The 144179-nt window shown below is 34.1% G+C and overlaps 1 pseudogene; it reads left to right on the forward strand.

Moving 5' to 3' along the window:
• Positions 1-3384: 3384 nt before the first annotated feature.
• On the forward strand, positions 3385-4436 carry LOC113618480 (aminoacyl tRNA synthase complex-interacting multifunctional protein 1 pseudogene; annotated as a pseudogene).
• The last annotated feature ends 139743 nt before the right edge of the window (positions 4437-144179 follow it).

The following is a 144179-nucleotide window of genomic DNA, read 5'->3' on the forward strand; positions in this document are numbered from 1 at the left end:
TATAACCTGAGAAAACATAATTCAAAAAGAGGCATGTACCACAATGTTCATTGCAGAACTATTTACAATAGCCAGGACATAGAAGCAACCTAAGTGTCCATCAACAGATGAATGGATAAAGAAGATATGGCACATGTATACAATGGATTATTACTCAGCCATAAAAAGGAATGAAACTGAGTTATTTGGAATGAGGTGGATGGACCTAGAGCATTTCATACAGAGTAAAGTAAGTCAGAAAAAGAAAAAACAAATACCGTATGCTAACACATATATATGGAATCTAAGAAAAGCAGTACTAATGAACCTGGTGGCAGGGCAGGAATAAAGCCACAGACACAGAGAACAGACTTGAGGACATGCCCAGAAGGGGAAGGGGAAGCTGAGATGAAGTGAGAGAGTAGCATTGACATGTATACACTGCCAAATGTAAAATGGATGTCTAGCAGAAGCTGCTCCAAAGCACAGGAAGATCAGCTCAATGCTTTGTGATGACCTAGAGGGGTGGGATAGGAAGAGTGGGAGGGAGGCTCAAGAGGGAGGAGATATTGGAATATATGTATACATATAGCTGATTCACTTTGTTGTACAGCAGAAACAACACAACATTGTAAAACAATTTTACTCCAATAAAGATGAAAAAAATTAAGGTACAATGTTTTTTCAGTAAGAGTTACTATTTATTTTGCAGTGGAATCAAGCTTAGAGTGCTAACTTCTATAAACCTTAAAAAATTGCTATTTTCCACAATAGAATAAATAATATAAGGATAAATATTAAATTGCATAGATTCCACATTTCATACTGGAAATGTTATACAAAGTAAAACATAACCTTGATACATGATTCTAATTATAAACAGTTTGAACACCCTTTAGATTTGAAAAAGGGAAAAATTATAGACATTTATTTACATTATATAAGGGATGAATAGCAGAATTAACTCACTGAGGTACAACTAAGTTGTCTTCAGAGAAAACGGCAATAAGAATTATAAATTGGCCTATGGATTTCACTCCACATGAATAGTTAGCTATGAGGTGTCATGAAGATGCCAAAAATTCTCAAAATATAATTCATTTTCATTGAAATAAATAATTCATTATGATGTATTGCTTTAGAAGGAAGCAGGACAGTGTATCTAAACAGAGAAAGGGTATTACAGTGCCGGATATTTAAAAAAATCAACAAATGATATTTAATTGAATTTGCACTTATTGTTTTATTTTGTTAAACAGGATCATAGGAGTCTACAGCTATTATATATACTTGGTGGATACATTTTTTTTTTTAAGTTGAAACACATGCTGAGTAGCTGAAGAGCAAAAATAGGTATAAAGAAAGGGTTTATTCTTGAACCTTGTATATTTTCTTGAACCATATCATCACAATTCTTACAAAGAGTGATTTTTAATACAGCAAAGTAATACACACTCCTTTTGTTGTTGTTCATTAAATAATTTTCAGGTTTCGCTTTTTAAGGACTAATTTATTTTACATAATTCTCTTGCCAATAACTTAATGATAACCAAGGCATAATTTCCTGCCAGATTTAATATTTAGCTGAACAAAATGACCATATAAATTATATGTTGCTTAAATCATTTTACTTAAGGAATTTGTGTGTGTGTGTGTGTGTGTGGTACACGGACCTCTCACTGTTGTGGCCTCTCCCGTTGTGGAGCACAGGCTCTGGACGCTCAGGCTCAGCGGCCATGGCTCACGGGCCCAGCCACTCCGCGGCATGTGGGATCTTCCCGGACCGGGGCACGAACCCGTGTTCCCTGCATCGGCAGGCGGACTCTCAACCACTGTGCCACCAGGGAAGCCCTTTAAGGAATTCTTGATTGAATTTTGTTATTCCAAGATAATATAATACATATAATAAACCAAATATAGAAGTGACTAATGATAATTCAGGTACATTTTTACATAGCAATGAAGTTAGATTACCTCCTTTAATGATTCCAGAGAATCCTCTCAGAGCACACAACAGCTATGTTATTATTAAATTAATTGCCTAGCTCTAACTGGTTTTGAATATATTTTAATAAGTAATATTTTGCCACTATTCCCCATCATTCAATTAACAATATCACATATATATATTTTTTTTAATTTCTGTGTTAAATAGCTACTCATCTGTGCATTTTTTCAACTTCAATAAAGATCATTCTATTTGCCTATCAAATATATTTACACATAAATACTTGACTATTCATAAAGCAGCTACAATCATTTAACCTAGATAATAATGCAAGAACAATTTTACTAGAGATCTAAGTTTTTGCAGTTTCCCCTTTGGGATTACATTTGTAGAAATACTGGAAAGGAAAAAAGGGGTTGAAGGGAATTAACTCACAGTAAAATAGGAAAATATCTGGTGATGACTAGTAGGTTTATGAGACAGTGTTTGTGCAATTGCATTCAAATAGTGCACATGCTCTTTTCTCTCCTCCCGTCCTTTCCTCTTCCTCCCTCTCCCCTCCTTTTCCCTTCTCTCCTTTCCCCTGCCCTCCTTTCCTCCACCTCATCTGTCACACTCTCTCTCCTTCCAATCCATCCATCCATCTGCATATAATGTATGTATATATATATATACACATACACACATATGTGTATATATATATATCATCTATCCATCTAATCTATCTATATATATATGGAAATTATTATTTCAGTACAACATAATCAAAAACCTTGGTTAATAAATCAAAACTGATTTCCAGTTTACGTTGGAAATTTGCTTAAATATGGGACTTGACTGGAAGCTGACAAAATTATGCATCAGTGTTTATCATCAGTTACTACTTTATTTCTAAGACAGAAGTTCTTTAATTAAAATATGCACATACCCCAAACCACTGTAACACCTAAAAATTAATAATTCTAATATTAAATAGCCTGTCAGTGTTTGCATTTCCTCAGATTTCTTATGCCTTATAATTGCTTTTACAATTTGTTTCAATCAGGAAGCACAAGAAAGCCAGTAACTTGTCATTTATATTTCTCTTGAAAGTCCCTTAATTTATAATTGTCTCTGCCTCTACATTGATGACTTAACTTTTTTTTTTCTTTTTTTAAGAAACGGGGCCGGAACTCTAAAGAAAGACCCCGACGTCCGGCGTCTTGCCTCTCTGCCCAACCTGGCGACAAAATACAGAGACCGAGGAAGAGGTGCGGAATGGTTGGCGTTATTGGCTGAAGGAATGGACCACGGGGAGTGTAGTGTGGCAGCGCACGGGAAGGGGGCCACTGAATTTGAAGAAGAACCTGTGGACCGCTCAGGCGTTTAGCGAGGACACCTCATTGGGTCCTTTCTTGCTGCCTTCGTGAGCGGGAGGCTGTCCTTACCGGCTCCGGGCCGAGACGGCCGAGGTTCTGCCTGTTCACCGATACATGACTTTCTGCCGTTTCTTGGCAAAAATGGCAACCAGTGATGCCGTTCTCAAGAGACTGGAACAGAAGGGTGCCGAGGCAGATCAAATTATTGAATATCTTAAGCAGCAAGTTGCTCTTCTTAAGGAGAAAGCAATTTTGCAGGCAACTTTGAGAGAAGAGAAGAAACTTCGAGTTGAAAATGCTAAATTGAAGAAAGAAATTGAAGAATTGAAACAAGAGCTAATTAAGGCAGAAATTCAAAATGGAGTATAACAGATACCATTCCCATCTGGTATTCCACTGCAAGCTGATTCTGCGGTTTCTGAAAATGTGATACAGTCTATACCAATAACAGCCATATCTTCTGGTGCCAAAGAGCAGATAAAAGGAGGAGGAGGAGAAGAAAAAAAGATGAAAGAGAAAATTGAAAAGAAAGGAGAGAAAAAGGAGAAAAAACAACAACTAGCAGGAGGAAGTGCTGACTCTAAGCCTATTGATGTATCCCGTCTGGATCTTCGAATTGGTTGTATCATCACTGCCAGAAAACACCCTGATGCAGATTCTTTGTATGTAGAAGAGGTAGATGTTGGAGAAACAGCCTTAAGAACAGTTGTCAGTGGCCTGGTGAATCATGTTCCTCTTGAACAGATGCAAAATCGGATGGTGATTTTACTTTGTAACCTGAAACCTGCAAAGATGAGGGGAGTAGTATCTCAGGCAATGGTGATGTGTGCTAGTTCACCAGACAAAGTTGAAATCTTGGCACCTCCTAATGGGTCTGTTCCTGGAGACAGAATTACCTTTGATGCTTTCCCTGGAGAGCCTGACAAGGAGCTGAATCCAAAGAAGAAGATTTGGGAGCAGATCCAGCCTGATCTTTACACTAATGATGAGTGTGTGGCTACATACAAAGGAGCTCGCTTTGAGGTGAAGGAAGGGAGTCTGTAGGGCTCAAACTATGGCCAACAGTGGAATAAAATAAAATAAAACACTTCAGTTACTGAAATACATTAGAGAAAACTTAACAATAAAAAGAAATATATTTGTCACTTGTACCTAAAATAAAAAAAAGAAAAAAAAAAAAAAGAAAAGAAAAGAAACGCCATTCATCTTGTTTTATGATTTTGCTGAATATCTCCATGCAGTGTCTTTGAACGTATTTCTGTGTCACCTGTATTTTCCTTCAACTGAATGTTAATTCTAGAATCGTGGTCTGATTCTGTTTTGTTTGCTTGTTTACTTTGCTTTTTCCAAGAATACTTCATAGGTGGTATACTCTTCCAGCAGGAAACATATAAATGATAATCACTATTTTTCCTATTCCATAATGAACGATAAATCTATCTACCCAGTTCCATTTTTTTTTTTTTTTTTTTTTTTGCGGTACGTGGGCCTCTCACTGTTGCGGCCTCTCCCGTTGCGGAGCACAGGCTCTGGACACGCAGGCTCAGTGGCCATGGCTCACGGGCCCAGCCGCTCCGCGGCATGTGGGATCTTCCCGGACCGGGGCACGAATCCATGTCCCCTGCATCGGCAGGCGGACTCTCAAGCACTGCGCCACCAGGGAAGCCCCCAGTTCCATTTTTGACATGGATTGCTAAATGTTCAGATTCTATCAGCCCTTCTTCTTGTTTAGCTGTAATACTACACAAAACAACTTTCCCTTAAAGTTTGTTTGCTACTCTGAGGCAGAGCTTGTCCCTGGTAGAGAGATTAAAAATTTATTTATCTTCATTTGCCAATATTCAGAATATGGAGTTGCTTTCCAGAATTTTTCAAAGGTGACCTATGTGTTATTAATATACATTTCTGAGTAACATATTCTGGATTCAAATTATTGGATATGATTCAATATTTCACAATTATCATGCTTATTGATGCTCAAAATTGTCATATCTTTGGCCAGTAGGAGCAAATTCAAGACAACTTCTACACCTTCTTGACATGACCTCTATCTTTATCAGTTTCCTTCTTTCCTGACAAAGTATTTGCATATTTCTTGTCATAGAACTGGAATCAGTTATTTCTCCTCATTCATATTAGTGAGAATGATATTGAGACAATAATCTGTCAATAGTGATATTCATTGGTCTTATCTTTTCCTTTTCAAGGGATAAAGCCAGAAAGTACATATATATATATATATATATATATATATATATATATAAAGAAAATAAATCATAAGTTCATTCTGATATTTCCAGATCATATGTAGGATTCTGGATATTTACTTCTTTGATTTTATACTGATGTGTTTATCTGAAAAACTTGATTCATAATTATATTGTCATAATTAATAATTTTCTTTATCCTGTAGGCCATTTTCTGAATAAAAATACCAATATTACTATCAACAATTGAATAGTGAAAAGTTCATTTTTTTTCTTTGCAGTTTTTTCTCTTTAAGACATATCCCATCAGTCATATTACTACATTTTAAAATCAATGAAGATATTTGCTCTATATGAGCTATGCAAACAGCTTAATATAATTATATTCGTTTGTTTTATCTTACTTTCATTTTTTCGGATTTGCTCCTGTAATATAACTTTGTTTTATAATTACAAAAAAATACATCCAAAGCTAATTGTACAAAACAGAGAACTGTGACTTTTCTTCATGTGCTCTACTCACAGTATCATCCAACCTATTTTTTTACTTAAGAATATATCCAAGAAAGCTATTAATATCAGTGTATATAGCATGTCTTCATTACTAATCCCTTGATTAATTGAAGGATAACTGGATTAAAAACAGTCTTTGACTATTGGTTTAAATTGTTGCTTTTTCTAGGATTATTCATTATGTATTTAATTTCTTTTCATTTTTTGTTATTTATATATTTAATATGACTAAAACATGCAAGATAAAAATGTATAAATAATATTTTGTGTTTTTGTTGATCTCTTTAATATAAATTTATTTACTATAAATCTTTCTCATAACTGCTATTCCATAATTCCAGTTGCTTTGTTTTCATTATCATTTCCAAGATGTTCTGAAATTTCAGACTGTAATTTCCCTTAGACCCAATAGTTGATTAATAAAATTTTGAAATTTCCAAGAAGAATGTGTTTTTAATTATTGATTTTGTCATGGAGTTCTAATTTTATTGTACTTTGGTCAGAGAATACTCTTTCTAATATATATATATATATATATATATATATATATATATATATATATTTTTTTTTTTTTTTTTTTTTTTTTTTAGTGTGTGGGCCTCTCACTGTTGTGGCCTCTCCCGTTGAGGAGCACAGGCTCCGGACATGCAGGCTCAGTGGCCATGGCTCACGGGCCCAGCAGCTCCGTGGCATGTGGGATCTTCCCAGACCGGGGCACGAACCCGTGTCCCCTGCATCGGCAGGCGGACTCTCAACCACTGCGCCACCAGGGAAGTCCTCTAATATTTTTAACTTATTACTGTGAATCATTTTTGGTTACCCTAGTGGTAGTCAAGCTTCATGCATATGCCATTTGTAATCAAATTCCCAAACAAGAGAGAACATCATCCTTACAGAAATTTCCTTCATGGCTTCTTTCTCTTTCAATTATTTTACTCATTTACCTATAGAAAACAATAATTCTGATTATTTTCTAGCACATGTTAATCAGGCTTCTTCTAGAAATTCACCTAAATGAATCGGACAGGAAGAGTCTTTTGTGTAAGGATACAATTACCTTCAATTTTTTTCTAATATAAAATTTAAGACTAAATTTATCCCCCAGCTATTTTTATAGCTGTATCATTGTTTGATATGTTATTCTCTCTAGTTCAAAATATTTTCATGTTGTACATGTGTGTGCCTATGGTGTGTATGTATGTGTATGAGAAAGAGATTCTTCCTTGATCTCTGAATTATTTATGTGTATTGTTAATCTTCATAGAATTTATGGTTCCAGAGATATATAATTTATTACCATAATTGTATTTTATTCAGAAATTTAACTCTGTATAATACTGAGTCTTTTAATTATGCATTTATGTATCTATTTACATATAGTTTATTTACAATATTATATCAGTTTCAGGTGTACAGCATGGTGATTCAGTAATTTTACAGACTACATTCCAAGTTATAGTAAAATAACCACCATAATTCCCTGTGCTGTGCAACATATTTTTTTGCTTATCTATTTTATACATAGTAGTTTATATCTCTTAATCCCATATACCTATCTTTCCCATCCTCCCTTCCCTCTCCCTACTGGTAATCAATAGTATGTTTTCTGCATCCCTGAGTCTGTTTCTGTTTTGCTATATACATTAATTTGTTTTAGTTTTTAAATTCCACATGTAAATGAAATCATGCAGTATTTGTCTTTCTCTGTCTGACTTATTTCACTAAGCCTAATATTCTCTAGGTCAATCCACTTCATTGCAAATAGCAAAATTTCATTATTTTTATGGCTGAGTAATATTCCAGTGTGTGTGTGTGTGTATATATATATAAAATATCACACCTTCTTTATCCATTCATCTGTTGATGGACACTTGGGTTGCTTCTGTATCTTGGATATTGTAAATCATGTTACTATGAACATTGTGATGCATGTTACCTTTTCAAATTATTGTTTCTGCTTTTTCTGGATATATACCCAGGAGTGGACTTGCTAGATCATATGGTAGTTTTATTTTCAGTTTTTTGAGGAAACTCCATACTGTTTTCCACAGTGGCTGCAACAATTTACCTTCCCACCGACAATGTACAAGTGTCCCCTTTTCTCCACATCCTCATCAATATTTATATGTAGACTTTTTGATGAAAGCCGTTTTGACAGTTGTGAGATATCTCTTGCTTTGATTTGCATTTCTCTAATATTTAGTGATGTTGAGCATCTTTTCATGTGCCTGTTAGCCATCAGTATGTCTTCTTTGCCAAAATGTCTATTCAGGTCTTCTGCCCATGTTTTGATCTGGTTGTTTGCTTTTTTTGATATTGAGTTGTATTAGCTGTTTATATTTTTTTGGATATTAACCCCTTGTTGGTCATATCTTTTGCAGATATTTTCTCCCACTCAGTAGGTTGTCTTTTCATTTTGTCAATGGTTTCCTTTGCTATGCAAAAGTTTTTTTTAAGTTTAATTAGGTCCCATTTGTTTATTTTTTATTTATTTATTTTGCCTTAGGAGACAGATCCAAAAAAAAAAAAAATACTGCTGCAATTTATGTGAAAGAGTGTTCTGCCTATGTTCTTTTCTAGGGGTTTTATGGTTTCAGGTCTTACATTTAGGTCTTTAATCCATTTTGAGTTTATTTTTTGTATATGGTGTGAGGAAATGTTCTAATCTCATTCTTTAACATGTAGCTGTCCAGTTTTCTCAGCACCACTTATTGAAGAAACTGTCTTTTCTCCATTCTTTCCTCCTTTGTCATAGATTAATTGACCATAGTTGTGTGGGTTTTTTTTTCTCTATTCTGTTCCATTGATCTGTGTCTGTTTTTGTGCCAGTACCATGATGTTTTGATTACTGTAGCTTTGTAGCATAGTTTGAAATTTGGGAAGGTGACACCTCCAGCTTTGTTGATTTCTCTCAAGATTGTTTTGGAAATTAGGGGCTTTTGTGGTTCCATATAAATTTTAGAATTATTTGTTCTAGTTCTGTGAAAAATGTCATGGGTATTTTGATAGAGATTGACTTAAATCTGTAGATTGTTTTGGATATTATGGCCATTTAACAATATTAATTCTTCCAACCCAATAGCATGAGATATCTTTCATTTCTTTGTATCATCTTAAATTTTCTTCATCGGTGTTTTATATCTTTCAGAATATAGGTATTTCACCTCCTTGGTTATGGTTTTTCCTAGGTATTTCACTATTTTTGATATGACCTTAAACATGTTTTTAACTTTCTTTTTCTGATAGTTTATTATTAGTGTATAGAAAAGCAACAAATTTCTATATATTAATCTACTATCCTGCAATTTTACTGAATTCACTTATTAGTTCGAATAGTTTTTTAGTGGAGACTTCAATGCTTTCTACATCAAGTTTTATGTCATCTGCAAATAGTGGCAGTTTTACTTCTTCCTTCAAATTTGGATTCTTTCTATTCCCTTTCCTTGTCTGATTGTTGTGACTAGGACTTCCAATACTATGTTAAATAGAAGTGGTGAGAATGGGTATCCTTGTCTTCTTCTTGAATTTAGAATTCCTGAGTATGATGCTAGCTGTGGGTTTGTTTGAGCCTTTTAAATTATTTGACATTTGTTTAAATTTCATCAAATGCTGTATCTTGCTGAATGTCCCATGTACAATTGAAAAGAATGCATATTGTGAAGGTTTTAGGTTCAGTGTTCTATACATCACAACCAATTCCAGGTGATTGAGAGTGTTTTTTAAAACATCTATATCTTTATTAACATTTTTCCTAGTTGTTTTTATAAATTTCTGAAAGACAAGTTTAATGTTACACATTCAGCTTATCATGTAGTCTATTTCTTTATGTCTATCAATTCTTGTTTCATAAATTTAGAAGCTGTTATTTGATCATATATAAATTTTACATATGTTTTTAATATATGTCCAAAAGTGAACATATATTTTTTAACACATATATTTTTGATTGTTTGATTTTTCTGAATAATTCATCTTTCATAATTATGAAATACTACCCTTCATCTCTTGCATTTATATTTGTCTTAAAATTTACTTTTTTCCCATATAAATTTAGCACACACAGTCCACTTATTCTTCTTATGCTTTGAGTTGGTATTTTTCTGTTCAATTACTTTCAACATAACTATAACAGTTTATATAAAAATATCATTTTTAGAATTAGTTTTCTCCATTCTGTCAATATCTTTCATTTAATTGGCATATTTAGTGCAATAATTAACATCTAGTGCAATTATTTTTAAAATTGAATTCTAGAATTTTATTTTAATTTATTGTTTATCTTCCTCTTTTTTATTTCTGTCTCTCTTTTCTTTTTTTTTTTTTGCAGTATGCAGACCTCTCACTGTTGTGGCCTCTCCCATTGCAGAACACAGGCTCTGGATGCACAGGCTCAGCGGCCATGGCTCACAGGACCAGTTGCTCCACAACATGTGGGATCTTCCCAGATCAGGGCACGAGCCCGTATGCCCTGCATCAGCAGGCGCACTCTCAACCACTGCGCCACCAGGGAAGCCCTGTCTCTCTTTTCTTGTTTCTTTTGGATTACTGGAATATTTCTAGACTTTTAGTTTATTTAATGACATTTTCAATAAGACTATTTGCACACATTCTCATTGCTTGCTCTAGCGATTAAAATACACCTCCATAAGTTTTCATAGTCTTCTAAAAATAATATATTTACACCTGACATAAAACATAGAAAACTTGTGACTGCATATAAAAATTTGTTCACTGCAAGTCCTTCATACTGTAGTTGTCATAGATACTACATTATGACTACATATGTTTTAAAACCCCAAAGACAATGATATATTATAATTTTCTTTTAAAATACTTATACATTGTTAAGAATATTAAAAAGGAAAATATCCTTTGATTCATCATTTTTTTCTTTTCTTTGATTCCTCTTCCAGATTTAATATCTTCTAATACCATTTCATAACATTATCCTTCATTTCAAAGAAATTCTTTCCACATTTCTTGAAGTTCAGGTTTTCTGTTCTGGCAAAAGATTCTCTTTGTTTCTTTTTTCTGAAAACATCTTTATATCAATTTCATTTTTAAAATATATTCTTAGTGGATGTAGAAATTAATTTTGGTGACACTTTAAAAATACTGTGTTCCATTGTCTTCAGACCTCCATTGTTTCTGAAAAGAAGTCCATGATCATTTAAATCATTATTCCTCTGTGCTTAGCATGCTTCTTTCTCCTGGTGGTTCTTATAAGATTAATGTAGATTTTCTCTTTATTTTTTGTTCTCAGTGGCTTGATGAGAAGTCTTGGTAATTTTCTTTGTTCTTATCCTATGTGGGTTTTGCTGGGCTTCTTGAATCTGTAAACTTGTATCTACCACTATGTTTGCAAAAATTTCAGCCATTATTTCTTTAAATAATGTGTCTCTTTTTAAGACTCCAATTGCAAATATCTTAGAGTTTTTGATATTTTTCCACATGACCCTAAAGGTCTGTTCCTTTATTTTTCAATCTTTTATCTATTCTTGAATTTCCACAGAAAAATACTCTATTAGTCTAGGTTTATGTAAGTAAATATTAAAGAATCAAATGTCATTTTTGATAGGATAGTATTATGTTTTAAACATTAAGATTTAGCAATAAAAATGGTGAAGTTTATTATAGTGTGTTAGTATATTCAGATAGCTTCATCCTGTCTACTGATTTATCTATTTACATGTCAATAATCTACAACAGAGGTTGATAAACTGTGGCCCATGCTCTGGCCGTCTGTTTTTCTAAATAAATGTTTACTGGCTTACAGATACTTCCTTTTCTTTACATATTTTCTAAGACTTCTTTTGTACTACAATGCCAGAATTAAGTAATTGCAACAGAGATCATAAGAACCAGATGTCTAAAATATTACTATCTTGACTTTTAAAGAATAAGTTTGAGAACTCCTGATATTGAATATAGATAATTTAAAAATACAGCAAAATATCTCTATATTAATGAGTTTAAGAGATTAGGTGTTATAATTAGCAGCAAGTTATAAACCATTTTTGTGAGAATAATTTGTGTATAATTCATTAATAACATATCTAATGAATACATATGTCCCCACTGAGAAGCAAAGAATGATTTATTCATTATCTGGTTTTGAATACAAAACATATTAGCAACAGTTTTTTCATATATGAAAAGAAAATCATCACTGATACTAATGACATAGTAATTAATTGAAAATCAATCTAGTGAAATCTGTATGTTCTAATTGTTGCTTAGAGAAGAAAAAATATATTTTATAATAACTTGACAAGAAGTCAGGTAATATACTAATACTTGTCACTAGTCTATTATCTGGACTAGTGCACAATAAAAGTTAAATTTTGGTTATATAGTAAATATATATAAAAGATTTATAAAAATACTTCTCCTAAATCAAAAGCTAATGGACATTAATGATGCTATCACTAAAAAAATTATACAAGGAATTGTTTCAAAATAAATCAAAGTGAAAATACATAAGGTATTCTTATAAATAAGAATTCAGGATGCATCACTAGATTTCTAGGTACTGAATTTAATCATCACATAAAGATTATCAAGTATTTTAAAGGTATTAAGAGAGAGAGCCCAAGGCACATGTTATATGCAAATCAATTACAAATTAAATCAATGTATCATTTTATATTGAGCAAAGGATAAAAAGTTCCTGAGACTCTCCTAAACTAGGACAGAAATGGACTTTCCTGGTGGCGCAGTGGTTGAGAGTCCGCCTGCCGGTTCAGGGGACACGGGTTCGTGCCCCAGTCCGGGAAGATCCCACATGCCGCGGAGCGGCTGGGCCCATGAGCCATGGCCGCTGAGCCTGTGCGTCCGGAGCCTGTGCTCCACCATGGGAGAGGCCACAGCAGTGAGAGGCCCGCGTACCGCAAAAAAAAAAAAAAAAAAAAGTAGGACAGAAATAACTATTGAAGAAACAAATGTTTGGCTAATTATCTTAGGAAAAGATCTGGGAAAATAGATGAATTCAGATCTGTGCCTGACAGGTACAAGGGCAGAAACTTTATCACATCAACAGGAAGGGAAATCCTAAAACAAAGAATCCTGGACTGAAAACTCAGTCCCTTCGTTAAGAGAGTGAATGAAAACTGGTGAATGGAAACTATGGAAATTGGCCACAAGTCAACCAAAAATCACTTAAGATCATAGCAATGACTGACTGTACGTACATTTCTTTAACTAGTACTTGCTATATTAAAGTCATTCTTAAAGGATCTTACCTGTATATCAAATAAAGAAGACAATAAGAACTAATGTTTATGTAGTGCTCAATCTGCTTCAGGCACTATTTTAAGTGCTTTAAAACATTAATTTATGTACTCTTCAAAAGACAGTTTCTCTATATCCACAAACTCACGTTAACTGTCCTAGAAACCTGTTCTTAACTCCTGTTCTACCACAAAACCAAATTTTAAAGAGAAAATATTGAGTTCTGCAAAGTTTGGAGGTCCCTAAGACCATTCCCACTTCTCACACAAACTACAAGTCCAGGGGTCCCTAGGACCACCTTTCAGTTCAATAATTCACTCAAGACTCACAGAACTCATTGAAAGCTGTAATATCACAGTCACTATTTAATAGAGTAAAAAGATACAGATTAAAATCATCCACAGGAACAGAGGCATGGGATAGAGTCTAGAAGACTTCCAAATTTGAAGATTCCAGTGGAACTGTGAACAACACTGATAGTTCTCAGCAATAATGTATAGCAATATACATAGAGTATGGGTAACCAGGGAAGTCACCAAAGACCTGGTATCCAGAATTTTAGTGGGGTTTGGTCATGTGGATATGGCTGACTGCCCATGTGGCTAACCTCAGCCTCTAGCCTATGCAGAGATCTAGCTGATACCTTCTGGTTCAAAGCTCCCATGATAAAGTATTGTCAGTATAGACTATCAGGCATGTCCCAAGGCCCCCTGGAAAACAAAGTCATTTTTTCAGGTAGGATATTCCAAGGGATTAGAGATTAGCTCCCAGAAAATGAGGGCAAAGACCAGAACTCTTTTTGAGTAAGGTTAATTCTTTAAGTACACTAGTCTGTAGCTGTACTTTACCTTGATTGAGCTCTTTATGTTCATATAAATATGGAAGGTACAGAGAAAATACCTTTTTCAATTTATTAAAGGAAATTGTACTGTAACTAAGTGATAAACACAAAAATATATCTAGTTGTACAGTCCATCTTATCCAAATATGCTACTTATCTAAATGGCACACTAAAATCCCTTTCAAATTATTGTTATATGGCCTCAAAAGTATCCTGCATATTTTCCTTCACCTGACAAATAGAAAATATCTTTGGTAAGGAAATACATACTGAAAATGATTATTATAATTTGTTCCCCTCTTGTCATGGATGCAAGAAATTTCTAAGAGAGATATAACCTAAAATACAGTAACAACTAAGTATGCTGCAATTTCATGTCTTGGGAAATTATCCTTTTCCCTAATTATGAATCAAACTCTCATTACCAAGACATTCAGAAAAGTTGTAAAGGACAAGTATAAACCCTTACTTTGTAGTCAACACAAGGTACAAGAATGACAAAGTAGGGAACTTACAGTGCGGTGTAGCTAAACTGTTTGGCACAATTTGAAATAGTTTACATAAATATTTGTTCCCTGGCTTTATAAGTTGAAATTAAAAAGTAAATATACCTTTAAATAAGCTTACTACACTGAACTAAACATGGTAAACTCCATGTATCAGTAAAGAAATATGCCTATTTGTGTTATAGTATGAACATGCGTAAATCAGATACTTTGTTTTGAACACTATTCAGAATGTGGTAATGTGGAATTACCTTTCAAAATTTTCAGTACAGCTATTAGAATATAGTAGCTGCTGGCATTCTGACTTCTAGCTATAATGACTACTTGCACTGAAAATAAAATGCATCATTTTTGGACATTCATTTTCAATATCATCTTCCAAGTAGAATGTTATCATGTACAAGATCAATAGAGTGATCTGACCAAACACACAAATCAGATTACACTCTCCCTCTTCCACCATTAAAATTTAAACCTATAATAGAACATAATACATCATTCAAAGGTTTCCAAATTTTTGCAACATTTTCTATAGCACACAAGAGAATTTCTTTTGGCAAGCTAATGAAATCCAACTAATTGGATATTTTATTTAATACAAGTTTCATTGAGGTCATATTTATAATGTCATTAATCAACTTTCCCTTTTTTTATTAACTGATTCATGGCAAATAATGCACACTTTATTTTATATTTTCTATTTTGCACATTGAACATCCATTTAAAATACATTTATTTTTCAGAGGTGTCTCATAACATGTCTCCCAGCAGCGAATATTACCCAGAGGTCATTGTGTACCCAAATCCTTTGGCTAAACTCATAAACTATAATTTCTGTAAATTGTAATTTACAGAATTTATAATTTATTTTTTATAAATCATAATTTATATAATTTTATAAATTATATAATTTATAATTTCATAAAGTATAATTTATTAAGCCAAAATCTATTTTTAAAAGAGTATTGTGTTGAAGATTTATCTCGAAGGGAGGGAAACACTCTTTTTCAAGGATATTTTTAGCTCCTGATGAAAACTGGTCATAAAAAAGGTGTTGAATAAAATTAATTTAGATATATGTTACAGGACTTCACTAAAGAGATATCTATGAGCTGCCTCAGGCTACTGGAAAGTGTTAAACATTTCTCATAACTAATCTAATAACCACCCAATAATAGAATGAAATATTTCATCATAACCTATTAGTTCCCCTTCCTTTACCACAATTCATTCTACTCACAGTTATCAAGGGACAACTATCAGATATGTGTAAGTCTCAATCCTTTCTTAAGCTAACAGTAAATACAAAATACAGGCCAAAGTAAAATGCAGACCACAGTTGATATTTCTACATGTGTTGCACGCATATCAGAAAAGTACATAATTTTAAAACTATGAGAAGAAATTTGATTTAAGTAGCAATAGGATAATCGTCATCTCAGAGATTTTTACTCTTATTTTTTAAGGGGGAAAGGGCACAGATGTATTTGTTTGTATAATCTGTACAGGCACAATCAGGCTGATTCAATAGCAGGGAAAATTCTTATTAGCAGCAAGTAATCAGTGAATAACGCAGCAGGAGAAAATGCTTTATTTTCTAATTTCTAACTCTAATCTCTATTTTCTAATATATTAATTTATTTGCATGACTGTTTTCCGCAAATATGACTGCTTAATACAGTTAAATAGGTGGAGGTATTTTTGTTTTTAAAAATGCCATACACTACACATTCATTTTTAAAAATATTTAAAAATAGACTTATCTTTGAACTTCATAACCAATAAACCATCATTTTGTTATTTAAATCATGTGAGATTTCATAAAATTACATATACCTATAATACTTTGATCTAAATTCAGGTTTTTTTTTAATTCTGATTTAATTAAACAATGAATTATAGTATAGTATTCATAGTGTAACCCAACTGATCTCCATGCCTTCACATATGCAAAATCCCCTACATTATAGATCAAAACAGTGTGCCTTTATCTGAAGTCAACCCAAAATTGCTAGTGCTCATGTTTTTCCCATCAGTTTATCTAAATGAGTGATTACAAACAGCAACTAGCCTACTGCCCACTCCAGATTCTGTGTCATTATTCACTGGCCCATTCCTTCCCTCACTCCCAGAAACCACATATGGATTCTATTTTCTAAATGCCTCCTAATTTTTCTCCTACCAATTGCCACTAATTTGGTCATGCTATCATTAATTCTTCCCTGAATTTCTGCGAGTTATCATTGTTGCCTGATAAGCCACTGTTCTCTACCTTTTAGTCAAAGTATGTCATACCCCTCCTTGAAAATATTCAACAATATCATTCTTACCAAATTACCACATTTCTCTTATTTGCTCCACTGACATCTTACTTAATTCACCATGTAACTTATGAAAAACATTGTCTTTGCATATTTACTTTCTCTGTGTTTGTTTAGGTATTTAAGAACATCATCCCTTAAGATAGACTAGCTTCTTAAGGTAGATGACTTCAAAAGTATCCTGACTATTTTCCTACACTGAAAATTGAAAAATATATTTCGTAATGAAAATATATTACATACTCCTGTGTATACATTTACTAGCTGTGTAATCTTGGTCAAGTTATTTAACCACTCTGTAGCTCAGTTTTCTCATCTGTTAGATGCAGATAACAATAGAATTTATCACACAGAATTGATGTAAACATTGCATACAATAATATGTCAAAGCACACAGAATAGTGCCAGAAGCACATTAAGCACTATATCAATATTAGCTATTATTTCTTAAGTAGTATATGAAAACAAAAAAGTTTTCTACTCATCATTACCTAAGACAGTATTTCTTAGAGTTTATGCTAAATTGTTATATGTTAAAGAATATATCTACCATTAATAAGTTAATTAATTCATGAATAAACTCAAAATGATTGTTAAATGAAGCAATAGATATTACTTTCCACCCAAAAGCTGGAGGATATGATGGAATTCTATATGCATAATTGTTATCAAAAAAAGTTAAGCACAATGTCAGTAATGATTACATGCTATAAATACACTATAATAAAGCTTTTAATTTTCATCAATTCCATCACCTTGTTTAGAAAATAAACATAAGCAATTTATTTCTATCATTTTTATAATTGGTTGCATTCTTATTCAAGATAAGCAAACTACAATGGTATCCTATAACTAAAGGATACAAAGATTTCTATCAATTTCCATTAAAATAATAATTAGTGTTGAATTCTTTCTCATTCTTTATTTTATAAGAAATAACCCAATATTACTTTGGGATCAGAAGGCACCCTGTACATAACTAAGCTACATATATTAATGATACAATTATAGTGGTTTTTATAAAAGTCCTTCTACAAGTAAGAACTCCACTATGAAAAAATTATGATGCAGATAGAGCCTAAAGTGTATTATACCTAGAGACCTTCAAATATTTTTGTGAGTTTATTTTACCAATCTCTTCTCAAAACATTATCTTAAAGCATCTTCTCTAAGAGAATGGCAGCATTTATTATAATAAGGTGGGTAAGGAATAAATATTTTGAGTGTGAGGCATTTTCTAGCATAGGCTGAGTCCCATTAGTGTGGTTCCAGGTAGTCAGAGAGCAGCAGGAGATATCAATACATATTAACATTTAAGAATTTCTCATTTAGACATTTATTTTCCTTTTTAAAAGTGTAATTAATGAATAAGCTATATCAGTTTCTTGCAGCCCCAATACTATGCTGGCCAATCTTTGTTTACCTAAAGGTGTCACCTTGGGGAAGCTCATTTTGGAATCCCTTTCCTACTGCCCAAGCAACCCATGGGGTTCCCATTCCCACTACTTCACTGGGGAAAATAGACTTACATTCTCTGTTAGGATTCATAATATACTTTCCATAGAAAACAGTTTTATAAGCCGTGGTTAATAATAATGAAAATGTTGCAATCAATAACATTCTTTTTAACATGATGGTAAATAGTACTTGTGAACTAACCTCGAGAACAAATCACCTTTTATGGTATGATTTCTAAGAGGAATGAAAAAGAAAATCTGCATTTAAAAGCATTAAACTTCTTAGGCTGCAGCTTTCGGAATATAGCAAAAATGTAAGTCAGGGAATATTTCTAAATTTACATTCAATAATTAGAAGTTTTTACCACAGTATAATATTGACCACAATGCAGTAAACTATTTTTTAGTTTTAACTGCACTGAATTCAGTAACTGAGAAAATTATTGAGCCTGAGTATTTACAACAGCTTTTAATTTCTGATTAGTCCCTCTCCAAAGAAGATATACAGATTGCCAACAAACACATGAAAGAATGTTCAACATCACTAATTATTAGAGAAATGCAAACCAAAACTACAATGAGGTATCACCTCACACCAGTCAGAATGGCCATCATCAAAAAATCTACAAAGAATAAAGGCTGGAGAGGGTGTGGAGAAAAGGGAACCCTCTTGCAGTGTTGGTAGGAATGTAAATTGATAGAGCCACTATGGAGAACAGTATGGAGTTTCCTTAGAAAACTAAAAATAGAAATACCATATGACTCAGCAATCCCACTACTGGGCATATACCCTAAGAAAACCATAATTCAAAAAGAGTCATGTACCACAATGTTCATTGCAGAACTATTTACAATAGCCAGGACATGGAAGCAACCTAAGTGTCCATCAACAGATGAATGGATAAAGAAGATGTGGCACATATATACAGTCAAATATTACTCAGCCATAAAAAGAAACAAAATTGAGTTATTTGTATTGAGGTGGATGGACATAGAGTCTGTCATATCGAGTGAAGTAAGTTAGAAAGAGAAAAACAAATACTGTATGCTAACACATATATATGGAATCTAAAAAAAAAAAAAAAGGTTCTGAAGAACCTAGGGGCAGGACAGGAATAAAGACAGAGCCGTAGAGAATGGACTTGAGGACATGGGGAGGGGGAAGTGTAAGCTGAGACGAAGTGAGACAGTGGCATGGACTTATATACACTACCAAATGTAAAACCGATAGCTAGTGGGAAGCAGCCGCATAGCACAGCGAGATCAGCTCAGTGCTTTGTGACCACCTAGAGGGGTGGGATAGGGAGGGTGAGAGGGAGACGCAAGAGGGAGGAGATATAGGGATATATGTATAGCTGATTCACTTTGTTATAAAGCAGAAACTAACACACCATTGTAAAGCAATTATACTCCAATAAAGATGTTAACTTGTTTTTTAATAAAAAAAATAAAGACACAGGAAGAATGAAATATATCAAATAATATTGTATGGGTATCGGCTAAAATATTAAAGGGGAAAATCTGAAACACCAAAACGATTTAACCAGATTTTCTATGATGTCTAGATTTAATTTACTGAAAATAACACAACAAATAACATAAATCATTAAAATACAACTAGTGAGGAGGATGAGTCAATCCATAAACCATTAAAGAATGAAGGGATATTGCATTTTACTTATCAGCAAATATCTATAAATTAAAAGACAAAGAAATTTGGCAAAAAAAATGCACATATTAAAAGATATTCACTAAAGTTCTTCCCATCACCCAAGAAGCATGCTACAACTGCTTTACTATGACATCTCAAATATTGAAGTTTTATTAACTGTGAAATAAATACATTGGTATTATTAGCCAGAGATTGCCAATAATAGCAATATATTTGGTTATTGGTATTATTATACCAATATTATAATCCACATCACCATATTTCTCATCAATCAAGAAATTGTCGGGCTTCCCTGGTGGCGCAGTGGTTGGGAGTCTGCCTGCCGATGCAGGGGACACGGGTTCATGCCCCGGTCTGGGAAGATCCCACATGCCGCGGAGCGGCTGGGCCCGTGAGCCATGGCCGCTGAGTCTGTGCGTCCGGAGCCTGTGCTCCGCAGCGGGAAAGGCCACAACAGTGAGAAGCCCGCGTACCGCAAAAAAAAAAAAGAAAAGAAATTGTCATTTTTTTTTCCACAGAGTATCTTGAAGTTCATATTGACTAAATGTCAGTGAGGAAGAGATTGAACTCTTTGGGATAGTGATCATGCACTTTCATTCTTGTCTCCATCACTTTCAGCCATTTGAACAGATTTTGGCACTTTTCTTCTGGAAATGTGTGCACACATGTACTAGTAATAGAGGATTAAAGTGCTAGAGGCTTCTTTACATTCCAGAGATATGAAATCCTCAATGTGTTTCAAGCAGTGTCTTAAACAAAGTAAACTCTTAAACAAAATAAACAAAATTAATTCATAGGAATAATTTAAAGAGTTTTCTTGGATCATTCTGATAGTTTTTATGTGGATAATTCAACCTTACATATTAAGAACATTAGTTAACGTCTCTGTAGACAAAAGATGACTGCTTGTATTATGTGTAGTACACTTTTTTCATTCCAAGATTTCCCAAATAAGCCAAAGAGTTTCCTTACCACTTAACCAATAAGATATATCTCTCAAACTTTTGTCCTAATTCAAGAATAGTGAAAAATATTTTTATATTTTATCATTAAGTTTCCTTGAATTCATTGATTTTTTTGAGTAAAATGCTAGCATTTTTGTGTATTGTATATACTACATCAATTCTTTGAAAATTCAAGTGTTCATTGATATATCTTCTTTCACTTTTTTATTTCACAGGAAACTTTATAGTATACAATAACTTTGAAGGTTTGTCTAACTGCCTAACTACTATAAAACCTACTATAAAATCTCCTACAAGCCTGTGAAGTCCACGCTATTTTATTAAAAATATAAATCTATACATGTATGTAGATATGTATGTATACTTATACTTGTAAATGAAGACTTAATTTATTATATTGTTTAAGGAGGTAATCTATAATTTAATACATTTGTATGAATATGGAAAGTAGGAGAAGGTGTTTTTTTCATGATATTTAGTGCAAGAGTACAATGTGTTGTGTTACTTTACCACCTGCTGTGCTGCCACATGTCAATCCATGCTCTCCTCATCACCCTTCACTTGCACAAACATCAAACAGAAGGGACATTGAGTAGGATGATTTCATTTGGAATAATTTCCTTATGAATTAACAGCATTGTAAGTCATGTATGAAACCTACTCAGATTTCTAGCTTTAGCTCATCTCCCATTTTCTGATGGAACATTCCCAGATATTGATAATCCCTATTCAGGTTTCATTTCTCAGAAATACAATGTTTTCAAGAATCAGTAAGCCCTCCAAATGTGTCAATCCTTAATTGTCCTTCAGTGTCTTTTTTGATTGTTTAATTCTAAAATGTTGACTCTGGTCATATCTGTTCTTTTTATCTGGTATTTTGAAGAACTTATCTGAAGTATTTCTCGACTACTTCACATACACTTTTTTCCAGTTATATTGAGATATAATTGACATATATTTTGTAAGTTTAGGGTGTACGATGTGTTGATTTGATACACATGTATATGGCAAAATGATTACCGCCTTAGGTTTAGCTAACACCTTCATTCATCACAAAATTACCATTTCTTTTTTTGTGTTGAGAATATTTAAAATCTACTCTCTCAGTAGCTTTCAAGTATATAGACAATATTGTTAATTATAGTCACCATACTGTGCATTAATTAGATTCCCAGAATTTATTGGTCTTCTAATTGGCAGTTTGTAACTTTTGACTAATATCTGTTCATTTCCTTCACCCCACAGCCCCTGGTAACCATCATTCTACTCTCTGCTTCTACAAATTCAGCTGTTTAAAGATGCTGCACATAAATGATATCAGAGTGTTTTTCTTTCCCTAACTTATTTTGTTTAACACAATGCCCTCAAATTTCATCCATGTTCTTTTAAATGTCAGGATTTCCTTTTTTTGTGGCTGAATAATATTCTATTTTATATAAATCTATGTAAATATAAAGTTATCTATATTTCACATCTTCATTATCCACTCACCTGTTGATAGTCACTAAGGTTATTCCATACCTTGGCTAAGTGAATAATGGAGCAATAAACATGGAAATGCAGATATCTCTTTGAGATCCTGTTTTCATTTCCTTTGGATATATACCCAAAAGTGGAATTACTGAATCATATGGTAGTTCTATTTTTAATGTTTTGAGAAACCTCCATACTGTTTTCCATAGTGGCTATACCAATTTACATTCCCACCAACATGCACTAAAATTTGTATGGAACCACCTGAGAAAAAAGAATATAGCTGGAAGTATCACACTTACTGATTTCTAACTATACTACAAATTTATAGTAATTCAAAAGAGTACAAGACTGGCATACAAATAGACACATTGATCAATGGAACAGAATAGAAAGCACTGAAATAACCCACCCCCCATATACAGTTAACTTATATTTGACAGGAGCCCAAAATACTCAATGGGGAAAGGATAGTCTTATCAACATATGGTATTAGGAAAACTGGAACACAACATGCAGAAAAATGATATTGGACCCCTATCTTACACCAGTCACAAAAATTAACTTAAAGTAGATTAAAGACTTAAAAATAAAATTAGAAACTGTAAAACTCCTGAAAAAAACATAGGGAAAAATCTTCACGTTGGTCTTGGCAACAATTTTTTTGAATATGACACCAAAATCACAAGCAACAGAAGCAAAACTCACTAGGTGGTACACATCAAATTCAAATACTTCTACTGAGCAAAAGAAACAATCAACAAAATGAAAACAAGGACTCCCCTGGTGGCGCAGTGGTTAAGAATCCGCCTGCCAATTCAGGGGACACAGTTTCGATCCCTGGTCTGGGAAGATCCCACATGCCATGGAGCAACTAAGACCGTGTGCCACAGCTACTGAGCCTGTGCTCTAGAGACCATGAGCTACAACTACAGAGCCCACGTGCCACAGCTACTGAAACCCACACGCCTAGAGACCCTGCTCCACAACAAGAGAAGCCACCGCAATGAGACGCCCACGCACCGCAACAAAGAATAGCCCCCACTCACCACAACTAGAAAAAGCCTGAGCGCAGCAGCAAACACCCAACACAGTCAAAAAATAAAAAAATAAGTTTAAAAAAATGTAAACAATAGAATAGTAGAAATATTTGCAAAGTGTATAGTTTGATAAGGGGCTAATATTCAAAATATATAAAGAACTCATACAAATCAATAAAAGAACCCAAACAATCTGATAAGTAAAAAATAAGCAGAGGAACTGAATAAACATTTTTCCAAAGAAGGCACACAAATGGCTAAGAAGCACATGAAAACATGCTCAACATCACTAATCATTGGGGAAATGCAAATCAAAACCACAGTGAGATACTATCTCACGCCTGTTAAAATGGCTGTCATCAAAAAAACAAGAGATAACAAGTGTTGGCAAAAATGTGGTGAAAAGAGACCTTTCAAATATACTTTGAGACAATGTCCAAGTGACATACTCCCAGTTAAGGTAACCCTGATTGTAGGAAATCATGTCCAGGTAAGCAGATTTGAAGGAACTGGTCATACTTAGTTTGAAAAGAAGACCTAGAGGGCAATTTGATCATTACATGGTGTTCAACATGAATAAGAGACTAGATTTATTTTCTGTTGCTTTAGAGGGTAATAGATGAGACATTAATATCAACATACAATTACATTTTAGAGGAAGGAGAGGATAGCCTATTATCTAAGATCTAATTAGATCTATGGATAGCCTAGGAACTGAGCAGAGAGTGAACCAAATGAGAAAATGTATCAGGAAGGTATAAGGTCTAAAGACATAAGAAAATATATTTATTAGTCAATTAATTTGAGTCAATTCATCAATATTTCAGGAAATAAGTATGAAAAATGCAAGAATACATGAGTTTTCTCTTTTGCTCTTTATCACTGTTACTCTCAGCCATGCTTAATCACTTCTCCTCATTCTTTCAGAATGAGATTTAAGAGCTCAGTGGAGAACAACAGAAGACCAAGTGAGTCCTACTAGCAACAAGGCACATGGCCAATCAGTGGCTCATCTTCCTCATCTTGGCTCAGAAGCACAGTTGAGAGATGAAGCCATATTTTCTGGATTCAGAGACTTACCTCTCACCTCCACAGGGAATGCAGTTGTCAGTGGTCTTGAAAATGTCTATTCTAAGGTAAAACTCTAAAAGTAGTTGGCTGAACAATCAATCCTGGCCGAAGAGGAAAAAAAAATGCTTTAATTAACTTTATCTTTCACAAACACACAAACACTAGTGTTTTTAAGTTACAAGCATCTGAAATTCACTTCAGTTGTAAAAAGTGTGATATTTTATAAATAAATGAATTAAGAGTTTTAGGGAAGTAAGTTATAAAGAAACAGAAATGCACAAGAAACAATTTGGAAGGGGGGAGAAAAAAATTAACAAGATCAGTGTAGGCTCATTATAGTCAAGATTTCACAGGTGAAATATTCTGAAAAGTAGAAAAATAGTAAATTATTCATGGAAATGTATAAAAACATTAATAAAATGTATCTTAGTATATAAATATACAAATAAAACATATCAAGGTAATTTAGGCAGCCTCTCTTTAGCATTGAACAAAGCAACAAATCTATTACATATCTAACCTTTCTCTTTCTTCCTCTCTCTCTCTCCCTCTCTCAAATAATGCAATTCATTGCTTTAACTGTTTATAATATATTTTTTTTTTTTGGCGGTAGGCGGGCCTTTCACTGTTGTGGCCTCCCCGGTTGCGGAGCACAGGCTCCGGACGCACAGGATCAGCGGCCATGGCTCACGGGCCAGGCTGCTCTGCGGCATGTGGGATCCTCCCGGATCGGGGCACGAACCTGTGTCCCCTGCATCGGCAGGCAGACTCTCAACCACTGTGCCACCAGGGAAGCCCCTGTTTATAATTTTAAAAAATAATACTTCTGTATTAAATATTTGTCCTTCCCCTTTTTAAAATAAATAATTTCTTGTGTTTAAATAAATCAGCATGCTTGTGTACTCCTGTTATATTCTAACTGAACATTACTTGTTGTTAATAAGACGTACAGATTGCAAACAAACATATAAAAATTGTTCAGTGCAATTAGTTATTGTTACTCACTAGTATGGCTAAAATTTTCTAAAACCTATGATACCAACTGTTGAAGAGAATGTGTAAGAACAAAAATTGTAGTAATCTGAAAGTTTAACAAAAATAAACAACTTGTTAAAGAGACTTAGGAAAAAAGAAAAAGAGAAAATAGAAAATGTATGAGGGGTTAGATATTACTTTAGACCCTACAGACATTAAAAAGATACAGTGAGAAATATTATGAACACCTTTTTGCAAATAAACTCAATAATTTGAATAAAACAGACAATTCCTACAAAACATAGTTTACTAAAATTTAAGAAATGGAAAATCTATATAGCTATATACATTAAAAAACGAATTCATAACCAAAATTTTCCCATAAAGAAAAAAACTGATCCAGATGGTTATAAACTATATCAAATTTTTAAGGGAGAAATATTTCAAATTTTATAAAAGCTCTTTCAGGATATAGAAGGGGAAAGATCAGAAGTTTATTACAAATACAATTGTGTCCTTTTCATCCACAAAGAATAAGAATAAGCATGTGAGATGATAACATCATGTTTCTGCTTAAAGGAAATGTCTTATCATAGCTTTAGAAGCAGGTAATTTTCTGATATTTGTTGTAATAAGACACATTTAGAAGTATGAACTGTAGTCTGCATTATACATTGTCCTATATTTTGTATTTACTGTTATTTTTGAGAGATATACCTATCTGATAGCTACCTTTTATAACTTTGAGCAGAATAAATGTGTGAAAGGAAGGGGAACTAATAGGTTGTGAAGAAATTTTTCATTCTATTGTTGGTGGTTATTAGATTAGTTATCATGAGAAATGTTCAACACTTTCCAGAAACCTGAGGCAGCCCACAGATATCTCTTTACCGAAGTCCTATGGCAGACAACTAAATTAATTTCATTCAAAATATATTCATTTGATAACTTTTGTATGAAGTTATCAAACTTACTGAGAACCAAAGATATCAATGAAAAATAATGATTCCTTCTCTCTGCCCCCAGTATCACAGATACTATTTAAGAGAAGCTTGTGAAATGAATTTTTAAAAAATACAATATATTTCTATAAATACTACAGCATCCACAAGGAAAAGGTAAATCACCTCATTCAGAGAGCATCAAGTCAAGATTCAGGTCAAGAGCTAGGATCCCGAAGAAAACACAATTTATTGTGAGTTTGGCTTTAATAGTTGTTGCATAAACATTTTTGAACAGTGGAAAAAATTTGAGTATGTCATGTTTTTGCATAATTTCATTTAGAAAGTACAGTTAATTTCTGCATAATATTAATGACCCTTTGCTAGCAATGTTTTTAATGGCAGAATATTAACAAGAATGAGGAGTACCTCAGTTATTTGTTTTCAGCTCAATATTCTGATTGTTTTCAATTTTCCACTAAGAAATAATACTATAATTTATATGTCTATCCATAAACTCTTCCGAATTTCCCACTTCTTTGTGTTAATGTTCCAGAATAGGATTAAGAACGTTGCCAAGATTTAAAATTAACAAGATAAAGGGCATAACACATGGGGGGAGGCAATGCATATTGCTAAAATACTTTCTTAGTAACTGTTACCAGTTTATAGTCTCTTCATCAAATTAATTGCATTCCTACCGACATTAAAAAATTTTATTAAGAAATAATATTTTATAGTTTATATAATATGGAAAATATATATATAATATTAAAAATAGGGACAACATTTTATCACAATAATGTGCTAACCCAACAATAAGATAAAAAAGGTAGATTTAGGATAGGGATGGAGAATTAGTAACTGCTAGTTGTGTAGGGCTAAGAAAATTAATACACACAACATATCAACTTTTAAATAGATTACAGTTTATTGAATATATATTTATAAATCACTAAAATACAAGCTAGAAAGCAATATTTCTCATATGGTAAAAGATACATGATCAGTGGCAAGGAGAGACTACTTCAAACTTGGACCATGAAAAGTTTTGTGGAAAAGATGAAATTTAACAAGACTTTGAAAACTTCATACGACTTTTCACTTTAAAACATTAAAGACTGAGAATCCATGATAAAAACATAGTAAATTTAAAAATAGTAATAGGATGCAGCAAATGTTTAGAGAGACATTGAATGTAGAAGTTAATAGCACAGATTCTGAAGAGACACTCTCTTCAAACCCAACTCAATTAACTTCTATCTCTGTGACTTTGAGCAAGTTACTTAACTAATCTTTGCCTCAGTTTCCTCTTGCATGAAATGGAGGGTATAAATAGTATCTGCCTACGTGTATTTGAATAAGGATTAAATTAAATGAGGATTAAATTGTTTGAATGAGGATTAAATTTAAATAAGGATTAAAATTTAAATATGTGTAAGGAGCTCACAATAATGCCTGACAAATGTTATCTGTTATACATGGTTGGACATTATTATTACTAACATCATCATCATCATCATCACAATTATTACAAATAGATAATTTGTGAAAGGAAAATCAGGAGATATATTTTAACTTAATAGAGGGACTGAAATAACAAATTAATTAATTTAAATTATCTTTTAGAGGTAATTGGGTAGGCATTAAAATGTTTTCAACAGAAATGTGACAACAAAAATTGGGTTTTTACAAGATGAATTTGGCAACAGTAAACAAAATAATTTAACAATAAATCAGAGTTAATTAGGGAAAAGATAAGGGTAGAAGTAATGGGATAAAATGATGAATAAAAGAATGACATGTTGTTCTCATTCATATTTTTCCTAGCATATGCTTTGAGTACAAACTACACAGCAGATATGGGGCACGCAAAGGAGATAACCATCTCAGACTCAGTTCTTTTAGAAATAATAGGCATCTAAAAGTCCATAGAGACTTCAGGTCATAGAAGAAAAAGACGGAACCAACATACCTGCTGTTTAAAATGTCAAAGCTCAAACACTAACACTTTATCAACACTGTTGTTTCCAAGATGTAATACCTGGAAACTTCCTTCTCCAATTCTATGCCTATCTGTACAGCAGCACTTAACAATCACTTTGATGCTCTTGAGACATCCTCCCTTTTTTATCCCTTTTAACAGATTTTTTTTCATGGCATTTATACCCTTTTTTTGTTATAGAATGTCTTTTAAAAATCCTGCAACCTTCCTGAGATGTGGGCACTGGAAGTAAAAGTCTTAACTATTTTCCAAGAAAATTTTAAAAACCTTAGATTTTTATGACAAAGTTGAGCATACCAAGACCATAATCAAATATGAATTTTTCTTATGTTAGTTTTTGGATCTGGAAAATAAGTATAAATTGGCAATATTCATATAGTCACCAATATCCATTAAAAAGTGAGTAGGCTTTGGTCTGTTTTTGTGGCCCTTGTCTTTATTATTTCACAACAAACATGCAGCATATACCAGCTAAAAGTTCTCTTATAAAAAAGAAAACTAGGACATATAACTTTTTTTTCTGGTAGACTGTAAAATTTTAAAAATCAAAAGAGCCTGTAAATTAAGTCAAATATAAAATTAATCTAACTAAAAAAATGTTTAGTTGGTCAAATTATAGCCAATAAACAAAACAAGCAGATGACTTATATTTAAATTTTAATTACTCCAACTGTTAAGTTGGCTATCTTGATATAAATAAAAATTCATTGATGTGATTTTATTAGAATCTCCTTGTGAAAATGTAGTAAATTTAACCATATATATCATCATGATTTTATAATAATATATAATATTAATATTTGCAAAGATTATAACTTATTAAAGAAAAATGGTATTATTATTTACATAACAAGCTATTACAAGAAAAACAAAGAAATTACAAAGAAATATTTGTAATATAACTTGAGGATACCATTAAATGTAAAAGCTTAAATCAGTTGGAGGACTTTTGCTTCTAAAAAGATGGCATAGACACACTTCCCTCTATTTTTTACACCAAGTACCACTAAAAATCCTTAATATTACCTACAAAACAAACAGAAGAAGATTCTGAAAGTGGAGAAAAGCAGCCAGATCAACTAAGGATTCTGAGACCAGAAAAACAACACAATAAGGAGTTCCTTGGATGTTACTTTTGCCTCATATACCCCAGACATGGAGCTAAAGAAACCAGCAATTTAGAAATACTAATGGACCTAGAAAAAAGTTCCCAATGAAAGTCTGTTCTCTATAACCAAAGGATGAAGAAAAGGGCATGTTAGCAAGAAAGAAAACTTTTAGGCAATAAACAATATACACTTGCTGAACACCATAAAACCAGATACCCATACCACCCATTCCAGCAAAGGTCAAATGGGGAGCTTAGATTTCTACCCTTACAGGGATATAATGAGGGACCTGAACACCCCCACCAGGATGGTGTCAGAGAAGGCTCAGTGAGAGTCTGGTCTTTCATCATTACCCAGAGGTAACAATGACAACCCCTATATGGTATCAGTGGAGAATACATGAGAAGACGGAAATTCCATTCCTGACAAGCAACAATGAGGAGATCTACTATTTGGGGTATTAGCAGAGGCCAAGAAGTGAACCTGGACTTCTATGTCCACCTGAAAATATCAAGGTGGTGTTACCCTCCCTCGTGCTGAATTAGTGTCAAATAGCTAACTAAAACAAAACAGAAAAAAATTAGATAAGGTACAGTCTTATAATATCCAAAATGGCCTGATTTCAATAAAAAATAATGTGTTATATGAAGAAACAGGAAGATTTCAAACTGAATGCAAAAAAACAATCAATAGATGCCAACATTGTAGTGACTGAAATGCTAGAATTACTTGGCCTCTATTTTAAAGCAACCATGATTAAAAATGCTTCAGTGAATCGTTATGAACATGTTTGAAACAAATGTAAAAATAGAAAGCTTCATTAGAAAAAAGAAGATATAAAGGAGAACCAAATGCATATTTTAGAACTGGAAAATATAACAACAAAGATAAAAGCTCAATGATGGCCTTAACAAGAGAAGGAAGAAGGAAAGAGGAGAGAATCGATAAACTGAAAGATAGAGAAATAGCAATTAACCAATGTAAACAACAGAGAGAAAATTAAAATTTAAATAATGAACAGACTCAGAAACATGTGGGGTTATAACAACAACAACAAAATAAAAATAAAAACAGAACATGTAGAAAGTTAGAGTTCCAGAAAGTGAAAAAGATGGTGGGTTCAAAAGTATTTGAAGAAAAAGTAAATGAGAACTGAGAATTTCCTATTTTGACAAGAGTCATAAAGCTACAGATTCAAGAACCTAAGGAGGTTGACTACATTGGGCTACTTCCATTATGGAAGGGGCAGAACTTTGTTTTTAATGGAATAAACACTTAATCTGAATAGAGATTTGCATTTCCTGCAAGCAATATTTCTGCAAAAGCTACCATCTGTGTACTTACAGAATGCCTTATCACTGTCATGATGTTCCACTCAGCATTGCTTCTGATCAAGGAATTCTGTTCATATACAGACTACTATATTTTAAAAAGATAACCAAGAAGGACCTACTATATAGCACAGGGAACTCTGCTCAATATTCTGTAATAACCTAAAAAGGAAAAGAATTTGAAAAAGAATAGATATATGTATATGTATAATTGAAACACTTTGCTGTACACCTGAAACTAACACAGCACTGTTAAACAACTATACTCTGATATAAAATAAAAATTGTAGAAAAAAAAGAAGAAATTCTGTTCGTAACAAACGAAGTGCATTAATGGGACCATGTTCATGGAATTAACTGGCTTTACCATGTTCCACAGTATCCTGAAGCAGCTGGCTTGACAGAACTATGGAATGGCCTTTTGAAGATGCAATTACAGTGCCAGTTAAGTGGCAAACCTTGTAAGTCTGGGGCAAGGTTCTCCAGGAGATGGTAAATGCGTTGAATAAGCTTCCAATACATGGTACTGTTTCTGTAATATCTAGGATTCATGGGTCCAGGAATTAAGGGGTAGAATGGGAATAGCACCACTCCTATTCCCCTAACCCCCTAGAAAATATTTAGCCTCCTGTTTTCATGACTTTATGATCTACTGGTCTAGAGGTCTTAGTTCCAAAGGGAGGGACACTTCCAGTTGGAAACACAAGAATTCCATTGAACTGTATGTTAAGAATCCTACCTGATCACTTTAGGCTCCTCATAACTGAAACAACAGGCAAAGATATGAGTTACTATGCTGGCTGGGCTACTTGATCCTGATTACCACTGGAAAATAGACTGCTACTCTGCAATGAAGGTAAGAAAAAGTATCCATGGATACAGGAGATACCTTGTGCTGTCTCTTAGTATCACTAAGCCCTGTCAATAAAGGCAATGGATAAATAAAACAAACCAATACAGGCAGAATTACTAACGGCCCAGACCCTTCAGGAATGAAGGTTTGTGTCATATTACACTAATTTGCATCATAGTTAAATATTGTTAATTTTATTTAAATATTGTTAAATATTTTTAATTTTATTTCATTGAATTTAAGTTACCAGACATCAGGATAAAGAGTGAAAAAACTAACTCGTTGCATTTTCTTCTGGGGAAAGTCTTAATGTGCTTTAGTTATATGTGGGATAGTTGTATCATCTTAGGTGGAAGCATGACCTTATTGTCTTTATTTGGAGACTATTACAAGGAGCTGTATATGGATGTCAAATTGACAAGTGATAAATTTGTTATGGTTAATTTTATGTGTCAATGTGGCTAAGGCACAGTATCCAGATCAAATAATAGTCTAAATACCTCTCTGAAGGTATTTTTTAGGTGAGATTAACATTTAAATCATTAGACTTTGATTAAAGCTGATTACTCTTCATAATGTGGATGGGACTAATCCAATCAGTCGAAGGCCATAAGAGAAAAAAGACTGAGTACCCCCAGGGAGAGGGGATTCTGCCTTCCAGACTGCCTTTTGATTTGAGCTGCAATATCAGCTCTTCCCTGAGTCTTCAGGCTACTGGACATTCTATTGTTCTGTGTTTCTGGAAAACCCTGAATAATACAGCATATAAATAGAATCATATGAAATTTGTCTTTTTGTAACTGTTTAATTCTCTTAGCATAATCTCTTCAAGGTTCATCCATGTTGTAGCCTGTGTCAGAATTTCCTTTCATTTTAAGACTGAGTGATATTCCATTGCATGTATGCAATACCTTTTATCTAGTCAACTTTCAATGAATGGAAGTGATTTGAGTTGCCTCCCCTTTTTTGGCTAATGTAAATAATGCTGCTATAGTGATGGGTGTACACATCTGCTTGAGTCTCTGATTTCAGTTCTCTTGGATATACACCCAGGTATGGAACTGCTGGGTCATTGGTAACTTTCATTTTAACTGTTTGAGGAACTACCATATTGTTTTCCGTAGGAGCTGTACCATTTTATCTTTCTATCAACAATACATGAGAGTTCCAATTTCTCCACATCCTTGTTAACATGTTATTTTTCTTTCTTTCCTTTTCTTTTTTATTTTAATATTAACCATCCTAATGGATGTTAAGTGGTATCTCCTTGTGGTTTTGATTTGCATTCTCCTAATGATCAGTGATGTTGAGCATTGTTTCATGTCATTATTGGTCATTTATATATCTTATTTGTAGAAATGTCTATTCAAATTCTTTGCCTAAATTTTTACTGGGATTTTTTTTTTTTTTTTAGTAATAGGAGTTCTTAATATTTTCTGGATTTCAATCCTTATCAAATAAGTTATTTACAAATATTTTTCCCCTTCTATGGGGAAAATACAGTTTGTGTTTTGATAACCTGACAGAGTGTCAGGGAATTTTACTGAATGAAAAAAGACAATCCTTAAAGGTTTCATTGTGTATAATTCTATTTATATAATATTGTTGACTTGAAAAATTATAGAAATGGAAAACTTCTTAGTGGTTACAGTGTTTAGAGTGGGTAGGGATAGGTGAGAAGTGAGTGTGGTTATAAAGGGGAACATGAAAGATCCTTTTGGTGATAGAAATATTTTGTATCTTGATTTATCACAATATCATTATCCTGGTTGTGATATTGCACTATAGTTTTGCAAGATAATACCATTGGAGGGAACTAGGTAAAAAGTGCAAGGGATCTCTCTGTATTATTTCTTGAAACTCCATGATGATCTATTATCTCAAAAAAAAACCAGTTTAATTTAAAGAACAACTGCATGTTTGAAGTAGAGAGTAAGATGTCACCTATTGAAAACTGTAAAAATAGAAATATTTTTCAACATGAAAATGAGGTCAGTTGAGCATTCTTAACTTACTTGTTTTATATAAGAAGATAAAAAATAGAATGCCATATGGTTAAAGAAAGTAAATATCTTTGTTGTGGAAATGACCTATAAGGGAGAATAAAATATCAGAATTTCAAATTACTTACAAATGTCATTCCTTCATTTGATGACTAAATCATAAATATGATACAAAAAAATCTTGAAAACTGGAAACTTTAAAAACCAGAATAGAAGCAAACTGAACAAATTTGAAGTCCAATCTGTTTTCTTTCCTAGATTTTAACAGTATAAACATAAAATTATATTTATGGCCATAAAATAATCTGGCATTTAATTTAAAATTTATAGTTACACTCAGAAATCAACAAAATAATAAGTTTGAGACCACTACTTTAAAATTTATATATACTTCATGAAATGATACCAAATATCATATAATGGAGACAGTAGTTGTGTTTAAGTGATAGAAATGCAGATGGTACTATTTTAATTCTCTATTGTGGAAATTTTCTCTACTACCATCAAGTTAATATAATTTTTAAAAAATTCTAGGTGTTTTCCAATCTAATATTTTATGAAGTTAACATTAAAAGAAATAGTTTATTTCTGAAAATTGAAAAAAATCCAATTTTACTCAGAGAATACACTTATAACATGTAGTACATATTCATAAACAGTGTATTAATTAACTCATTAATTTTTGTTATTTAAAATGTATTTTCTGAAATCTAAGTATGATCTTGGTGATACTCAAGGTCCTGAGGAATTGAGCAGTGAAAACTCAAGTTCCTGTTCTCTAAAAGAGCACCATCAGGATAGGAATTTACAACCTCCTTTTTCTGAATCTGTAATATACCCTAACTGCTTAAAAAGACTTCACCTACTCCAAAACATCAAACAAAACCAATTCAAGCTAAAAACTATTCCCAACAATTGAAACTATAAGGCTATTACATTTTCGTCTTTCGTCTACAGTTTTCTTCTGCAGTAATTTTTCCCTCCCTTCCCTTCCTTCCTTTCTTTCTTATCATTCCTTGTTGAATTGTGTCCCCAAAAAGCATATGTTAAATCCCAACCCCTCTACCTGTTAATGTGACCTTATTTGGGCATAAAGTCTTCACAGATGGATTTAGTTAAGATGAGATCATACTGGGTTAGGGTAGTCCTTATGTCTAATATGACTATGTCCTCATAAAAATAGGCAAAGAGACACACTGGGAGAAACATCATGTGACAAGGAAGGCAGAGACTGAAGTGTTGTGTCTATAAACTAAGGAATGCCAGATTGTTGGCGATTACCAGAACCTGAGAAGAGACAAGGCAAAAGCCTCCCTTAAAGCCTTTAGAGAGAACATGGCCCCACCAAAACCTTAATTTCAGCTTTATAGTCTCCTGAACTGTAAGAAAACAAACTTATGTTGTTTTAAAGCCAGCCAGTATATGGTAATTTGTTACAGAAGCCTAGGAAAGCAATACACATATTTTTTGCATCTTTGGAGTTATTTATTATCTAAAGTCCACCACAGCATTGTCAGGTCCTTGCCACTTGCACATACATACACATTTTTAATATTATTATCTACAATAAAAATTCAGAGCCTAACCAGAGAAAGTTAAGTTCTGTTCAGGAGTGCAAAAAGGTAGGAAGTGAAAAATAGGGACCTTAATTTTCAGTCTGCTTCTTATTATGTTGTGGAAAACCAACTTGATATTGTCAAGGTAAATTGGAAAGTATGCAGTAATACACTGTGAAACAAACTTTCAGAAATCACTGTCAATACATATTATCTTTGAACTAGCCTACAAATATTTCGGCTTCTAATGTGGAAAAGATACTGTGCTAAATTTTCCTGGTCTAGAAATGGCCTCAGGCAAGGCTGAAACTTGGGCCTACTGAAGTCTGGAAAACCAGTGAAATTACCTTTGATTCACTCAGTTTTTAAGTAATTAATCAGGACTGAACAGGACCTGTGATCTGTTACTTAAACTTAGAAATGTGCAAGTATGTTGTCAGTATTCAAAACAGCAAGAAGAGGCAGAGAACTGTATAAAAATCCCTGGGAGGAGAATAAAAGCAAACTTCTTAATGGACATAACAAGATTCTCTTTCTGCTCAGGTATTACTAGAAGCACTGGGTAAATCTGTGGAGACTTGAAGGTCAGAGAAAATGGGTCTTGTGAATGATGTGTCCTGCTTTATATAACAACATCACCCAATATATTTCATATTTTTCACCTAGCCTTATTGTTTTTCTAGGTCTGTAGGCATGTTTCCAACAGTCATGTTAAATTTTTGAAAAAAAAATGCAATGGAAACCAAAAAATATTAGGCATAATGTCTCCTTCAACTGAGCTTGTATTCTATCTGGTGACTCAGAAACACCAGGCTTGCAAATTGACATTCAAAATTAAAAGTTCTGACTGTGCTCACTTCTAACTGTCAAATAAATTCTACAGGAGAAGATAAGAATTCATCTGCTCCTAGCTGGTTTTAAGAGGAATTGTAGAGACAGGAGTGATAAAAATTTGCATGAAGAAATTCATAGGGTGAAAAATATAAGTTATGTCAGAGAAAAGAATTAGATCACTATGTATGGAATGAAAGGCCCATACTTTCTCTATCTCATCATTGATATGCAGTCTTTTAGTTGACTAACAACTGATGGTTCCTATACACTTCACTAAGTATAAATATAAACAAAATACATGCAAATATTTAACTAGAAATATATATTTTATTAGTTTAGGATCAAGGTTTGTTTCTTTAAATTTTTGAAATATCTATTTAAGTAGATGTTTAGCTTAAATGCCTATTCAACAGTTTTTTTTTTTTATATATACAATTAACATATATCTTTTTAGAACTACAGAATTCTGTATTGGTAAAAATATACTAGGAGCCATTAATTAACCTATTTTGCCAATATACTGCAATACTGAAATTGGTATTTTTCCTCAGAAACATTGAAAACTATCCCCTGTGTAAATACAATATGTAATATTTTTATATATCAATATAAATGTTAATATAACATTTAATATTATATATAAATATATTTAGGCTCTTTATGAATGTAAACCAGTATATCATAGAAAGTGACTTGTTATCTTAAGCAACAGGACATTTATTGTTAGGATATTGGAGAATCACAATACTGCAAAATCAATGCTACAGGAAAGACAGGTAGCACTCCTAGGAGTGACTGAATGTAAGCCAAAATGAAGGGCGGAAATGGCCAGCATGCCAAAGCTGTTGGTGTTATGAATTTGAGCCCTACTTTCCCTATTCACTGTTTCATATGCTAGAGCCCTTAAAGATTTTGAAGAGAGCATCCAATTGGCTGAACCCAAATCACATGACTATTAGCTGGTTCTACCTACGTAGGTGGGAAAAGGCAGCATAAAATGTTTTCCAAGAGTATACCAACAAGGAATTTCCTACAAAATACATCTTTAGTTAATTGGAAGAAGATTTAAATGCCTGACAGTCAAAAATATTTTTTTTAAATAAAGATGCTTATAAAACTGGCAAAAATGTATACAATTTAGTCAATTGGTAAATCATATTAAGCACCAATTAGATATTCAGCACTGTGCTAGTACTCTAGGGACCATACCAGCAATATAAAATTTTGGCTCTTCCCTAAGTAATCCTACTATCTTGTTGACTATAAAAGGGTGACATTAGTTCCCTATCTATCTATCTAAATATCTATAATCTATCATCATAATCTCTATCCATTATCTACATAAAGGAAACAATGGGGATGCTCCAGCCTGACATATACACAATAGATCTAGATGTACTTGTGAGACTTGTTTTAAAAAATGCTTATTTTCTTAAATTATCAAGATACATAGAGAATGAAATATAAATATATCCTCATAGAATATAATCCCTGATATGGCTGAAATTCTTTGTACTTCAGCTTTCAAAACACTCTCCCCTTTTTACACTAAACTATACCCATACTATCCACAATTTCAGTGCTCAGATAGGTAAAGCTTGTTTTTGTTCTGACTAAAATGCACTTCCTCTTACCCCTTATATGTTTGCCTCCTTCTCAACATTTAGGATTCTCTGCTCACCCCTTTATCATTGCATTGCTATATGTAAAACTCCTTGTTTATTTTCTGATTAGCTCTTTTCACAACATAAAATTATTTTGTTTATTTCTGTGTTTACTTGTTTATTGCTTGACATGATAATGGCATGAGTGTTGTAGCTTTTTTTGGTCCTGATGAAGATGGTACATGGTATATAATACATGCTTATAAATTATTTGTGATTAGATGAATGCATGATGCTTCACCTTTTAGAAATCATGAGACTAGATCACTTGCCTGAAACTTAAAAAGTTTAAAACTTTTCTTCCATTCCAGAAATAAAGGAGAATTATGGTAGATTTTCTAGAGCTTTATAGAGGATGAAGGTGCTTCTCATTTCTTAAAGAGTATGATATCCGCCGGTATGCAAATTCATGTTTTGCACAAGTTTGAAGAGTATAAAATGCTAATACTGAAAATAAATTTGTGTATGGTTATTTTCCCCAAATCATTGAAGAAACATTTAAAAACTGGCTGAATTAATCCTCTGAAATATTACAGCTATAACAGTGTCAATAAAGAATGACATAGACAGCTGCTGGATGATTTCAAGGGCCAAGCATTTGATGTGCTTTGTGGTTCAAGATGTGATAATTCTTTGGTCACAGTACATGACAGCTTGAGGTTTTCATTTTCTGTGCAGGGAAAGTGGAGAGCATGGATGATCTCTACATCAAATTCTTAACTACTAATCCAAATGAAGGTGAAAAGTTCTCCAGTAATGTTCACAGCTTGGGGGAGAAAAATGGAACGATGAAAACAATGACTAAGGGATAAATGCTTTTGGACCATGTGGACTGTGGTTTAGAAGAAGACTTTTACAAGGTGAGCAAATATAGTGAAACTTTAGAGGTAATGAAAAAGGTCTTATTTTCAATTATTCAATGTTGAAAAAAATAATCTATGAACACTAGTTACAGAGAAGCAAAGACAATCTGGTAAATATTCTTTGTTTAGGTTGGATATTCAAAATGAGAATGTGGAAGAATTTGATGAGCAATCATACAATTTAATGGTGAAATCCAAGGTGTTGCCTATTTTTCTTTTTTCTTTTCTTTTTTTTTTTTTACTTCATTTAACCTTGGGAAATTAGAGCCATAGCACTAAAGAATATGAGAAAAGATCAACTGCCTTTTGTTATTCTGAGGAATTAAATGTGCAATAACAAATTTCTCATATTTGAAAAATTGCTGCTGGGTATAAATACTGCCCCAGAGGGACTTCCCTGGTTGTCCAGTGGTTAAGACTCCGTGCTTCCACTTGAGGGGAACTAAGTCCTCTGGTTGGGGAACTAATATCCTGCATGCTTCGCAGTGTAGCCAATAAAAAAACAAAACAAAACAAAGCAAAACAAAAAACAACTGGCCCAGAACCTTAGAAAAGTGAAACTAAAAAGCACCAGAAAAGAAGAAAACTCTCCTGTCTCTTGCTTTATTGTGACAATTTAATACTTTCACCAACACAGTAGAGATTTTTACTGGAAAGATTTTAAAATATGAAGGGATCAGCTTTTGTTATCTTGTTCTGCAAAGAAATCACACTAAATAGAGTGGCTTAAAACAATAATTTGTTATCTTTCATCCTTCTGTGGGTTAACTGAACTCAACTATATGGTTCTCCCTTGGGTTATGTCAAGTGGTTGTGGCCAGAGACAGTAGTCATCTGATGGGTTCTCAGGAGTAGACACTAAAGAGAACTTACTAATTACTATAGTGGCAGTTGATGCTTATTATTGTCTGGAAACATTTGTGGTGCTGTCTACCAGAGCACTTATATGACCTCTCCATGGGATTTTGTCTATTGACAATATGGCAGCTGTTCTAAAAGGGATTGTCACAAAGTAAGTATTCTAAGGGACACTGCCACTCTCTTAAGAACTTGGAACAGATACATGCAGATGGTTACCTCCATATTCTGTTGCACTGAGCAAGCACTAAATTTGCTTGATTTCAAAGTGAAGTGGCAAAAAATCTCTCTCAATGGCAGAAATGTCAAAGAATTTGTGGTCATTTTCCATAATAATTAACATTGTGTAGTGACTTTTAGGAACAATCACATTTTAATAAGCAATTAGAAGCAAAAATCTTGCTGACTTGGGAGGATTTAGTTCTCTTTAGTCACAGAAACATAACATTGGTGTCAGTGACATGTCACATATCCATTTTCAAATCTTCCTCTGTGATAGAATAAATCAGCTACACTGATGTGTCCAACTCATTGCACCATTGCTGAAATTTCTTCTCATGTATAACAAAGCAAAATCTATTTATATTGATTGCAAAATATTGTAAAAAGTAATGCCCAAAGCATCCTGACTTGACTTTCTAAAATTGGATTTTCCAGAATCAGCCATATGTTTTTTCCCTCTATGTATAACAAATAACTTCAGTGTGAGAAAACATCATTTTCTGTATATCCTAAGACATTTGACTTCAGTGACTACACAGGACTTGTAAAATGAAAACCATGTCTGAGGACTAAACTTACTGTTATGTCTTCTTTGTCTTTGACTCAAGAAGGGGACTTAGAATGTACCCAGGGACAAGAGTTCATTATTCAGTTACATTCTTGTGTTGTCTGAGAGAGATCTTCATGAGGGCTTTCAAATAATACATATTAATATATACGCAGGACAAGGAAGATGCTTTTTTTGTCTAGAAAATTCTACCAAAGATACACTACATGGCATTTTTAGAGTCAACTTATAAAACTTCCATTGATCTACATGAATGATATCTGTGAATTTGGGAAACCTGGAAGAACATGAGTTAGAAAAACACTTAGAGTATTGGATCAGGTGAAAATATTGTGTTAAAACATGCATTTTGAGGAACATTTATTGTTGTTTGTTTCATTTGGATAGTTTTTAGAGACCTATTTTGAATTTCAAAACGAGTCCAGTTATTTTCAGAACGTGGAGAGCATGGGACAAAAAAAGAAATAACTCAAGGATAAAGTCTTAAGTACAAATTAATTCAAGGAAGATATTAAAAGATGACCAGTTATTATAATAATTTTGGAGATTATGAAAGTGAAATCATATTCTAAATTACACTAAGGTGATAAAAAAAACTTGTGGGAGTGAATGTAGCAGATTTAAAAAAGGAAAAGAAAAAGCAGAATCTATATTAATTTAGTGGCTTTGTTCAGAATCTGTGAAAACCTATATAGTCTTTGAAAAACAAACACAAACAAATATGTCATCTCTCACCTGAATGTAAACTTCATGATGGCAAAATATTTTCTTCTGTTGTTCATTCCTCAATATTTAATTCTTAGGACAGTGTCTGGAATGTAGTAGGTTCTCAAAAAATACCTGTTGGAAAAATTTTGAATGAACCTATGAATATGAATCAAAAAATCTATGGCAAACCACACTCCTGAAAACAACCCATTTAACCTACTATGATGAATGCAGTAGTATTAATGTTACTCTTTTCATTATTATTTGTAAACTACTGGAAAGGACTTTTAAAAGGAATAAAATATCCAGCTATTCATCAGAGATAGTCTTTGCTAATCTAAAATCAATCTACCTACCTATCAATCTTTCATCACTCTATCTATAAACATAAAGGCTGATTTAATGAGGAAGAAATTCTTATACAATAAAATTTTATTTGTTAAAAACTGGATGCCTAGCCTCAAAATCATAGAGAATATTAGATGAGGACTGTATAGATTAAAGGCATTTGCATCAAATATATTCTCATTGTGTCTGCTTCAAGATTGCTAAATATCATGCATGATCTCCTTCTTTCAAGTCAAGCTTGGCCTGGGAGGTCTGGCTCTCAATATGGGCCAGAGAACCCTTCTGAGGTCTTAACAAATCATAAGTCCTGTGAAGAAATCATTACTCTTGAAACCCAAAGACATTTGTGCATATTTTTTGTCTTTTCATCTCTCTCTGTCTCTCATAATCTTTCTCTCCAATGTTATTATATATTCTGTGTGTGTGTGTCTCTTTTTCTTTATATTTTCCTGGATAACGACAGAATCTCCCCTGTGAAGAGGTCTTTCAGGAGTACCAAAATCAAAGCTCTCTGGGGAGAGAAAACATTATTTTCTGGCTAACAGATTAGAAGAACCAGCCATAAGTATCCTATCATATTAAGCTAAGTAAAATTAAATATAAATCAAACATAAGTCAAAGACTTAGATTTAAAAATAAGATATTTAGTGGAATATTAGTTCACTAAATTCATTCCATGGACTTCTACACAGATGCTATGCAGGGACCACAAATTTGTCTCTATGAATTCTACCACATAATACATATAAGTACATTACTTTTTGTAATACTGATTATTTATACTCTTCAAAAATAAATTTTAAAAATATATACAAAGGATAAATGGATTTTTGTGTTTGAGGAAGAAATAATTATCCATGGTATGTTAACTATTCCTAAAATAATGTTAAATATTTGAATTTCATAATGAAGCCTGTGTATGTCCATGCCCTCAGTGAAGAGGAAGGAGTTGAGCCTGCTTGATAATTGAGGCAAAACAGGTGAGATGGAAACAGCCTAATGACAAGCACTATTCCTGGCCTTGGTGCCAGGTACCATACTCTCCAATCATTATGGTTGGTCTTTCTATAGTCTCAAGTGCTGTCTTAGAAGCTTCTCGAGGTAGTAAGATGGGGCACTAGTGGTTCACTTATGTTGTTTCCTATATTCGTGGCTTATTCTCCTTCACTGCCTGATACTTACTGTCTTAAAAAACATTGTTTCACATATTTTGTCTCATTTTTTGTTTTGTATTTTTCTGTTTTTGTCTTTGCTTTGTTTTGTTTTGAGCAGGATAGTAACTTTGATCCTGTTGCTCCATGTTGGCTGAAAGCAGAAGTTTCTTTTATCTAAACTCTGTATACCTCAAGATAAAATAAGTGTACTTTTACTCTCTACCTCCTAGAAATGTTAAAATCTTAAATTATATAATTATAATTTATTATTTTTATAATTTACTTTTAATTTGTTATTAATTATAATTAATAACTAACATACTTTTAATAGTATCTGAAACAGATTAAATATTCAATAAGTATTATCTATCATTATGTTACTGATTCTAGGCCTTACTCTCAAGTACCCTACCCACTGACAAAGACTTACTCCTTGACCAAACTTTGGTTAGGTTCCTCTGAGCCTTTTTCTCAAGTAGGCCTTGACATTTTGTTTCTGTGTCCATCCTGGCCAGGTCCAGCTTTAGCAAGAGTCTTGCTAAGTTATTGTAGTGAGAATCCCCCGCTCGTTGATATGTCATTACCCTCAATATCTGATAAATTCTCATCCCCACCCTTGATATCTGGTCACCTTGGCCCACCTTCATCAAGAATCCTGCTAAGTTGGCTTGGCAAGAATCCCCCCCACTCTTGATGTCTCCATTATGTAATTATACACCCACTGACCTCCTCACTCTGCTTTTGGCTATAAATCTCCAGCTATCTTTACTATATTCAGAGTTGACTCTGGTCTCTCTCTCCTATTATCATAATCTTATTGCAATAATATGGAACAAAGTCTTCCTTACTGTTTTAACAAGTGTCAGAATAGTTGTTTTTTTTTTTTTCTTAACATCACCATTATTTGTTCTTTTTCCTTCAATCCAGTAATCCAGTTCTCACTTGATGGTGCAGGCTATTTGCAGTATACTTTGGTTCCTATTCTTGCCTCTATTGAAAACATTTCTATCTAATCCTTTAGTAGATCTAGGGGTTGCTTTGTCCTTCTCAGTCTCCCATGCCTAACAGGCAACCTCTTATCTGTATATGATAGACTGGATGTTTTGTCCAATGGTGGGATGTTTTTTCTCCCATGTTCATTTAACTTTAACTTCACTGAAAATCTGACCCCACTACCATGATGCACATGTATAATCCAAATATAACATTTTGTCACTGAAGTGACAAATATGTATTCAAGGCCTTTTAGTTCTGAGAATATCTATAAAAGTCAAGAAAAATTACCAAAATTAAACTTGTCATACGTTTAATTTTCAATTTTACCACTCCTTGAAGCACATATCTTTGACTCCCTAGATTTTTAAAAAATCATATGTGTAATCATAAAAAAACTATACACAGCCTATAGACTTATTCCTATGATTAGAATCAAATTATAGGACTGGAGTCAAGTTACAAAACAGCTTTATTTTATGACAATGACTTGGTTCCTTTATTTCTTGGCATATATTAGTAACTTGGGTCTTTTTTATTTATTAGACTATATAATACTTCAAAGTATAGCAAGATGATACTTAAGGTTTGAAATAATACCTTGGACTTAAGAAAGAGAAAAATACACCAATTATTTATAGGTCAAGGTTGTATTAGCAAATTCTGATATTAAATATATTGCATTCTTATTAGGAAAACTATTACAAGCCTGTTGGAGACTTCTTTTCTCCATGGAGTATTCTCCTTTTGTCCTTTAAATAGTGCTATAACTTATACAAGCATCATTTGGATCCTGCCTTATAATCATTGTATACTCAATATAAACATTTGCTTTGTGGTGTGTCAATGTGACTTTTATTGGTCCCTGGAGGAAGAAATAAAATACTCTTATTTTTCAGTGCAGATAACCACACTCCAATTGAACGTTCCACATTTGTAGGCCATATTCATACCATATAATTATTGAATGATAGTTTTGTGTGTTTGATTTTCTTTTGTTTTTTAAGTTAACATTATTGTATAAAACAAATAAAATAGACTTTCATTGACCTTGCATTGACTTATAATTTATGTGCATTTGTGTATTGAATTAAGACTGCCTTAATTAACATGCTCTTTTGTACTGAGCAATTCCAAGATCCACAGGAAGCCACTTTTGTACAACATTCAGTGGCACATACATTTATAGGATATGTTCTAAGGGTACATTCTACTTTGTAATAATCAGCCATTCATCATAACCCAAGAATAGATTTTTTTCCTCAGAAAAGTTTACCAGATATTGAATTTTAGAAATGAAATCAAATCATACCTTATCTCTGAGAAGACCAGAGTATTGTTTTAGACAACAGGACCACAATTTTCAAGTCTCTCTGATAAACCATCATATCAATCAAATTTAATCAAGTTAAAATATCAATGGTCTGATTTAGAATGTGGTGATTATAAATTGTTATGGCCAATATCTTCTCCATTCACCCCCTAGCTGCCCAAAGAAAGAAAATAAAATATCTACAAAGTGGAAGCTGCTTTACAGGTAAGAAAACCCAATATTAGTTTCTTTTTTCCATTTGTATCACTCATACAATATCAATTTGCAGATTATTCTTTGTACTGCATACTTTCAAGGCAGAAGATGGATGAGAATCCAGGTGTCATTCTGTAAAAAGAAGAAAACTACAGATGGTGTCTTAGTTTCTGGGGCTGCCTTAACACAGTATCACAAACTAGGTGGTTTAGAACAACAAAAATTTATTTCTCACAGGTCTGGAGTCTAGAAGACTGAAACCAAGATACTGACAGGGTTGGTTCCTTCTGAGGTCTGTGAGGAAAAATCTGTTGCATGCCTCTCTCCTAGCTTCAGGTCACCTCAGTCATTTCCTGTCTTGTAGATGGCATTCTCCCTGTGTCTTCTCATCATATTCCCTCAATGTACTTCTCTGTATTTAAACTTACCCCTTTTATAAGGACATGATGATATTATATCAAAGTTCTTTAATGAGCTCATTTTAACTTAATTACCTGTATAAGGCCACTATTTCTAAGTAAGGTCACATTAGTAATAGGTATTGGGAGTTAAGGCTTCAACAACTTTTTGTTTGACACAATTCAAACCATAATAGATGGTAAAAGAGAGAAGACGAACCTTCTCAGAAATCCACTCTGTGGTTGTAGTTTTTAACATCTTCTGGGAAACATCTACTGACTTCATGAATTACAGAACAATATTTAGCAAATTTATGTGTACTACATTACTAAGTAATGAGGAATTTTTCTAGACATCTGTGAAAATTAACTTATCCTTTGGCTTAAAATATATATTAAAAAAAGTCAAATTTGTCAAAAAACAAAAAAGATTATCAAACAAATTTCTCCTCATCTCTGATCTGAAAGAAAATAAGTTCCCACCATTCACCCAAAAGGGATAACTGAATGGTCACCAGAGGAAGAAAGGAACAAAATATCTACAAAACAACTAGAAGACAATTAACAAACATAGCAATAGCAAACACTTACCTATCAATACTTTAAATATAAATGGACTAAATTCTCCAGTCAAAAGACATAGAATGGCTAAATGAATAGAAAAACATGACTGAACTGTATGCTGCCTACAAGAAACTTGCTTAAGTTTAAGGACAGATAGACTAAAAATGAAAAGAAGGAAAAAGGTATCCCATGCATACGGAACCAAAAGAGAGCAAAGGTAGCTATTCTTATATTAGACAAAGTAGGCTTTAAGTCAAAAACTGTAACAAGAAACAAAGAAGGTCATTATATAATGACACATGGATTGACTCATCAAGAGGATATAACAATTACAAATATTTAAGCACCAAAAATTGGAGCTGAAACCACAAAACTCCTAGAAGAAAATATAAGGAAAAACCTCCTTGATACTCGTCTTGGCAATGACTTTTTGGATTTGACACCAAAAGCAAAGGCAACAAAAGTAAGAATCAGTAAGCATGAGGTGATAACTCATTGTGGTTCTGATTTGCATTTTCTGGTTGATTAGTGATGTTGAGTATTTTCTCACATACTTGTTGCCCATTTGTATGTTTTCTTTGGATAAATGCTTATTCAGGTCTTTTGCCTATTTTACAATTATCTGTTTGAGCTTTTTTGCTATTGAGATGAATGCATGCCTTATTCATTTTTATATTTACCACTTGTAGGATACATGGTTGCAAATAATTTCTCCCATTTTGTCCGCTGCCTTTTCATTTTGTTGATTATTTCCTTTGCTGTGCAGAAGCTTTTTAGTTTGATGTAGTCCCACGTGATGCTTTTTTTAAAAAAATGCATTTATTTATTTACTTTTGGCTGTACTGGGTCTTTTTTGCTGGGCACAGGCTTTCTCTAGTTGCGGTGAGCTGGGGATACTCTTTGTTGTGGTGCAGGGGCTTATCATTTTGTTGGCTTCTCTTGTTGTGGAGCATGGGCTCTAGGTGTCAGGCTTCAGTAGTTGTGGCATGCAGGCTCAGTAGTTGTGGCTTGTGGGCTCCAGAGCACAGGCTCAGTAGTTGTGGCTCACGGGTTTAGTTGCTATGCGGCATGTGGGATCTTCCCAGACCAGGGATCAAACCTATGTCCCCTGCATTGGCAGGTGGATTCTTAACCACTGCACCATCAGGGAAGCCTCCACATTATAATTTCTGTGTTTGTTGCCTTTGCTTTTGGTGTTAAATCCAAACATTCATTGCCAAGGCTAATGTCAAACAGCTGTCTCCCTCTACTTTCTATGTTTAAATAGATAGCCAGTGGTTGATTCTCAGACATCCACAAGCATTTTGTAAACAGGTGAGAGGTTTATATTGACTGTTTAAAAAATTAACCAAAATTATACATGTAATGATATATAATAGTTAATATTTAATAATATATTCAAATATGGATACTATAATCTATATATGAATAGATAAAGAAGAACTTGTAGGAAACATATTAAAACTTAAAATATATTAAAACCTAAGTATATCTGGTAATAGAAAAATCTCTCAGTTCACCTCTTCCATATACATGTGACTCAAACAATAAAGAAGATAAAATGGCAATGCAATTTCATCAGTTTCAAAGAATTTAGGTGGTAGGATATTAATCAAATTATATATATTACATGTTGTGGCAAACTCTCATGTGCGTTCTTTTGTTGCACAGACTCACAATTTTTTGTCTTCTACCAAGAACTTCAGTTGGTTTACAGAAATGGTGATACAATGATTTTAATCTCCATCCTAAGATACAGACCATTGTTTTATCACGTGATTGGTATGAGTTGCTCTGCAACTTTAGTACAAATCAAAATTATCTATATGTTTTTATTTATACTATGATAAATTTTAGCATATAGAAGAAAAAATGTAGACTAGCGAAGTTGAAAGTTGTGTACAATGAGAATCTGTTATTCTATTCTCACATATAGTACTCATATTCTTAGCCAAAATTTGATGATTAAACTTTCTGCTAATTCCATCCAAAAACAAAAGAATACACTTTCTTCTCAAGTGCTCATTGAACATTCTCCAGGATAGATCATATCCTGGGTCACAAATCAATAAAGCATTAGTAAATTTAAGAAAATTGAAATCATATCAAGTATCTTTTCCAACCACAAAACTATGGGACTAGATATCAATTACGGGAAAAAAAATCTGTAAAAAATACAAACACATGGAGGCTAACAATACACTACTAATAACCAAGAGATCACTGAAGAAATCAAAGAGGAAATCAAAAAATACCTAGAAACAAATGACAAGGAAGATACGACAACCCAAAACCTATGGGATGCAGCAAAAACAGTTCTAAGAGGGAAGCTTATAGCAATAAAATCCTACCTTAAGAAACAAGCAACATCTCAAATAAACAACATAACTTACACCTAAAGCAATCAGAGAAAGAAGAACAACAAAAAAAAACCCTCAAAGTTAGCAGAAGGAAACAAATCATAAAGATCAGATCAGAATTAAATGAAAAAGAAATGAAGGAAACGATAGTAAAGATCAGTAAAACTAAAAGCTGGTTCTTTGAGAAGATAAACAAAATTGATAAACCATTAGCCAGACTCATTAAGAAAAAAAGGGAGAAGACTCAAATCAATGGAATTAGAAATGAAAAGGGGGAAGTAACAACTGATACTGCAGAAATACAAAGGATCAGGAGACATGACCACAAGCAACTCTATGCCAATAAAATGGACAACCTGGAAGAAATGGACAAATTATTAGAAAAGTACAACCTTCTGAGATTGAACCAGGAAGAAATAGAAAATATAATCAGACCAATCACAAGCACTGAAATGGAAACTGTGATTTAAAATCTTCCAAAAAACAAAAGCCAAAACCAGATGGCTTCACAGGCAAATTCTTTCAAACATTTAGGGAAGAGCTAAAATCTATCCTTCTCAAACTCTTCCAAAATATAGCAGAGGGAGGAACACTCCCAAACTCATTCTACGAGGCCACCATCACCCTGATAGCAAAACCAGACAAAGATGTAACAAAGAAAGAAAACTACAGGCCAATATCACTGATGAACATAGATGCAAATATCCTCAACAAAATACTAGCAAACAGAATCCAACAGCACATTAAAAGGATCATACACCATAATCAAGTGCGTTTTATCCCAGGAATGCAAGGATTCTTCAATATACGCAAATCAATCAATGTGATACACCATATTAACAAACTGAAAGATAAAAAACATATGATAATGTCAATAGTTGCAGTAAAAGCTCTCAACAAAATTCGACACCAATTTATGATAAAACCCCTCCAGAAACCAGGCATAGAGGGAACTTACCTCAACATAATAAAGACCATATATAACAAACCCACAGCCAATGTCACCTTCAATGGTGAAAAATTGAATCCATTTCCAATAAGATCAGGAGCAAGACAAGGTTGCCCTCTCTCACCACTATTATTCAACATTGTTTTGGAAGTTTTAGCCACAGCCATCAGAGAAGAAAAAGAAATAAAAGGAATCCAAATCACAACAGAGAAGTAAAACTGTCACTGTTTGCAGATGACATGATACTATACATACAGAATCCTAAAGATGCTATCAGAAATCTACTAGAGCTAATCAATGAACTTGGTAAAGTAACAGTATACAGAATTAATACACAAAAATCTCTTGAATTCCTAAACACTAATGATGAAAAATCTGAAAGAGAAATTAAGGAAACAATTCCACTTACAACTGCAACAAAAAGAGTAAAATATTTAGGAATAAACCTACCTAAGGAGACAAAAGACCTGTATGCAGAAAACTATGAGACACTGATGAAAAAAATTAAAGATGATACAAACAGATGGAGAGATATACCATGTTCTTGGATTGGAAGAATCAGCATTGTGAAAATGACTATACTACTCAAAGGAATCTACAGATTCAACGCAATCCTTATCAAACTACCATTGACATTTTTTACCGAAATAGAACAAAAAATTTCACAATTTGTATGGAACCACAAAGACCCCAAATAGCTAAAGCAATCTTGAGAAAGAGAAATGGAGCTGGAGGAATCAGGCTCCCTGACTTCAGAATATACTACAAAGTTACAGTAATCAAGACAGTATGGTACTGGCACAAAACAGAAATATAGATCAATGGAACAGGATAGAAAGCCCAGAGATAAACCCACAGACATATGGTTACCTTATCTTTAATTAAGGAGGCAAGAATATACAATGGAGAAAAGACAGCCCCTTCAATAAGTAGTTCTGGGAAAACTGGACAGCTACATGTAAAAGAATGAAATTAGAGCACTCCTTAACACCATACACAAAAATAAACTCAAAATGGATTAAAGACCTAAGTATAAGGCCAGACACTATCAAACTCTTAGAGGAAACCATAGGCAAATCACTCTATGACATAAATCACAGAAAGATCCTTTTTGACCCACCTCATAGAGAAATGGAAATAAAAACAAGAATAAACAAAAGGGACCTAATGAAACTTCAAAGCTTTTCCACAGCAAAGGAAACCATAAACAAGAGGAAAAGAGAGCACTCAGAATGGGAGAAAATATTTGCAAATGAAGCAACTGACAAAGGATTAATCTTCAAAATTTACAAGCAGCTCATGCAGCTCAATATCAAAAAAACAAATAACCCAATCCAAATATGGGCAGAAGACCTAAATATACATTTCTCCAAAGAAGATATACAGATTGCCAACAATCAAATGAAAGAATGCTCAACATCATTAATCGTTAGAGAAATGAAAATCAAAACTACAATGAGATATCACCTCACACCTGTCAGAATGGCTGTCATAAAAAAATCTACAAACAATAAATGCTGGAGAGGGTGTGGAGAAGAGGGAACACTCTTGCACTGTTCGTGGGAATGTAAATTGATATAGTAACTATTGAGAACAGTATGGAGGTTCCTTAAACAACTAAAAATCGATCTACCATACAACCCAGCAATCCTACTTCTGGGCATATGCCCGGAGATTATCATAATTCATAAAGAGTCATGTACCACAATGTTCATTACAGCTCTATTTACAATAGCCAGGACAAGGAAGCAACCTAAATGTCCATCTACAGATGAAAGGATAAAGAAGATGTGGCACATGTATACAGTGGAATATTAGCCATAAAAAGAAATGAAATTGAGTTATTTGTAGTGAGGTGGATGGACCTAGAGTCTGTCATACAGAGTGAAGAAAGTCAGAAAGAGAAAAACAAATACCGTATAGTAACACATATATATGGAATGTAAAAAAAAAAAAAAAAAAAAAAAAGGTCATGAAGAAACTAGGGGCAGGACAGAAATAAAGACACAGATCTACTAGAGAATGGAGTTGAGGACATGGGGAGGGGGAACAGTAAGCTGGGACAAAGTGAGAGAGTAGCATGTGCATATATAAACTACCAAATATAAAACAGATTGCTAGTGGGAAGCAGCCACATCACATAGGGAGATCAGCTTGGTGCTTTGTGACCACCTAGAAGGGGCGGTTAGGGATGGTGGGAGGGAGGGAGATGCAAGAGGGAAGAGATATGGGGATATATGTATATGTATATCTGATACACTTTGTGATAAAGGAGAAACTAAAACACCATTGTAAAGCAACTATACTCCAATAAAGATGTTAAAAAAAAACACAACTTTCTGCTAGATGGTATACCTCAAATTAAATTCTGCATAAGAATCAATTTATATACCTTCTGTAACTATTACAAAGAGCAATTCCAATGATCCATAACATATAAACTAAATCAGTACGTATGAGGTTGGATACTGATTCTGTTTACTAAGTAAACTATCAAAAATTGTCAGAAAATCACAGAGCTGGAAGAATAACTGAAATATCTCTTACTAAAATGTTTTAAATGACTGTTCACTGACTGCTTCTTAATTTCCTTCTTAAAATTAAAAAAATGGATCTAGATATAAATCAGAGGCACAGGCTATATGCTCAGAGATTCATATAGCAAGTCTGTGGTCTAACCACAGGCTGTATTATTTTAAAAGTCCTGTAGTGACTATTTTGTAGAAGCAGGATTAAGAATTATTATTTTTATTTTTTTGTGGAATCTAAAATATGATACAAATAAACCTATGTGCAAAACAGAAACAGACTCACACACATAGAGAACAGATTTGTGGTTGCCACTGGGGAAGTGGGATGTGGGAGGGATGGATTGAAAGTTTGGGGTTAGCAGATGCAAACTATTATATATAGAATGGACAAACAACAAGATGCTACTGTATAGCACAGGGAAATATATTCAATATCCTGTGATAAACCATAATGAAAAATAATATAATAAAAAATATATATTTATATATATGTACAACTGAATCACTTTGTTGTACAACAGAAATTAACACAACACTGTAAATCAGCTATACTTCAATAAAAAATAATATTTATTATTTTTTTAAATGGAAATGTTGGGAACCATATAAAATTGATAATTTCTTCCAACATACAAAATTTAAAATAAAAATAAATGTATTTATATATTTGTTCTCTATGTCTGTGTCTCTATTTCTGCTTTGTAAATAAGATTTTTTATACCAAATTTTTCAGATTCCACATATATGTGTTGATAACTGCTGATAACTGATAACTGTTTTTCTCTTTCTGACTTAACTTCACTCTGTATGTCAGTCTCTAGGTCCATCCATGTCTCTACAAATGACCCAATTTCCCTCCTTTATGTACGGACACCAAGGGGGAAAGGGGGGAGGTGTGATAAATTGGGAGATTGGGATTGACATATATATACTATTGATACTATGTATAAAATAGATAACTAATAAGAACCTACTCTATAGCTCAGGGAACTCTATTCAATGCTCTGTGGTGACCTAAATGGGAAGGAAATCCAAAAATAGGGGATATATGTATAAATATAGCTGATTCACTTGGCTGTACAGTAGAAACTAACACAATATTGTAAAGCAGCTATACTCCAATAAAAAATTTTTTAAATGTATTTATCAATTTGACTGACTAGGGCCATCTTTGATGTATTTCAGATTTAGGAATAATTAAAGGTATTCTTTAAATTACTTTAAATGTAGTAATTGTTCACTGTAAAATTATCCTCAGAAGAGTATACCAAATGTTATAATATGAAAAGTTAAATTCCTTGAAATCCCCATTTTTCAATTATACGTATCAAAGATGAGTTAGTTTTCAAATATTTTTTCTCAATGTTATGTAGTTATATATACATATGTAAAACAAAGAACAATAACAACAAAAACAACAACAAATATATATATTAAAATGTCAGTTTTCATTATCAGATACCTGAATCCCTCACCAGAAACATTCAGACTATCTGCACATGTAACTTTTTTTCTTTCTCATAGAAAAAGATAATAATATTCCCAGTGCTCTGTATTTTATTGAATTTTCCACATATGTTGGCAATCTTCCCATACTAGAACTTGTGCATCTAATTGTTTTAATGGCCACTTACTAATACACTTTACAGTTATAAAATAATGTATTTAACCATCCCTTCATTTGTAAATATTACATTGTTCCACTTTTGATCTAAACATTTTAAGAGTGTAAAAATAAACATGTTTACTTCAATTTCTACCACTGATAAAAAACAAAGGTTTTTGCATTTGAACAGTTGCAAGTTAGTGACAAACCATTCTCCAAAAATATTCCATAGATTTTAACCCCTTCCCAATAAAGCATGAATGTTCATTTCCCATGTATTCTCACCAATAGTGATGATTATAAAAATAATTTAATTTTTGGTATTCTAATCTAAAATGTGCCTTGTAGTTTCAATTTTCTTTGCTATAATTACAAGCAAAATTAAACCTTTCTGCCTATTTATTGATGGTGTGATTATTTTTCTGTGAATTGCCTGTTTGTATTATTTTGTAATATATAAGTGTTCCTATTCTGTGTATATATACACATAGTAGAAAAAAACAAACAAAAAACAAACAAACAAAAATCCCACTAGTCACTGCTCTATTACCTGTACTTACTGAGCACCTCTTAAATTACATGTTTCATATATTGGAAAAATAAGTATTTTGTAATTTTATTATTTTTTGTCAAAATTCTTCCTCCTTCATATGCCTACATCACATTTCCACCTCCAGGAGCATGCCTTATTTTTAATAAAATCTAGACTTGGAGAAGTTTGACTTTGCTCTTATAGCCATTTGTGCTGATTAAGTGAAGTGTACTCAATATGCTTAGATAAAATGTTTTCTGACAGAAAAAATAATATTGTTCCCACCTAAAATGCTTTGTCTCAAGGTAAAAATAGCCAATTTCAGTCTTTCTTTAGAAAAAAATCATAGCATTCATACAATAACAATGTGAGAGTCAGAGGGGTGGCTAACCAGGCTGTATTTCTGGAAGACTTCTTAAGCCAGATTTTCCAATCACATAGGGCCAGTTAGGCCCTTCATCTTCTCTAGGTAGATAAATTGAGTGCCACACACTTTGCTGTGCAGGGAACTTCTGAATGAAATCTTTTAAAACAAAGATCTTGTTTGCTGTGAGTGAAAATCAAGTGAGAGCCTTGCAATTTTTATTAATAAAAGAGATTTACATGGTAGCTGATCTTGTCTTAGAAAATGCTTGATATTATTGAATATTTACATAATTTTGTTATTTGATAAATATTTACATAGTAGCCCCTAATCAATTGTCCTCTGGATAGAGTCTGATGTTTACCTGTATTTTATCCAAAGCCATCTTTATTTATATTTATAGAAGTACAGATAAAGATGCTTTCTGGGTTAATTATTCTAGTGTGCTCATGCACAGTGAATTAAATCACTTATATACTGGTATCCACAACAGTAAACTTATTTTTAGAAAAACTAACATCATGACTAAGAGAATAAAAGGAAAAGTAAATACAAAGAAGAAATAAAAAGAGGTAGAACATAACATGCATATTATACATGTAATGCATTTGTAAAAATAACTCAGGTTAAAATAGTAAATACCATTAAACTCTCCTAATGTTTTTTATTGTAATTTCATTTGCCAAACTGAAAGGCAACTATGATTTTGGAATTTTCTCTATTAAAAATAAGTATCATGTAATATTCAAGCATTCAACTCTGGAATCAGATTCTTTTTGATCTAATTATTATTAGATCAAATTAAACTAGATTTATGCATAAAAAAGCATTTAGCAAATTGCTTATCACATAATAAGAGCTCAAGAAATGTTTGCTATTGTTATCAACATGATAAATAGCTGCTAGTCTCTATACGAGAAGTCAAAATTTCCTGTGACAGAACAGGGAAAGAGAATGTTGGTAAGCTTATCATACATTTATGGGGTTGTGTGTATGTGTGTATGTGTGTGTTCTGTTTATTGAGGAAATAGGGGGAGATACCTAGAAGGTATGTTCTACTTTAAGATGAAAGATTAAAAATATTACAAAGCAATGCAAAATAAAAGAATTAAAGGATGAGAAATTGAATTAACACAAGGCTAACAAGAAGAAAAACTAATAGGGAGACAAAGTATCAAGAAAGAAATCAAAATGGATTTTACTTTGAAATGTGTAATTTTGAAATACTTCATTGAGAAAGAAAGCAAACAAAATATATAATGCTTTTGAAATTGTATAATGTTTTATTGTTTGTAAATCATTTTCACTCCTATCTACAGTGATCTTGTGATAGCTATTTGAGTTTGCAAGATAAGTTTTATACTTTCTGTTTAACAGATAAGGGATTAGGACCTAGAAATTGTAAGTGATATGACCAAAGTTACATCACGAATGATCAGCAAGACTTGCAATTAAATCCTATTTTTCCTTAGTGCTTTTTCAAATTGTCTCCGTTAATATATCTTACCAATATGGATCATTTCAAAACTTTTTTTTTTTGAAAACCTATCACATGCTGAGAGTTCTGTCACATACTCTACAGACCTTTTATCATTTAAGACTTCTAATAATCTTGGGAATATGTCATAGAACAGATTTGAGAAAACAGAAATGTTGGCTAATTTACCCTAATTATATATTCCGGCTTGTAAATTGTGGATCTGTGGCTTGAACCCACTATGTCTGACTCCAAACAGCATCTGACCTTTTGCAGTAGGTCTCACAGAAGAATGGTTTCCTGTTGATGAATTCTCATTGGCATCTATTGGCCACTTCATAAATACTTACTGAAAGTCAGAGTGAGCTAATGAGTACATAAGTGAATAAATGTGTTCCAGTGTAAAATATCTGCACCTCTACCACAGATGTCTGGGAACCAGAAGTTAGGGAATAATATGGACTACATAAAGAAAAGATATACATTTCTTACCCAATCACATATCCCTAGCTGTTGCAGTCAGGGAAAGTTTTTAATATTGTTACACAATAATCTATTATTCATTTTATAATATTATAATTATTCATAAAATTTGCAATGTGTGGTAGAAAGTATGTAAATTTTGATATAGAACTAAAAGCCATTATTGACTTTTATTATTTCTATTGCTATATTCTGACTGTCACCTACTGGTTTTTAAAAATAGGAACTATTAAATTCTAAAAGTTGGTGTGCTGTTTGGATTCTGGAGATGATTGTGGTTTGAAAGAGACATCTGACTCATGAAGAAAATAAGTATACATATCTGTAATTGCACCCCAAATTTTACAGAACAATAGCTGAACCAGACTAAGAAATAGGTTTGTCATTTTAAACAATTTTAAATCTTTTTAAAGCTTCTACTACAGAATACCTAATAGTAAAGGCCAAACACCATTATATGTTATAAAATCATAAAATGCAGTTTTATGAAAAATTTCTCATGTTTCACCTTTCCATTCCAATTATCAAAAACTTTACCAGATATTCATTTAATCTGGAATTATTTTCATTACTTCCTAAATGTTCACCATGCCTCTATACGTATCTGTCAGAGTACACTTCACTTTCTATTCTAATGTTTTAAAAGATTGTTATTTCAAAACTTCAATATTTCCCATGACCTAGAAAAATGATTATTGCTTTGTTCTTAGACAGACTTGAAATGTAGCCAGACTTACACATTAATATCTCATTTAAACAGTGATTCTCAACTCAAAAATAAAAAATAGAGAGAGAGGATAAATCACTTTGAAAATCCCTACAGATGATTCAGACAAGTATCCTCCTCCCCTTTGCCAAATTTAAACCTTTTGCTAAGGTAGTGTGAACCTTATACCACAAAATGAACTGCAAAATCACAGAATACCTTTCCTTCATTCCCACTATCTCCACAAATATTTCCTCATCTTTATAGCTCAGTACAATCATATTGATACATATTTGCCTCTATCATCTTAGAATTCCATAGCATTTATTAGTTATATTGTATTTTCTCATTTCTCCATCTTATGCTAACTTCAATAACATCAGTTTTATTTCTCATTTGTGTAAAAATCTCCCTGACAGGTTGAAAGGTTGAAAGTCAATGGTTCTTTAAATAAACTATGGAATTTGTCACATAATTGGGCATGTAGTATTTGATTTAAAAAAAACTTGAACAAATGAGAACTTCAGTATATTATTATATCATTCAATTCAAAATTACTGGGCCGAATAAAATAATCTATGTGAAAACACCTATTCATTGAAATAGGACAAACTCAAGATCATTTAGCACAGTGGAATGGCACACTCAAATACTTGTAAGAGCAAGGTTACTGAGTGGTTATATTTTTTTTCTTTCTGGATGCATTTGAGAGATACTCAAATTCTCAAAATTAACTGTAACTCATACTGAATGTTCAAGGGCCCAAATCCCTTATCTCCCTCTCTCTCTCTCTCTTTTTTCCTGTCCCTAACACATATAATCACAAACCTCACTACTCAGGTCCCCAGCCTCTTTTTCAAACATTTGACAGTGTCTTTACCAATAATGTATAAATATTTATTTAATGGAAAAGAGTAGTTTAGAAGAAAGTGTTTCCTGTTTTGATAAAAAGAGAAAAAACAAAGAAGCATGTTCTCTCTCCCCTTCCCCTTTCCTTTAGCCTCAATTTGGGATGAGATGATTGGAACTGAAGCTTTGGACGATTAGAACTGAATCTTTCAACCATGAAAAAACAAGTATGAAGACACACCCTATACTCTTGATACAGTGAAGTGGAAAGATGAAGATGTATATTGTGAGCAACTCATCCAATGCCCCAGTTGTCTAACTCTGAACTTAAACTACTATTCATCAAGATTTTTGTCACTCACATTGGTAAATACTTCTCCTTGATACATTAACTTTTTAATTTGAATTTATGATCACTTTAAAATTTCTTTATAATTGTCAGATAAAGTAGCATATTTTATGCTTATTTTATATCCTGCTTTCTGACTGCATCTAAAGTGTTTAGTAGGGATATTGAAAACAAGATTATTTATCCTAGGAAAAGGTAGTTTAGGGTATTGGAAAGCCATGTACAATTTCAAAACCTTCGACAAGTTTTACCACATCACGAAAGAAATCATATGAATCTCCTTTAAAAAAAAATGAACAAGATAATACTGACATTGACCTGTTCTTTGACCTCATTTTCCACAAGTATAGTCATATTAGATTGATATGAAAGTTTTCACTTCCTTGCTTTCCAACTTTATGTTTGGGAAATAGACTTTCCCTTGATGCTGCAAATACTGAGTTAAATCCTTATCCCCTTATGTGTGATTCAAGGAAGACAAGCCTCAGAGAGCTAAATAGTGGAAATAATTATAGACAGTCCACTCTCACAGCTTAAGTCTCTCTTGCAGCATTGGGATTTTAACGTGACACATAGTATTTGAAAAAACATACTGTATTATTTTTCTTTCAAAAAATTGAAATAAAATCATGTTATAGTTCTGTAATACCAAACAAAGAAAATGTGCTTTTGTTTTCAATTTGACCTTTTTTGCCCATAAAACAGGCTTTCACATGTCTCTAATTTTCAAGACTCATTAACCATTTACTCTAGAATTTTACGCTGTTTTTCTTTGTAATTTCACCCTGAACAACATAGGCTTAAATAATATGTTTTAAAGAGTTTCTTTCATTTCTGAATTTAAAAAGAAACCATAAGTATTCAGAAAGAATTGACTTTTCAAATAACTTTGTAAGAATATCAAGGCAATGTGTCATTTCAGAGTACTATTAAAAACCTATATTGATTACAGTGATATTTGTTGTTTAGAAAAAAAGTAGCATTTTATTTATTTTCTCATATTAGTCTTACTGGTTGAGGGGGTATTACTAACTTTGTTTTGTACAAAGTTATTGCTTTTTTGCACTTTGCTTGTGTTCAATACCATTACTATTTTGAGAAATAATTGTAAACTAAAAAAAGTTTTACATTTCCTGAAAGAAATTATGCATAATCTGAATGAATTATTTTTCCTTTTTTTTTAACATCTTTATTGAGGTATAATTGCTTTACAATGGTGTGTTAGTTTCTGCTTCATAACAAAGTGAATCAGTTATACATATACATATGTTCCCATATCTCTTCCCTCTTGCATCTCTCTCCCTCACATCCTCCCTATCCCACCCCTCTAGGTGATCACAAAGCACTGAGCTGATCTCCCTGTGCTATGCGGCTGCTTCCCACTAGCTATCTATTTTACTTTTGGTAGTGTATATATGTCCATGTCACTCTCACACTTGGTCACAGCTTACCATTCCCCCTCCCCATATCCTCAAGTCCATTCTCTAGTAGCTCTGCGTCTTTAATCCCATCTTGCCCTTAGGTTCTTCAGGACCTTTTTTTTTTTTTTTTTTTTAATCTTAGATTCCATATATGTGTGTTAGCATACAGTATTTGTTTTTCTCTTTCTGACTTACTTCACTCTGTATGAAAGATTCTAGGTCCATCCACCTCACTACAAGTAACTCAATTTTGTTTCTTTTTATGGCTGAGTAATATTCCATTGCATATATGTGCCACATCTTCTTTATCCTTTCATCTGTTGATGGACACTCAGGTTGCTTCCATGTCCTGGGTATTGTAAATAGTGCTGCAATGAACATTTTGGTACATGACTCTTTTTGAATTCTGGTTTTCTCAGGGTATATGCCCAGTAGTGGGATTGCTGGGTTGTATGGTAGTTCTATTTTTAGTTTTTTAAGGGACCTCCATACTGTTCTACATAGTGGCTGTATCAATTTACATTCCTACCAACAGTACAAGAGGGTTCCCTTTTCTCCACACCCTCTCTAGCATTTACTGTTTCTAGATTTTTTGATGATGCCCATTCTGACCAGTGTGAGATGATATCTCATTGCAACTTTGATTTCCATTTCTCTAATGATTAATGATGTTGAGCATTCTGTCATGTGTTTGTTGGAAATCTGTATGTCTTCTTTGGAGCCATGTCTATTTAGGTCTTCTGCCCATTTTTGGATTGGGTTGTTTGATTTTTGATATTGAGCTGCATGAGCTGCTTGTAAATTTTGGAGATTAATCCTTTGTCAGTTGCTTCATTTGCAAATATTTTCTCCCACTCTGAGGGTTGTCTTTTGGTCTTGTTTTGGTTTCCTTTGTTGTGCAAAAGCTTTTAAGTTTCATTCGGTCCCATTTCTTTATTGTTTTTCTTTTCATTTCTCTAGGAGGTGGGTCAAAAAGGATCTTGCTCTGATTTATGTCATAGAGTGTTCTGCCTATGTTTTCCACTAAGAGTTTGATAGTGTCTGGCCTTACATTTAGGTCATTAATCCATTTTGAGTTTATTTTTGTGTATAGTGTTAGGGTGTGTTCTAATTTCATACTTTTACATGTAACTGTCCAGTTTTCCCAGCACAACATAATGAACAGGCTGTCTTTTCTCCACTGTATATTCTTGCCTCCTTTATCAAAGAAAAGGTGCCATATGTGCTTGGGTTTATCTCTGGGCTTTCTATCCTGTTCCATTGATATATACTTCTGTTTTTGTGTCAGTACCATACTCTCTTGATTACTGTAGCTTTGTAGTATAGTCTGAAGTCAGGAAGCCTGATTCGTCCAGCTCCATTTTTCATTCTCAAGATTGCTTTGGCTATTCGGGGTCTTTTGTGTTTCCATACTAATTGTGAAAGTTTTTGATCTAGTTCTGTGGAAAATGCCACTGGTAGTTTGATAGGGATTGCATTAAATCTGTATACTGCTTTGGGTAGTACAGTCATTTTCACAATGTTGATTCTTCCAATCCAAGAATATGGTATATCTCTCCATCTATTTGTATCATCTTTAATTTCTTCCATCAGTGTCTTATAATTTTCTGCATACAGGTCTTTTGTTTCCTTAGCTAGGTTTATTCCTAGATATTTTATTCTTTATGTTGCAATGGTAAATGGGAGTGTTTTCTTAATTTCACTTTCAGATTTTTCATCATTAGTGTAAAGGAATGCTAGAGATTTCTGTGCATTAATTTTTTATCCTGCTACTTTACCAAATTCATTGATTAGCTCTAGTAGTTTTCTGATGGAATCTTCCAAAACTATGTTGAATAAGAGTGGTGAGAGTGGGCAACCTTGTCTTGTTCCTGATCTTAGTGGAAATGCTTTCAGTTTTTCACCATTGAGGACGATGTTGCCTGTGGGTTTGTCATATATGACCTTTATTATGTTGAGGAAAGTTCCCTCTATGCTTACTTTCTGGAGGGTTTTTATCATAAATGGTGTTGAATTTTGTCAAAAGCTTTCTCTGCATCGATTGAGATGATTGTATGGTATTTCTCCTTCAATTTGTTAATATGGTGTACCACATTGATTGATTTGTGTATATTGAAGAATCCTTGCATCCCTGGAATAAATCCCACTTGATCATGGTATATGATCCTTTTAATGTGCTGTTGGATTCAGTTTGCTAGTATTTTGTTGAGGATTTTTGCATCTATGTTCATCAGTGATATTGGCCTGTAGTTTTCTTTCTTTGTTACATCTTTGTCTGGTTTTGCTCTCAGGGTGATGGTGGCCTTGTATAATGTGTTAGGGAGTGTTCCTTCCTCTGCTATATTTTGGAAGAGCTTGAGAAGGATAGGTGTTAGCTCTTCTCTAAATGTTTGATAGAATTCGCCTGTGAAGCCATCTGGTCCTGGGTTTTTGTTTGTTGGAAGATTTTTAATCACAGTTTCAATATCAGTGCTTGTTTTTTGTCTGTTCATATTTTCTATTTCTTCCTGGTTCAGTCTTAGAAGGTTGTGCATTTCTAAGAATTTGTCCATTTCTTCCAGGTTGTCCATTTTATTGGCAGAGTTGCTTGTAGTCATGTCTCCTGATCCTTTGTATTTCTGCAGTGTCAATTGTTACTTCTCCTTTTTCATTTCAAATTCTATTCATTTGAGTCTTCTCCATTTTTTCCTTGATGGGTCTGGCTAATGATTTTTCAATTTTGTTTATCTTTTCAAAGAACCAGCTTTTAGTTTTACTGATCTTTGCTATCGTTTCCTTCATTTCTTTTTCACTTAATTCTGATCTGATCTTTATGATTTCTTTCCTTCTCTAACTTTGGGATTTTTTTGTCCTTCTTGCTCTAATTGCTTTAGGTGCTAGGTTAGGCTGTTTATTTGTGATGTTTCCTGTTTTTTAAAGATAGGATTGTATTGCTATAAACTTCCCTCTTAGAACTGCTTTTGCTCATCCCATAGGTTTTCTGTCATCCTGTCTCCATTGTCATTTGTTTCTAGGTATTTTTTGATTTCCTCTTTGATTTCTTCAGTAATCACTTGGTTATTAAGTAGTGTATTGTTTAGCCTCCATGTGTTTGTATTTTTTACAGCTCTTTTCCTGTAATTGATATGTAGTCTCATAGTGTTGTGGTTGGAAAAGATACCTGATACAATTTCAATTTTCTTAAATTTACCAAGGCTTGATTTGTGACCCAAGATATGATCTATCCTGGAGAATGTTCCATGAGCACTTGAGAAAAATGTGTATTCTGTTGTTTTTGGATGGAGTGTCCTATAAATATCAATTAAGTCCATCTTGTTTAACGTATCATTTAAAGCTTGTGTTTCCTTATTTATTTATTTTGGATAATCTGTCCATTGGTGAAAGTCAGGTGTTAAAGTCCCCTACTATGACTGTGTTACTGTTGATTTCCCCTTTTATGGCTGTTAGTATTTGCCTTATGTATTGAGGTGCTCCTATGTTGAGTGCATAAATATTTACAATTGCTATATCTTCTTGTTGGATTGATCGCTTGATCATTATGTAGTGTCCTTCTTTGTCTCTTGTAATATTCTTTGCTTTAAAGTCTATTTTGTCTGATGTGGGAATTGTTACTCCAGCTTTCTTTTGATTTCCATTTGCATGGAATATCTTTTCCATCCCCTCACTTTCAGTCTGTATGTGTCTCTATGTCTGAAGTAGGTCTCTTGTAGACAGCATATATGGGTCTTGTTCTTATGTCCATTCAGTGAGTCTGTTTCTTTTGGTGGGAGCATTTAATCTATTTACATTTAAGGTAATTATCTATATGTATGTTCTTATTCCCATTTTTTTAATTGTTTTGGGTTTGTCATTGTAGGTCTTTTCCTTCTCTTGTGTTTCCTGCCTAGAGAAGTTCCTTTAGCATTTGTTGAAAAGCTGGTTTTGTGGTACTGAACTCTCTCAGCTTTTGCTTGTCTGTAAAGGTTTTACTTTCTCCATCAAATCTGAATGAGATCCTTGCTGGGTAGAGTAATCTTGGTTGCAGGTTCTTCTCCTTCACCAGTTTAAATATGTCTTGCCACTCCCTTCTGGCTTGCAGATTTTCTGCTGAGAGATCAGCTGTTAACCTTATGGTGATTCCCTTGTGTGTTATTTGTTGTTTTTCCCTTGCTGATTTTAATATGTTTTCTTTGTATTTAATTTTTGATAGTTTGATTGATATGTGTCTTGGCGTGTTTCTCCTTGAATTTATCCTGTATGGGACACTTTGTGCTTCCTGGACTTGATTAATTATTTCCTTTCCCATATTAGCGAAGTTTTCAACTATAATCTCTTCAAGTATTTTCTCAGTCCCCTTCTTTTTCTCTTCTTCTTCTGGGAACCCTATAATTTGAATGTCAGTGCATTTAATATTGTACCAGAGGTCTCTGAGACTGTCCTCAGTTCTTTTCATTTTTTTTCTTTATTCTGCTCTGCAGTAGTTATTTTCACTATTTTATCTTCCAGGTCACTTATCCATTATTCTGCCTCAATTATTCTGTTATTGATCTCTTCTAGAGAATTTTTAATTTCATTTATTGTGTCGTTCATCATTGTTTGTTTGCTCTTCAGTTCTTCTAGGTCCTTGTTAAATGTTTCTTGTATTTTGTCTATTCTATTTCCAAGATTTTGAATCATCTTTACTATCATTATTCTGAATTCTTTTTCAGGTAGACTGCCTATTTCCTCTTCATTTATTAGGTCTGGTGGGTTTTTACCTTGCTCCTTCATCTGCTGTGCATTTTTCTGTCTTCTCATTTTGCTTATCTTATTGTGTTTGGGGTCTCCTTTTTGCAGGCTGCAGGTTCGTAGTTCCCATTGTTTTTGGTGTCTGTCTCCATGGCTAAGGTTGGTTCAGTGGGTTGTGTAGGCTTCCTGGTGGAGGGGACTAGCTCCTGTGTTCTGGTGGACAAGGCTGGATCTTGTCTTTCTAGTAGGCAGGTCCATGTTTGCTGGTGTGTTTTGGGGTGTCTGTGGCCTTATTATGTTGTTAGGCAACCTCTCTGCTAATGGATGGCGCTGTGTTCCTGTTTTGTTAGTTGTTTGGCATAGGGTGTCCAGCACTCTAGCTTGTTGGTTGTTGAGTGAAGCTGGGTCTTGGCGTCGAGATGGAGATCTCTGTGAGATTTTCACTGTTTGATATTATGTGGAGCTGGGAGGTCTCATGTGCTCCAGTGTCCTGAAGTTGGCTCTCCCACCTCCAAGGCACAGCACTGGATCCTGGCTGGAGCACCAAGAGCCTTTCATCCACACAGCTCAGAATAAAAGGGAGACATAATAGAAAGCAAGAAAGAGGATAAAATCAAATCAAATAAAGTAAAGTAAAATAAAATAAAATTTTTAAAATAAAAATAATTATTAAGAAAAAAGTTTTTAAAAATAGAAACAACAACAACAAAAAATGGACCGACAGACCCCTAGGACAAATGGTGAAAGGAAAGCTATACAGACAAAATCACACACAGAAGCATACGCCTACACACTCACAAAAAGAGAAAAAGAGGGGAAAATAATATATCTTTGCTCCCAAAGTCCACCTCCTCAATTTGGGATGATTCATTTTCTATTCAGGTATTCCGTAGATGCAGGGTACATCATGGTATTCCACAGATGCAGGCTACATTAAATCTGTGGAGATTTAATCTGCTGCTCCTGAGGTTGCTGGGAGAAATTTCCCTTTCTCTTGTTTGTTTGAGCTGATTTGGGGCTCTGGCTCACTCAGGCGAGGGGGAAGGAGGGGTACAGATACGGGGCGAGTCTGTGGCAACAGAGGCCAGCGGGACGTTGCACCAGCCTGAGGCACACTGTGCATTCTACCGGGAAAGTTGTCCCTGGATCACAGGACCCTGGCAGTGGCAGGCTGCACAGGCTCCCAGGAGGAGAGGTGTGGATATTGACCTGTGCTTGCATGCAGGTTTCTTGGTGGCTGCAGCAGCAGCCTCAACATTTCCTGCCCGTCTCTGGGGTATGTGCTGATAGCTGCGGCTTGCACCTATCTCTGGGGCTCCTTTAAGAGGCGCTCTTAATCCCCTCTCCTCGTGCACCAGGAAACAAAGAGGCAAGAAAAAGTCTCTTGCCTATTCGGCAGTTCTAAGCCTCCTCCTGGACTCCCTCCCGGCTAGCCGTGTTGCACTAGTCCCTTCAGGCTGTGTTCACGCAGCCAACCCCAGTCCTCTCCCTGGGATCTGACCTCCAAAGCCCCAGCTTTAGCTCCTAGCCCCCACCCACTCCAGCGGATGAGCTGACAAGCCTCTCAGGCTGGTGAGTGCTGGTCGCCACCGATCCTCTCTGCGGGAATCTCTCCACTTTGCCCTCTGCACCCCTGTTGCTACGTTCCCCTCCGTGGCTCTGAAGCTTCCCCCCCACCCAGCCCCATCTCTGCCAGTGAAGGGGCTTCTAGTGTGTGGAAACTTTTCCTCCTTCACAGCTCCCTCCCAGAAGTGCCAGTCCCGTCCCTCTTCTTTTGTCTCTGTTTATTCTTTTTTCTTTTGCCCTACCCAGGTATGTGGGGAGTTTCTTGCCTTTTGGGAGGTCTGAGGTCTTCTTCCAGCGTTCAGTAGGTGTTCTATAGGAGCAGTTACACCTGTAGATGTATTTCTGATGTATCTGTGGGGAGGAAGGTGATCTCTGCGTCTTACTCTTCCACCATCTTCCTCCCATCTTACCTTACTTTTTTATACGTGTATTATGCTATAACACATAATCTAATGCATGTCATCATACTTTCTCTTATTTTCTGATTATAACATTAAAAATTATTTACTATTAAAAAGACTGAAAAATACTGAAACATTTAAAGTGAAACAAATTACACAGAATCAGGCTATTTAAAGGTGAATCAAGTCAGAAAATCTACACTATGTAGGTCATTGGTGGTTTTAAATTAATAATCTCTTGTTGGGCTTTATATTGTTCTCTTTTTTCTCATTATTATAAAGAAATTATGATAACATACATTTTCTTAATTTTTCCCTGTATTTTGGATTATTATTGGAATTTATGGGTAAAAGTCAATCATTTTTCAATGCTCTTAGTTAATAAAAGATGGTTAAATGAACTTACATCATCATCATCCTTATAGTGTAAAAGTGTGCTCATTTCATCTCACCACTTTTTCCTGGCATTGGATATAATCATTAATACACATATGCATACACATACCCCCCACTATGAAAATTAGGTAACATTAACATTTTATTTCTTTTTTGATGCATCTATATAATTGTCTTTAAATTGAATTTATTTATTTATTTTGCAGTACGTGGGCCTCTCACTGCTGTGGCCTCTCCTGTTGCAGAGCACAGGCTCCGGACACGCAGGTCCAGCAGCCATGGCTCATGGGTCCAGCCACTTCGCAGCATGTGGGATCCTCCCAGACCGGGCCATGAACCCGTGTTCCCTGCATCGGCAGGTGGACTCTCAACCACTGTGCCACCAGGGAAGCCCTAAAATGAATTTTTGACATTTTTTTTACCATTTACTTTCCCTGTTCTACAGATTGCATATTGATGTCATTTGCACAGTTTTTGATTGAATGACAGCCTTTTTTGTCTTATTCATTTGTATGAACTCTTTTTGAATTAGCCCTTTGTCTATCACATGTGTAGCAAATTATTTCTCCCAGTTTATCATTAAAATTTTGTGGTTAATTGCCTCTCAATATTCATTATTTCTATATTCCTTATATTAATAGAAACCGTACATATTGCCTCAAACTCTCCTTTTGAAATCAACCCGTTCTCAATTAATGGTCATTCACACCTCTCAGATTCTATCATTAAACATTTGCAGTCACTCTTGACATTTCTCTTTACATCATATTCTATCTGTACATTCTGCCAGAACATGCTATTATTCCAATCAGTTCCCACCATCACCACTGTTAACAATTCACTCTGTGTCACCATCATCTCTCACTTGGATTATTGTAGTATATTTGTGACTGATCTCCTAACTTCCACATTTGTCCGCAGTCTATTTTCCACATAGTTGCCAGAGTGATCCTATTAAAATGTCAATATCAGATCAACCCCACAAAAGTTTCACCATAAAAGCCAAATCCCTAAAATGGCCTACTAGTAGCTTTGTGAATTATAAACTCTTGGAACTCATCTCCCATTATGCAACTTCACCATCACTCTTCTAAAACACATTGGACTCATTGCTCCTCCTCAATCATATAAGGTGTGCCTTCAGTTCAGGGCTGTGCACCGGCTTTTCTCTATGCCTAGAATGCAGTAGGGAGTGAGTCTCTTTAAATGACTTGAAAACAACCTCTCTACTCATTTATTATTATCCCTACTGTCTTAATGGTCACAGGTGTATTCTTTATTAATAATACATTTAGAAAGAATCATTAATACTTCTTTTATAGCCTCATTAATGATCTAAAGAAATTTTTGCATTATGGACTATTTTGTCATAGAATCTTAGCAGTACATAATAGTCTTGAAAAAGTAATCAATCGTGAACACATGAACTAATTTTAAAACAGTCCATCCTATTAAGAGATCAATTTTTTTTTTAATTGCAGGTTTTGGTGACTTGTTCTTATTAATTAATTTATTTATTTTCACTGTGCTGGGTCTTCGTTTCTGTGAGAGGGCTTTCTCTAGTTGTGGCAGGCAGGGCTACTCTTCATCGCGATGCACGGGCCTCTCACTATTGTGGCCTCTCTTGTTGCAGAGCACAGGCTCCATACGTGCAGGCTCAGTAGTTGTGACTCACTGGGCTACTTGCTCCGCGGCATGTGGGATCCTCCCAGACCAGGGCTCGAACCCGTGTCCCCTGCATTAGCAGGCAGATTCTCAACCACTGCCTCACCAGGGAAGCCCAAGAGATTAATTTTTAATAAATCACCTTTTCACTTTTTTGAATTTTATTTTATTTTATTTTTATTGAGAAAAAATACACATTTTTTCTCAAGTGCATGTGGAACATTCTCCAAGATAGGTCACATGTTAGGCCACACAACTAATCTTAATACACTTAAAAAGGGTGAAATCATATCAAGCATCTTTTCAGACTGCAACCATATTAAACTAGAAATCAATTACAGAAAGAAAACTGGAAAATTCACAAATACATGGAGATTAAACAACATGCTACTAAACACCAATGGGTCAAACAAGAAACCAAGTGATAAATCAAAAATCACCTTGATACAAACAAAAATGGAAGTATAACATCCCAAAATTTATGAGATGCAGCAAAAACAGTTCTAAGAGGGAATTTCTTAGCAATAGATGCCTACCTCAAGAAACAAGAAAAAGTCTCAAATAAATAACCTAACTGTACACCTCAAGAAACTAGAAAAAGAAGAAGCAACAAAGCCCAAATTTAGTATAAGGAAAAAATAAATATTACAGCAGAAACAAATAAAGTAGAGACTAAAAAGACAATAGAAAAGATCAATGAAATGAAAAGTTTGTTCTTTGAAAAAATAAACAAAATTGACAAATTTTAGCTAGAGATTTACCAAGAAAAATAGAGGACTCAAATAAATTAAAATCAGAAATGAAAGAGGAAATATTACATCTGATACCACAAAAATACAAAGGATCAAAGAGAGGACTATTAACAATTATACACCAACAAACTGGAAAACCTAGTAGAAATTAATAAATTCCTAGAAACATACAATCTACTAAGACTGAATCATGAAGAAATAGAAAATATGAACGGCCCAGTTACTGGGCAGCATTTAAGTACTGAAATCAGTTCTGAGATCCAAATTAATATTTAAAAATATACAGAGTAATGGAAAAAATTTTCTGTTGTTGTTCATGACCACAGAAAGAACTTTGTCGTTTTAGACTTGTTGAAAAGAGTTCCCTCTTTTAATTGTTACTTGATATTCCTTGTTGTGGCCACTATTTCTGTATTTTTTTTCTTTTTCCAGTTACATGGTTTTATAACTAGTTTGGGGTCATGCAATTGTAATAATGGGCAGTAAGAGAAGACTGAGTGGCAGAAATTTAAATTTGTATTTTTTTATGCAGATAATATGCAGATTGACTGTCATTTTGGGTGGTGGATCCCTAAATATACATCTAACCACTATTTGATAATTGTTTCCAGTTGATATCATGTGATAATATAATTCAATATATATTCATATATTTTTCTATTAAAAAAGAACAATTTGTGGAATTATGCAAATTTTCTTTCACTAAAATAATAGTTTAAATTTAAATGTGCAAAAATCACTATAAATATATTTTATTTGATGTCCTTTAAAATTTTAATAAACTGTTTCTTGACTTAGGTGCCAAACACATATATACAAACACATAAAAAAGCTCCAAATAAATTGCCTAAAAATAGGTTTCATCCAGGTCAGAAAGCTTGTTGTGACACTATCATTGCATAATGAATACTGAAAAATATAAATTTATGTCACATTGATATAATGCCAACTTTCTATCAGTTCTCAAGGACTGCTTTATTTATCATTCAAAATAAATGATGCCACCTCACAATCTCATATAAAATCTCAATTTTCTTTGACGAACTTTTATATAAATGCTGACAGATTTGATGATGCCATTTTATGTGATGACTAAATCAGGACTCATATTGACATGTTTGCACATTAAAACATATTGTAATAATATATAAATCTCATATAAAATCTCACAATCTCATATAAAATCTCAATTTTCTTTGACGAAGTTTTATATAAATGCTGACAGATTTGATGATGTCATTTTATGTGATGACTAAATCAGGACTCATATTGACATGTTTGCATGTTAAAACATATTGCAATAATATCATATGCTTTGATTTACTTTTACACTTCATTCTTCACTTTGCATCATTTTCTAATGAATATTTGAACAAAATAGATTCAAGGCAAAGTTCACTTTGGTGTATCATAGTAATATTATTGAATATATCCCCAAACTATTGTATAATATATAATTAAATGGTGCTCCAGTGTTTATAAGAATTGTTTATGTTTTCTTTCTACATCATTTATTCTATCTGTAGGAGATATTGGCTCTTGTATATCATATTGCATCCTAAATTATTTCAAAATATTAGTCTCTTCTTCTAATACGTAGACCTTTATGTAAATTCTTTCTATTTTGACACGTCATATTTGCTTACTCACAAAATATATCAATTTTTAAAAGCACACATTTAGACATTATCTTAACCTAGGGTGCACATTGATTGAGTAATATTTCTAATATATTACTATTTAAGTGTCTTTTAATAAAATATGCTATGCCAGGTATAAGGGAATCTAAGTGTGAGATATGCTGCTCTCCATAAATGTATTATTTCAATGGCTATCAAAAATTTTTTCAACTCACCATAATTCATCTGGCCAGTTCTATTTATGAGCAATGCTTAGACAGTATTGTATACTAAAACTGTTCTCGTATTCAATGTGGTTAAGGGAGAGATTTTTTTTTTATTGGAGTATAATGGCTTTACAATGGTGTGTTAGTTTCTGCTTTATAACAAAGTGAATCAGTTATACATATACATATGTTCCCATATCTCTTCCCTCTTGCATATTCCTCTTTCCCACTCTCCCTATCCCACCCCTCTAGGTGGTCACAAAGCACCGAGCTGATCTCCCTGTGCTATGCGGCTGCTTCCCACTAACTATCTATTTTACATTTGGTAGTGTATATATGTCCATGCCATTCTCTCACTTTGTCACAGCTTACCCTTCCCCCTCCCCCTATCCTCAAGTCCATTCTCTAGTAGGTCTGTGTCTTTATTCCTGTCTTGCCCCAAGGTTCTTCATGACCTTTTTTTTTCCTTAGGTGCCATATATATGTGTTAGCATACGGTATTTGTTTTTCTCTTTCTGACTTACTTCACTCTGTATGACAGACTCTAGGTCCATCCACATCACTACAAATAACTCAATTTTGTTTCCTTTTATGGCTGAGTAATGTTCCATTGTATATATGTGAGAGATTGACCAGGTGTCTCCTTTGGGGAAAATGTAACCCCCAGAGAATAAGTAGCATGAAATTCACCCATACAACCTACCCACTGGAAATTTGTGACCTGACTGATGACACACAATTCCACACTTGTTTGGAGAAAGTGCATTTAAATGAAATTTGAAGAAAAAGAGGTAAAACATTCTAAATCATGAAGCCAGGAGCAGAGTCTACAAGGCATAAGAAAAATTATGAGGGACTCTTCAAAGAATAAATAGCTTGTTCGAAGTGAAGGTTTCATACCACAAAGAAATAGAAGGTATATTTGTAAATATAGACTGGAGCATATTACTTTTTCTTAGATTTCTTAGGAATCTCTATATGATAGGATCATGGAAAGCAAAGGAATAGCCTTGCTTATATTTTCAGTTAGTAATTAGGCAAAATTGAGATATTTCCCTATATAAATGTGAGGGGGAAAGCAGGAGAAGGTGGATTCAGCAACAATGTGAGAGATTATTGTAGTTCTAGGTAGTGAAATAATAAAGTGAATAGAAAGGAAAGAGAACTCATGAAAGATATTTTTTAAAAGTAAATTTATATAGAAGATTGGATTTAAGGATGAAGAAATAAAATATCAGAGATGCCTAGAGATTGAATATAGGGTTGTCATGAATACACACAAATATATAATCATAAAATATTATGTATAAGTAATTGGCTAACAGATTCCTAATCCTGAAGCTGAAATTTGGAAACTGTAGAATTGCTTAGCCCTCACTGACAATGTACATTTGTTACACATTTGCATTAGTTATTTACACAGGGTTTGTGAAGTCTGACAGAAGGGCAGGAAAATGATAACATGCTCAAAATGTGTTCACAGGGGCCCTTTAACAGACATAGTTATATGTACTCATCCAGATGTGATGTGTGTCCTAACAGATCAATCTAGCTTTTAGAATATGATCTGTAGCTATTTATCATGCATCTTTTCCATTTTTTTAAAATTTATTTTATTTTATTATTTTTTAACATCTTTATTGGAGTATAATTGCTTTACAATGGTGTGTTAGTTTCTGCTGTATAACAAAGTGAATCAGCTATACATATACATATATCCCCATATCTCCTCCCTCTTGCGTCTCCCTCCCTCCCACCCTCCCTATCCCACCACTCTAGGTGGACAGAAAGTACAGAGCTGATCTCCTTGTTCTATGTGGCTGGTTCTCACTAGCTCTCTCAACCACTCTCTCTTTCCACCACCCCCCTTTTTCATAAACCCTATGCTGTGCAGACAAAGTCCCAAATTTTTATTTAACTTCCAATTGAAGTTCTCACTGAAGCCAGAAGAAACACAGATGGACAGAAGAGCAAGAAAATTGCTTTTGTACAGCAGAGGGAATACAACCAATATTTTATAATAACTTTAAATGGAGTATAATCTATAAAATATTGAATCACTATGTTGTATACCTGAAACTAATATTGTAAATCAACTATACTTCAAATTAAATATATATATATATATATATATATATATATATATATATATACACCTTGTGAACTCTTACACAGTATAAAGAAACCAGAAATAAAGTGTCTGTTTTGTTCATTTTCCTTCTCAAAGTATAATAAATGGACTAGCATTTAGAAGTTCACTTATTAGGAAAAGATATTAAAAATTTTAGTGTTTCCAAAATGTATGGATTATTTTTCCTCAGCTGTGTAATTGTGTGTGTATATGTGAGTGTGTGTATATCTGTCTTTAAGAATTAAATATTGGTGAGTTTTAAATTATCCATCTAAATGTACAATATTTATGAATTCTATATTGTTAACACATTCTATACTGTTACACACATTAACTAGAATAAAGGTTTAAAGTATTTTTTTATATGTACCTTTGGGTCACTCAGAGTATCTAGCACAGTGCAATAATAAGCTTGCTGGAAATGTAAAAAATGAATAAATACATAATATCTCTGTGACTAAAAGGGTAGACCTTCAAGATAACTATTTAGGATTCAAAGTGAACTGTTCTTTAGATTAAAAATAGAGTTTTTCTTTGACAAGTGGCAGGTTAAAATATGACCTTAAATTAACCAAGACTGCTATCTCAGGAATGGCAAAAGTTTCATCTTTGTATGCTTGGTTGATTGGTATCACCTAAATAAAATACTTTGTTTAAGCTGTTTCAGTAATTAATGCAAAAAATATATAGATCAATTAGCTGTACCTACCATGTACTCTAGATATAGCAGTAGTAGCATGCATATTTGCTGACCCCAATTTTATTCATTTATAAAACACTTTCCTCCATGGAACTATATAATACATCGAATTTCACAATATGAAAAAAAGCTTCTTATGATAGAGGCTCAGAGAAGGGAGAAACAATATAACAATATGTGAGCCACAGGCAAAACTTAGAGAAGAAAAGGAAGATACAATTAGCCTTTTGGGGATTGGTGGAAGTGTCAGGACATAAGAGAAAATATAAGTGAAAAATATACACATAATCATAGAATACTATCCGTTGGACATTAATATCAAGTAGACGCAGGTTCCCTGAAAATAGATTGTATTCTTAAGTGTACTTCTAAGTACCTTTCTCTGCTGGCCCTGTGCCTCCAAACTCCCATTACCTTTGTTTTATTTCCTCCATTCTGACTCTATTTTTAATCTCTCTTCACCTATAATTCTACAAAAAAAAAAAAAAAAAAGGATCTGTAATTGCTGCTTCCCTTCTGCCTTTTCAGTTCTCAGGCCACTGTTCTTTTACTTTAAAACCCATCCATGATGAAACTGTTTTCTTAAAGGTTACCAATGACCTCCAAATTGTCAAGTTTGATTGCTGCTTTATCATCGTTCTTAGACTCTGCAGAATTTGTTAACAATCCATTTCTAAAAAGTCTACTCTCCATCCATGAGAATTTGTTCTCTTTGTTTCATACTGAATCTTCAAGGTCTTTTACTAGGTCATTCCAAATGTATTATCTTCTTTTTTATTTCTTTAACATTATTTACTGAGCTTTAAATATTTGTCAAGATCCTTATGAGTATGGAAAATTAAGACTTGTCCTCAGTGAGCTCATGCTCCAACTGGGTTGTTAGGAATACAGAGAAGTACACAATGCTCAAGTGAAAAATGTAAACACACCTTTAGGAGGTGACAAAAGACGTTTCCTGTATTTGAAAAAGTTTCAGAATTAAGTGACTACTGGAAACTGGTATTCATGTGGACATAAATTTCACCAATTTGATTAGTTGCTTATTCATTCCTATTATTAATACAGTAAATAATCCATTGATGGAATCATGAACCTCATCTATCTCTGAAAACAAAGACAACCCTCTCTGAGGGGAGATTATTACAGTTCCCTACAGCACTGTATTTCACTTGTCTACTTTGGACACCATCTCAGGAGGAACTACCACTTGCAGAGTATCTGTGATTGCCCAAAGGCAGGTCATTTGTAGAGATGTGGATGGACCTAGAGAGTGTCATACAGAGTAAAGTAAGTCAGAGAAAAACAAATATCGTATATTAACACATATGTGGAATCTAGAAAAATGGTATAGATGATCTTATTTGCAAAGCAGAAATAGAAACACAGAAGTAGAGAACAAATGTATGGATACTGAGGGGGAAAGGGGAGGGTGGGAGGAACTGGGAGATTGAGATTGACACATATACACTATTGATACTATGTATAAAATAGATAACTAATGAGAACATACTGTATAGCACAGGGAACTCTACTTAATGCTCTATGATGACCTAAATGGGAAGGAAATCCAAAAAAAAAGGGATATATGTACATGTAGAGCTGATTCATTTTGCTGTACAGTAGAAACTAACAAAACATTGTAAAGCAACTATACTCCAATAAAACTTAATTTTAAAAAGATATACCTAAAAAAAAAAAGATATACCTAAAATTTCCTAAACTATAGATAAGCTTACAACCAAACTTCTGTTTACTCTTCAGAATAACATTAAACAAACTGTATACTTATTGATGCATTTGAATATAGAAAATAAAAGAAAACAAGTCAAAATTTCACAGATTCACATTTGATTATCATCAAATAATATGATGTGGTTTTATTGCTCCTCTAGTTTTCAAGTAATAGTCCAAAAAGATTTCTGAAGGATGACTTAATGAGGTCAATGGACTGATAAGTGGAAATAATGACATATAGTACATATACTAATCAATGATTTACAAATCATTTTTAACAGTATATGTTAAAAAGCTCTATAGGAAATTTTTTAAAATTGTATGTTCTTCATTTTTTAGAAAAATAAGTGGAACTTTATTATATTTGAGTGATGTGTTCACAGTAAAACAATTAACAAGTGAAGAAAAAAGAGTAAAATAAGCATGTCCCTTTTTATTGTCTTCTGTTTTTGTCACTATTCTGTGTTGCCCTTATTGATGATAGATATTCTTTTAAAAGAATCAAAATACCAAAAATTATTCTTTTTGGAGAATGCAAGGCTTTCTCTGATGAAACCAAATGGGTTGTAGTTATAAAGAAAATTTCACATTGATAAACCTGAAATAGAAACGTTTCAAATAGTACATATCAGATATGAATCAGATCTCAAAGGTTCAGAGGTTCATGACCTTAACTTCTTTGAAATGATATCTTGAAACTTTTCAGGGTTGTGAGAATATTATACCACTTATTTAAATCTTATGGTTTACACTGATGTCAATTACAAAAAGACAAAGCAAAAGAAAACACTGGGCAGTAATTATGTTAATTATAGTGAAGGAAACCATGGATAAAGATGAGCTGTGTGCTGCTTTGTGGAAAGATATTGCTTCACAGATCTAAATATCATTTAAAGAATTTATGAAAGAAAAGTACAGAGAATTTATTTTATAATGTGGACACTACTTTGGGATATAAGGCAAAATAATAATAATTAGATATTAGTTGATGAGAAAATACAATTTTAATAATACCATTCAGTCTCTAAAGACATGAACTATTTAACTAAGAAATTTGCACAATTAAGAAATAACTATTTGATGACCAAATTTTTATGGCATTCCATAAAATTTTAAATAAATTAAAATATAAATAAATAAACACAGTAGCTTTGAAACAAATAATCTTTTAGTACAGTTGCATTTTGTTTATAATGATACACCTCAATCAGTAAAATGCTTTTGAGACCATGGTCTCAATAACCATTATTATTTATTAATATATTATATTCAGGTATTATTTTATTGCTGTATTTTGTACATCATAAAACAGACACAAGGTAGAAATGAGTAAGATTTGCTTGATATCATCGAGTTGTATATGCCCTGTCTTAAAGACTACTACTCTGATATCATAAACAACTGTATCATAAGCTATTTCCTAGGCCTGGATTCCTGTACCATCCATAGAAACCTAGAGCTCTTTATTGCTGTTTCCAAGAATCTAAAGGCTGTTTAAACAATGTGAAGGAGATTGTTTGAAACAGAGTGCATCTGTGAAAATGTCATCCCCAAATAGATGAATGAATGTTTTTCCAAAGGTATCTTATAGCTGCTGAGCTCATATTAGGTAGCACTGGAAATAACTATTGCAGGATAAACATAAGAAGTATGAATATTATGAGGGATAGTGTCAAGGACCTCCGTCAATTCACCAAAGAATATTTGGTGTACTGCATATGAGTAAAGTTAAAATATTTGATCATTCTTATTCTACAGAGGGAACAGTTAAAGTCTGAGGAAGTTAAAGGCACTGTTTAAAAGCTGGTTTAACATAAAGATACATGACCATCTTTAAAACGGTGAAATGGAAACTAGAAAAAAGAGTTCCTACAAACTACTATGTATAACATAAATAAGCTACAAGGTTATATAGTTGTATATATACAAACACAGGAAATATAGCCAATATTTTATAGCAACTATAAATGCAATAGAACCTTTAAAAATTGTGAATCACTATGTTGTGCACCTGAAACATCTAATATTGTACATCAAACATACCTCAAAAAGAAAAAGAAAAAAAAAGAAACAAAGGTTCCTGTCTCTCAGATCAATGTGTGAGAGAATGAGTTAATTTTTAAAAAATCATTGATGAAGCAAAAGACAAAGACCTCTTTATATGTTGGTCTCAACCTAGGATCAATTGTAGAATTTGATTATCAACATAACATCACATTGTAGTATCATGTACCTAGAAGCAATGTAAACTTCTAAGTCAACACTTCTATATTAATTTGGGAGGTCACTTTTTACTTTACGCTTTATTGTGAAGTTATTTCAAAGGAAATCTGCCCATCTAAAGTGAAACTGAATGTAAGACTTGCTTTTCTAATCAGTACACATACTAGAAGACAGAGTTAGATTCATTTTGCTGCTGCTGTTGCCTTTTCTGCAACTTCAATTACATTGTGATGTTTGGGGAGTACATGATTTACCTGATATGTTTATGAGATGGAGGTAAAACAGGAAGACAGGGATAATGAGGTTGCCTGCTGCAAACTGTTTGTAGAGCATACCCTTCGAGTGGGCAGTGATCCACATCAAGAAGAAATACAGAAATAGATGCCAACATGGTCCTTGAAACAAAGATTGAGTAATAACTTCATGCTTTTTGTAAAAGGATGATTATATTATAAAAGAAAAACACACACACAAAGCACTGATATTGACCACAGGAACAATGTAGTCAATTTGTTAATTGAACTGAATTTGCATGGAAAATGCAGATATTTCAATACTGAATTATTGTCCATTTTGTCCTTTTGCACTCATATACTTGATTTGCATATCTTTATTCAGGAGAGACCCTTTCAAATTCTTTGAAATGCAAACATATATAATAACAAAATATTTAGAATTTCACATAAAGGTTTCATAAGAATTGTTCACCTAAATGTATTTAAATAAAAAGTGAAGTGGGTTTATTATTATAGGTATTTGACACATACCGTATGTTGATTTTCTATTTTATGAGAGTTTCATGTGGTACATAGGTTTATTTTATTGGAAGTGTATTTAATATAGGAAAAATGTTACTGTGTATAGATAGTCCTGATCTATCACCATAGCTGCACTGATTAGGTTAATCTGCCTCCTGTATAACTACATTTAATCACACGTTGCAAAATAAAGATTTTTCAACATGTCGTTGTCATCCAACTAGATTTCTTTGTATTCTGCTTGCAAACTTAACTTCAGGCATAAAGTACGTTAAAAAAGAAAATAATCCATTAGGTAGTAGCATTTCTCCTGAGCACTCCAAGATCAATCTCATCTTAGTGATTATATTTCATTGCTCTTCAGTACAGGTTAGGAAGATTATTCTCATTTTAAACATTGTTAGTTTTACTTTAAAAGTACAGAAACATTTCCAGGTAATAAAAAATATTTAGCAAGCTACATTGCCTCAAGGCTACACCACCTACACCATATAGAGATGATCAAATGAAACCATCATTCTTTACAACAACCCTGTCATAAATGTTTACTGCAATGGTGCTGTCAGGCTACCTGAAATAAAGTAAGCCAGAGTCCTTGCACACAACATTTCAGAGTTCTATTCTGTGACTACCTTCTACCATCCCCCAAACTCCTCCCCTTGGTGGTACTCACAAAAACTGTGGTCAAAGCCGACCCTTGGTCAGCGGGTCAGCAATATTTCAGTCTCATTTATGTGAGAAATTGGAATGTAGGCTACATCTTTATGCCAGAATACCAGAGTAACAAGCATTTGAGAAAAAAACAAAACATATTTTGTTCTTAGTGCCTCTTCTTTTTTCACCATTTATATTAAATTATAATTATATCTATAATTTGCTCATGAAAATCTTCCCATTGAATTAATAATGTATTTATTAAAATAAATTATCTGTGTATATCAGACTATCAAGAGTTATAGGAGTACACTGCTGACACAACCATACATCCTTCTTTTGCTGGCTTAATTTTTAGTTTGAAAGATGAAAGACTGACCTGAAAAAACCATTTGATATACAGTGCCGTATCTTATATTTTTATTTTATCTGAAATTCTATGAAAATAAAGATATTAAAATGCATCAAACTGAAATGAAAAATAAATTATTTTCCTTGTAGATAAGTATAGGTAAGCATATGCTTTTGTAATTAGCTTTTTAAAATAGATACACCAAATCAAAAGCAGATTCCATACACAGGTCTCTACCTAATAAATAGCCTATTTTGTAGGGAGGTCAGCACACATGGGAAATGATAAGTCCTAAAGATCAAATTACTCCTTCTTCTCTGTTGTGTAAAGTGTTCAAGCTGAAACTTGTCGGAGTATATTTCTATACTGTTGTTAGTTCAGTAGCATTAAAAAAACCTAGAAGTTTTTTAAATGTGGGAAGAGGATCCAATTACCCCATCTTAAATGTAAAAGCCTAGAAACCATAAAACTGAACGATTCAATAAATCAACTGAAGAAACCTGCCAAGAGGATATATTAGTGACTTATTCATCTTTAAGCATATATAAAAGACTGGACTCTAGGGATGTTGTCATAAAAAGGAATTTTCTAGTATACTCATCAATCCAACTATTATTTTTTCCCCACTTTAGACATTTTCTACTATACAATCAGGACTTAGAGATGTGATGAGCTTGACTGAGGTTGTTAGGTAATCTTCTCCCCTCTGACCTCACATATCACCATGTTAAATTTCTCTAAGTTGTACATTTGGGGGAACATTGGAAGAGATAATTTTAATTTTGCTAATATCATTGTATGTGTTTGATTCTCTAGCAGTGCATTATTCATCACATAAAATTTGATCCAGGGAAACACATACCAATCTGTAGAGTGAGTAGCATGTTAAAAAAGAAAAAAAAAAAGCATGAGAAATACTGCCAAGAGTACATATTCAGTTTAGAGCAGCATTTAAGTGGTTCCAAACACTCATTTGCTTTCATCTTCATTTTATTTTATTTATTTATTTATTTTTAAGATGTTGGGGGTAGGAGTTTATTAATTAATTAATTTATTTTTGCTGTGTTGGGTCTTCGTTTCTGTGCGTGGGCTTTCTCTAGTTGCAGCGAACGGGGGCCACTCTTCATCGCGGTACGCGGGCCTCTCACTATCGCAGCCTCTCTTGTTGCGGAGCACAGGCTCCAGACGCGCAGGCTCAGTAGTTGTGGCTCACGGGCCCAGTTGCTCCGCGGCATGTGGGATCCTCCCAGACCAGGGCTCGAACCCGTATCCCCTGCATTGGCAAGCGGACTCTCAAAACTGCACCATCAGGGAAGCCCTTTATTTTATTATCTTTATTGGAGTATAATTGCTTTACAATTATGTGTGTTAGTTTCTGCTTTATAAAGTGTCTGCTTTAGAACAAAGTGAATCAGCTATACATATACATATATCTCCATATCTCTTCCCTCTTGCGTATCCCTCCCACCCTCCTTATCCCACCCCTCTAAGTGGACATAAAGCACTGAGCTGATCTCCCTGTGCTATGTGGCTGCTTCCCACTAGCTATCTATTTTACATTTGGTAGTATATATAAGTCCATGCCACTCTCTCACTTTGTCACAGCTTACCCTTCCCCCTCCCCATGTTCTCAGGTCCATTCTCTACATCTGCCTCTTTATTCCTGTCCTGCCCCTAGGCCTTCATAACCTTTTTTTTTTTCTTTTTAATCATCAGTTATGGGATACCTTATATAGAGATTTCAGTGTTTCTCAGTTTGATACATTGCCCAGTTTTCCTTTTGAACTCATTCATGTATTAAGGCTGATCGAGTGTTCTGCAGATAAAATTTTGGTGCTTTGAGTCATTCTTTAAATAAAATACAGGAACTTTCCTTGAAGTGACATAAAAATAAACTTTGAGGTGTGAATTTTTTTTTAATTTATTTTCCTCCCAATCTCTTCATGTTACCACAAACCACAGGAAACAAAATCACAAATTTTTAATTTTGCAGAGAGAATAAGCGAGTAGTGGGGTTTTTTGTCCAATGCTAACTCTATTGTTCTTTCTCTCTCCACTCAGGCTTTATTATTTAAACACCCCCAATTTGATTGAGAAGTGTGATTTCCAGTTATTGCTCAAATAAAATGCCCATCGATAATAACACAATTTGTTCCGAGTTTTAACTTTAAGAATAAAAACATAATGATGTCTTGAGGTACGGCAATTTCATCATTTAATTTTTTTCCCCTGTTAAGGTAGTGAAACAAATAAAGGAGAATCTTATAATAACTTATGAAATTTGTTGTTCATAAATTTGCAAGAACCAGACTTACTATAATGATGCATGGTTGTCTGAACTTCTTATTTTGATAGTTTCAGAAATTATGATGTTTTCATGATACAAAATTATTAGTTCTTCTGGTGGAATACATTTTTGTACAAATCCAAAAATCTTTTGAGTCCATTAGAAAATATATTAAATGGCCCTTTAATTTGTCTTTTGCTTTTGAACACATTTTTCTCTCAATTATAGTTTTACCAGTGTCCTTACTAAAACACTGAATACATCACACTAAAACTATACTTTAATGACAAATGTTCAACAATTAATTCTAAGTGATCTATTTTGCTATTCAATATATACTCCGTACTTGACATTCTGCTATGTAGTCTAAGGGATATATTTATGTTCAAATTATAGAGATAAAATAACATACAAAAGGCTAATATTAATCAGAACAGGAATCCATATTAAGATTCCAAATTTGTAATATCAATATTAGAGAAGTCTTCATGGAGGAGTTAAACACTGCTGTCATAAAAATACAAAACGCTTGCTCAAATTTTATTAACATAAAATGAGGCACAATCTTATAATCCTTTACTACCCAGATCATTGAAGTAACTCTGAAAGTGTCTCCTTGATAATTTTTACCTCCTATTCATTCTGTACACCACTTCTAGGGGTGTTAAAGATCAAAAATGATCCTGCCATGTTGTTTTAAGTACTCTGTTGTCTGTCTGCTATTTGATAAAATCCAAACTCTAAGGTGAAAAATATAAAGGTATTTGCATCTTACTGCAGCCTAAAATTTTACTTCTGTTCATGTGCAATTCTTCTACTGACTCCTGAAGACTCAGCTCAAATGGCATTTCCACTGATAAACCTTGCCTGGCTCCACAAGCTAGGTTTTGTGACTGTCTTCAGTTTCTCAACTTTTGAGCAAGACCTATATTACAGTACCTAATATATTATATGCTAACGTATGAACATATGTATACATTTCCTTGATTTCAAGGACCATCAGTGGTACAGAATGACTGTGAACATATTTACCTTCCTATTACTCTTGGACTTCTCCTTATTATCTAACATCTTATTAAATACTGTATCTTCCTGCAATGGCCTGGTTGGTGGGAACAAGTTGTTCTTTAAAGTTGGCTCAGATCAAGGCTGAGAGGAATGAACATCAAGATACAAGGAAGAGGAAAGTACTGTACTGTAATATTGTCTACTTTCAATTTTGCCTGCTTTCATAGCACTGTATGTAGAATCTGGAGAGCTGTGAGAAGTAATCTAAATATTCAAAAATTCCATAAAAGACACTTTAAGAGCATACTTGTTATTTTAAAATATCAATTGAGTATGATATTCTGTTACTATTTTATTTTGAAGACTTTCAATTAGCCCTCAAATTTTCAAAGCAGAGCTTATGACTAATATGAGTTTGGAACATGAGATTTAAAAGTAAAATACCTTTTTAAAGTATTTTAAAGGGTATCTCATTGTGAGAAAGTTCCTCATAAAGAACTGAACGTAAAGAACCTGATCTTAAAATTTGGGAAGGTGGGGCTTCCATGGTGGTGCAGTGGTTGAGAGTCTGCCTGCCGATGCAGGGGACACGGGTTCATGCCCCGGTCTGGGAAGATCCCACATGCCGTGGAGCGGCTGGGCCCGTGAGCCATGGCTGCTGGGCCTGCGCGTCCGGAACCTGTGCTCTGCAATGGGAGAGGCCACGACAATGAGAGGCCTGCGTACTGCAAAAAAAAAAAAAGAAAGAAAAAAAGAAAAAAAAAATTGGGGAAGGTGTATTTTCTCTTATCAAGGTCTAGTCAACTAACTCCCATTCCTGAAATAAAATAGTGAACAGCCAACTAAAAATCAATTCACCATGTCTGAGGCTGCCAGCTCCAGAACAAGCAAGAGCAGACATAATATGATTATGAGGACTCAGAGCATTCAGGATGTACAGCTGAATCCCACATAAATTGCCAGCCAAAGGGAAATGTTGCTGGATGCCTTCCTAACAGGGATTTACAACAATTGAGCTTTTCGATATGTATTTCTGTAGTGTGGTGGATCCAAAGTCCAAAAATGAGGCTTTCATAGTCACAAATTCTGCCAACACTTTAGCTCATTACCTCTACAAGTCTTCGATAATTACAACATTAATATTGTTGGGCATTTAGTACATTAAAGCATTTGCCACTGTTGTGAAGATTTTCCTGGAAAAAAAATGACTGAAATCATCCCTATTTATATAAAATTGACACCTGAAAATAAATGCTTTTTATGATGTGATGCAATGCATTGGTGCAAAAAGATATCCAGCAGGATTAATTTAATACTGTTTACAGCAGTATCTGGCAAAAAACTTAAAAAATAAGAACAAAAGAATTTTTTAAAATTTCCCCCTGATTTATGAAAAAATATGAATTTTTATAAGCATGTAGATATGAAAATCACATTTAGTGTATACACACACACACAGATTTAATACATATATACCCAGAATTCCTTTATTGTACAATAGAAAAATATCATTCCTTTAATCAGGAACATGAGGGTTATCCTCTGCATATGGCCAGCATAGATAAACCTGTTAAACTGAATCTACTTAGGCAGTTTCTGTCAGAGAACATAGTTTTGCATTGTGTACATCAGCTAAACAGCCATAAGGGACACCACTAGGCTCTGAGTCAAGAGAAATAGGACAAAAATGACTAGTCACAGATTTTGGTAGCAGATACCAGGAAGATGCACAGGAATAGGAATATTCCTCAGCAGACCTAAGTTGGAAGAGGAATAAAACTTCCCCCACAACAGAGAACACACAGCAAGATGAAACCATTGATGCAGCAGCCCCACATCTAATGACAAGGGGTCAGAAAACTTTCCCTACACCAAGAAAAGTTTCATCATCTCTTTAGGGACTTGAATATTGAACTGGTCAAATAGTTATCCAAAATATTTTTGGATAATGAAATTGAGTGAGGTATTACATAGCAAGTTTTTCAGGCATGAGAAGGATGGCTGAAATCCTTAGCATATTGTACTACTAAAATAAGAAATACTTAGACTGTTAATGTGTAATTATTTTCATAATTTGTATTCCTATGGTTCTATATGTCCTTGCATTTTTAATATGCAATAGTACCTTTCACATAGAAAAATACCAGCCACCTGTTTTGTCCCAAGAATGACTTTGCCATGAGTGTACTACTTTAGCTTTTTCTCATGTTTCCTAGGCAACAAAGGTACAGAAGTTTTATGTCTTTGGCTTTTAACACCAAGAAAGCAATTTTTTCCCCAATTGAGTCCAATGAGAAAAAAGCCCCTTTATTTGGCAGACCTTATTATATACTTTGGCACTTCCTATAAGTTATTCTTCTATATCTTCCTTGGGGCAGCCACCTGGCATTGTGCTGTTAAATAATTTACACCCATTATGAAACAGAATACAATCTGACTCATAGTATTTCCCAACCATGCAATAATAAAGCATGTTAACAGCAGGATTGTTCGGTGTCAAAATTCATGATTTCTTAGCTTCTATGTCGGTATTAGCTGAAGGTATAATTACTTCTGTAAAAGTCCCACCTTGATGTATCTTTACATCATCTTCAGAACAACAGTATAGTGATCTTGAAAGAGCTCCTATCTGTGCGGAAAGACCCAGATCATCATAACACGTGATTTGATGTCATTTTTGCTTTCAGAGTCATACTTTTTCTATTACAAAAATGAAGTGTATAAACTACACCCTTTATAGGAAAATTGTACTGATATGTTTAAAAAGATGTGAAAATAGAGACTTTAGACTACTGATCTGTCAACCTTAAAATAAAACAGCCAGAGTTATTTTACCAGCAAAATGAGTTTATCAGCAGCTAAGGCTGCGCGTCTGGAGCCTGTGCTCCACAATGGGAGAGGCCACAACAGTGAGAGGCCTGCGTACCGCAAAATAAAATAAAATAAAATAAAGTCTGTAAGAATTAACTATTTTGTAAAGAATTAGTAGTTTTTAAAATCAGATTATTGAGAAGAATTTATATACAATAAAAGTTACCATTCTTGTGTAGAAGTCTATGAGTTTTGACAAATATTGATATTCCTTACTTAAATAGTAAGGAAATAGATACTCTGACCTTGAGTGAATTTGAGGATGTCTGACTTTATTTTCTTGTTATAAATCTTTGATGTAATAGTCATGGCTCCTTCATGGAATTTCTATCAGAATTATAATAGAAAATGAATGGAAAAAGACCAAACTCGATGTTTTAAATAAATAAATGGATGCTGACCTCTGCTGCCTCCTACCAATTCAATTCAAGAGTAAGAGAAATAGGGGCTTCCCTGGTGGTGCAGTGGTTGGGAGTCTGCCTGCCGATGCAGAGGACGCAGGTTTGTGCCCCGGTCCGGGAAGATCCCACATGCCACGGAGCAGCTGGGCCCGTGAGCCATGGCTGCTAAGCCTGTGCGTCTGGAGCCTGTGCTCCACAACGGGAGAGACCACAGCGGTGAGAGGCCCGCCTACTGCAAAAAAAAAAAAAAAAAAGAGTAAGAGAAATAAATAACTCATCATTCATTCATATATTCATTCATCTAATCATTAAAAATACTAATTGAGGGAATTCTGTGTGCTAACAGTATGCTAGCTGCTGAAAATTCAATGATAAACAAAACAGACTTTAAAAAGTAATAAAGCTATAAAAGCAAGAACAGAATTTCATGAGATAAAATAACAGAGATCTCCAAATTTAGATTTGTAAGTTAGAGGATAACTTCTCTGAGAAGTAATGTTTGACTTAATACTTAGTGAATTATCAAGTTTTAGCCACCCATAGAGATATAAAATAGTAATGGGATGACAATATCAGATACAGGAAATAATATATGATGTCCCTTCCTGAGAAAGAGTATAAAGAATTGATGGGAGACCAGCAGGACTAAAGCATAGAGTGTGATAGAAGAATAATTTGAAGCTGAAGCAAAGGTAAACCAAACTGTGCAAAACCCTGTAGATCTATGGACCTGGCTCTTTGTTAGAATATGAATGATTGGAACTTTCTTGTGGCCAGTCTTTTCAAGAAATGCAGGCCTACTCTATGATGCTCAGCTTGGAGGAGGGTCAAAGAACCCCAATTCAAGGCTAAGTATCATTAAGCTTTTTAACTCATGCTGACTACTCTAATAATTGGACATGAAAATGCTGTATGGGGGTATATGAAGGAACATTTGAGGGCACTGTGGATGGAGCTGCTCAGAGAATGAACGAGCATACTCTGCTTACTGCTCCAGGGTCAGGTAGATAACCTCACATGACTTTAACCAGTCAGTATATTGGGACCATGTTCTTTCATGGTTCAAGCAGCTCACTGAGTGTCATTCATTTGCTAAGTTGAAAATCCCTAAATTTGGTTTGAGAGTAATCACTCCCTGTTGACTTTCCTATACATAGCCAAAAATGATATAGATCAACATCTAGGCTGATGGCTCTGAAGCTGCTGATACATCAGTTAGCCAACTAATGCTTGCAAACCATGACAACTGCCTCTTCAAACTTGTCATAATGGCCTGGTCATGATAATGGTAAGTGAAGGCAAGGTTGAAGTAGGGCATCTTAACCTTTTCCAAATGTGATGCTGAGGAATACTGTATTCTTTAATTACAAATTTTATTTTAACTAGTCAGTCCTAATAAATGTTACTTTGATTCTCTTGGCAGCCAAGATGGAAAAGTAGGAAGACTATGAGCTCACCTCTTCCAAAGGGCACACAAAAGTTACAAGTATTTGCAGAGCAACTATTGATGAGAAAGACCAAAATATACCAGAAAAGATCTTATACAGCTAAAGATATAAAGACAGAAACACAACAAGACAGTAAGAGGGGAAGAGACATGATATAGTCAAGAACCATAGCTCCTGGTGGGTGACCAACAAATGGGAGGATAAATGGTTCTCCCAAAGGATAAGGGGCTCCTAGCCCCACACCAGGATCACCAGCCCAGGAGGTTCCTTCATGAGGAAGATGAGCCCCCAGAACATTTGGCGTTGAAGGCCAGTGAGGCTTATTTTCAGGAGAGCCAGAGGGCTATGAGAAATAGAGACTCCTCTATTAAAGGATGCACACAAAATCTCAGCCCACTCTCACCAGTTTTATTCAATGTATAATAGTATTGGAAGTCGTAGCCACAGCAATCAGACAAAATAAGGAATCCAAATTGGAAAGGAAGTAGTAAAACTGTCATTGTTTGCAGATGACATGATACTATACATAGAAAATAATAAGCACACCACCAAAATACTACTAGAACTCATCAATGAATTCAATAAAGCTTCAGGATACAAAATTAATGTACAGAAATCTGTTTTCTCTATACACTAGTAACAAACTATCAGAAAGAGATATAAAGAAAACAATCCCATTTACATTCAGTTCCAAAAGAATAAAAAAAGCAAAAGCAAAAACCTAGGAATAAATCTAACTAAGGAGGTAAAATACCTGTACACAAAAAACCTTAAGACACTAATAAAATTTGAAGATGACACAGATAGAAATTTATACCATGTTAATGGATTCAAAGAATTAATATTGTTAAAATGACCATATTACCCAAAGCAATCCACAGATTCAATGCAATTCCTATAAAATGACAGTTTTCACACAACTAGAGCAAATAATTCTAAAATTTGTATGGAAGCACAAAAGACCTTGAATAGCCAAAACAATCTGAGAAAGAACAAAGCTGGAGGTTTCATGCTACCAGATCTCAACCTATACTACAAAGCTACAGTAATCAAAACAGTATGGTACTGGCACTAAAATAGACACATAGATCAATGGAATAGAATAGAGAGTTCAAAAATAAAACTAAACTTATATGGGCAATTAATGTATGACAAAGGAGGCCAGAATATACAATGGGGAAAAGACAGCCTCGTCTATAAATTGTGTTGAGAAAACTGGACAGCTTCATACAAAGCAATCAAACTGGACTACTGTCTCACATCATGTACAAAAATTAATTCAAAATGGGTAAAAGACTTACATGTAAGACTTGAAACCATAAAGCTTCTAGAAGAAAACATAGGCATATACTCTTGGACATCAGTCTTAACAATTTTTTTTTAAATATGTCTTCTCAAGCAAGGGAAACAAAAGCAAAAATAAACAAGTGAGACTACATCAAACTAAAAAGCTTTTGCACAGCAAAGAAAGCTATCAACAGAAAAAAGGCTGCCAACTGAACGGGAGAAGATATTTGCAAATAATATATCTGATAAGGTGTTAATATCCAAAATATACAAAGAACTCATACAATTCAGTATCAAAAAAACAAACTCAATTAAGAAATGAGCAAAGGATCCGAATAGACATTTTTCTATACTCTACACACAAAAAATGAATAGATGTTTTAGAATTGATGACTATGTGTACAGAAAAATCTGCCAGGAAAATTTACTGTGGGACTAACCAGAAAAACTAAGAAAAGCACGGTGATAAAGGAAAGAGATATAAGATCAAGGGAGGCTTTTAAGTGGGAAACAGAGGAAATTCAGATGATCCAGTTGTAGGGGGCATCTTGAACATGTAGGCAAAATGGGCAAAAATTGAAGATGTGAATTCATTAGGAAGACAAGAGAGGATGGGGTGAAGAGCAAATGTGAAGGAATTGGCCTCCACTAGGAAGAGGGATCCTTTCTCTTTCCTAAAAACAGAAAAAAATAAAAATAAAGCCTAAGATATATGGATCTAAGTACTAGACTTTCTATTAGAGAAATGAGGGAGCTCCCATCTGATTGCTTCTATTTCTTACAATGAGTTCTGTGGCAATACCATCAGCCGAACATGTGTGTTGGGGACGTTAGAAATAACTAAGATGTTTGACAGCAGAAAAAACATAATGCAGAGTCTCTAGGGATAGTGAGAAAGTAAGTTAGACAGGATTGAATTCCCTACCTTTCAACTAGTTTCAAAGAAATGATTAGCCAGGATCACCCCTTTTAGGAAGGTACAAGTTATGTCACTTGGGAATACAAACTTATGTTATAGGTCTACTCCAAGAGAAATAAAACATAGATATCAGATATAGTGTGGTAGTCTAGATAAGAAGAGAAAATGTGCTACTAGGTTCCACCACTTACTGGCTGCATTATTTGGACAAGTTATATAACCTCTAAGTTTAAAATTTCCCATATGAAAATTTAAAATAATAATAAAATCTATGAGTTGATGTATTAAAAGTCTTAATGTGTGTAAAACATTTGGCATAAAGCGTGGTACATAATGGGATTTCAGCAATGGTTCTGGTGAGGGTAGTAATAGAAATAGTAGTAATAGTTTTAGAGCCACATGATAAAGACAGCAAAAAAAAGCAGAATACATCATAATCTGTTCTCCAGCTCATTATTCAAGCAAATCACTACTGTGTTATCTGTTCACATCCCTTCTCTCTAGACATGGGCCTTTATACCAACCTTGCCTGTTATATTCCAGCCAGGCTGAACTACATACAGTATTCAAAAAAACACCGTGGTACCTTATACATATACACATTTGCACAAGGTTTTCCTTCTACCTGGAAATATAACCAGGAATATCAGCATCCCCACCAACACATACACACAAACACACACACATGCACACACATACACACACACACACACACACACACAACCGCCCCACTCTTCTTTTGCCAAAGGAGTACTTAATTTTTAAAATTCAATCAGTCATCTTTCCAAAAAGCCTTTCCTGAATGCAGGTTAGTGGCCATTCTTCTTTTCACTCCTCTGATACAGAGTGAATCATATAATATTGTATGTGTCTTTCCAATTACTTGTGAGCTTCCTGAGAGAAGAGGCAGTTTCTTCTGTACATTAAGTGCTTTACACTATTACTGACAAAAGAAGGGCTCCATATGTAGTCACCTAATGAATGCATGGGACCTATGAAAGTAGAGATATCTCCAGGCATACCTTAAGCAAAGCTTCAGAGACAGCAAATTTTGCATAAGAATAATTTGGGGATGAAAAGGCTGGAGTATTTCCAAGTGATTAAAACCCTACCAGGTGCACCATCAGCAATAACGGTGACAGTAGCAAAACCCCAAGTTGATTCCAGGTTTGTTAAGGAGAAGGATCTGCAATTCTGAAGGATAATAAACCACATGATATATAGGTGATATTGGTGCACAGGTGAAGGCGGGTAACGGTGGAACTTCCCAGGAGTAAAAACTTCAGATCCCCAAATTCTTAATATCCAAATAAAATTAATGATGAAACAACCTCAAAAAAATTTTGGAGAGAGTGATTAGGGTATGGACATGCCCTTCTCTGATAGGAAATGTCATAGAAAATCACATGACAAGTAACATGGCATTTTGTGCAACTTTTATTTCGGGGTGATTTTTTTCTGCTATTAGCAAATTTTATTTTCTGACTAACATTTAACCTATGTTCTGTTTGGGATTTGAAAGATTTCTTCTCATATGTTCATTTAATTGTTTTGTGGTACACTTTGGTGATAAATTTTGGGTGTATAGCTACTCTGCAGGTGGTTAATAGATTTCCCCATAATTACAAAGAGTTTTGCCTAAGATCACGCTATAATTTTGCCTCCCATGTTAACAAAATGCATTATCATTTCAATAATCCAATTCAGTGCGTTTCTTACAAGCAAAATCACAGATTTATCGAGCTATAAAAAGACAAATCAAGTAAATAAAAAGCTTTTGTCTCATCTACTGTATATTTTTTTAATAAGAATATAATAAGGATATGTGAGTTTGGTGTCATTTACTGTTATGGAGCAAAGGATGTCCATATTATTAAAAGCACTGTTTAAGTCATAGTACCTGATAAATAGTAAACTCCTTCCCATTGTCAATGCATAACATAGTTCCCCCTCTTTTAAATTTGTTTAATATGACTTGTTACAAGAAATATTCAGTGTTTTTTAAGCTTTTACCATGACTCAACCAACAATATTCTCTCATCTTTAATCTCAAGTAAAACTTCAGTGTCCTATATTTGCTTAGGTAGATGAAAGGACACTGTAGACGCACACTGAATTAACTGATTCTCAGATAAAATTTGTTTTGAATAAGGTCAATTCCTCCAGGTTGCCAGATGGTATTTTAGTGACCCTTTTGTTACATCAGTGGTATTGCAGAGCTGCCTGTCAATAAGGAAAGACACAAGGCTGTAACCTTTTAGAGGGAGGGACTGCTGTCAGTTCTTAAATACCATTAAAAGAGGGAAAACAAGAGGAATACTTCAAATAAACTTTGTTTAAAGAATTAATTGCACATATGCTAAAGTGAACTAGATTGTTCATCCATGAGAATTACAAATTCCAACTCGATTGAAAAATGTGACATTGCAGATATTCAAGGGTCTTTCAAAACATCAAGCTTCTTACATATCATTTAAGATGTCCTTGTGTGCCAAGAATACTGCTTTCAAGAAAAATTCTGTCTTATTGATCAAATAAAATTATTAGTATTTTCTAAAATCTGCATTCTACACTTGGTTTGTAAGTCATGGTAGATAGTTAAAAATGATTTCACATGTTTGGTCTCAAAATCCCTTAATCCATTAGGAATGTATTTTCATAGTCCAGAATCTATGTAGATTATAAATCAAACTGAAGTAATTTCTTTAGGAGAAGTGTCTAACCCCCCCACACACTAGTCAGTGCCTTCACTTTATGTCAGTGAATTCAATTTGCTAAGGGTAATTTTCTAGGAAAAGTTAGGTAGCTAACATGTAATATCATCTGTCTTTCAGGTTTCTCATGTGTATCATCTCTTTATTTCTCAGAATAAAGTGCTCATTAGATCTCAGTTTTATAGATGAGGAAGCTGAGGTTTCAGGAGAATAAATGAATTGCTCAAAGTCACACAAGTAATACGTTTCATTGCTGAAATTTCAATATATGTTTTTGTCTGAGTTCAGGGACTATTCTCAGAAATCCCACTCCTAAGGTTTCTATGACAGTTATTAATTTAAGTCATAGGTTTAGGTTTTATTTCTTGAATATGTATTCTTGGCTCCTTTCTGGGTTGCCTGTTCACATTCTATCACATTCTCCAGGTCACTGCCTGAGTTGCACTATTTAATTAACCTGGTTAATACTGTAGAGGCCTGGTGTTACAGAGGCCTAACATTAATTACAAGCAAGGCAAAATATGACCAAATTGGGATTACTTTGGTGGATAAGTATGTTTGAATCTTCCCTTAAATCCTATGCAAAAGTCTGGTTTCACTTTCTCATGGTGGAAAGGAATTGCATGGCTCAGCAATTTTGTATAGAAACATTTTCATCTTTTTCTCCAATCATTCCACTAGTTAATTTAGAATGTTGTTATTTGTTTATTATGTTTTTATAGATCTCTGATAGGAACATATTCCCTCAAATAGGTAAGTTTTATTGATTTTAGAAGATCAAGTATACAATGCTGAACTTCCAACTTTTCAATTTGCCGTTGTATTTCACACTATAGAATACCTTGCATGGAACTTTGAGATAGAAGAACAGTTAGAAGAAGGTTTCTGCTCTGGCTTCCCCTATGAATTGATGGTGCATTAGCATACACTAATGAGAGAGAATGGACAGTAATTTGTGACTGTACCCCATTCTTATTTAAGTCTAGTCTGGAGCATTGCCCAACTCCCCTCCTGTGATGGACTCCATGCATTAATAAAACTTAATTTTCTCCTATTAAAATTTTCTATCTTTTTTAATTACTCAAAGGAGATATTTTTACTAGAATGACTGGTACTGATGACATTAGTTTCCTCCTCCTTTACAAATCCTAAGTGATCTCATTCAAACCCATGATTTAAACTCTTCTGCTTTCCAGAAAATGTATACTTACTGATTTTTAGAAACATACACCCATCATTCATGAGCCCAATTTGATACGCCTCTTAAAAGCTTCTACAAAGCTCTTTGTCTTCTTTAACTTCTATGTCCTTTTCTTTGTTTATTTGTTTTTTGTTTGTTTTGGTTTTAGCATAGAACAGGGAATGAGACACTTCTTTTGTATGAGTGTCCCTTAAAATTTATGACAAATAATGACATAGATGATTAGCATATGATTTGCCACACAGAATTACTATTGTTAGTAATCTGACTTCCCTTTGAAAATAGTCAAGCCATTGTTTTAAAAGAAAATTTTCAAGGTTGTTAATCTTTTTGTGGCACAAGATACTGTTGGAAAAATTCTCTTTGAATTTAAGAGAAAGCAATAGTTATTTTTTTAAGTGATCTCTCTGAGGATCTCCAAATATTAGACCAGTTACATTGATTTGAAGAAGCCATGCCTTCATATATTAACTAATTATGCTCATTAAAAAGTAAAGGTCAATTATTTGACATGTATAAAATTTAGTTATGTTAGATGAATAAGTTCTACAGACCTGATGTGTAACATAGTGCCAATAATAATACAATATTGTGCACTTCTATATTTGTTAAAAGAATAGATCTCATGCTAAATATCTATACCACCAAAAAAAAAGGAAACATGAGGAAACCCTGGAAGAAGGTGTTGCATATGTGTACTACCTTGATTGTTGTGATGGCATTAAAGTTAATTGCATATATCCAAATTCATCAGTTGTACATACTAAATGTGTGCAGTCCTTTCTATGTCAATTATACCTCAATAAGTCTGTCTAAAAAAAACCAAAGGTAGAAAAAATATAGGGTAAGATGGTGAAGTAAGAAGCACCAAGAATCTGTCTCTCCACCTACAACACTGCACTGGCAAAACAGATGTAATTATTTTGGAACTCTGGAATCTACTGAAAACTTGCAACTTCCAGAAGAAGGTTTAGATGGTAAATTGTGGTTAATTCTAGTCAATTTCAGCTCTTAGCACAGTAGCAGCTACTCTCCACCACCTTACCCCATGTCAGGCAGCTATGCATGCATTCCAGAAGCAGCTTACATGCAACTAGTAGGAGGCAGGATGGGCAAAAAGGACACTGCCCTTCAAATATCAGGATCTGTGCTCTCATCACTCATTGCTGCTTCTGATCTCAGAGGTACAAAGAGGAAGGCAGCCACTGTTATGCCTCCTCTCATGTGGCAAGCCCCTCCCCTTCTGGCTGAAGTGACTACACCAGGAGACATAAAAAACTGGTGCCTTAGTCTGCTTCATTTTAATCTTTTTTCCCCTTTTGGGAGCCAGACGTTAAAGATTAGGATATTCAAATCAACTGCACATATTGGGGAAATTAAAGAAAGTCCTATGTATGCCCAGGGAAAGGCATAGGCTCAGATAACTTGAGAAAACCTTAAGTTTACATCTCAGGCTGATACTTACAACAGAAAGAGCCCATAACAACTTAAAAAATAAATAAATGGATAAGTAAATAAATAAAGTGAAAAAAGAGCAAACTTGGGAATGGGGGAGCCTAACTAATTTCCAGAGCTAGTATATTATTAGGTTCATATGTCCAGTTTTCAGCAACAACAAAAGTCACAAGACATACAAAGAAACATGAATATAGTACAGTCAAAGGAAAATATAAGTCAAAAAAACCTTGCCCTGAAAAAGACCTGATGATGGATCTACTAGGCAAACACTTTAAAATGACTGTCTTAAAAATGTGCAAAAAAAAGGAAAATGTGGAGAAAGTCGATAAAACAACATATGAAAACATGAAAATAGCAATAAAGAGATAGAAACCTAAAAAGATACCAAAAAGAAATTCCAGAGTTGAAAAGTACAACTGAGATGAAAAATTTACTAGCAGCAATCAAAGACAGTTTTGAGCAAGCACAGTAAAGAATAAGTAAACTTAAAGGTAGAACAATGTAAATTATGGAGTCTAAGGAACAGAAAGGAAAAAGATTAAAGAAAAGTGAGCAGAGCATTAGGGATGTATGGGACACCATCTAGTAGATCAACATATATGTTATGAGACTCTCAGAAGGAGAAGAGAGAAAAGGGCAGAGAATATTTGAACACATAATGTCAGAAAGCATCCCAAATTTGATGAAGGACATTAATGTAAACATTCAAGAAGCTAAAGAAACTTCAAGTAAGATGAACCCAAAGAGCTTCACATCAAGACACATTATAATCAAATTTTCAAAAGATAAAGAGAGAATTTTGAAAGTAGCGAGAGAAATGACTCATCACATACAAAGGATCCTCAAGAAAATTATAAGCAGATTTATCAACAGAAACATTGGAGGCTAGAAGGCAGTGAGCTAATATATTCAAAGTGCTAAAAGAAACAAACAAACAAAACACAGAAATGTCAACCAAGAATCCTATATCTGGCAAAACTTTCCTTCAAAAGTAAAGAAGAAATTAAGATATGCCCAGATAAACAGAAGTTGAGGAATTTGTTGCTATTAGGCCTGCCATGCAGGAAATTCCAAAGAAGATCCTGAAGGTTAAAATAAAAGGACTCTAGAGAATAACTTGAGGTCATATGAAGAAATAAAGATCATAGTAAAGATAAATACAGACAATAACAAAATCTGGTATTATTTTAACAATGGTTTGTAAATCCATCTTTTGTTTTCTACATGATTCAAGAGACTAATATGTTAAAAAAATATTAGTCAAAACGCTAGTATTATTGTCACTTTAGTTTGTTAATGTCACATGTTCTCTACATAATTCAACAGATTAATCTATTTAAAATAAAAATTAGTTTATGTTTGGGGGGACAATATATACAAAAATGTAATTCTGTGATATCAACAACTGAAAAAGGTGAGGACAGGGCTGTAAGGGAGCAGAGATTTTGTATGTTATTGAAGTCAATCTAGCATAAATTCAAGTTAGTGTTATAACTTTAGGATGTTAAATGTAAGCTCCATGGTAATCACAATGAGAACAGCTTTAGAATATACACAAAAGGAAATGAGAAATAAATATAAACATTTCACTGCAAAAAATTCAACTAAATACAAAAGAAGACAGGAATATAGTAAAAGTATAGAAAAAGCTATGACATATGGAAAATAAATACAAGACATATGGAAAATAATAGAAGTATGTCCAGCCTTATCAGTAATTACTTTAAATGTAAAATAATTAAATCAAATCAAAAGACAGAGTTTGGCAAAATGGCTATAAAAACATAATCTGACTGTATGTTGTCTAGAAGAGACTCACTTTAGATCCAAAGACACAAAGGGGTTTGTGGATGAAAAAGGTTGCCTGCCATATCAGTAAACAAAGGATGTTGTGGCCTTCGAGCCATTAGCCACTACCTCCCTCCCCACCTTTCTTAAGGGTGATCCTGAGGGAACCCAGGATGCAGACAAATGGGAAGTCCACTACCAAGCCCTTAGCCACTGCAGCCACCCCCAATGGTGCACCCTGGGGAGACTCAGGATGGGAAAGAACAGGGTACTGGCCTTAGATAGCTAAGGTACATATAAAAGGGATGATTTCAATCAGCCCAGACTCTTGCATCTTTCCATACGTTGAAAAGTGCTAAATTCATTAACTTGAGATATCTGGTTTCTTTAATTAACAGTAATCTTTTGATGTTCTGACTACCTGGTCTTTGTTTCAAAACTCCTATATATCCGACTGTTCCATTACCTCTTTGGAGCAGTACCTCAGAGCTATCTGAGAGGCTGCTTCCCAGTCTTGAAGTTCTCAGAAAGTCCACTGAATACAACATAATTCTCAACTTTTCGGTTGTGCATTTTTTTTCAGTCAACAGGTTGAAAGGATGGAAAAAGATATTCCATGCAAATAATAACTCAAAAAGAGCATGAGTGGCTACATGGATATCAAATAAAATAAACTTTAAATCAAATAACTACAAGAGACAAAGAGGTATATTATATATTAATAAAATGTTTAAATCAGCAAGAAGATATAATAATTATAAACACTTAATAAAAAAAACACACCTAAATATATGAAGAAAACAATGACAGAATTAAAGGGATAAAGTCCCACAGTAACAGTTATAGACTTTATTATTCCACTCTCAATAATGGATAGAACACCAAGCTAGAAGATAATTGAGGAAACAGAGGACTTGAATAACACAATAATCCAACTAGATCTTAGAGACAAATACAGAACACTCACCCCAACAGCAACAGAATACAAATATTCTCAAGGTCCCATGAGACATTTTCCAAGATAGACCATACGTTAGGTCACAAGTTAAGTCTCAATGGATTTAAAAAGGCAAACATCATGCAAAGCATATTCTCCAACTATGGTGGGATGAAGTTAGAAACAAATAAATGAAGGAAAACTTAAAAATAAAAAAAAAAAGGAAACTAAACAATGCACTCTTATACAGCTAATGGATCAAGGAAGATATCACAGGGGGAATTGGAAAATGCTTAAAGATAAATCAAAATACAAACACAAAATAGCAAAACTTATGGGACACAGGGAAAGCAGTGATAATGAAGAAATGTGTAGCTATAAATGCTTATATTAAGAAAAACAAGAAAAATCTTAAATTAATAATCTAACTTTAGAAATAAAGAACTAAAGCAATAAGAAAACACTAAACTCAATCCACCAGAAGGAAGGAAATAATAAAGATTAGAGTAGAAACAAAGAACTAAGGAATAGAAAACCAAGAGAGAAAATCAATAAAACCAAAAATTAGTTCTTTGAAATGATCAACAAAGTTGAGACATCTTTAGCTAGATGGACTAAGGAAAAAAAAAAAAAAAAAACAGAGAAGATTAAAATCAATAAAATCAGAAATAAAAGTGGGGACATTGTTACTAATCTTATAGAAATAAAAAGAATAAAGTAGTACTATAAAAAATTGTACACCAACAAACTGGATAAGCTAGATGAAACAGGCAAATTCCTACAAAAACAAAACCTAACAAGACTAAATCACATAGAAATAAAAATCAGAGCAGACTTATAACTAGTAAGAATATTGAATCAGTAACTGAAAATATCTTGACAAAGAACACCCTGGCCCTGATGGCTTCACTGGTGAATTCTACCTAGCATTTTAAGAAGAACAAACACTAACACTTCTCAAACTTTCAAAAAATTGAACAGGAGAGAGCACTTTTTTACTAATTCCCACAGACCAAAATTACCCTGATATCAAAGTTGGAAAGATACACCACTAAGAAAGAAAACTACAAACCAATATCTTTTATAAACAATGATGCAAAAATTCTCAAAAACTACTAACAATTTAAAAATACTAGCAGTTAAAAATGGTTAAGATGATAAATTTTATGTTATGTATATTTTCCCACCATCAAATTTCTATTATGTGGAGATAATTTTCCATTTTTCTACAATAAAAAATGGAAAATAAATTAAAGGTCTTTGTTTTTATATAATGGAGACATTACATAATTTGAAGGCTTTTAAAATAAAGTTTTGATATATGACATTGCATATTCATGAAGGGCTTAATTATTTCAAATTTCATGTTTAAGTACCACACTTTCGGTATATATATGGGATCACTTATCCTATGTTGCAGTGGGGTTTTTGATATTTGTTTCAATCATAATAAGCTAGGCTATATTGCAGTAAAAAATAACCCCATATCTATATGGCTTAAGACAACTACAGTTTATTTCCATTCATGCTACAAGTTAATATTGGTTTGGCTGGCAGGTCTCTTCCAAATTGTCCTCACTCTGAGACACTGGATAGCAGAGAGTGTTCATAAGAATACTTCTCAAACATTAATGTGCATACAAATCACTTGTTAAAATGCATATATTGATTGAACTCTGGGGAGGTGCCTGACATTCTGCATTTCTAGAAAGTTCATAGATAATGTTTATGTTTTTGGCCTGTAAGATACATTGATTAGAAAGGTTCTAGAGCAGAAACTCTTCATGCAGGAGGAAACTATTCGGCAAATTGCTAACTAACTATTAATGGCTTCTAAAAAGAAGTAAAATACATCAGTTCTGTTCACAATCCATTTACAGAAGCAAGTCAGACACACATTTTCAATTTGAGGAACACAGGGAAACACGTTTGTACCATATTTCCAGAAGTGGGAGAACTGAACACCAGATAACAACCTTGGTAATTATCACAGGGAACAAAATGTCTTCAGTGCATAGTGCATAGGAATGTTATTCTAGAGGAACAGCTCCAACAAAGATGGCTATTGCTGAACATAACAGACTAAAGTAGCTGCGTGTGGCCATAAACTTAGATTGTGCCAGTGCAAGTAGGCCCGCTTGATAGAGTTTTGACTTCTAAAGCCAGGAAATCCAAACAAATATGTAGAATAAGACATCTTATGAAGAGAAGAAAAAGTTTGTTTGCCCCTAAAAAAATGTCCTGATCTAAGAAATCAGTTATCATCCTGCCCCACAAAAATTAGCTGAAGCAGCAGCCAATGATTCTATGCAGATATTGTTGACTGAGAGTTCTTGAGCCCTAGGAATCTCAGAGCTCAGATGGTCCTATTATACCAGAAAACCATTTGTATGGATTACTCAGAGAGATCCACCCTAATTTTCTCCAGGTTTATTCCTCCATTTACTTAATAATTTACCATGATCCATTCATAAATGGCTCTAGGGACCTTGGATAGCCATTCATCTGAAACAGTAATTGTAAGTACATAAAAATGCATGATAGAACAAGGATAGATATGAGAAGTATAAGAGACTGCTGAAAACCCTCCAACTTCTAAGAACATTTGCATTCCTACACAATAAATTTAATTTTTAAATTCATTCTATCTCACAGTTTTCCTACCATCTCAAAGACGAAAGGTAATTCAATCATAAACAGTACTTTACAACTCTGTCAACCATTCACCTCAGCAACTAATACTCTATTCAATAATTAAAGCTTCTTCTATAACAGAAAACCTGATTATGGCTCTTAGTTTACATATTGTTTTAATAGACTGCTGCTCAAAATCCTCCATCTTTATACTCAATATTCTCCATCTTCAAATTGAAATTTATATAGACATCTAAAATGTTTTAACTCCATTAAACAAATCTGGTATACCCATGCTGCAGATGGCAACAATAACATAAAAATGCATAGCAGGTGTCAACTAAAAATATATTCACAACCTAAAAGTTGAGAGTTATGTTTTATTTGGTGGGAATTTCTAGGACTTCAAGCCTGGGAGGCAGCATCTCAAGTAACCCTGAGAAAACTGCTCTGAGGAGGCAAGGGAGCGGGGATACAATATATAGAGGAGTTTTGTAATAAAGGGCAGGGAGTCTGAACGTCAAAAGATTATTTTTAATTTAAGAAAACCAGATATCTCAAGTTAAGGAATTTAACACTTTTCTGTGTATGGGAAGATGCAAGAATCTGGGCTCACTGAAATCATTCCTTTGATATGCACCTCAGCTCTCTGGGGCCAGTATCCTTAATTTTTCACATCCTGAGTTTCCTCGGGGCTCACCATAGAGAGTGGCTGCAGTCTGATGGCTGCTAAATGGCAAGTATTCTTTCTTTACTGAGTTTCCACAGGGCTCACCAGCTCACCAGTTGCTGTGGCTGTAATTGCTGATGACTATGACATCCTTTGTTTACTGAGATGACAGGCAATATTCCATTTATCACAGGTATCTACACATAAGTTCACAAATTATTCAAGTTAAACACACTGGCTTTGTCTCTATTTGAATATAATATAGTATACTACCCATCTGATTACAGCTAGTCACATGGTAATCATCCACTTCCTCTGAACTGTCAACCTCTCTCTGATTTCTGAGATGTGATATTTCTCAAGATGCATTTGCCAGTGTATGCCCAATAGTGCCATACCACTGGCAATGTTCTAGCCATCAGCATTTTCTGGCCATCATCAACTTGTATAAAGCTTCAGAAATAACACAATGTTTGATTTTTATCCTATTTCCTTGCTTCCCAGCACTACTAAATCCACTAGAAGATAGAGGAAAAATAGATTGCTTAAGATTTTTAATAAAAGACCTTTGTGAATTGCCAAGAATAGTGTAACATGTCATATGGAATTGTTGTAAGGACAAAAATATCATATTAAAAATATATATCTACTACCTCTGTGAATGGCATGCATCTCCCTCTCATCTGAAAACTGATCATAGAATCTGAGATCCATTAGGCATTACAGAGATCATCAAACTGTCTGAAACAAATTTCCAAATTTTGTATGCTTTATCATAAAACCATAACCACTGATGATGACTTGGAAGAGTAAAAGATGAGTATATTGTAAGAGAATTAACTGAAGAAGATAAGGCCTATGGTCAAGTCTGGATTTTGGTTTCAAGAAAGGAATGGAGCTGACAAATACAGTCATAGGAACCTTATCACCTAAGAAATTTTCCAAAATATAACATGTTATCTCAAAAGGTTAAAATACTGAGTTCCATATACAAATTCTAGTTTTATTTTATTACTTAATAAAATGGCTTCTTGCTCCACTTTTTATATCCCTTTTTCTACAGTCCTGAGCAACACATCTCCTCTTTTAAACCAGTTCCTTAATCTTCATTGGATTTGCAGTATTGGTAGCCGTGGGGCCAGAAAAAAAATAATGTCTGTGATGACATCATGGTAACAATATTTAACCTTATCATTTTATTTTGAGGTAAAGTTATATTCAGCCTTAACAAGAAGTAATGAGTGAGCTAGAGTCAATTAAAAATTCAGATTTATATCTAAGGAGGAAGGTCAGGGCAGAATTTATAAAATTAGCAATTAGCTACCTAGACATGATAGTTCAAAAGATGTAAGATTGTAAACAGAGAGATTGTTGAGAGAGCAAAGGGTCATAGAGATATTCATTGGGTAACATCTGAATTCAATTGAATGAAGGGAGAATAAAATTCAACAGTAAAGACACTGTAAAAAGCAGGTAGGAAATTAAGAAGGAAACAGAAAAATTACAATGTCAGATGTCAAGGAAGTAAAAAAATGAATTAATAATGTGGCAGTCAATAGTGATGAATGATACCGAAAATTCAAGATAACAGCTAAAATAATTCTATGATAACTTGTTTGTTTTGAAATTTGGCTTCTAATAGAAGAGGTCAGGTAAGTTCTGGAATTAGAAAATCTGAAATCAATCCCAAGCTTTGCCACTTGCTAGCTCTGTTGTACCCTCGGGTGATTTTCTAAGTTTTCTAACTTCCAATTTCTTATCTGTATGTGGGTTAAACTATGTAGTCCATGTGAAGGCTTTAGGTTATGTCTGGAATAAAAAACCTTCAATAAATATTTGCTTAAGAATAATGATTTGATTATATTTATAAGAGCAGTTGTGAAGAGTGATGAGAATCAAGCCTAACTGCAAAGGATTTATGATTTGGGTGTAATTATAATACAGAAGCAGTAAATAAACACTAACTTGTCCCATAATTACAGCAGTAGAGAGGTAAGTGTATCAACCTTGATGGATACATGATTTGAGGTTTTATACCTTTATTTTTTCCTGTTATTAATTTTTAGAATGAAGTTCTTTTGAACATATTTTCAGTGGACTGGAAGGATACAGTGAAGAAACAGATTTGAAAAGAGAGAAAAGTCATAAAGGATAAGAGGAAAGAATCATAGCCTCAGTAGACAGGTTAGCTGTGGTAAACAAGACTAAAAGGTATTACTCTGAACTCAGAGGGGAGTAGAAAAGGAACAGTCATGTTGAGATTAGAAGGTGGAGGTTTTTACAAGTAACCTCAGTCTAAAAATATACCGTGAAAGGTCAGCTGGAAAGTGAGAGTAGCAGAGATGGGGTTTGAGATTGAGAAAGCAGAAAAAGTTTGGGGTAAGACCAAATAGAGTATTATATAGTGTCACTCTTCAATGACTAAAACCTTTCCCAGAATTAGAAACAGAATAAAGATAGGGGAGGGATCAATGTTATACCTTAATTGAAAGTATAGGATCTGAATGAAGCATTAGGTACCCCCCAAAAATAAAGTTAATCACATAAAAATTGTAATTGGGAACAATAAATTCCTGAACACCATAGAAAATAGGGTGGAGGAATAATCTTGTAACAAGAAAGTCTTGTCGATAGCCATCTTTATAAAATAACTCAGTGTGTAAAGCAATTAAACTGAAAATGGGGGCAGGGAGGATGAAATGAATGGCAGATGCATATTTTTTTAGTTCAATTTATTCATTTAATTCACATTTATAAAACACTTACTATACAGACAAGAATGTGGTTATCTGATATTTTCTATTATTCCAACACAAATCCCATTATAGAATATATAATTTATGTGAAACAGTTAATTTTAAAATAAAATTAAAGTAGTATGGCTAAATTTTATTTATCCAAGGAATTTACTCTTGATCATGTGAGAAACAATGAATTGACTGTACTGAGGAGAGAATTAATTAGCATGATTTGAGGTTATGGAATTAGAAATCTGGATTATTTAATGAGGGCTGTAGTCTATTATGTTTTCATATGAAACCAACTCAACTGTTAACTTTTCTCAAATACAAAGTTGAAGAAAAGGCTCCTGGGACTTCCCTGGTGGTGCAGTGGTTAAGAATCCACCTGCCAGTGCAGGGGACATGGGTTCAAGCCCTGGTCTGGGAAGATCCCACATGCTGCAGAGCTACAAAGCCCGTGCGCCACAACTACTGAGCCTGTGCTCTAGAGCCTGTGAGCTACAACTACTGAGCCCATGTGCCACAACTACTGAACCCCACATGCCTACAGCCCTTGCTCTGCAACAAGAAAAGCCACTGCAGTGAGAAACCCATGCACTGCAGCGAAGAGTAGCCATGGCTCGCTGCAACTAGAGAAAGCCCGCGCAAAGCAACAAAGACCCAATGCAGTCAAAAAAATAAACTAATAAATTAACTAAATAAATTTTTAAAAATATATCAAAGAAAAGGCTCCTATATGACTTTGTGTTTGTAAAATTCTCATGAGGTGATCACTTTCTTTTGCCTGAGTGCTTCTGTTTGGTTTGGTTGGTTTTTAAGTTTGGAGCTAGTCTTTGGAATCAAAGCAAACTTACAGGACTAATACAGTCATTTGAAATTTGCTCTAAAAATGAATGAAGTGAAAGTCCTGCTTGTAGAGGAAAGCCATGTTTTATTTTGGTATAAAATAATAAAGTTTCTTCTCCAGGATAAAATTCTTCTCCAGGGAAAGACATGCCCTGTTGATTTATGTCTGTGACAGGAGAGTAACATAACAGATATATACCGCCTAGAATAAAGTGTATACTGCACACAAATTTAAATCATATACAACTTATGTTTTATGGCACAGTTGTGAATTATGCTTTTTTGTTTCCATGTGTAATTAGAGAATAGAATATAGATATGAAGGTTAACTTTAATATTCACATTACAAAGAAAAAATATATATGCTGCCCAGGGAAAGGAGTTTTGCTCCTTGTGTGGATTTTTTCCTTTAGTAATATACAAGAGATGTGAAGTGGACTTTAGGCTTCACTATTTGGAAACCTACACAGTAAGAGAAGTCACAAAAAATGTCAACACTAATTTATGACTCATACTCTGTGTTATGTAGTAGCCTGGGAAGTTAGAGTGCTCTGCTTAGAGATTTAGAGAGGTAAAGTACTGGTAAAACTAATACATTATTGCCCAAGATATTCCTACTTTTGGCTGGTTTATTGTGTGCATCTGCTCTTTTGAAAATGTCTTTGCCCTCCCCTCACCCCCAATAATGGGATTAGAGTGCAATGCAAGCTAGCAGATAGCCATTTGCTCCTTCCTACTGTGCATATTTTGGCTGGAACTATCTCCAAATGGGTGGTGCCTTGGAGGCTGGCTATATCTTTCATACTAGGAAAAGTAGATGAAATAAATAAACCCATGGTAAAAGGGCCCAAGAGTAGACTGTGGTAATAATTGTCAACTTTATGTTTGCATCTCACAGTATAAAATAGGCCTATGGGTTTTTCTGATCATTAATTTAATTCATACTCACTAAATTTTATGTTTTCAATTTACATTGGGAGGCAAAAACAGGATTGATGATGATGTGAAAGATTTGCCTTAAGGTATAAAACAATGCTTTGTACTAAATGAGGAAATGGCCAACTATTTTGCAATGTTTTGAAATATTTTGCACAAGATCATTTTGCCTTCAGCTTTTTGAAAGCAGGATTTAGGCAAGCACTGTCTTAAGTGCCAAATTCTATCTACATATACCATATTTGATCATTTGGATTTACTTTCCATACTAAAGATGTTACTAATTTCAGAAAGAAAATCTCCTAAAAGAACTCCATATTCTGAAAGCTAAAAGACAGGAGTAGGAAACCACTTGATTCACAGCACTTCCTAAGAAAACAAGTCTTTAGCATTAATTGAATACTTGAAAGAAAGTCTTTGAAGTGTTTCTAATTATAGTCAAAATGTTTAATAATTTTTGGATTTAAATGTTTCTTAATATTAAATATCTATAATAAAACCAGTAAATGAACTCTTGTACAATATACATGATAGTGCAATGAGAAGGAAACCGGTCATTATTTCTATAGTGAAAAAAAATTATTTCTGCAGTATTTCACTCAAATTGATCAGATTGCCAGGATGAAGATACAATTTGTATTTTTTTTACATACTTTTGACACTATTAACAAAAGGTATTTTCAAAGACATCAGTAATTGTCAAAATCCATGCAATTCACAATAGCACATAATTTCCTCATTTTTTATCTGTGTAATATGGCTGGTAATACAAATTTTACCACATTACTGTAGGATTTCAATAAAATGTTGCATTAAATGAGACTAACAAGGTTGCTTTGAGAAGGAGTACATATACAGGCTTGAAGCCTCACCACAAGACTCCCTTCTACACCTTGACATTTACTTTGTGTTTCAAATTCATGTCTCAGCAACAGGGTCTACTGTTATTGGTAATGAATTTGCAGGATCATTAAATCTATAAATGTTTAAACTTGCTATCAAAGATTCACCCTCAACTTTGTCTTCCAGTTCACTCTCACTGAGCAGTTTTTCTAAAGGCAAAGAAAGTTGTCCAATATCTGCTATAATTATCTCTGCTTCCATCAACAATCAGTTTTATTGTTATTTGTTCTAAACTCTTGGACCTAAATAACCTTCATTTTTACATTTGTTGTTTGATTTTCAATTACCAGAGTGTAGATTATATGAAGACAGAATTAGATAAGTAAAGGTGCAGTTTCTTATTTAAAGCTCTGCAGGGGTTTTCCTTAGTGAAACTATAGCAAATCCTAATAGGCCCAAATAGATGTTATTTGCTAACCTGCAAGAGAACAAAGTGAGTTTTAACAGCAGGTGATGGCCACAGTATTCCAAGGAGGACCACATGAGTTATGGATGAAGAATTGAGCCTGGATAATCTCGCCTTTGTGATGCTGTCCAATTCTGTAAATGACTTCCTCACTTCATTCCACCCCCTTCACCCAGCCATGGGCCAGCCTATTCTATTTAAATTACCCTGTCTCAGCTTCTGGTCTAATCAGAATGGTAGTCAGCACTGCTCAACTCATTGCTCCTGCAGTGCACAGCTCCACAGGAGCCAAAACATAATGGACCTACATAATGGATGACTGAATTGAAAATAAAAATAAGCTATTTGTTTGAAATGTACCTCCCATTTATTATATACTTGCATAGGAAGTCTCTTAAGAATCTCTAGGAAAGCCTTGTCTGGAAAAGTTACATAATATATGTTTATGTGTTGAGAGGGGAATGCACATGTGATTAGCATAGTGTTTCATTGCACTGATTTATTTTTTAGTAATACAGTCTTGAGGAAATGGGAATGCAAGTCCTGTCACCAAACACATGCCTAAATAACATACTAGTTATGAGAGTCTTGCAGGTACATATAAACACAGACATAAATCACAGATAATAACTGAAGTTCTAATCATTGGGGGGTCTGAAATGTTCTTCAGCTATACAGTGTGCCTAAGATGATCTTATCATAAAAAGTGATTTCACTATGCATACCATGAACTCTTTCAAGATTGAGAGTGCATCATCTAATGATTTAGAATTAAACATTATAAAGATCGATTCTCTATTCTCTCAAAGAGCTATTACTTCAAGCATAAGTTCTACTATTGGTAGGAGAAATTTTACCCAAATTTCACCCTATCATTGAAAACATACTCCTATACATTTTACATTATTATTATTATCTGATGGCCATTCAGCATGCAGCCATCAAAGTACAATATATCTGGCTCTCCAGTTGAACACCAGAAAAAAATGAGCTAGTGTAATTTGCCAACTCTGGAGAGGAGTGTCACTTGAGATTTATAACTTCTTAAGTGTAAATTAAGGATGATATACAAAAGCTTATAGGAACAGTTGCCTCTATGACAAAAGTGTTAACACTGGTAATCTGACAGGTTTCAGGTATTTCCTTAAAGTTTATTAAGAACAAAATCCTTATTATTGAAGCCTCTGTATGGTAATTTGTGAATGCATCTAAACCATGGCATTTCTTTTGTGTAACCTTTAAACAAAAGAAAAGCTTTGTTTATTCCAGGGGTTTCAGGTATTAGTGTAAATCATCGCCATACATATTAGAAGATATATTAGGTTATTCCACAACTTAAAAAACAACAACAATTAAATGTGTGTGGAAGAGGCATGGATTAGGAAAGTCTACTGCTTCTAACTTCTAAATATGCACAGCAAAACATAAAGATAGAATGACCAGCTCATCTCGGTTTTTCCTGGGAGTTTGTTCCTAGTTTTAAAACTGAGTCCTGTATCCTGGGAACCCCCTTAGTACTGGACATACTGGAACAGTTGGTCTCCCTAGACTAGAAAATGACAATAGTTATTTATTAGCAGCTTCTGTTATCTAACAATAGAAGGTATAGAATTGGTATAGAGAAGGTATAGAGTTGATGTGATTTGTCTCCATATTACAGACACTTAGATATACATATACACATACATATAAAAATGACTAGGTAAGATCAACAAAGAGGAGAGTTAGAAACTAGGTAATGAGTGATAGAACAAGAAATTCCAAAGGCAAAACTAGCTAGTGTTCACCTTAGCTAGTGCTTACTAATGATGAAGTTCAATTCTCACAGAAAGATTAACATCTTTAGCATACACTGTTGGTTAGGAACATGATCTTTGGAGTTGGACTGCTTATAAAAACACAGATGATGTATATGGATTTAATGATACATTAATATATATTATTTAATACATATCAATATACACATACATTTAGTGCATATAAAACACTCAGAATATAATAAATGCTGGTGTTATCCTTTCATCTTCTAGCTGTCATTTGATATGAGAAAGAGTATACTTGCTATTGGTTTTCTTTACTATTATAACATGTGTCTCTTGGAATTGGGATGACACTGAGCAATAAGAAATATAAAAATGAAGTGATAAAGATTCAGATGTTAATATTCACAACTTTCCTCTCACATTGTTTTGATATTGCTTCAGTTTTAGACCTCTGAGCTACATATGATCAGATTCCCTATAGAGTACATAGTTCACTTTGAGTCGACAGTTATATAAGGGAGTCATTCTTCTAGTGAGCACAAATTCAACACTAACAGTGACTTTTGTAATACATGATTACATTATTTATAAACATTTAAAATTCTCATTTTGCCACTTATTGCATAAATCACCTAAAAGTATCATGTTACGATAAAGAAAGGGAGCAAAGAAAAAATAAATGAACAAATTGGTCCAATTTTTAACTGCAGCTTTGACAAGTTTTTACATAAATTTGTGTCTCTTGAATAAAACTCAGTGACAATATTGTGAAAGTTGATGTTTCTCTGTTATTTTAATTTATAGATAAGGTGAAATATAGAAATAGTATAAAATGGTGAGTAAATGATTTGGGGGTTGAAGGTACTGATAAACTGGAGTGCGTTTGTAGAGTTTATATTTCTTCCTGTTTAGTCCATGGAAAATATCGAATAAAGCATTTAAGAATCAAGATTAATTCATTACATCAAATAGAATAAAAATATAAACTATAGAGTCGTTCTCATTTTCGGAGACAACCCCATGCCCTGGGGCTGCTCTCACCTTCTGATACAGACTGAAAATTCTGCCTATGGAATGTGGATCTCTCAGTAAACCTGCTTTCACTTAAAAAAAAAAGTTAAACTATATAAAGTTCATAAACTTCAAGTAGATGAGTGTCCACTTGTATTTGCCTTTTATAATTTCTATCATTTCAACCAATACCATGGTTTACAAAGAAAAGGAGAATAATTCTACAAGGCAAAAATAGCTTGGATTTATAGAAATACTTAAGATTAAAGCTGATTATATATCTATTTGAAGAGAAACCTCTGTTTTCCTTCTTACTTCATCAGATATTTATAAAAGAATTTATTCTGATTTCTTGGGAAATGCTTTACCAGGTTAAACCAACAGAGTGGGACTTTTTTTAAAAATTAAAATTTCATAAGTCTATTATTAGTGCATAATTCAGTTGATGTTATGCTTGTATTCACAAGTTACTGTAAGTTTTATAGACACTTACATGCATGTACACATTTAATTAGTATAATGTTAATTATTAATGTCTTCAAAGATGGTGGTTTACAGTAGACAGAAGCATTTAAAGTAAAGCCTGCGAGACAGGGAACCTTCAAGATGGTGGAGGAGTAAGATGTGGAGATCTCCTTCCTCCCCACAAATACATCAAAAATACATCTACATGTGGAACAACTCCTACAGAACACCTACCGAATGCTGGCAGAAGACCTCAGACTTCCCAAAAGGCGAGAAACTCCCCACATACTTGGATAGGGCAAAAGAAAAAAGAAAAAACAGAGACAAAAGAAGAGGGACAGGACCTGCACCTCTGGGAGGGAACTGTGAAGGAGGAAAAGTTTCCACACACTAGAAGCCCCTTCACTGGTAGAGACAGGGGGTGGGTGGGGGGCAAGCTTCAGAGCCACAGAGGAGAGCGCAGCCACGGGTGTGCAGAGGGCAAAGCGGAGAGATTCCTGCAGAAAGGATTGGTGGCGACCAACACCCACCAGCCTGAGAGGCTTGTCAGCTCACCCGCTGGAGTGGGTGGGGGCTAGGAGCTAAGGCTGGGGCTTTGGAGGTCAGATCCCAGGGAGAGGACTGGGGTTGGCTGCGTGAATACAGCCTGAAGGGGGATAGTGCACCACAGCTAGCCAGGAGGGAGACCGGGAAAACTCTGGACCTGCCTAAGAGACCATTGTTTCAGGGTGTGTGAAGAGAGGAGATATAGAGGACCATGTAAACAAACTTCAGAGATGGGCATGAGCTGTGGCTATCAGCGTGGACACCAGAGATGGGCATGAGAGGCTAATGGTACAGTCACCAAGAATCTTGTGTGTGAGCACAGGACACTATCCACACCTCCCCTCCCGGGATCCTGTGCAGCCCACCACTGCCAGGGTCCCATGATCCAGGGACAGCTTCCCCAAGGGAACACATGGTGCACCTCAAGCTGTTGTAATGTCCTGTTGGCCTCTGCCACCGCAGGCTCTCCCCACATTCTGTAACCCTCCCGCTCCCTGGCCTGAGTGAGCCAGAGCCCCATTATCAGCCACTGCTTTAACCCCCTCCTGTCTGGGTGAAGAACAGATGCCAGAGGGCAACCTACATGCCATGGCAGGGCAAAATACAAAGATGAACTCCAGGAGCTGTGTGAACAAAGAAGAGAAAGGGAAATTTCTCTGTGCAGCCTCAGGAGCAGTGGATTAAATCTCCACAATCAACTTGATGTACCCTGTATCTGTGGAATACCTGAATAGACAACAAATCATCCCAAAATTGAGGTGGTGGACATTGGGAGCAAATGTAGACATGAGGTTTGCTGTATGCAACTAACTACATTCTGATTTATATGTTTATCTTAGTTTAGTTTTTAACGGTTGTTACCATTGGTGGATTTGTTTATTGGTTTGGTTGCTCTCCTTTTTTTAATAACTTTATTTTTTTTATTTTAATAATATTTTTAATTTTTTGTTTTAATAACTTTATTATTTCATTTTATTTTATTTTTCTTTATTTATTTTCTCCCTTTTCTTCTGAGCCGTGTGGCTGACAGGGTCTTGGTTCTCTGGCCAGGTGTCAGGCTTGAGCCTTTGAGGTGGGAGAGCCAAGTTCAGGAAATTGGACGACCAGAGACTAGCAAGCCACACATAATATCAATCCGTGAGAGCTCTCCAAGAGATCTCCATTTTAACGCTAAGACACAGCTCCACTCAATGTCCAGCAAGCTCTGGTCCTGGGCACCCCATACCAAACAGCTAGCAAGAGAGGAACATGACACCATCTATTAGCAGAGAGACTGCCTAAAATTATAATAAGTTTACAGACACCTGAAAACATACCACCAGATGCCATCCTGTCCACCAGAAAGACAAGATCCAGGCACATCCACCAGAACACAGGCACCAGTCCCCTCCACCAGGAAGCCTACATAACCCACTGAAACAAGCTTACCCACTGGGGGCAGAAACCAAGAACAATGGGAACTACAAACCGGCAGACTGCAAAAAGCAGACCCCAAACACAGTAAGCAAAGTAAAATGAGAAGACAGAGAAATATGCAGCAGATGAAGGAGGAAGGTGAAAACCCACCAGACCAAAAAATGAAGGGAAATAGGCAGTCTACCTGAAAAAGAATTCAGAGTAATGATAGTAAAGATGATCCAAAGTCTTGGAAACAGAATGGAGAAAAATACAAGAAACATTTAACAAGGACCTAGAAGAACTAACGAGCAAGCAAACAATGATGAACAGCACAAAAAATGAAATTAAAAATTCTCTAGAAGGGATCAATAGCAGAATAACTGAGGCAGAAGAACGGATAAGTGACCTGGAAGACAAAATAATGGAAATAAATATCACAGAGCAGAATAAATAAAAAAGAATGAAAAGAAATGAGGACAGCCTCAGAGAACGCTGGGACAACATTAAATGCACTAACATTCGAATTATAGGGGTCCCAGAAGAAGGAGAGAAAAAGAAAGGGACTGAGAAAATATTTGAAGAGATTATAGTTGAAAACTTCCCTAATATGGGAAAGGTGACATGATACTATACATAAAGAATACTAAAGATGCTACCAGAAAACTACTAGAGCTAATGAATGAATCTGGTAAAGTAGCAGGATACAAAATTAATGCAGAGAAATCTCTTGCATTCCTGTACACTAATGATGAAAAATCTCAAAGAGAAATTAAGGAAACACTTCCATTTAACATTGCAGCAATAAGATTAAAATGCCTAGGAATAAACCTACCTAAGGAGACAAAAGACCTGTATGCAGAAAACTATAAGGCACTGATGAAAGAAATTAAAGATTATATAAACAGATGGGGAGATATACCATGTTCTTGGATTGGAAGAATCAACAATGTGAAAATGTCTATACTACCCAAAGCAATCTACAGATATAATGCAATCCCTATCAAACCACCAGTGACATTTTTCACAGAACTAGAAAAAGAATTTCACAGTTTGTATAGAAACACAAAAGACTCCAAATAGCCAAAGCAATCTTGAGAAAGAAAAACGGAGCTGGAGGAATCAGGCTCCCAGGCTTCAGACTATACTACAAAGTGACAGTAATCAAGACAGCATGCTACTGGCACAAAAACAGAAATATAGATAAATGGTACTGGATAGAAAGCCCAGAGATAAACCCTCGCACATATGGTTACATTATCTTTAATTAAGGAGGCAAGAATATACAATGGAGAAAATACAGCTTCTTCAATAAGTGGTGCTGGGAAAACTGGACAGCTACATGTAAAAGAATGAAATTAGAACACTCCCTAACACCATACACAAAAATAAACCCAAAATGGATTAAAGACCTAAATGTAAGGCCAGACACTATAAAACTCTTAGAGCAAAACATAGGCAGAACACTCTATGACATAAATCACAGCGAGATACTTTTTGACCCACCTCCTAGAGAAATGGAAATAAAAACAAAAATAAACAAATGGGACCTAATGAAACTTAAAAGCTTTTGCACAGCAAAGAAAACCATACACAAGATGAAAAGACCACACTCAGAATGGGAGAAAATATTTGCAAATAAAGTAACTGACAAAGGATTAATCTCCAAAATTTACAAGCAGCTCATGCAGCTCAGTGTGCAAAAAACAAACAACCCAATCCAAAAATGGGCAGAAAACCTAAATAGACATTTCTCCAAAGAAGATATACAGATTGGCAACAATGAAATGAAAGAATGCTCAACATCATTAATCATTAGAGAAATGCATATCAAAACTACAACGCAGGGCTCCCCTGGTGGCGCAGTGGTTGAGAGTCTGCCTGCCGATGCAGGGGACACGGGTTTGTGCCCCGGTCCGAGAAGATCCCACATGCCATGGAGCGGCTGGGCCCATGAGCCATGGCCACTGAGCCTGCACATCCAGAGCTTGTGCTCCGCAACAGGAGAGGCCACAACGGTGAGAGGCCCACGTACCGCAAAAAAAACCAAAAACAAAAACAAAAAAAACAAAAAAAAAACAAAAATAACTACAATGCAATATCATCTCACACCAGTCAGAATGGCCATCATCAAAAACTCTACAAACAGTAAATGCTGGAGAAGGTGTGGAGAAAAGGGAACCCTCTTGCACTGTTTGTGGGATGTAAATTGATACAGTCACTATGGAGAACAGTATGGAGGTTCCTTAACAAACTAAAAGTAGAACTACCATATGACCTAGCAATCCCACTACTGACATACACCCTGAGTAAACCATCATTCAAAAAGAGTCATGTACCACAATGTTCATTGCAGCACTATTTACAAGAGCCAGGACATGGAAGCAACCTAAGTGTCCGTCAACACATGAATGAATAAAGAAGATGTGGCACATGTATACAATGGAATATTAGCCATAAAAAGAAATGAAATTGAGTTATTTGTAGTGAGGTGGATGGACCTAGAGTCTGTCATACAGAGTGAAGTAAGTCAGAAAGAGAAAAACAAATACTGTATGCTAACACATATGTATGGAATCTAAAAAAAAAAAAAAAAGTTTCTGAGGAACCTAGGGGCAGGACATGAATAAAGACGCAGACATAGATAATGGACTTGAGGACACGGGGAGGAGGAATTGTGAGCTGGGACAAAATGAGAGAGTAACATTGACATATATACAAAACCAAATGTACAATAGATAGCTAGTGGGAAGCAGTTGCATAGCACAGGGAGATCAGCTCTTTGCTTGGTGATCACTTAGAGGGGTGGGATAGGGTGGATGGGAGGGAGATGCAAGAGGGTGGGGATATGGGGATATGTGTATACATATAGCTGATTCACTTTTTTTGTACAGCAGAAACTAACACAACAATGTAAAGCAATTATACTCTGAGAAAGATGTTAAACTATTTTTTTAATTTAAAAAAAATTTACAAATTTATAAAATAAAGCCTGCTAACACTTTAAAATGATACACATTTTATATAGCTAAAGGAAATATATCTTCAATATGTTCCCCAAACTGTCCATCTACAAACGATGTTAATAAAGAAAGCATCCTGAAATTAATTTAGGGTGGTACTCTCATTTCCTGGGGAGATAGTGAGCTGACATAGACTGATAGTTCTTTTCACCATATTTTACACTGTAGAAACTATAGAAAAGGTAGCTTAAGCATGAACCTAAGGGACTACAAATAACTGTGAGAGCCACTTGTAAAGGCTAAGGTTCTTTGAAATCATATAAAAGGAGAGGAATGTACCAGCAGCCAGAGATGTTTGGTGATAGAATTACTGGAAGGAGAATATATTGGAAGAAATTAAGTTTTCGTTCTTAGAAAGGACTTTCTTACTTTCACTATAAGATGGAAATAAGCGGCAATATCCCACATCACAGGGAATAAGATATATATTATCAAACTTTGCCAAAATCCTCCTGGGGAAAATAGCTGATGAAAATAGTTTTGGGCAATCAACTTGTCCATTAGCCTCTGCTCTTTTGACTATTCAGTGTTGAGGATTACAAGCTAGGATGTATAACTATTTTCCAGTGGTACACATTTCAACAAATTTAAATGAGATTATCTGATTAAAAGATTTGTATGAGGCTGTGGTAGCAAACTGGGTTGGTCACTTGTTAATCTGTGATACCTAGAATGATCTACCCACAAACCCTATCATCTTCTTCACATCACAAGAGGAGACAAAACTGGGGCCTGAGATCCATCTTCTACTCCACCACACTACTATAGAGGGGGTGTAGCTAAAACTTCTGAGCAACATGACCTTACAGGTCAAAAATAATTAGACATTTCAAATAACATATATCCACAGTAAAAATAAACAGCAAACAAAGCAATATACCAGCAACAAAACACGAAACAGTGGAACACAGATATCAAGGGTAACATATGTACTATTATATAATGACATACATAAATTATACACACACACACACACACACACACACACAAATACACATACATGCCTCAGGGGGAGACATTCATTTTATAAAATAAATGAAATAATGTCCAAAATTGGGTGGAGGATATATAAGATGAATGGAGCCAAAGGAAAAAGTAAATTCATTATCTGAAAGAATAGATTAACTCTTCCAAAAGATATCAAGTTAAGCTCAAAAGACAGAAAATATTAATATAAGGAGAAAACTAAGAGTTATATGTAATCTATAAATAATTGTTTCAGTAGAAAAGAAAAAAAACAAGGATAGAAAATGAAGAAATAATGAAAAGAATTTTCCGAAATCAAATCAACATGAAGACATAAGATTAAAAATGCTTAATGAATGTCAAACAGGATAGAAAATGAAAGTACATAGCAAGACTTATTATAGTGAAATTTATAACGATTTTAAAAGAGACAATTCCAAAGCCTTCAGAGAGAAAATAAAGATTACCACAAGTAACAAAAATTAAGAATGATAACAGAAGCTTGCCCAGCAATCCTGGGTCTAACATAAAAATAATGTCTTCAAAACACAAAAAGAAGTGGCACTCGAATGTACATTCTGCAAAACTGTATCCTGCAAAATTGTGAGTTTTATGAGTATGTGCAATAGAAATATATTTTAGGCATGTAATGCTTCAGAAGTGTTGTCACAGGGAGGACATAATAAAAACACTTTTGGAGAAAGAACTAAAACATGAATAGAAATAAATTCCTCCAAATGAAGGGGAGCACCATCTGAAGTAACTTATCAATCGTATCAATCTTAGACTCACTCAAATTGGAAAACGAGATACTGTATCTCCTTGTGATAATATGCAATAGCAGGTAATCTATGAAATATCCTTACTTAAGACAAAATTAACTTGACTCTAACCAACAAAATAAAAATACCAATTCCTGGGCTATTTAAGGAATATGAAGACAAGTTAAATTACATCATTAGGAAGCAATCAACCTGTAGAATATGACTATTTTAGAGCATAGGTAACATGGTTTTTACTACAAAACAATGGCTAAAAATAGTTGAAATTAAAATGATAAAAAACTAAGTATGAATACAAGCAAAAACAACAATAAAAGAGCATAGCATTTAATATTTGACAAAATAGAATTCAGCTAAAGATGGAAAGTTTTATACTTCTAAAAAGAATATTCAAGAACATTTATTTTCAAAATATATGTGTAAAGTAACAAATGACAGGAGAGTCAACAGAAATAAACATATTAGTAAGTAGTATATTTGCAGAATCCAATAACTGAATATATTGATTATTGATTAAAATTAAATAAAAATTTAAAAATCAATATCAAATTTTAAAATGTCATATGTCTACAAACCTTCTTTAAAAGAAAATCATTAGGGAAACAACGTCATGTTTAGAACTGAATGAAAGTTCTACTGTGCTTATTAACATTTTTGAAGGTATAAATAAACTTATTAGAAAATAGAAAAAAGAACAGATAAAGTACTCAATTTGAGAACATGGGATAAAAGAGCATGAGAGCAATCTCAAATAAAAGTGAGAATAATAAAGATAAAGATAGATGTCAATGAAATAGAGAACAGCAATAATAAATAGCAAATATAACCCTTAATGTGGTTATTTGGAAATATCATTTATATTGATTTTCAAATATTGATAAATGAAAAGACTAGTAGAGATAAAAATCAACAAAATTCAAAATTAAACTGGGGAAAAATCTTTAGAAAAATAGCTATTAGGTATAATATTTTGTAAAGGTGCACTATATCAAAATTGTAAACTTAAGCAGAAAATTTAGATATTTCAATGAATATTAAAGAGGTAGAAATGACATCACCTTCCAAAAAAAAAGAAAAAAGAGAAACAAGTTCCAGATATTTTAAGAAATAAGGTCTTTTGAACTCTAAGGAACAGATTATACTTCTTTTAACTTCACAGAAAATATAAATAAGAAAGCTCTTTGTTTCATTTTAAAATCAAATAAAACCTTGATTGTAAAACTAGAAAAAAGGCAGTGAAGAGCCTATTTCAGATATAACTAGATGTGAAAATCCTCACTAAAATATTAGCTAACTGAATCCAATGATGTGTTAAAATGATCCTCTATGCTTAACTAAATTAATAGGCTAATGGGAAAAAATACATTAATTAACTCAATAGAAGAAATATTAATATTTGATAGTATTAAAACTTCAATTATGGTTTTTAAAAATCTTGACAAACTAAGAATCAAAGGGAAATTATTTAGGACAGGCAGAATTTTTAAAAATCTGTAGCAACTATTATCCTCGCTGGGTATACTTTACAAACATTCCTTCTAAATATGAGGAACATAACCAGGCAAAGCAAAATAAATAATAAATAAATATATATAATAAGGAAACATATTCTACTGTTATTTAGAGATGATATAAATATTTATGCAAAAAAATATAACATGAAACTAATACAAATGATTACAGCAATTTTTTTTTTTTTTTTTTTTTTGCGGTACGGGGCCTGTCACTGTTGTGGTCTCTCCCATTGGGGAGCACAGGCTCTGGACACGCAGGCTTGGCAGCCATGGCTCACGGACCCAGCCGCTCTGTGACATGTGTGATCTTCCTGGACCGGGGCATGAACCCGTGTCCCCTGCATCGGCAGGCGGTCTCTCAACCACTGCACCACCAGGGAAGCCCTGACTTCAGCATTTTTAATACAAAATCTACTTCAATGTGTCTTTGAATATAATATCAACTACAAAAGTCATTAACAGTCCTCCCAAAGAGCAACAAAAAAAGCACATAATTAAAAGTAATATACCAATATTAAGAACAACAAAAACTAAAATATCTTCAAATCAAACTTAAAATATGCAATTTAAATTGCAGTTAAAAATGTCTCTATAGTGAAATTATTTTATTTATATTAAAAAACATAAATAAACCTTTAATAATGAAACATTCCATGCTTTTGGATAAGAGGATTTAAAATTATAAAGATATCAATTTTCTCCAAGTTTTCCATAAATTCATTGCAATTATGATAAATATTTCAGTTAGACTTCTGAATAACTCAGTTGACGCATTTTGATATTTACTTAAAACAATACATTTCCATGAAGATCTATGTCAACATGGAAAAAAACAGGAGCAAAGATAGAAGACTTGCTTACTGGATGCTAAGACATACTACAAAGTGAGGAAAGAAATAAAGACTGGGGAGAGAGAGACAGAGAGATAGAGTCAGAGACAGCAGAAGATGATTTGAGGATACTCATAAATTATACGTATTAGAGTGAAACTGAATTTCCAGCTAGTAGTATATACAAAAATAATCTTGACATTTCAAAAATGAAAGATAGAAGTTAAAATTAAGTTAATAAAAGTTAATGAAAGATCAATTTAATAAAATATTAATAAAAGAAAATAAAATCAATAAAAGATAATATATATGACCTAGATGTTCACAATTCCAGAAACAAAAACCATAAGACATGGCATGGATTAATTTTAATAGATCAAACTTAAGGAATGTCTATCTGAAAAAATGTCCTGTTGAAAAAATTAACAGCATGTGACTCACTTTAAAAAGTATGAGTAGTTCCTTATATTTTTAAAATAATTGCATTTTATTGGTTATTACAAAATACTATTGTTATAAAAATCAAAACTGTAAAGTAGATGAGGATATAGAAATGGAGACTTTTATCAGATAATCCCTCTCCCCTCAAAATATATCTAACATTTATTAAGCTCACTATGGTCCAGATAAAATTGAAAAGTCATAATTAACAGTGAAGTATGCATCTCTCAGACATTTTTGTGCATACACGGTCACAACCTGTAAGGATATATTTAATTCAAAATTTTTACAAAATGCACTTTACATGACACTTTGCAAATTGGTTATCTTTCTTTACTTAACAACATATAATTGATGTTTCATGATAATTCATACATACCTACCTTATTCACTTTAATGACTGCATGTTATTCCATATTTTATAATATGTTTACATGTAAATCCAATCATTGTCCCAGCAATGTATACACATATGTGTAATGTTTATGTAAATATAGTAATATAAATTATCATCATAACTGTTTTTATATATTATAGTATATTCATATAATATTATAATATATATACCATGTATACTAATATGATATGAATCACAGAAATAGTGGCTTTTACAGGACTCAGGTTTGTAGATAAGGAGGATTTTGGCTTCATATGCAATATATGTATTTTGCAGTAATAATATGTTGTTTATATCTTACTTGTGTCACTCATAAATAAATCGTAATGAGCTCAGTGAAAAGAGAGATCATTGTGAGCAGAAGGAATCTATTTGCTTTCACATTCAGGTCATAGTCCCATTGATTAATTTATTTCTTGTAATTGTTTTTTCTTGAACTGGAGGATTCTGAGCTGCTATATATATAACTCCAGATCTCGTATATTCAAAATACCCAACAGTTTTTCTAAGGTCCACTTTATTCTTTGATGCTTAAATTGTTCTGTAGTCAAGTTCATAATGTTTTGTCTTTTCTAAATTGAAAGTGAAATTTCAGCTGATATAATTAGAGACTTTATATGGTTTTAGAAGTTCTTTAACACCTCTTTAACATCATAAAATTTTGCTTCTTTTGTAGTATTTTCTATGTGACATTTCAATGACTTTTTATTTTATTCCCAAAGAATGTTAAATATTTACAACTTCTTGCAATCAATTTGAAAAGAAAATAATTATAAATACTTTCTGTTAAGTAGGAAAAGAGATATTTGAGTGGGAGCCAATCATTTTAATGATTTATATCCATTTTATTACAATTTTCTTACCTATATATTTTTCTAATTTTGGAGTTAGGTAAATTATACTACAATTATGGAGAAATGTCATTCATCTAGCTGAGGCAGTGTACCCTTAAATCATGCATTATTTGCCATATGGAAAATCTGAAAACCCTAAAAAAAAATTTAATGTGATGACCAACACTACTAGGGACCTTAATTTCATTAAGGTTTCACTGTTACTGTTTATATTACAGGAATTTTTAAGGGAGATTTTGTAATTAGTAATTATGACTATGGTGATGGTTTCACAGGTCTAATCTTTTGTTAAAATGTATCAAATTATATACTTTACATATTTGCAATGTATTTTATATTGAATATTGTACATTGAATAAAGCTGTAAAATGTATATATGACAAAAAGAAAAACTACTTTAATATTTTATATTTTTAATATAATAGCTGAAAAGAACAATATGAATCACATATGAATCAAAACTACCATCATGAACATCTAAAATTTTGTTGCTAATTTTAAATAGATATGTACATAATAAATTTCAAGTTGATGGACTTATGAATAGTGTTTAGGAACCTAAACTGGTAGCTTAGGAACATTCTATGACGGGTCCCCAACCCCCGGGCCACGGACCGGTAGCGGTCCTGTTAGGAACCAGACCTCACAGCAGAAGGTGAGTGGTGGGTGAGCAAGCGAAACTTCATCTGTATTTACAGCTGCTCCCCATTGCTCACATTACCCCCTGAGCTCCACCTCCTGTCAGATTAGTGGCGGCATTAGATTCTTGTAGGTGCATGAACCCTACCGTGAACTGTACATGGGAGAGATCTAGGTTGCGTGCTCCTTATGAGAGTCTAATGCCTGATGATTTGAGGTGGAGCTGAGGTGGTGATGCTAGCGCTGGGGAGCAGCTTCAAATACAGATTAACATTAGCAGAGAGGTTTGACTGCACAGAGACCATAATAAATCAATTGCTTGCAGATTCGTATCAAAACCCTCTCAGTGAGTGGCAAATGAAAACATGCTCAGGGCTCCCACTGATTCTGCATTATGGTGAATTGTATAATTATTTCATTATATATTACAATGTAATAATAATAGAAATTAAATGCACAATAAATGTAATGCATTTGAATCATCTTGAAACCATTCCCCTGCCCTGGTCTGTGGAAAAATTGCCTTCCAAGAAACCGGTCCCTCATGCCGAAAGGCTGGGGACTGCTGGTCTATGATGTTGTCAGCAACAACTTAATCAGTGACCTATCTAAGAAAGAAACGGAAAATTTTATTTGAGACAACCTGAGGATTAAAACCCAGGAGACAGTCTTTCAGAAAGCTTTGAGGGCTGTTCCACCCAATAAAGGTCAAAGCACAATTATACAAGTTTTTGAGACAAATGGTTATATGTCAAATGACGTATTATTGACAGTTTACACAATCCAGATCTACAAAGTGAGTAGTGGGTCATGTGTCATCATGACCCCTTACAAGATTAAGAATAAAGGTTATAACAACAACAACAAAAATAATAAAGGTTATCTCCTAAGGAGTTATGACCCTTTATGAGATTAAGAAGGAATGTTATCTCCTAAGGAGGTCTGATTAATGCAGATGCACAAAACACATTAAAGGAGAGGGAGGGAGCCCAAATGGAGAGAGAAAAGGTTTATGTTTTTTCTTTTCTTTTCCTGCCTTAAAATATGAATTTTATTTCATCAGCTTTAACTATCATAGGCTTGAGATAAGCACAACTTGAAAGAATAAGAGAGAGGACTTATCAGAGCTCTGAATAACAAGATGAATGTTCAAGGCCACTGAGATTGATATAGCCTTAGAAGTTGTAGACCTTTTGGGAAATTTTACTCTTTCTTATTTTTTTATTCTCTATTTTCTTTGAGAATTAATGATGTGACCCAGAGAATTTAGAAGAAATGGAAGTCAATCTATGTGATGGCAACACCTATTCTAAACTACTGTGTGGATCTTATTTTCCTGAAGTCCTCTACCCCAATTCTTGTTTGACGAATGGAATGCCAAACATTATAACTGACTATCTGACAATATGGTATGTTATTCTGGAGTGAATGACTTTCAAAGGAACATGTATTCTTATTATAAAAGTAATAGATCCTGGTAATGACAGTCTGTATTAATATGAAATGTCATGAAAATTTAAGAAATTCAAACAGACTTTTTAAAAAAACCTTCTTTTTTTTTTTAATTTCCATGTGGCAAATATATACTCTTAAAATTTTGTGTAATAGAGCACAAATTGAGGTTTTCTTCTGATCCACTTTTATGTTTTTACTAGCTCTTTTGTGTTTGACATAGTAGTCTATCAAATAGAACAGGATATTTAAGAGTGACATCGCTTTTCTAATGTTGATAAGGGGTTGCCCTTAAAAATGAACTCTAGAATTGCATACAATTTTTATCAACCTTGAAAACAATCAAAGAAGCAAAAGTTGTGTCCTTAATGGTATAAATAATTTCATCAGACTCTGTCTGTTAGGAAGAAAAGATTGTTGAGGGTACATACACATACATACATGATTGCTGAACCTCGTATTTTAGCTATTAATTATTTATCAATTGAAGTATATATTTTGGTTAGCCTGTATTTGTTCCATTGTTATATTTTTGTATATTGGGTGTTTGGAAATGTATCAGTTGGTTTTGGTTTTTACATCTTAATTTCTGAATCTAGAAAAACACATTTTAGACACAGTAGACCACCTAATATCACCTGTTGATGAAGAAACTAACATGAATACTCAGAGACTCTAGATTTTCAGTTGAAGATGTGTTGTTTCTTTTAGGTTATGAGTGAGTGTGTCTTACATCTGAAGAATGATTAATGGAAAGCATGGTAGCCAGAAGGGCAAACTCTTCAGCAACTAATTCAGATTTCCTCCTGTTCAAATACAGCAGGATTACATTTCCCTAACTCTTTGAAGTTAGGTGACATCATATGACTCATTTGACAAAAATAATGAGGAAGGGGATGTATGTTTCACCTGGATAGAAGGTTTCAGAGACATTGAAAGAGTACTAGTTCTCCTTCATCTGCCTTGGCTACTGTAGGAGCACGCATCAAGACAGGGTCTTTTGGCAGCCCAGATGCTCACTGATCACTCTGAGAAGAACACGCCACCAGCTCTACCCCCTAACAAGGACATGTAGTATGAGTGAAAAATAAACCTTTCTTTATTCAAAGCACTCATGGTAATTTTGTTTTTTAACGTTATAGTTATTTCAGCATAACCTAACCCAACCTGAGAGATATCTTTTCTAATGATGCTTCCCCAAACCATCTAAACAGGGCAAAATCTAATTGGAACATAAACAATAGATAGTTTCATAGTAAGGTCTTGGAACTACAATAAACAGTGAATATACTAAGTAAGAATAATTGAGACATAATTATAAATAATTATTATATAGCTAAATAATTTATTATAAACTAAATGATAATGCAATAATTAAAACTCTGGTATACTGCAAAGCAGAGAGAGCAAGATTCATGAATAGAATAGCCAGCCCAGAAACAGAGTTAGTATATATAAGAATCTGATGGATGTGGAAGATGCCATGACACATCTTTACCAAGAAAAGGTGAATCATAAATATAGCTAGTACTAGCAGATTTTATAAAATATATAGGAAAAACAACCTTTAGATTGTTGTCTCACAAATATAGAAAAATAACTTTCTACTTGGCTCAAAGAATTACATATTTTAAAACCTTCAATATTAAAGGTAAATGTTGGTGTGTATGTAACCTCAACATAAGAAATCTCATTTGAAGCATTTTAAGTGAAAGTCAATAGAAAAGTAACATTTTCAAAGACAGACATGATGGAAGAAAATAGATTACATAACTTTTAAAAACACAGGTATGTCAAAAATGAAAGAATAACAAAACTGGAAAAAATAAAATAATAGTGAAAAACAATAAATGGGTGATCTAAACCCCCATATAGTGTGTAACAATCATAGGGTTTCATATTTTATTCATTGGCTTTATTGTTATCCTGGAGGACCATCTAAAGGTGGGTGATTTTGAGGGATTCTCAATAGCTTCATGTCATATTTTTCTCGCTGTGTTTTCTGCTGAGTCTACAACTAGGAGATGAGCTCCAAGCATCATCACCCACTATAAGCCTTTGGCTGTTCATGCTCCTTGTAGCCTCTCACCCAGAACTTTCTCCTCCCTGGGAGACCTCAGTTACTATGATCTGCCCAGGTGAATACAAATACCTAGAATAATATCAGCTATGAAACAGACAAAACATTGCTTAATCTAAAATATGTAAAACAATATTCTAATAAAAATGTACAAGGTCCAATAGAGAAGATGAGAGAAGGACCTATATTAAGAATTTCTTAAGAAGTGTTTCTTTTCATAAAGAAAAATATCTTTCTTTACTAAAATCAATAAAATTCTAAGTAAAATAATGATCTTTGACTTTTGTCTACTAAAAAGTACTTAATGAAAACTATAAGACAAGTGCTTAGTATGAAACTGCTTGAAGAAAAAGACATTACCATATCTTGGAAAGAGGAAAGTACTTTATATAATCTATTTAGTTAATAAACATGCTTAATTCTGACAGGAAACATGCAACAATATTAAGTAATTATCTGTATGGTGTGGTTGTAAGATGTATTTTCTTTTTCATTTGCTGATTACATAATATATTTATAATTTTAAAAATTGCACAGAAGTTTCTCTCAGTCGTTCCCTATAGTTTCTTTCATGATACATGCTCTAAGATATTCATTGGTCAAACATATTTCTTTTGTTCAGATGAATCATGGCATTAGCATGCCTGTTTAAGAAGTGGATATGTATAAGAAACCTGTGACTATGCAAAGGCTTCTTTTCTACTTCACTGATTCTCAGGAAAACAGAAAAAATATGTGATTGTTTATTCAAATGTTCATCATCCTCTCTCTTTTATACTGTAAGCATCAGGAAAACACTATGATTTATCCATATATGTCATATTCACTAAATACCTAAGGGAATCAAAAGGCTCAACTGGTAAAATTATAAATTTTGGAATATCTGAAATCTATGAAATACATGAGTAAATATTATGTTTTCTAGTCAACAACTGACAGCATAAAACAAAGGGATTTTTTATCTTTATGAGTTTAAAGGTCATGTGTATTCTATTATATATTATTTTTACAAGAGGTAAAATCATAATATAATCCAAGCCAAGCAGGTTTTTAAAACTACTGTGGTTTCTTGTATTTTTTCTCTCTTAGAAGATGCCATTTCCTGAATCACCTATATCAAGTAAATGTTATGATTTTAAGCTTTGTCCAGTTCTAGAACATACATTAAATGACCCATGGCCAGTATAGTGCAAATGTAAAGATTCTAATCATTTAACCCTACTGACTAGAACTTGTGAATATTTCCTAAAGGTATTGCACAATGTATTTCTTTTGGACATTTGAATTTCTCTTTGAACATTTCTATCTTAATTTACTTGGATGTAGCTTCTCATAACATTGATACAAAGAGCTTTGGGCTCAGTTTTCTGGAGTTCAATATTGGCTCTGCCACTTAATAATTCTGTGACCTCAGGCAGGTCATCTTACTTTTTTGCAGATATTTTTTTCATATGTAAAGTAATTATAATATCAGCTCAACGTTGCAGTAATATTTCTCTTCCCATGCTTGTCTCCCCAGCTAGTCTATAAACACCTGTCGCCCAAAGAACAGAGACCCCTTCTCATTCACCACAGTATACCATATTCTAGCATTCTTCCTGGTCACAGGTGCTTGGTGGATGAGGATGGAATGCACGAGGCCTGTGCTGGCCTCTCATACTCACTCCTTCTCCTCTAAGCAATGTTGGAGTTGTGTTCTGAGATGCCTAAGTGAGTTGCACAGCCAAGGCAGCACAGTCAAGGAGGAGAGGCCCAGAGCGCTAAGCAGACAAGCTTTCAAACGCCAAGACACAGTGAGGGCTGCAGAAAGAACGAAGGGCAGGATCCGGGAAACCTGGACCTTCATCTAGGCTCTGCCACCAACACCCTGCCTGTCCTTGGGCAAGTCACTGCACATGCCCTCTGGAGCACTCTGGAATACTCCCTCTGGAAATAAGTGTTTACACTGATAAAATTGGAGAGATGTGGACCAGAAGAACTTTCTCACTTTGACAGTCTACCTTCTCTGGAGAACCTAGGGAGTTTCCTGAAAGCATCATTTAAAGGAACATCATATTGCTCAACTCTTCAGAAAAAAACATCAAAAGAGAGTTTACACCTTAAGACTCTTTGAACCCCTTGCCTTAAAATCCCTCCTTGTGGTGTGTACCAATCCTAATCTATAAAAAAATAGATCACTACCAAATATTTTTCTGGTTATAATTTTATACATTTTTTGTGTGCAGATAGTATTTGTGCATTCATGAATGTATTTATGCATTTCTGTGTATTCTATAATCTGGATACATTATTTTTCATTTATTCATATTTTTCTCTTAATTTTTTAAGACATGGTTTCCATGCTCTCCATAACCTTAATATGAAAAGTGAGCATTCTTGAAGAGACTTGTTTAGTTTATGAAGAGTCTTACATAAGAGTGATACATGCTAGTGTCTTTATTCTCAATTACTTGTACAAATCTCTTTCCTAAAGTTTAATGGAGATCTGAGTTAGTAACTAAAGACATAGAATGAATTTTAGTCCCTACCTTTAAGAGAAAATGACTCCAGATTGTTCTTCTCCTTAGCAATTTCAGCCTGTAAAACACTGACAAAATCTCTTCAAATAGAATTTTAAAACCTCCCATTATTAAGGGGGAGTGAGGGGGACTCATAGAGGTAATGCTCCTTCAAACTATAGAAATTTTTACCTAAGAAGTAAAACAACAAATTTCAGTTCAGAAAACAAATTTTTTAAATGTCTGTTTAATATCATAATGCTTTGAAAAGTATATCTTAATTATTAATGAAATATAAAACATTTGGGTTTTATGTATGAAACAATGAGAGATTTGATTTATATGAATGAAATCCAAAGAAGTTTTACTGCATGCTTTCAGAGACATATTTCCCTTCCCTTTTTTTAAAAAAATAACACTTCATCTAAATACTACAATTGTTAAGGGTAGAAAATGTCATTTTCCAAAATACTTAAGACTAGGACAAAGGTAGTGACTTTCAAAGAGAGCTTGCCATCTTCATTCATTTACATTCCTTGTGTCAGAGTGGGCTTCATTTAGGCAATGGCAAAAGGTTTATTTGAACTGCCAGTTTATAACAGCAGCTGAGGGCATCTGTGGCACCCTTAAGACAATATGATGAGTATCAATGTGGGAAGCTGGGGCTCCATCCCTATGGACATCAAGCCAATGTGCTACAGCAGACAAAGGAGCCAACACAATACTTAACACCCTCAGGAGAGCTCTTGGTAGCCAGCAAACATAAAAACAAAAGCAAACCCAAAAGAGCCCATATTATCCTATTCTTATAGAAAACCTTAGTGCACCTGTACCCTGAATACTGCAAGCACTTCTGGTCGTCACTTTTCAAGAATGACTACTGGAGAAGGTCCAAAGAGGAAAAAGTAAATAGTGAGAGGATATGAAAGCTAATTGAACATAATGCTACCCTGGTGATGGGGAGAAAAGGCAAACAAACAAAAAAAGGGAGTAAGGCACAATTAAAAATATAATAATTTAAGGAAAATTAAAAATGATAATTTAACAGGCAAATATAAAAGAGATAAGGATGTAAAGTAATAAAAGCAGATGAGTACATTACACAAGACTTAACAAATAAATAGAATTTCTTACGTTGTATAGGCTTTGGAAAATTCAAAAGTAGAAGCACATAAGAGAATTCATGATTGTTAAGTAAGGTGAACATACAATTTATTATCTAAACAGGGATGATGCTGGTAATAAAAGAATGGTTAGAAATAAGTATATAAATACAAGTGTAAACCAGGAGAGTCAAAGTGGGAAGTATGCTCACATTATAATTAGGAAATCCTTTCTTTGACTTTTTAAGTTAACGTGAGGAACAAAATGTGTCTGTCCTTCTACAGCATAGAATAATGTCCTTGCTGCTACTGTTAAAGTAAATCCTGACTTTAAATACAGACATTAGAGATTGTTACATTGAGAAGCGTATTTTAAGATGAAATAGCACTAAGCCATATATCACCTCACTTAGGTAACACAAATTTCGTAATTCCACCCTTTCATTCTTTGAAGAAGAGAAAAAGAATTCTCTTTTCCACCTCATTTCAAATACAAATATTATTTGTATTGTTGTATTCTTGGAACAGATAACATGTTAAATAAATTCCATATTGTATGATTAAAACTTTTAAGTATGTTTTTATTTCTGTAGGAAGAACCTGGAGTAAAGAAAATGCCACACTCTGAGAAAGTTGTAGAGTATGATTCTGAAGAAGTATTGTGTTGAAATATATCAGACTAATATACATGACCTAATAAATTCCAGGAGAAAGAGCCAAAACTGCAGGTATTTTTAGGAGTTGTGTAAATTCAATTTAAAATGTGCTTTGGAAGATGCAGTATGTTAAGTTGTTAAACAATAACTGAGATGATAAATGTAAGTGTAGATATAATAATGTATTATCCTGAACCAAATTTATAAAATAAACTATTAATTAAATAAAATTCAAAGCATTAAAATGTCCACTTTATATATCCCATATATCCAAGAGCTTACTTAACATTTCAACTTGGAAATGTCAAGGGCATTTTAGAACCATATGTCAAAAATTCACTCAGCCTCCCAAGCCAGATACCTGGAAAGAAAATTCCAGACTCTGAGAAAGCTATATCCTTGATATAGCTCCCTCACTAATTACTCTGTCCAATAATTCACCAAGTTCTGTTGATTTTACTTTTAAAAAAAATCTCTCATCTGTGAACCCTTATCCATCTCCATCTTCAACTACCAGAAAAAGCTACCAGCATCTTTTTCCTGAATTACTGCAATATCTCTTTAAATAAATATTCTCCCCATATGCATTTGTTTCCCCAATTCATTGTGTACTATGAAGCCATTGTGAACTTTAAACATAAAGACAATCATATCAATCCTTAACAATAAGAGCTCATGAGTGACTGTAAGAAAAAGACTAAGACTTTTACTATGGGTTTCAAGACCCAGAACAGTCTGTTCCAGCTTGAATATGATACCTCATTTCAAACTACTCTGTCTCTTAATTCATTCTATCTAGTAGCACTAACCAACCTGAATTTTGATATATTATTATACCAGTGTTTGCATATACTACCTCTGCCTGCAATCCCACCACACTCTAATACTTCATCTTGTCACTCATATTTAACCTTCATTAACAGTCCATAAGGGCTTCCCTGGTGGCACAGTGGTTGAGAGTCCGCCTGTCGATGCAGGGGACACGGGTTCGTGCCCTGGTCCAGGAAGATCCCACATGCCACGGAGCGGCTAGGCCCCTGGGCCATGGCCGCTGAACCTGCGCGTCCGGAGCCTGTGCTCCGCAACGGGAGAGGCCACAACAGTGAGAGGCCTGCGTACCGAAAAAAAACAAACAAAAAAAACAGTCTGTAAATTATTGACTCCTCCAAATTTAATGACGTTCCTCTTTTTATAGATGCACAGAGCTCCCTAAAGTTTTTCTTTATCAATATTACAAAAATTTAGAATAATATTTTAAAGAGATTATTTGACTACTAATTATCTTCATTATTAAACACACAGTTCAATGACATAAGGGATATGTTTGCCTGACATATTAAATATCTAAATAGATATTTTTGAATAAAATATGTCTTCAGTACCATATCACCAATGGTTAGATTTTTTTCCTAACATACTGAATATGGAATAAGTATTTTGAACAAAAGATAACCACTAAATAAGGCTAGTAACAATTCCTCCTTTGCTCTACTTGCATTAATCAGTAGAAAGCAAAACAAGTGATGTTATGTATCTTCCAGTCTTAAAGAAGACTGATAGCTTTCATTTCTCCTGTTTTGTAAAATCATCCACCATGCTGTAAGAAATTCAGGCTGTTATGCAGTGGAGACAGAGAGAGAGAAGAAGCAGCAGATCTGGAGAATAAGACACCAGAAGTGAAGAAGATGGCCACATGGAAGAACACTGGAGTGCCAAACTGGTGAGTGAATCTTTCTTAGACCTTCAAGTCTAACCCAGTTGCCAGCTGAATGAAGCCAGATGGATTTCCCAGCTGATTACACAGGAGCAGAATAAGTACCTAGCAAAGTCCTGCCTGAAATCTTAATCCACATAGTCATGAGAAATAATAGTCCACTGGCTTAAGCCACCAAATAGCCACTATCTGACAATGGAAAAAATAAATGAATCAACACTTAAAGTTATAAGAAAAGTTCAACATGTTCTTAAAAAGTAGTATGTGAGGTTTATTCAAATTTCAAGTGACTACAGGAGGTTGTGGAATATAAAAATTGAAATATAGAACCTTTTATGTAAAATAAGCAATTGGTATCCAATCAAGGATTTCTTAGCAGAATAATAATGTTATTGAAACTATTCCTTGTAAACATTAATCTGTCACCATGATATGGATATACTTGTGTTTGTTTTTATGTACCATTTTGTTTATATAGGATTAAAGATGATCTGAAAAAATACATACAAGATAAAGTAAAAGATAAAATATTATGGGAAAGAAAATAGGAAGGAAAAATGAGATTAAGCCAGTAGAAAATCAGTTTACAAAATATGCATCCAGAGCTCTCAGACCTTTCCTAGTAACTCTCATGGTCTCTTTGGAGGCTACCATAATTTCCTTGATTGGGTAATCCTATTCAAGTGATACTTTCCTAGAAGACCAAAATTCAAGTGAGGTTTAGATTCAATTTTTAATTGTCTGGTCTGGCTCCTCTTTAACATAGTTTACCAGAGTTTTTCTTATCTCTTAGAGTCCTAGTTTCATAAATTACTGTAATTGTTTTTCTCAGGAGACAGGCAACATGCATTTTGCCACTTAGACTCTGTTCACATTTTCTGTAGGTTTTCCTAAACTGTAAAAAGTAGTTCTCTAATCATTCATGTAATGGCATCTCTATCTTCAGATTTGAAGGGGTACTTCTTGAAAGAGTTCCATAATCCCTATTCCATATACTTGGAATTAAGTATATTTCAGAATTCAAAATTTGGGGGTTATGGAAATGTGATATTTTCTGTATACTGTATATTATAAAAGTCCCATAGGAAGCTGGGGAGTATTCTGTAACACAACACATTAGTATATCTGCTGCAAATATATGAATATTCACATAAAGTGAGGCTCATAAAGAGCATAAATAACTTCAAGTCAACTTTTCTCCCAATGTAATTCAGGTAAGGTCATGTTTTGCTTTCATATCAAAGACAGTTCATTTTCAGTACACTTCAAATGTCAGAAATAAGGTTTAAGGATTGTGTTTTTTTATTTCTTCAATCCTGTCTCTCCCTAGGGTTGTCATTCCAGTCTTCTCCCTAAATTGATCCTTTTTTTTTTTTTTTTTTTAGATATCTTTGGTCCCTAGTCATGTTCTTTTACCAGGTAACCAGTCAAACCTCCTTCTTTGTCACCTTATCTTTAAAGAGAGTTTTGATATAGAGTTTTCTTGGATATACTTCCTCTTTTCTAATTTATATTAGACTATAGATGTCACTTATCCTTTGAAGCTTCAAGTCTCCTTTAAAATATGCCCCTCTGTTCTTTTATTTCTGCAAATTTCTTGGCCTGTGTCACTCTAGTACTGAACTATTTCCTGAGCTACTATCATTTATTCATTTCAAGTATACTGTAATTTCTCTATATTTTGCTCTACTTCCTTGCACAATGCTTAATTATTGTCAACTCAGAAGAAGTACTCTGTAAATACCTCAGCCTTAAGATTGTTATGAAGTCATCAGGCTTTCTCTATTTCTTTCTAGTGAATATTCTATCTCCAACGTGGTAGCATCACCTGTTGCCTTTTATTTTCGAGTAATATGTTTCTGAGAGTAAAGCCATAATATTGATCTCAGATATTCGCAAAGATAATTAGCATAGGGTAGGTGAGGAGGGCCATAAAATTTTTGGACCACTGCCTGGGAATGGAATAAAGGTCAATGTTTACAGCTCCAAGACTAAAATTTCCTCATAATCAAGACCTCACAGAAAAGCCATCAGACTGAGTAAAAATGATAAATCTACCAATACCTGTAAAGACTATAAAGAGTATTTGCCCTAAACTGGGCCTTACAATGAACTAAAATAAAATAATTAAGTTCAAAGGTTTTGGAGCCTAGAGGCTCCACAAAAAACATCCCCATTTATTATTTGGGTCTACCTATTCCAGATTCTCTTTTATTTCCCAATATTCCAGATCAGGAACCAGACTGGAGAGTCTCTTACAGAGTCTAATTAAAGCAATCCCTCTACTTAATGTAAATCCTGATCCAATAAGACAAGTGGTAAAACACACAGAAGTCAAAATATCACCTTTTTTATTGATAAAATCTAAGGTGAAGGATGAGGCTTGCTAACCCCAAACAAGAGTGAGGACCTCCTAACCAGAAATAAAGAAAGGGAATTACATTAATTTTCTATTTCTGCATATAGTTATCAGGAACTGAACAACTTAAAGCAACAGACATTTATTGTCTCACAGTTTTTGTAGATCAGGAATCAGGCATCACTTAGCTGGTCCTTCTGCTCAATGTCCTGAGGCTGTTAGCCATGCTGCATTTTCAACTGGACGCCTGGTGAGGGAAGAATCTGCTTCCCAGCTCATTCATGTTGTTAACAGCACCCATTTTCTTATAGACTCAGGACTGCTGGTTCCAATTTCTTACTGGATATTGACTAGTGGCTGTGCTTTAGTCAACAGACCTTAAGAGGTCTTTGCAGTTTCCTGTTTCTTGGTCCTCTCCATAACAAGTTCACAATTGACTCTTTGCTTCTTCTAGACCAGTAGGAAAATCTCCCATTCTAGTCTGCTAAATCAGAGTCTTATATAATGTATTGCAATTAGAGGAGTGATATCTCATCACCTTGGTTATAGTCTATTTGTTAGAAGCAAGATACAGATTCTGCCCAAACTCAAGTGGAGGGGAACGTACAGGGTATGACTCAAAGAGGTCCCCTCAGGGTGTGTCTATCAGAGAATTTATGGTCAGTTACCTGATTCATGTTATCAATAAGGCAAAATAAATAGACTCAAAGCAAGCAAATAAACTAAAATAACTTTTCCAGAAGTCTATCATTGCTAGTTCTGAAGATAGGTGAAAAATACTACTTTGGAGCTTAATTAACATTGTATGGGTTACTATAGTTACATTGGTCAGTATTATGTATCAACTTGGCCAGGCTATTTTTACCAATTATTCAATCAAACACTAATCTAGGTGTTGCTGTGAAGGTAATTTGTATATGTGATAAAAGTCCATAAACAGCTAAATTTAAGTAAGTTAGATTATCCTAAATAATCTGAATGGGCCTGAGTCAATCAATTCAAAGTCTTTATAAGTAGAATAAAGTCTTCCCTGAGGAAGAAGAAATACTTCCTACAGACAGCAGCTTCAATTCATGTCTGAAAGTTTCATCTTGCCCTTCCTTATGGCCTATGGGTTTCAAACTTGTCTTTTTCTCCAAAATCATGTAAGCCAATTCCTTGCTATAAGTATGTATATTCAATCTACCATTAGTTCTGTTTCCCTGGTTAACCCTTAGTAAGTTAGATTCTGAAAGACCTTTGATATAATTATAGTACCAAGTGTTACATAATACAACTCAATATAGATACATGCCATAATATCACAGAAAAATTTTATTTAAAAACTTTCTAGAGTGTTTTACAACCAGCTTCGAAACAAAATACACATAGAGAATGATAACCCTGTATTTGTGTACTGTACCTTTGTCACTTACTGCTTATGGACAGAATAACCAATCTAAGGGATTAGCCACCTCAGACCCTATATGGTCCCCTCAAGAGATGAAAAAATCCATATCTCAACACAGCTGTGATCTACTAGCTTGGTAGTCCTGTCTTGGTGGACCAAAATAATATGCCCTAGGCACACGGAAGTTTTGTGGTTTTGCTTAATCAGAAATACTCTTTAGAGTAAGAATGAATAGAAGGTTATGAATACATAACCTTAGGACAATTAATCAATAAATAGTTCTTTTCTCTCAGCAAAAGTTTTGATAAGTACAGCATTAAAAAAAGATAAAGGAAAGAAACATACAGATAAGGAATTAAGAGTGCAGCTAATCTATGATGCTTATGAAGAAAATGTACATTTGTATCAATATATAGAAAAATAGATACAATTTTAGAATATATTATAAGGATATGTTTTCCTCTTCTTTGGCACAAAGATAGATTATTCATTAAGAACCAAAGATTTATATCATAGCCAATAATAACTAAATTCCCAACTTGAATAAAGCAATCATATATTGCCTAATTTTGAGAAATATAAATTCCAGTGAAACATTTAAGGTTACTCAGAGCAAAATGTATTCTTAGACAGGAGAATGAGTATTTTACATTGCTTTATTTGGTTGTTTAATATAAGATTATATCTATGAGCCAGTTAAAACATCATTACTTTAGATTTAGGGTAGTAAAACTGTCAGTTTGTACATGAAGTTGAAAAGTAAAAATAATTGATATAGAGACAAAAGGTGTTGATCCTGTTGTAACAGCTCACAAAAGAGTTAGTAATCAAAAAATATTGGATGCTGTAGATTCTATACATAATGAAAAGATAGAAACTATAAGAACTTGGAGTTTTAGGTAGAAAAAAAGCCTAAGAAAATCAGACTTTTCATATATAGGTGATTGTGAGAATGATGTTGCCCTAGGAGAAACAGTAAAAAGGAAAGAGACTGGTGGTGATGGAATGGGGAAGAGAAAAGGATAGGTCAAGGGTGTGGTACTTGTAGGACCTCAAGGTGGAGACATTAAGCATAGAGTTAGAATCAAGGGCCACTTTAAAGGATAGTTTCTATAAATACAAGTTCTGGAGATTTCATAGATGTATTATTTAAATGCAGGCTAAATCTGGTTAAAAGGAGTCAGAAGAATCCGGAGATGGAGGTACAGCATCAAGGTAAAATACAAAAGTTAAGAAGTCCACAGAAGAAATAACCACATCTTGCCATCCAGGAAAATAGAAGCAAAACTACCTCACAAAGGGAAACTCATGTAATCTATTTAAGCATAATCCAATAACTTTCTAGATTATGGGGAATCCAGGGCAATAGCAACTTTTATATCCAAACTAAACTAATCAGCCCACTTCATTAAAAGCACACTTCATAAAGATGATTAAAAGCAAACACAGAAAAAAAATTGCAAATAACTAAGGCTTATACTTCTAACCGGTGATATGAAATTTATATAATTTATATATTGTGAGTGCACTGTGGAAACTTTATAATACTAATTCGGGTCTTTAAAAAAACTCATCAAGTTCAAAAGAGAGAGACTGAAATGAAATGACTTACAACTCACTAAATAGGAATTAAACATTTAAAGACTATTCACTTGATGTATAATATACAGTCATTCATATAATCATTTAATACATTATTTTTGTATATTCATTTTTCATTCATTCATTCTATAAAGATTTATTGAACACAAAATATTGCCCAGGCACTGAAATGCAAGAAAAAATATCCTTGCTCTCAAATTTTTATTTTTAAGGAGAAAAGACACATAATTAGGTAGACATGGGTAAAAATAAGGATGTCTTTTAGGAATAGTTTATATCTGAGCTGAAACATAAAGACTTAATAGCTATTAGGAAGATAATGTTTTGGTGGGGAATGCATTCTAGATATACTACAAAAGAAAATACAGCAAAGTAAGAAATAACTAGGAAGGTGCAGTGATTAGAGCATTTTATAATTCACAGAGCATAAAATTAAGGGCTAGAGATAGGTCTGGAGAAGTAAACAGGGGCTAGAATGGCATGCTAAGAGATTTGACATTTATCCTGGGGTCCATCTGGAAAAACAGATCTGTAGGGTAATAATAGATATTATAAATGAATACAAGGGGTCCGTTGTTAAGTAAATTTGGAAAATACCAATTAAAAAAGATTAATCAGAGGAGACCTTCAAGATATTAGAGGAGTAAGACGTGGAGGTCAACGTTCTCCTCACAAATACATCAGAAATACATCTACATGAGGAACAACTCCTACAGAACACCTACTGAACACTGGCAGAAGACCTCAGCCTTCCCAAAACACAAGAAACTCCCCACGTACCTGGGTAGGGCAAAAGATAAAAGAAAAAACAGAGACAAAAGAATAGGGACAGGACCTGCACCTCTGGGAGGGAGCAGTGAAGGAGGAAAAGTTTCCACACATTAGGAAACCCCTTCACTGGAGGAGATGGGGGGGTAGCAGGGCGGAAGCTTTGGAGCCACGGAGGAGAGCACAGCAATAGGGTTGCAGAGAGCAAAGCAGAGAGATTCCCACAAAGAGGATCAGTGCCGACCAACACTCACCAGCCTGAGAGGTTTGTCAGCTTACCCGCCGGGGTGGGTGGGGGCTGGGAGCTGAGGCTGGGGCTTCGAAGGTCAGATCTCAGGGAGAGGACTGGGGTTGGCTGCATGAACACAGCCTGAAGGGGGCTAGTACACCACAGCTAGCCAGGAGGGAGTCCAGGAAAAACTCTGGACCTGCCTGAAAGGCAACAGATCATTGTATCCTTGTGCGCGAGAAGAGGGGATTCAGACCACTGCCTAAACTAACTCCAGAGATGAGCGTGAGCCGCGACTATCAGTGCAGACAACAGAGATGGGCATGAGACGCTAAGGCTGCTGCTACAGCCAACAAGAAGCCTGTGTGCAAGCACAGGTCACTATCCACACTTCCCCTCCTGGAAGCCTCTGCAGCCCACCACTGCCAGGGTCCTGTGATCCAAGGACAATTCCCTGGGAGAACACACGGCATGCCTCAGGCTATTGCAACGTAACACTGGCCTCTGCCACTGCAGACTCACCTTGCATTCTGTAGTCCTCCCTCCCCAAGGCCTGAGTGAGCCAGAGCCCCCTAATCAGCTGCTCCTTTAACGCTGTCCTGTCTGGGTGGGAGCAGACGCCCTCAGGCGACCTACACAAAGAGGCGCTTCCAAATCCAAAGCTGAACCCCAGGAGCTGTGTGAACAAAGAAGAGAAAGGGAAATCTCCCCCAGCAGCCTCAGGAGCAGAGGACTAAATCTCCACAAACAACTTGATGTACCCTGCATCTCTGGAACACCTGAATAGACAACAAATCAAGCCAAAATTGAGGTCGTGGACTTTGGGAGCAATTGTAGATTTGGGGATGACATTTGGCATCTAATTTGTTGCCAGTTTTATGTTTATCTTAGCTTACTATTTAGAACTTATTATCATTGTTAGATTTGTTTAGTGATTTGGTCGCTCTCTTCCTCCTTTACTTTTTTTTAATATATACATATATATTTTTTTCGTTTTTTTATTTTTGTGAGTGTGTATGTGTATGCTTCTTTGTGTGATTTTGTCTGTTTACCTTTGCTTTTACCATTTGTCCTAGGGTTCAGTGTGTCCCTTTCTTTTTTTTTTTTAAGTATAGTTTTTAGCGTTTGTTATCAATGGTGGATTTGTTTTTCAATGTGGTTACTCTCTTCTTTCTTTTTTCTTTTTTTTATTACTTATTTTTAATTTTTAAAAATAATCTTAATGTTTTATTTAAATAACTTTTTAAAATCCTTGTTTCTTTTTTTTCTCCTTTTTTTTCTGAGCCATGTGTCTGACAGAGTCTTGGTGCTCCAGCCGGATGTCAGGCCTGTGCCCCTGAGGTGGGAGGGCTGAGTTCAGGACATTGGTCCAGCAGAGAACTCCTGGCTCCACACAATATCAAATGGCAAAAGCTCTCCCAGAGATCTCCATCTCAATTCTAGGACCCAGCTCTGCTCAATGACCAGCAAGCTACAGTGCTGGACACCCTATGCCAAACAACTAGCAAGACAGGAACACAACCACACCCATAGCACAGAGGCTGCCTAAAATCATAATAAGGTCATAGACACCCCAAAACACACCACCAGACATGGTCCTGGCCACCAGAAAGAAAAGATCCATCTTCATCCACCAGAACACAGGCACAAGTCCCCTCTACCAGGAAGCCTACACAACCCACAGAACCAACGTTACCCACTGAGGGCAGACACCAAAAACAACGGGAAATACAAACATGCTGCCTGTGAAAAAGAGACCCCAAACACAGTAAGCTAAGCAAAATGAGAAGACAGAGAAACACACAGAAGATGAATGAGCAAGCTGGAAAAGCCACCAGACCAAACAAATGAAGGGGAAACAGCAGTCTACCTGAAAAAGAATTCAGAGTAATGATAGTAAAGAGGATCCAAAATCTTAGATATAGAATGCAGAAAATAAAAGAAACGTTTAACAAGGACCTAGAAGAACTAAAGAGCAAACAAACAATGATGACCAACACAATAAATGAAATTAAAAATTCTCTAGAAGGAATCAGTAGCAGAATAACTGAGGCAGAATAATGGATAAATGACCTGGAAGATAAAATAGTGGAAATAACTACTGCAGAGCAGAATAAAGAAAAAAGAATGAAAAGAATTGAGGACAGTCTAGAGACTTCTGGAACAACATTAAATGCATGAACATTCAATATATAGGGGCCCCAAAAGAAGAAGAGAAAAAGAAAGGGACTGAGAAAATATTTGAAGAGATTATAGTGGAAAAATTCCCTAATCTGGGAAAGGAAATAGTCAATCAAGTCCAGGAAGCTCAGAGAGTCCCATACATGATAATCCAATGAGAAACATGCTAAGACATATATTAATCAAACTATCAAGAAGTAAAAACAAAGAAAAAATATTAAAAGCAGCAAGGGAAAAACAACAAATAACATAAAAGGGAATCCCTATAAGGTTAACAGCTGATCTTTCAGCAGAAACTCTACAAGCCAGAAGGGAGTGACAGGATATATTTAAAGTGATTAAAGACAAAAACCTAGAACCAAGATTACTCTACCCAGAAAGAACCTCATTTAGATTCCACAGAGAAATTAAAACCTTTACAGACAAGTAAAAGCTAATAGAATTCAGCACTACCAAACCAGCTTTACAACAAATGCTAAAGGAATTTCTCTAGAGAGGAAACACAAGAGAAGGAAAAAACCTAAAATAACAAACCCAAAACAATTAAGAAAATGGGAATAGGAACATACATATCGATAATTACCTTAAATGTAAATGGATTAAATGCTCCAACCAAAAGACATTGATTGGCTGAATGGATACAAAAACAACACCCAGATCTATGGTGTCTACAAAAGACTCACTTCAGACCTAGGGACACATACAGACTGAAAGTCAGGGGATGGAAAAAGATACTCCATGCAAAAGGAAATCAAAAGAAAGCTGGAGTAGCAATTCTCATATCAGACAAAATAAACTTTAAAACAAAGACCATTACAAGAGACAAAGAAGGACACTACATAATGATCAAGATATCAATCCAAGAGATATAACAATTGTAAATATTTATGCACCCAAAAAAGTAGCACCTCTATACATAAGGCAAATGCTAACAACCATAAAAGAGGAAATTGACACTAACACAATAATAGTAGGGGACTTAAAAAACCCACTATCACCAATGGAGAGAGCATACAAAATGAAAATAAATAAGGAAACACAGCTTTAAATGATACATTAAACAAGATGGACTTATTTGACCTCTATAGCACAGTCCATCCAAAAACAACACAATACACTTTCCTCTCAAGTGTTCGTGGAACATTCTCCAGGATAGATCATATCGTCAAAAAAATTGAAATCATATCAGGTATTTTTACTGACCACAACACAATGAGACTAGATATCAATTACAGGGGAAAAAAAACTGTAAAAAATAAAAACAATACATGAATAAATAACAAAGAGATCAATGAAGAAAACAAAGAGGAAACCAAATAATACATTAAAAAATGATGATGAAAACATGATAACTCAAAACCTATGGGATACAGCAAAAGCAGTTCTAAGAGGGAATTTTATAGCGATACAATGCTACCTCAAGAAATAAGAAACATTTCAAAGAAACAACCTAACCTTACACCTAAAGCAATTGGAGAAAGAAGAACAAAAAAACCTAAATTTAGCAGAAAGAAAGAAATCATAAAGATCAGATCAGAAATAAATGAAAAAGAATTAAGGAAATGATAGCAAAGATCAATAAAACTAAAAGCTGGTTCTTTGAGAAGATAAAGAAAATTGATAAACCATTAGCCAGACTCATCAAGAAAAAAAGGGAGAAGACTCAAATCAATAGAATTAGAAATGAAAAAGGAGAAGTAACAACTGATACTGTAGAAATAAAAGGATCATGAGAGATTACTACAGGAAACTATATGCAAATAAAATGGACAACCTGGAAGAAATGGAAAAATTCATAGAAGAGCACAACCTTCCAAGATTGAACTACGAAGAAATAGAAAATATAAACAGACCAATCACAAGCACTGAAATTGAAACTGTGATTAAAAATCGTCCAACAAACAAAAGCTCAGGACCAGATGGCTTCACATATGAATTATATGAAACATTTAGAGAAGAGCTAACACCTGTCTTTCTCAAACTATTCCAAAATATAGCAGAGGGAGGAACACTCCAAAACTCATTCTACGAGGCCACCATCACCCTGATACCAAAACCAGACAAAGATGTCACAAAGAAAGAAAACTACAGACCAATATCACTAATGAACATAGATGCAAAAATCCTCAACAAAACACTAGTAAACAGAATCCAGTAGCACATTAAAAGGATCATACACCATGATCAAGTGGTGTTTATCCCAGGAATGCAAGGATTCTTCAATATATGCAAATCAATTAATGTGATAGATAGTATTAACAAATTGAAGGAGAAAAAGCATATGACAAACTCAATAGACACAGAAAAAGGTTTTGACAAAATTCAACAACTATTTATATTAAAAACTCTCCAGAAGGTGGGCATAGAGGGAATTTACCTCAACAAAATAAAGGCCATTTTGACAAACTTACAGCCAACATTGTTCTCAATGGTGAAAAACTGAAACCATTTCCATTAAGATCAGGAATAAGACAAAGTTGTCCACTCTCACCACTAGTATTCAACGTAGTTTTGGAAGTTTCTTTTGTTTTTCTTTTTATTTTTTTATTTTTGGTGGTATGCAGGCCTCTCACTGTTGTGGCCTCTCCCATTGTGGAGCACAGGCTCCCGACGTGCAGGCTCAGCGGCCATGGATCACAGGCCCAGCCGCTCCACGGCATGTGGGATCTTCCCAGACCGGGGCACGAACCCATGTCCCCTGCATCGGCAGGCAGACTCTCAACCACTGCGCCACCAGGAAAGCCCAGTTTTGGAAGTCTTTGTCACAGCAATCAGAGAAGAGAAAGAAATAAAAAGAATCCAAATCGGAAAAGAAGAAGTAAAGTTGTCACTGTTGGCAGATGACCTGATACACTGCATAGAGAATCCTAAAGATGCTACTAGAGCTAATCAATGAATTTGGTAAAGTAGCAGGATACAAAATTAATGCATAGAAATGTCTTGCATCCCTATACACTAATGATGAAAAATCTGAAAGAGAAATTAAGGAAACACTCCCATTTACCACTGCAACAAAAATAATAAAATACCTAGGAATAAACCTACCTAAGGAGAAAAAACTCCTGTATGCAGAAAACTATAAGACACTGATGAAAGAAATTAAAGATGATACAAACAGATGGAGAGGTATACCATGTTCTTGCATTGGAAGAATCAACATTGTGACAATGACTCTACTACCCAAAGCAATCTACAAATTGAATACAATCCCTATCAAACTACCAGTGGGATTTTTCACAGAACTAGAACAAAATATTTCACAATTGGTATGGAAACACAAAAGACCCCGAATAGCCAAAGCAATCTTGAGAAAGAAAAACGGAGCTGGAGGAATCAGGCTCCCTAGCTTCAGAATATACTACAAAGCAACAGTAATGAAGACAGTATGGTCCTGGCACAGAAACAGAAAGATAGATCAATGGAACAGGATAGAAAGCCCAGAGATAAAGCCACACACATATGGTCACCTTATTTTTGTTAAAGGAGGCAAGAATATACAATGGAGAAAAGACAGCTTCCTCAATAAATGGTGCTGGTAAAACTGAACAGCTACATGTAAAAGAATGAAACTAGAACACTCTATAACACCATACACACACAAAAAACACTGAAGCTGGATTAAAGACCTAAATGTAAAGCCAGACACTGTAAAACACTTAAAGGAAAACATAGGCAGAACACTCAATGACATAAATCACAGCAAGATCCTTTTTGACCTACCTCCTAGAGAAATGGAAATAAAAACAAAAATTAAAAAATGGGATCTAATGAAACCTAAAAGCTTTTGCACAGCAAAGGAAAACATAAACAAGATGAAAAGGCCACCCTCAGAATGGGAGAAAATATTTGCAAATGTAGTAAAAGACAAAGGTATAATCTCCAAAATTTACAAGCAGCCCATGCAGCTCAGTATGCAAAAAGCAAACAACCCAATCCAAAAATGGGCAGAAGACCTAAATAGACCTTTCTCCAGAGAAGATATACAGATTGCTAACAAACACATGAAAGGATGTTCAACATCACTAATCATTAAAGAAATGCAAATCAAAACTACAATGAGGTATCGTCTCAAACCAGTGAGAATGGCCATCATCAAAAAATGTACAAACAATAAATGCTGGAGAGGGTGTGGAGAAAAGAGAGCCCTCTTGCACTGTTGGTGGGAATGTTAATTGATACAGCCACTATGGAGAACAGTATGGAGGTTCCTTAAAAAACTAAATAAAACTACCATAGGACCCAGCAATCCCACTACTGGGCATATACCCTGAGAAAACTATCATTCAAAAAGAGTCATGTACCACAATGTTTATTGCAGGTTTATTTACAATAGCCAAGACATGGAAAAAACCCTAAATGTCCATCTACAGATGAATGGATAAAGAAGATGTGACACATATATACAATGGAATATTACTCAGCCATGAAAAGAAACAAAATTGAGTTATTTGTAGTGAGGTGGATGGACCTAGAGTCTGTCATACAGAGTGAAGTAACT

The sequence above is a fragment of the Aethalodelphis obliquidens genome, unplaced genomic scaffold (genome assembly GCF_003676395.1).
Source record: "Aethalodelphis obliquidens isolate GAN/ISIS:26980383/991018 unplaced genomic scaffold, ASM367639v1 scaffold1, whole genome shotgun sequence".
In the NCBI taxonomy this organism is placed as follows: domain Eukaryota; kingdom Metazoa; phylum Chordata; class Mammalia; order Artiodactyla; family Delphinidae; genus Aethalodelphis; species Aethalodelphis obliquidens.